Source organism: Cupressus sempervirens, chromosome 4, assembly GCF_028749045.1.
Source record: "Cupressus sempervirens isolate cs-2001-9-10 chromosome 4, ASM2874904v1, whole genome shotgun sequence".
NCBI classification, from domain to species: Eukaryota; Viridiplantae; Streptophyta; class Pinopsida; order Cupressales; family Cupressaceae; genus Cupressus; species Cupressus sempervirens.
The window spans coordinates 642,892,620-643,036,798 of NC_143121.1; the positions used below are offsets into that span (position 1 = coordinate 642,892,620).

At 35.1% G+C, this 144,179-nt stretch overlaps 1 protein-coding gene and 1 long non-coding RNA gene across 2 annotated transcripts; one reads left to right on the plus strand and one right to left on the minus strand.

Moving 5' to 3' along the window:
* Nucleotides 1-11,653: 11,653 nt before the first annotated feature.
* Nucleotides 11,654-82,681, minus strand: CPT4 (Undecaprenyl pyrophosphate synthetase family protein). The gene is made up of 3 exons (XM_089826338.1): nt 81,544-82,681; nt 38,346-38,413; nt 11,654-12,274 (listed from the first exon to the last, which is right to left on the minus strand). Exons 1-3 carry the CDS (start codon nt 82,186-82,188, stop codon nt 11,797-11,799), a joined length of 1,191 nt encoding a protein of 396 aa, XP_089682464.1. The 5' UTR covers nt 82,189-82,681; the 3' UTR covers nt 11,654-11,796.
* Nucleotides 82,682-108,288: 25,607 nt separating this feature from the next.
* Nucleotides 108,289-109,475, plus strand: LOC149562880 (uncharacterized). Its single transcript, XR_016363528.1, has 3 exons — nt 108,289-108,499; nt 108,628-108,854; nt 109,179-109,475. It is a non-coding gene; the product is annotated as an uncharacterized LOC149562880 (long non-coding RNA).
* Nucleotides 109,476-144,179: the final 34,704 nt, after the last annotated feature.

A 144,179-nucleotide genomic window follows, 5' to 3' on the forward strand; every position in this document is an offset into this window, starting at 1 on the left:
TTAAAAATCATCATCCCCTTCCTTCCATGGAACAAATCCTATCCAAGGTCAGTGGTTCAAGAAGGTTCTCATTCCTAAATGGATTTTCAAGCTACAATCAAGTGTTGGTCAAGGAAGTTGATAGATACGAGATTGCATTTACTACAAAGTGGGGCACCTATGCTTATAGTAAGATGCCATTTGGGCTAAAAAAATGCAGGTGTCACTTTTCAAAAAGCAATGGAGATGGCCTTTAAGAATATGATAGAAAAAAATTGTATTGGTCTATCTTGATGACATTATAGTATACTCAAAGAACGTGATAGATCATTTTGGCCACCTTAGGCAAGTTTTTTTAGGTGTAGAGAGTGTGGAGTATCTTTGAATCCAAGTAAGTGTGTCTTTTTCACTAACCAAGGAAAGTTGTTAGGACACATTGTATCCAAGGATGGTCTAACTATTGATCCAGAAAGAACTAAGGCTATTCTTTCTCTTCCCCTTCCCAACCACAAAAAAGGGCTGCAAAGTTTTCTTGGTAGGATAAATTTTGTGAGGAGATTCATTCCTAATTTAGCTACCACGGTAAAACCTCTTACAGCTATGCTCAAGAAGAACATGGTCTTTACATGGACCAAGGAAGGGAAAGCAAGTTTTGAAGATATCAATACAACCATAGCCTCAGCTCCTACTCTCATCAATCCAAACTTTGAGAGAGATTTCATCCTTTGCACCTTAGAAGGTGAGTCAAGTACTTTTGTTTTTTTGACCCAATTGAATGATAAGAACGAAGTGCAACCCATTGCCTTCTTTAGTGAGGGCTTAAATATGAGGGTAACTATAGTTATGTGGAGAAACAGGCCCTTGCAGTCATAAGATCTTTGAAGAAATTTTGACATCTTCTATCCCAAAATAAGATACGTTTGTTTGTGCCCCATGCAAGTGTCAAGGACTTCCTTTTGAGCAAGGTCATCAATGCGAAAAGGGCAGGTTGGGTTACTAAAGTAATGGAGTATGATGTGGACATCCAGGTCACTAAATTGGTAAGAGGGAGAGGATTGTGCAAACAGATGGTCTCATCTCAAGAATCTGATGAGGAAGTTGCTTTGGTATTGATAGAACAACAAGAGGTAGGAGATGAGAATCCAAGGAGTTGGATAGATGACATGATGGCCTTCTTATCAGGAAATGGATATCATTAAGGATTGGATAGAGCTAAAAGAAGACAGTTCAGATTGCAGTTAATCCCTTATGCCATAATTAATGGTATTCCTTTTAAGAGGGACTTCAATGGAGCTTTGCTAAGATGTATTGATATAGATCAAGCTAAGAGAATGATCAAGGAGCTTAATGATGGTCCTAATGGTGTTCACTTTTCAGCAAGAACCACTGCCATGAAATTAATGAGGGTGGGCTACTATTGGTCATCCTTGTTCTATGATTGCCATAGGCATGTTAGGAAGCGTGAAAAATGTGCCTTATTTTCAAGTAAGCAAAGACTTGCATCCCTTCCACTTCATCATATTCAAGTGGATCAGCCTTTTGCTCAATGGGGATTAGATTTCATAGGTCCTATTCACCCTCCTCCTAGCTCTAGCCATAAATGGATTCTAGCTACTACAGATTATTTCACCGAGTGGACAGAGGCAATGGGATTGAGAGATTTTATTGAGAATTCAGTTGTTCAGTTCTTAGATAGAGTCATCAAAAGGTTTGGTACTCCTTCCACCTCATTTCAGATAATATAAAATCATTTGTAGGAGCTCAAATATGTGCATGGGTAGTAGATCATGGCATTTATCTGAGCACATCTTCCAATTACTATCCTCAAGGTAATAGATTAGTTGAATCATCCAATAAGAACTTGATTAAAATAATGTTAACAACTATAGAGGATAATCAAAGGTGTTGGTATCAAAAGTTGACAACAACCCTTTGGGTGGATAGAATAACACCTAAAAGGGCCATTGGGAACTCCCATTTCATGCTAGTTTATGGAAGAGAAGCAAAGGCTTCTTATCTCATTGGAATTGCCTCCCTAGAATTGGCTCATCAATTGGAGCAGATTGAAGATGATGCTATGACAGTGAGGATAGCAGAATTAATAGAGTTGGAAGAGAAGAGAAACCAAGCTATGATGAAAAAGTCCTTCGACAAGAAGGCTAAGGTCAAGAATTTCAAAGAGGGTGACCTTGTACTGAAGTGGGATGCAAACAGAGCAAAACTAGGGAGACATACAAAATTTGATGAAATATGGAGTGGTCCCTATGTGATAATAAGTTGCAAAGAGTCAAATGATTTCTAGTTAAGCAAGCCTAATCGTGAAATTTTGCTTATTCCAGTCAATGAAATACATGTCAAATGTGATACTTAGCTCCTTGTTTCCTTCTATTATTGTCCATTTCCCGATCCGACGAAAGTGATTTCATGCAGGAGCTGGGCAACGAAGAGCCATGGACCCATGATCGCTAATCCTACTATAACAACATGCATAATCCCAATTCTATAAAAGGCACGGTTCATCTAAACCTAGCAAGTGGGAAACATCTAGAACATCAATTGATCATCTCAAACCTTGCTTCTGATAAGGATGAATGTTTCATGTATATGGTTAGAGTAGTTTTCTTCAGTTCTTTCCTGTTTTCCAAGAAGTGCAGGGTGCACATGGTGTTGTTCCTTTGGAACAATAGTTTTGAAGAGTTTTGCAGAGGACAGAGGTAGAATTTCCTGAGTTTTTTGCAGTTACAGGGGTCACAACTCTTCAGTGTTTCTCGTTTTACAAAAAAAATCTTCATACTTTTACGACTCCATAGCCCAATGGATGTTTGAGGTCACTGGTCATATGCATGGCAAGCCTGCATCCCCCCTGAGTAGCCAGAATTGTTAACTATATTTTCCCTCCCGCCAAAACTAAAAGATTTGAATGGAAAACACATTTAACGTTCAAATATTTGAATATTCAAATATTAGGGCATACAAAGGATATATTTAAACCTCAATTATACGCATTATATCTTAAGTCTCCAAGCTATTTCTTAATTTAATATTTTAGTGGGCCTGAATCTTCTCGTTTCTCTGATCTTCCAAGATCGATGAACATCACTTTCTCATTATCAAGAATTCTAGGACCTTTTTTCATAGAGACAAAGCGACGACACACCACGTAGCGTCATGGGCCCCTTTCTCTAGCTTTGGGTTGGTTCGTCTAATGCAATTTTGTGACCGTCAGATCTAAGATAGATTCATGATTGATGCATTGTCGCTTTGCAGCAAAGCAAGGACTTTATTTCACGCAACAAAACGATAGTGTGCCACGTATCCAAGGTGTGCCTTCCCTTCTTTGTGGCTAGTGAAGTTGTCAAACTAGGTACAGCTAGTAGAGTTTGATTCGCGCTTTGTATTATGGGCCAATTTTTTCAATGTATTTTGTCCACTGTTAGATCAAAGACAATCCACGATTATCGCTTTGTCACTATGCAAAGATGCGAGGTCATTATCTTTGGCAAGATAGCAATAGTGTGACGCATGGGCATGTGGTTCCTATTTCTTTTATGGGTGGCAGGTGAGGTGGAAAGGGTGTCAGACGAGTTGGCGGAGGCAATATTTTCATTGGTTGAAGTGCTGACAAGGACCAATGCATCTTTGGGACTGTCAGATGGAATAAGATCGAGCGTCATCATTATGTCACTAACCAGAGATGTAAGGTTATTACCCTTAGCAACATAATGACAGACAAACATGTGTCTTAGCCACCCAATTAGAAAGTAAACTATCGCGGTTAAGTTCGCAATTCATGGGATAATTGTGGTTAAGTTTAAAGGGTGGTGAGGTTTAGAAGATAGGGCAGTCAACTCATGAAGACTTTGTGAGCTGGCGAAAGGAAATAATATTATTGGTCCACATGGCTCATCTTGGTTGATTGCCCAGTTGACTGCCGATTCTTGTTAATTTGTCAAGACAGGGATAGAATAAAGTAGTTTTTTTTGTCGCGCAATCTGATCTCCATGATCGATCTCAACTACTCCCAAATGATGTCATGCTATAAAGATGTGAAAGACATACTGCTTACCGAATGATCGTCCATTTTGAAGAGTTTTAGCATTAATTACATCATTTGAGTTTTAGCATTAATGGCATCATTTCATGTCACCCTCAGGGTTTATTCTAGTCACGATTTGATGATTGTCATGCCTTTGAAGGTGTACCAGATCAAATCTACCATCCAGATCGCATCCTACCACACTCTCACAATCTTAAATACATCGATGAAGTTGTGAAGCAATCTAGAAGTTATGCTTTAACTATAAAGGCACATTTCAAAAACCCTTGTTGAGGTCGATTCTTCTGTATTTTCTTTGGCATTGCTTTGGCATACATATTGTAAATTCCCTTTGCCTTTGAACTTCATGACATTCTACCTTATCTCTTTCGGCCATTGATGTACTACGTGAGATTGATTTTTGCCCCTCATCAATATATTGTAGCTGTCTGTCATTTGTACGCTTGTATCTCTTTTGGCCTATGAATGATATGTAATGAAACTCTTATTCCTTCTGTTATTCATCTAGTTATTTGATCTGCATGTGATTGATTGGTTAAGTAAGTCTGAATTTGTATATTTTGATGTCATGATAGTTAATTGTGTATGTATGGGTAGAGACAGGGTTGAACACTCTATTTTGGTGAATCACCTCTTTAGGATAGATTAGGTAAGTGTTTCATACATGCTTTCTTCCCTTTTCCTCTCCACACGTAGTTTAGGTGCACCCTGATAGCAAGAGAAGTCGGCCTTCTCTAAAGACTCAATCTCATTGTTCAAATCCCACAACTTGGAGGTTGTTTCCATGTTTCACAAGGTTGTCTTTAGGTAAGAACTTTAGGCAAGGGTGCAAACTTTTATGACAACAATTACCAATGGCATAATATTTACCAAATTGTTTATCCTTCTAAACTAAGAGGGATTGTTAATATGTTATAGTTCACTCAGGATAAATTGATGGTGAAAACAAATAAAAATATATAATCTATTACATTATTATTGCACATTATATATATATATATATATATATATATATATATATATATATATATATATATATATATATATATATATATATATATATATAAGTTAAATCTTCAAATAATAATATAATCTTATGACTGTATATTCATATGATACTGAATACTATTCACATTAGTTTGAACGATTAATTTGGAGTGACCGGGATACCTAGTCAATATTTAAACAGACACCATTTTAAAACGGCACATTAAGTGTTTGTTTAGTGAGTGACTCCTCACCAAAAGTATATATAATCTTTGGCCTGTGATTTGAGATAACATAATGAATACCAAGTTCTTCACGTCTTCAGTAACTACAAATCGATGATCATCCACTAAAATAATCACATAGATATATAGTCTTCAATGCCCATACATCTGCAATCGACAATTAGTGTCGATTCATGTTTGGTTTTAAACCATAGTTAGATATTGTTAGCTACTACTTAACATCAACATCCTCCTCCATTAACAACATCAAATGGGGGAAAGCATAGACAATATACTCTTGTTGAGCATCAATTGTAACTTATTTTGATGAGCATCAATTATCACTTATTCTTCTTTCACATTCTCAATGAAAGTTGTCATGCCATAAATACCTCTAATATGAGTCTATTAATTGGTCAGGTTTCTTTTCTGATAGTCATAAGGATTCATATTCTCATTTTCTTTTGAATATCAATATTATTTGGATATCATGTTCGTGAAAATAAGAAATATAAGTTCTTAATGGTACATAAAATGGGGGAAAGTGTACCATCTAAATTGGAAGCACTTCAATTTAATGATGATTTAGCGCTTATGTGAAATCATCATTCATTTGTATTTATCCTCCTTTCTTCCCCTTTCCTCTCATTTCTCCTAGGTGGCACTAGGGCAGGACCTAATAGATCCTCTTTAAAGCTCCTATTTTCATGGTGTAAAGCTCAAGGTAGGATCTAACCACTTAGGTCCTCCATTTCCTTATCCAATCACTTGGAATCTATTTTATGCACTATAACGATTATGTCTCACAATCTTTACCTAATTTTCGAGATTCAAGACTTGTTTTAAGACCTCAAAGGAGTCACTAGGGTTTTGGGTTGTCATGTCTCGAAATTTTAATGTAATTTTTTTAATTTAATTAGTTAATTAACTAGTCCCAAAATTTAAATAATATAAGAGCCTTTAATTAGTTACTTTAATTAATTAATATGTGGCCCAAGGTAACATTTGTATGTGTGGTTCCGATTGATTTAGTATATCTCAAACCCATTTTTATGCTAGTGTCCATTGGTAAGTTTTGTCATCGGCTACTTTGTACACCCTCAGAAATGTTTTCCCTGATGGATATTTAAGCACGGCTTGTAAGTAGTAATAGGTATGAGATTTGGATTATTTCTTTGTATTGTGAACTCCTATTCAAGGTTCTCTGTTCTTCGCCATTTCGAAAGTGAAAGATCTTCTCTATTTGGCTCTTGCGGTTTCGATGAGATTCAACCCTCACCCTATTCCATCTATGTATTACTCGGCTCAGATCTGGCAAATTGGAGTGCCATCATTATTTACAAATATTTATATCTATATCAATCTATGATTATTATTTGTACTGGGTTTTAGTGGTATCTCTGGTGAAGGCAATCACTTGTACAGATCACTGTCAATACATAAGAGAAGCAACCTACAATATCTTCCATTCCCCACGACATTAACCATTTGTACACACTCACACTCTAGGTCCATCATCCGTACGACTTCTTTCCCATACTATATGGCCTCCTTCCTCTCCTTCCGGAATCCCCACAACTTCACCATACGGTCACCTGATCTTCCCATACAGTTGCATAAGTATTTCGTACGGTCGGCAATCTCTTCCCATCTCCACCATACGGCTTTCCCCTGCCCATCATACAGTCATCCATTGGTCCTCCCCTGCCCACTGTACAGACTTTCGAACTTACCATATGGTTTCCACCGTACAGTCTTCAAACCTCGTCCATGCAAATTCTTGTTGTCGTACGAACTCAACTAAACACCATACACCCTTCACCAGCACTCAACCTTGCTTCCATATATGCTCCCCTATTTAGTAGTCTCCTTCGTATGGTCTCTCTCTGGGTTCTGCAAGTACAATGTAAGTTTGGAAGAAGTCATATCAAGATAGTAGTAGGCGCGAAACATTACAGGATTCAACCCTCACCCTATTTCGTCTATGTATTACTCAGCTCAGATCTGGCAAATTGGAGTACCATCATTATTTGCAAATATTTATATCTATATCAATTTGTGATTATTATTTATACTGGCTTTTATTGGTATCTCTGGGGAAGGTGATCACTTGTACAGATCACTCTTAATACATAAGCGAAGCAACCTGCAATATCTTCCATTCCTCACAGCAGTAACCATCCATACACACTCACACTCTAGGTCCATCATCCGTACGACTTCTTTCCCATACTGTATGGCCTCCTTCCTCTCCTTCCAGCATCCCACCAACCCCACCATACGGTCACTTGAGCTTCCCATACAGTTGCCTAAGTATTTCGTACAGTCGGCAATCTCTTCCCATCTCCATTGTACAACTTTCCCCTACCCACCGTACGGTCATCCATTGGTCCTCCCTTGCCCACTATACAAACTTCTGAACTCACTGTATGGTTTCCTGATTTCTACTGTACATTCTTATCATTTTCCCACACGGTCTTCAAACCTCGTCCGTGCAAATTCTTGTTGTCATACGGACTCAACTAAACACCATACACCCTTCACCAGCACTCAACCTTGCTTCTATATAGGCTCCCCTATTTAGTAGTCTCCTTTGTACAGTCTCTCTCTAGGTTCTGCAAGTACAACGTAAGTCTGGAAGAAGTCATTTCAAGATAGTAGTAGGCGCAAACCATTAAAGGATTCAACCCTCACCCTATTTCGCCTATATATTACTCGACTCAGATCTGGCAAATTGGAGTGCCATCATTATTTGTAAATATTTATATCTATATGAATCTATGATTATTATTTGTACTGGCTTTTGTTGGTATCCCTGGCAAAGGCGATCACTTGTACGAATCACTCTCAATACATAAGCGAAGCAACCTACAATATCTTCCATTCCCCATGGCATTAACCATCCATACACACTCACACTCCAGGTCCATCATCCATACGACTTCTTTCCCATACTATACAGGCTCCTTCCTCTCCTTTCGGCATCCCCCCAACCCCACCATACGGTCACCACATAATTTCCCAACCATACGATCACCTAAGCTTCCCATACAATTGCCTAAATATTTCATACGGTCGGTAATCTCTTCCCATCTCCACCATACGGCTTTCCCCTGCCCACCGTACAGTCATTCATTGGTCCTCCCCTGCCCACTGTACAAACTTCTGAACTCACCGTATGGTTTCTTGATTTCTACTGTACAATCTTATCATTTTCCCGTATGGTCTTCAAACTTCATCCCTACAAATTCTTGTTTCCGTACGGACTCAACTAAACACCGTACACCCTTCACCAGCAGTCAACCTTGCTTCCGTATAGGCTCCCCGATTCAACAGCCTCCTTCGTACGGTCTCTCTCTGGGTTCTGCAAGTACAACATAAGTCTAGAAGAAGTCATTTCAAGACAATAGTAGGCACAGAACATTACATGGGCCTTGGTTAGCAGGGACGTAGTGCATCCCTACCTTGGCCCTGTCTTGAGTCCCCTTCTCAGATCCTGAGTCTAGGTTTATCCACAGTGCAAAATTCGAGGTAAGTTGGTTTATAAGTTTATCATTTTGCCTCGTTTTGCATCCCATCTCATATGCACATGAGCATTCACTAGCACTACTATTCAAGCATTCAAGCATTCTTCAAGCCAATTCCTTCATTAAAGATCAAGCATTCAAGCATTTAAACAATTGAAGGAGCTTGTCTTCAAGATCTCCCCCAATCCATTCAAGGTCCTTTGTTGCATCTTTTACATCCATTCATTTGCATTCTTGATCCAATCCAATCAATAAGAGAGAGCTCATTGCATTTGATTCAAGAAATCTAGCTATTGTAAGGTGGATTTGTACATTTGCTTTACATTTCTGCATTTCATTTTTTTCACTTCAAGGTTAATTCCTAAACTGGGGTATGACTAAGGCAAACCTCCCATCAACAAACAAAAACCCTTTTTATTACAAGTTTTGGATCTTGGAAGGGCAAACAGATTGTACATTCGGATACCCTTTTCATCATTTGTCAAAAGTGTGTAATCAAGTTCAAGATTGCATAGTTGATCAGGGACACAGTGCTCCTTTGCTTTAGGAGAAAGTTGACCTTGTCAGATCGTCGAACGATTTTTGGGTTTTGTAAATTTTGTAGTATATCAGGTCCACATCCAACATTGTTTGTCCACGAGTAGCACAGCAAGCAGAAAATCAGATCCAAAGGTAAGTCTTTTAATCCCCTTCGTTATTTCAACATATATCCTCATTATATCTACATTTCATTTCCTAGTTTCCATTACAACTAGGGTTTTCAAAGACTTGCATCTTTTCCCTTGTTCTACTCACTAGATTCTAGTTTTGCATTAGTGCTCCTTTATCACTTGGCTAGCACTAATTTTCCTACATCTAGTCATTTTAGAATTCAGATTAAAAGAAACAATCTTCTTAACTCCCTCTTTGAGTTGTGTATGTGTGGTTGTGTAACTGTGTTTAAGTTTATTTTCCTTGATTCACATTTCCCCCCTATACAAAAAGCGTTAATGATAAACTCTCTTAGTGAGCACAAATTTTAAAAGGAATGCCCAAAAGAGCTACATACCTCTGCCTTCATTTCTTTCAAGGGTACCATTTGAACTTCCTTTGATTTCATAACTTTCAGCATGATTGAAATTAAAATGCTCCATCTCAATCTTTAAATAAAGTCTGGATTTCAATTGTTTCTTGGATTCAAGATACACTGATAAAGACAAAGGTATAAATATGAAGCAGCATTTCATGTTTTAATCTACATGGGTCCCTTGGTAGAGGGGAATGTGCTTTGCTGACAGCTTCTTATCAAACTAAATGGAACAACATGAAATGTATGGACGAATATACAAAGGTACACAAGGATAATGCATCTCTGGGGTTTGTGGCCCGTGTTCCCACACCATAGACATCTCAGAGATGGTGAACAGCTTGGAAACATTTCCCAGCAATCCCCAAAATTTTCAAAAACCTTCCGAGACATTTCAGAAACGGCAGGATAGCAGGGGCATATTAAGGGGACGGCTGCATGGGTCCCGGGGAATGTGCTTTGCTGACAGCTTCTTATCAAACTACACGAAACATCATGAAATGTATGGACAAATATTCAAGGGTACACAAGGATGCATCTCTGGGGTTTTTGGCCTGTGTTCCCACACCATGGACATCTCACAGATGGTGGACAGCTTGGAAACATTTCCCAGCAATCCCCAAAATTTTCAGAAACCTTCCGAGACATTTTGGAAATGGCAGGATAGCAGGGGCACATTAAGCCGTCCCCAGAACACATTAGGGACATCAGAGATGTCCTTGGAACACATTAGGGACGTCTGAAACATCCCCAGAACATCCCAAGGATGGCTAGCCATCTCCTTTTTTCTAGAACTAATAAAACTCAAAAGTATAGTTTAGTGATCCAAGCCATGCCATTTTGAATCTGAACTATGTTTTTTGTGTCTGAGTTATCAAAAATAACGTTGAAAAGAATATTGTAATCACATGGAATTGTTTGACTGTCTCTGATCATTCGTTTGTGGCTTAGCTAATCTGTAGTGATAATCAGACAATCTAATTTTTCTGTTATTTATTTCTGCCCGTAGTTTCTATTATCTACAATCCATGAGTTTTCTATCAAATCATTCAAGGAAATGGCATATTGGTGGTTGACTTGTGACCTCCTGCCTTTCGCTTAGTGTCCTTCATGGTATAGAAGTCCACAATTATTATGGGGTTGGGGATTGATTGCAGCAGATTCAATATTTGAGGTAGATAATGTCTTGGATCCTGTTTTGGATATTTGGCTTGAGACAGACATTCAAAATTCCAACGTTTTGCTACAACAGAAAAAAGGGCATCCAATTCACTAAGTTGAAAACAATACTGCTTCAAGAGGCTGACTTAGATTCCATTGAGACCAGCAATTCAGATTGATATTTGGTCTTGAAGTTCCCTATAAAAGGTTCATGATGATGGCATTTATATATTTTTGTTAATTTTTTGAACAGTGATTTGTCAAGGCCACCTATACCCCTTATGTTCCACATGAGAGTGCTATTATGATCACTGTGATTCACAGTTGCCCCTTCTACCAAATATTGCTCTGTTAAGTTTTTTGCATTAGGGTTCTTTGCTGAATGAATTTTGTGATACTAATATGATTTACTGAAGTTATCATATGAATATTTGACATTTCCTTCTATTTTTTAATCATATAAATAGCCATCACTAAAAATGGCCTTGAAAAATCCCAGCCCAAAACACATCCCCACATACTGGAAACTCAGTGGAACATACCAAATATTCCTTCCTCAAAAAATAATAAAAATGAAAAATGAAAAATCAGTACACAATGACATCTGTAGGTAATGTTAATGCAGAAAATTGCGATTGACAGAGATGAGGCATTGTTTGAAACTTTCAATCTTTATTAACACCTTACCGAATGCACAAAAAGGATTGAAAATTTCAGATGGCATTCAAATAATACTGCTCATTCCAACAGCAAAGAATGAAGTCTAACTACACAAACCTAAAATTGCATAATATATTAGGAATTTATGGTGCCATTTGTTTTGTTATAAACACGCTTCCCAAATCGTCTATGTCGATGCTGAAACGAGCGTAAAGCTTCAGCAAATTGAACTTCTCCAAATTCAGGCCACAAAGAATTATCAAAATAGAGTTCAGTATATGCCAACTGCCATAGTAAGAAATTACTGAGCCTCTGCTCACCGCTTGTACGGATTAGCAAATCAGGACTCGCAATATCTCCCACACAGCTTGTTTCCAATTCTTTCTCAAACAGTGATTCTGTAATATCAGTGGCCTTGAGATTGCCATCCTCTACTCGTCCAGCAAGTCGCTGACAGGCTTGTACTATGTCATTTCGACCACTGTAACTTAGAGCAATAACAAGATTTAAACGAGAATTATGCTTTGTCATCTCTTCTACTTCTACAATTGATGTCTGTAAGGACTGTGTTAGAACAGCCAAGTCTCCAATCACACACAAACGAATATTTTCTCTGCAAAAATAAATGGACAATCAGTGTATAGAATTTTTATGCACAAAGAGCAAGGGTGGTTTAGATTCTAAGATTAGCAATTTAACATTAAATGTGAAGAATTTGAATAAATAACACAATTTATGTACACTTGAAAATTGAAACCCCATCCTTGGACCGGGGCCTATATTCAGCAGGTAATGCTAGATAAAGCATATTCCAACTTTCATACAACCATGTTCACCTTTTCTCTATCTATCATGTAAAAACCAAGGTTGTGAACTTGTATGGATGTGCATGATACAGGCAAATAACACCATGTGGGAACCCCCATAATTCAGGGACACAGGTACAAGGGTGCACAGGATATCAATGAGAGAGAGTGCAGACAGTACAGATTCTCAAATTTTTGATGTACTATAGCTGAAAACATCAGACTTGAAGGTTGAAATTTGAAACTTAAGACCCTACTGAAATATCATAAGACTATAATACCTAAAGTACTGGGTTCTTCCTGGTAATGGTCGGGTCCGGGTCTAGTTCGTCCGGAATCCAGGTCGGATGTGATACTCTGTGAGTTCAGACAGGGTCCGGCCCACAGCATGTGGGTTCAGGCTCCCAAAACCAGGAAGTATTTGGAAAGAATTTGCTCACCTGCGAAAAGACCCTGCAAGTATTTGAGTAATTTATAATTTGCTTCACTTTTTTAACTAGTATTTGTCCAACAATTTCTTCAAATTGTGAATTCTTTGATCATCATTGGCAACAAAAGTAACTGTTGTACACAAATTGGAGACCGCACATTTTCCAGCCCCAAGCAATTTGTTTCTCCATATGTTACTCCATTGAGTTTGAACTCTTCCATCATCCTGTTAAAAACATTGCCCCCATTATTGAACAAGTATTTGAATGGAGGATCAACTTGTACGTGGATATTTCTGGCAGTAAAACATGGGCCAGTCTGTGCTTGTATCAGCTCGTTTTTGTACCCATCTATGCTGTAATTGATCACTGAACCTGAAGCATATTATTGTTCGGGTAATGAGGATCCAGTGCGTCAATCAAGATTGATCAACATTTTCTCATAGTACGAGAGTTCTTGGTTGATGATATTTGAGAGTGGACAATCTCCTGGACAGCTATAATTTTTAATTTTTATTTGTAATTATTTTATCTGAGACAAAACCTATTTCCTGAGTTAACGGATTCACACCCTGGACCCTCGAACCAGGTCTGGGCTCAAGTGGGGGTCCAGGTCAACCCAGGTGGACCCACAGGTCCAGACACAGACCCTGCACATATCCAGCCCAGACCCAGGAGGATCTCGTGCACATTTGTGCAAACCAATGGCTTAATGGGCCCAAAAAATGTTTAAAGACACATTTTATTATTATTGTTTCGTAAACCTAAACAGCCCAAAATGAAGCTCTATCATTTTGCTCTCTCCATCTTGTCCGATTGAACTGAGGTGATTCTATTGGAAGGAGATCAATTGTGGAGTGTCAAATATCCTCCACAAAGCAGGATTAAGTGCGCAAGATATGCATTTCAACCATAGCCTTTAATTTTTTGATAGATCACTTCAAGTTGATGAGTTCTAAATTTTTTTCAAGTTTGTGAAGAAGTTTTGAAGTATTTTTGTTTTCAATTTTTTAATAGATTGCAACAATGAGTAGAAAAATCTAAATTGGTGGCAAGGGATCTTAAAAATTTAAAATTGGTAAGGGGTCTCCTTTACGGAGACACTACGAGAATTAATGAACTTCCAGGAGGTGGGGGGATTAATTGGAAATGTGATTTTTGCAACACACAATATAGAAACTTCTACTCCTGAGTCAAACTTCATTTTTTTGGCCCAGGGGGTATAGGGATTAATATGTTTAAGGGTCCAAGGCCAGCTAAGAAGGGGTTGTCAACTGGGCAAATAGCAGCATTCATAAAAGAACAAGAAGATGCTAACAAATTGGTTGCAAAATAAAACAAGGTGGTTATAGTTCCGGGAAACAAAAAACAATAACACCACCCTCTCAATCAGCCTCTAGACATCCCTTCTTGCCTATGACTTCTAGGGAGGATGAAGATGTAAATCAACCACAAACCACCACCCGTCCATTAGAAAAAAATGAGGCAAGAGATATTGCTGATGAAAAAAATGCAAGTTGCCTCAATGCGAATGGTCTTCCAATCAACTTAGTGAGATCACCTTATCAGAGGGGGTGGTGACAGCAATAAATAATGCACCTTCTAATTACAAAGGTCTTGGATTTAAAAGGTGTGCACCATCTTATTGCATAAAGAGAGAAAACCTGTAGAGGCCCAATTAAAACCAATTAAAGATTCTTGGATTCAAACAGGTGTGTCTATTATTCCTGATGGATAGGAAGATTGCAAAAGTTGTCCATTAATCAATGTAGTTGTTGTGTCCCCCAAGAGGTCAAATTTTTTGAGGGCGGTTGATTCTGAAGGGGAAGTAAAAGATGTCGAGTTCATTGTCAGGATTCTCATTAACTCTATAGAGTCAGTGGGTCATGATAATGTTGTCCAAGTAATTACGAAAAATGCAAAAGTTCGCAAGGTTGCAGGTGCTTTGGTAGAGGCTAGATATGATCCCATCTTTTGGACACCGTGCATCATCTGCTTGCTCAATTTGGTGATGCAAGCAATTAGGACCCATATAGAATGGATGAAACAAATATATGAGGGTGCAGAGATTCAAATGTTTGTGAAAAACCACCATATGTCATTAGCAATTTTCACAACTTTCTCGAGATTGAAAATTTTGAAGATAAATTTTAAAATTTAATTTATTTAGTTTCATTTGTCATTTTATGTCATGTTTAACATTATTGAATAAAAAAAAAAAATTGTTGTTTACATATTTTAAATGTGTTATTAACTTACTATTAACATGTTCTTAGGTGGCTAAAACCTAGTTTGCATCTCACACAACTGTTCTTATACTTGTGAGAGAGAAAGAGGCATTATCACAAATGGTTATTAGCAACCAATGGGATATTTGGAAGCAATCTGATACAGTGAGGGGCCAACAGGTGAAGGATATGATATTGGATGATGGCTGGTCGGCTTGCGTGGATTATGTGGAATTCACCAAACCTATCTTGCCTATGCTTTGGTTTGTCAACACTGATGAACCATGTTCGGGGGATATCTATGAGAGCATAGACACAATGTTGGAGAAAATAAAATCGGTACATTCTAATGCATTCCTCTGTCCTTGTTTATTGAGAAATATCTAAATTGACATAACTTACATCAAGGTGACTTATATGAACATCATTTGATGTCCCAAGTTATACAAAGGAGAGATAAATGATCCTGAGAACACCTTATACAAAAAGGTGGAAGCAATTGTTCTTCATTGTTGGAACAAGATTGTTGATGTTTGATAGCTTCTGTCAGATAAACATATATATAATTACATGAGATATAATTGAGATAAAATATATGAGAGAAATTAATAATATATTATTATATTAATTATCTGATTAACGAATAGACATGTCCCACGAAGGGATTATACTCAATATAAATGTAAGCAATTATCGCTTTTGAAAAATGTTGTCGAGAAAATATATATTTTAGCCAACGGGTAGAATTGTATCCAAACGGGCGCGTGATAGTTGAGTCACCCCTTTGGATACAATTCTACCCGTCGATTACAATATAGACTTTCTCGACAACAAAAAACACATACCCAATACAATGGCAGTGCTTAGTACATTTGCAGCGATCCTCAGAAAACAAACATGGTATCAGATCCTAGTTGTTGCAAATGAGAAAATATTAATCATCTTTGAGGTCTAACTTATTGCTATGGCAACATCGTGGAAATTGCAAATTACTAGAACCAATTGTGTTCCATCGAGTCAAAGAAAGTCTTTCATCTCTGGACATCTAGGATTTTAGAAAGACAACAAAGTGTATCCAATCAAGCAGTTATGTTGGCAGATCTCATCTCTAATTTGTATAGGTTCCACACGGCAGATCACTACGGCAATGAGCAGATTCCACTATTGAGCAGAGATACTCTTGAGAAACAAACTTAGACTCGAACATAAGCCTTGTCAATCCCCTATGAGTCTTCATCAGAGCACTAACACAAGAGATATCATTTTGGACAAAAGATGAATTGTAAAGGCAGATGACTTTATACTAGCGAGTGGATGATAAACGCACGACATCCTCTCTCCATCATCATACCCTCTATGCACACATGATGTGAGACAAAATGTAGTAATTGGGTGGATGCATTCATCTACTTCAAGCTCAAAGGTTTAGAGTGTTCGTGAGCAGCTTGCAAAGCCTAATGATAATATCTCATATAAAGTTCAAAGGTGCTTGGTGTACCTTCCAAACTACCCAATATGAGAACAAGTATGCAAGCACATTTTGTAGTTTCAAACATATGTGCAAAGCATAACAGGTCCACCACATGATAAATGCAATATCAAGGAAATTTAATGATAGCTTGCTCACTAGAATTGAAGCATCAATGGATTCATAGTCTAAGCGAAGGCTAGTGATGGTAATGACAACATGGGCTTTGGACTTTGAATGGTTCTCTTTACATGCCCATGCAAAGTGCGAACAAAGATGTCATTGTCTAACTAGAGACAATAAAATAAATTTGTTCTAATCTTGTCTCAGCATATTAAAATAAATTTGCATGTATCCTTCTATCAAGTTTGTGATCAATATAGCAATAACGAAGACAGAAGAAACAACAAGCAACCTCTATTGATTTGTCAACAAAGAGGTCACATCCTTGTATATGTGCTTGTGAAGCATAGTGTATAGCAGAAGTGATAACACTCAACTATGGAAGGAACTTGGTTATGAGTCGACGCTAGACGGAAATAATTTTGTTTGAAGAAAACTTTAGAATTGGCCGAAAGAAATTAATCTCGACAAGCGTAAGGGATAAAGCATTGAGGAGTATGTGCTTGCAGACAAACTTTGAGCTTGTCAAGCTCTTCGTGACTTGAGGTCCCCGTTGAGCCCTCAAGTTTTCGTGCTCCTGTACACATACAACTCGTCATGCTCCACTAGACATCTTCCTTAGCTATGAAACAATCTCTCTTCTTTGCTGCTATTTTAATGCCTCCACTGTGGTAAGTAGGCGATAGAATAACAATGAGGAAGTTTAATAGTTGACGTGAAGTGAGAAGGTGTATGAAAGGCTTAACCAAATATAAGTAAAGGTATCTAAGGTATGATGCAATTTGATATTTTAATTAAGAATAATGAGTTATAATTATGTGCATCAAGGTATGTAATGATTATTTATTTATTTGTATAATATGACAAAATATATGATGCATAATATGTTGTTTTTATTCATTAGTATTAGTTTTCTATATATATTATATATATAATGTGTGTATATGTATGGTATGTATAAGTGAATGTACAAATGCAAAATGTGTAAATATAATCAAAGGATAATTTAAAATTATTAATGAAAAAATAATTTTGATAATCTATTCAATGTATATTTATTTAATTTAAATATGTATCTATATTACATTGGAATGATCTTATATCATTATGCAGAGTTATCCTTGAGTATTATGTTAGTCTCTCTCTTATTTGTATTTTCAATACATACTATAAGAGTTATTTGCTTTGATCGTTTCCTCCGAAAATGTTATCGCTAGAAGAGTGAGATTGAGATTCAAAGGGAGACTAACATTTCATTAGAGGCAACCTTGAAAGAGAGGAAGCAGATAGAGGATATGACTCAGTCAACCTTCGGTGATCTCAATCATATTGATTCAGAGGGAGGAAACCATGTTGAGATGGATTCCCCTGTGATCAATAAATTGGTATCAAATAAGAAGATTGTGATTCATGAATATTCCTTGTGACTGTGGTTTTAATGGGCCTACCCCCTATGTACATCACGAGGAAATAACGACTTCCAAATGATGTCATTTGTATTTGCAAAAGTTATTATAAGGTGACGATCTTACAATAACTTGTATTATGAGATCAAACAAATAGAGTACATGGTGAATGTCTTGCATCTCAACATTCTAGAAGGCCATTACTCAAAGAGTAATTGGTGAATATCATTGACATTCTAGGAAGCCAATACTCTTAATATTAAATGTGATATCAAACCTTATTTTGAGTATTTGGTAAATATCATTGATATTTTGAGAGGCCAATATTCTTGATAGCAGATGTTATATCAAACCTTATTTTGAGTTCTTGGTAAATATGATCGATATTCTACGAGACCAATACTCATGATATCAAGCCTTATTGAGTATTTGGTGAATATCATATGTTGATATTATAGGAGACCAATACTCTTGATATCAAATGTGATATCAAAATGATGGATATCTTCTGATTAAAGATATCCTTAACCTTGCTAACTTGATATTACTTTGAGGTAACACATGTTTTTATCCTCCCCAGCTAAGAGGGAGTGTTGATATTTGATAGCTTATGTCAGATAATATACTTGAGATATAAATATATGAGAGAAATTAATATAATATATATTTATATATGATTAAATACATTATTATATTAATTATCTGATTAACAAATAAACATGTCCCATGAAGGGACATGTTTATTCATGGCTTATACTCAATATAAATGTAAGTGATTGTTGCATTTGGAAAACATATACCATATACAATGGCAATGCTTAGTACACTTGCAGCAATCCTCTGAAAACCAACAAAGATGACCACACCTTTGCACCTCCTAGCATATGCTCTGAGAGTTGCTAGCAGCGGAAGTTTGTTTCCATGTTAACCCTTACGTGGTCTCATGAACCTGGTTTTTGTGTAAGAGGAGGGCAACCCAACGACCACTTGGTACCCCGAGCTTGAGAGACCAATGTAAAGGAGGTGATGAGCTGATTTGTAGTCTATCTCAAAGGGAATTGAAGTTGTAAGGTGTGATCTTGAAGCATCATGGCCTCCTCGAGATAAAGTGCAAGATACCGCTAATCAATACACCTATAAAGGGATGAGAGAAGCCAACACTGAGGTAGTAAACTCTTCAACCTCGTAGTAGATAGGAATGCGGAAAATAAAAGTGATTTTGTCTTAGCTTCCCCTATGTCACAAAGTTGGTAGATCCAATCCTCTCTACCAATCTGATGGTTCGTATAGATATGGAGTCGATGAAAGCTCACCTATATATCACTTAACTGCTCTGCTTAAAAGGTCATCCTCGGATGGGGCCCCTTCGAGGGGTTGACCCATGTCATAAGGATATACTGCTTGTAGATGTCCATTGTGACGTGCATATTCAACTTTTGTCAAGGAGGAGATGAGTGGGGGCATCCAAAGAGTACTAGGAAGGAGGAAGGCGGTCAATCTTGATCCCCATAGAACTCAAAAGAGTAGAGACTTAGGCATTACCAACAACAAACCCGACCAATGGAGTCAACACCCTGAATCACCTTTGAGGAGCAATAGGCCAGGTAAGAATATCTGTGACACCCCTCAACCGAAACCATGAAGCACCAAAGACGATGGAGAAACCAAACTAGGTCGAAGACGGCTCCAAGTTTGAAAGGATATGCCACAAACCTGGCCAAAATGACACTACATGTAGACTAATGGCATTTGATGATGCACCTAAGAAAAAGGGTCTAAACCCTTTCCACCGATGCCCAATCTGACTCCAAAAGGGAGGGCCCCCAAACCGCAAAACTATATAGCATGGTTGGCCTGATCAAGGTTTCTAAGAGAGCCATATTGTACATGGTGTCCTTTAAGTGATGTTGGAAGGACTACCGCTCAAGCAAAGCAAAAGAGCATTTAGTAGACTCTTTAGCGATCCAAAGGTGGGGGCAAATGTTAGGAGAGAATTTGGATTGTTTTTCTCAAGAAAAAATGCAGAGCCTATTGTTGTTAATGACCAAAGCAGAATGGATGCTATTACATGGTGGCAGCTTTATGGTCAAGATTATACGTACCTCCAACCTCTTGCAATTAAGATCCTATCACAAGTATTTTAGGCCTTTTATTTTTTTCTGGCCACTTGCATTATAAAATTTAACACTTAACCCTCTTGAATTTATCTTGTATTTTATTTTTATTTTTTTTTGGTTTTCTCTCTAGGTTGCAAGCTCTTCTACTGCTGAGCTGAATTGGAGTACATAATCCTTTATCCACTCAATGAAGCATAACTGGTTGAATGCAAAAATACCAAAAGACTTGGAATTCATTCAAAACAATTTGCCCCTCGCGACACGAAAGGATGTGAAATACAAGAAAGGGGCAAAGAAACTTTGGGATGTAGCACCCGAGTCTACTGCCTTGGATTTGACCATTCAAGATCTTGCTAAAGCCATTTTGCTTGATGTGGATGATGATGATGACACAGCACCATCTAATCCTAGTGGAACCGGTCCGGGGTCTAATAATGATGTTTATCAACCACTTGTAATTGCTACATACCCCATTGATGCGAATTTTTTTGATAATCCATTTGATGATTGATGAACACTTTCATGATTGAACATTGAATCATGTTTCAAGCTTTAATAAACTATATTTTGAATTTTCATTTGGTAATTCAGTAATTCAAAGTGATTATTTTATTTAGAATAGGAAGCATAGATCAATGATCAAGTATTTAAATTTTAAATTTTTATCTTTGACATTTGGCATTGATCAATGATCAAGCATCATTCTATGAAATGATTTTGTTTTACAATTCTATATATTTCTCTTATTTTTTTGTATATATATATTGTGTTACATACACACACACACACACACACACATGTACCCATACGTACCATAATGGAAAAAAAATCACAGACCCCATTCCAGGTTCTCGTATCTGAATCCCTCCCCAAACCGGAACCAATAACTTAACCTGGCTTGCTATGGGAAAAAATATTTGGCTGTATTGGTTTGATTTTCCCAGTCATGAGTTTTAAGAATACATTGTGGATGCTCTTGCATTATGCTAATGGTCGGTACTAATCCACGTGCTTGATTTTGCCAGCTATGAGTTCGAAGATTATTTTGAATACCCGATTGCATGATAATTGGTTAGATAAAAAATACTGGTGCATGTGCTGATACATACCCTTTGCATGATGCAATTAGTTAGACAATAAATACTGGTGTATTTCTTTACTATTTGCATTGTGGTATTATGAACTTGTTTGCTGCTGCACATATGTATATATTTTATATTTTTTATATGTTCTTGTACGGATGAACACTGTTAAAGTTGTAGCTTCAGTCGGATTCATTTGATCTGATCTACATTATATTTTTTGGTAAATCATCATTTCCTATCTATACTTATCTATGTTAATATATATATATATATATATATATATATATATATATATATATATATATATATATATATAATACTATACATATTATATTATATATATTATATATATGGTTATTTATATTACTAATATATTAATATGTTAACTAGTGATGATTAACTGTAGAGACATGTCTCCTCCTCTCTTATTTAGAAGCCTTCATTTGCATTTGGAACACAATAAATAACATGGCAATTGTTAGTACATTTGCAGTGATCCTAGAAATCAACATGGTATCAAAACCAGACTGCAAATGTAAGATAAAGTATAAAAGATAAAACGAGAAATAGAATTCGCTTAAGCACATCCTTTGGAAACTATGAAGAGTCTTCATCAGATGAAAGGGCAAATGCAGTTGGACATCAAAGAGTTCTTCTTCTGTGGCTTTTGGTGAACCAACATTTGTATTACTGCTTGGTCAGCAGAGATCAAGCATATGGTAACTGTAGTGTTACATGACTAAGACAATGTAGCCTCTACAATTTTGAAGAGCTCTCCTTTATGGTGTCCTATTTAAACGCTAAGAGTCACCCTTCAAGTAACAACCTTTGTTTCTAGTGCCACGTGTCTATGGCTATTGCGTTACTAAACATTATTAAAGAGTCCTCAATGTTAAAATATGAAAGGACATGAGCATGTCCTTTCCGTTGTTTGAGTTTCACAGTGAAAAATCTCTTCGAAGACATCCGATAAAAATGGTGGAGAATAATAACATATAAGCAGCACAAAATAAAAAGAGATATTCACATTCGGACCAAAGGGAGAAGCGGTTAAATAACAACGAGAAAATATATTCCAGTTTCGAGAACCACGTGGAGAAAGTAAAGGGGATCAAAGACTATTGTGGAAGGACACATTATTAGCACCAGATGGGGATATTGGAAAACACTACGAATAGTAAAGACCAATAGAAATTTTGTGCCAAGTTTGCAAGACCATTAAACGGCAGGTGAAATAATATATTTGCAAGTCATAAATACATATTGCTATATGTCAATGGTGGGGTCTCAACGAATGAAGCTAGGTTTATAAGCACTGACCGTATAGTATAAAGTCAAACAAATTAATACAAAATGTGGATGTGAGATTTATCCCTCGAAATGGATGAGGATGAAGTCCTAGAAGCCAATTGAAGTCTCTGAATAGGACCTATCCTAACAGCAAAGGATATGAATAGGACGAATCCCGACAAAACATATATAATAGGAAGAATTACCAAAAGCATTGGCTCAACCATTGAAGAAATTTTGAGAGCGGACAAAATATTCATTGAAACTGAACACTCACAGTGAAAACCATGTGGCAAATGACGAACCTCAATCCTACGTTAAAAAGCAATCACACAAGATTGGATTGACAAGTGGGAATAATGGAAACCAATCATATTAACAAACCGCAAGCTTTCAAAGAATTACAGACAAAACTCGACTGCCACTTGGTATGTCCCCACCAAGAGTCAAGGCCCTCAATTAAGAGGATAGTTGCGAGAAAAAGTGAATGATCTGGAACCATTCAATGTGGGTGTTAAATGCTCCTCCCAAGCTCTATGTGCCGAGGATGATCCGACTCAAATTTCAACAAGTGGGCGGCACATTTGGCAAAGGTATATTGCCACTTAATTAATAAACTTATGTAGTTTCCCTTATGAGACTCACAAGGTTACCGTAGAAGTGGCGGAGGTGACTTGCAAGCCACCTTATGAAGTCGTACTTGATTCTTGGAAGGTAAGTATGATGTTTAATGTGTTATTTAAATATAATGATATGTGAGATTTTTTTTAAAAATTATATTATCATCAAAAAAATTGTTTAAAATATATATATTGAGGATTGAATATACGCATATATGTTTAAGGCATAAATTTAAAGTAGATATTTATATAATTATACAAAACTATTTATTATCCTTGAGTATTATTGTAGTCTCGCTCTTATTTTTATACATACTATAAGAGCAATGTGCCTTGATCTTCTCCTTCGAGAATGTTCTTGTAGGAAAAGGAGGATTGATGTCAAATTCCGAGCGAGTATGACACATCCGAAGGAGCGGATAGAGGATTTGTTTCAGTTGATATTTGAAGATCTTGATCATATCAAAATCAGAGGGAGTTTTGACTTCATGTAGACATTTGGTATCATGCGTATAACTACATGATCTAATGGGCCTACCCTCTATGTACATCAGGAGGAAGTGACGACTTCCAAATGATTATCACTTGCATTTGCATAAGTTATTGAAAGGTGGCGATCTTAGAATAACTTAATTTTTTATTATGATGGATATCTTATGATTAAGATTCTAAGGGAGGCTGACATTTGAGGCAACCTTAAAAGAGAGGGAGCATATAAAGGATATGATTCAATCAACCTTTGGTGATCTCGATGTTACATCCCAATTTTTGACCTAATTTAAAATATAGGCATTGAGGTTCACATGAAGTCAGTTGGCAATTTAATTTGTTATGATCCTGTAAAAATGGTAAGATAGTCGTTATAATTTCAAGTGAAGATATCAAGTTAGTTAATCATTTACAATGAATTTATAGAACTGAGACGATGATTAACCGTTATGATTATTTATGATTAAATAATTTATTTTGATAATAAAAAATTAATTATGGAGAAATTCCTTATAGGAAACACGTCGAAAGGGGTGGAAGCATTGTCAGAAAAGAATTAGGCAAGGCATCACCATCACTGGGCAAATGGGTAGAGGACCTAGCGACTTGAAACAAAATACATCTGAGGGACCTGAATGAGTTATTTAAAAAAATAATCTAACTAAAATAATTGAGTTAAAATATAAAACATATCTTAAAGGGATTTTGATCTTCATCATATTATTTTAATAAATATTTATATACATGCATTTAAAAATAAAAATGATTTTGTCACTATTATAATTTAATAATTTAATAAAGTGATGTTTACATGTGCATATAAGATTATAATATAATAACGTTTGAATTATAATATTTGAACTATAATCTTCCAACTCTATTCTTTCTTTTTAATATTCTTGCTTTTAATCAATTAACACTTGGCATGATTAATTGATTTTATATTTGGCAATTCGAATTGTCTTAATCCTTCCAACTTCTCTTCAACTCCTTATTCTTTTCCCTCTTTATTTCTTTCTCTTATATTTTGTATTGTGATGCATTTGAATGGCCATCTTGATAACCGAAGGTAGCCGAAGAGCCAAGGCCGGCCATTTAATAGAATACCATTGATCATATTGGAGACAACTCTCTTCTTCTTATTGCAATTTACCTCTACCTTACATTGGCTAAAGCTTTGCAACCAAGGTAATCTCAAAATAACTTCAGAATTCATAACTTGCCATTTTCAAACTAAATTCTTTTTCCTTCTTCACCGTCAACAAGTACTAAGCACAGGAGGCCATGGGAGTTCTTTAATTCCAGCTGCGAGAGGAGAAACACCCTGCAACAAGTGACATATTTTGCACCCCGAATCCCTATGATATAGCAAATACTTTTACCTTGCTGTTTTTCTTAGCTGTCAGATTGAAGCCAGAATTAAGCCTCAGATTTGCAGGAGGACAATTTACAACGAATCTCAAATCATGAGTTCAGATAATTATAATTCTTGTTTTGTTTTCCATAATGAGCCAACTGAAAACGGATCTTCCTATTTTCAAGAATGAATATCATAAAAGCAATGTAAATCATGAATCGATTTTACTGAGTTTATTAGCTATCTTCAGCCGATACATAATGATAGGGTTGAGAATGAATTAAATATGTTTTCCAAATCCTTTTCTCTCTGATTGAGTATCCATCCATAGCCGGCTAGGCATGTTAAATAGAGATCAATTTATAATACCAGCTGTTTATATTATGAAAAGTGTATGAGTTCATTCACCAAGTATCCCTGAGTATATTTCATTTATAAATTCATTTGGCAGTTGTATCATGCTTGATTGATTACATAAATTCACATTAATGCACATGCTTTTATACTTAAAACACCGAGGAATTCACTGGCAAGCTGCCAATGATTTAATGAAGAGGTGTAAAACATAATCAGAATACCTATAGATTCTATAACACCTAGGATTCACCGGTGATGAAATTGTAAATAGGTGGACTGATTCTGCATGAACACAAAAGAGAAGTCAGATATGATTATATTATATTGATTAAACAATAAATTCTGAAATCTTCTAGTATAATTGATAGAACCAATTGTTCTAAGAATTCCGAACACCTGGGACTCACCCAGCCGTGTAGCCAGGGAAAATGGGTGATGAGATGAGAGAAAAGAATCTGCAATACCATGAAATCAATAATAGTTTGACATAACATTGTTATCATTTTTAATATGAAATATTTAATAGCTCATGCATAATCCCATTATTGTAATATCCTGTTGCCAGGTCGTATGGGTGTTACATACTAGGATGCCTAGTGGATGGCAAGATGATTCTTGCCAATTCTGGGTAGGGAGGGCCTCTCTCATTAGAGATCATGTGGGGATAAAGTTGTGGTCCGAGGTTGGGAGGTTAAGCCCCTAACAATGTTTCACCTCTCCATAAGTTGCCGAACATGCGTCGAACAAAGATAAGATGTGCATCCAATTGTTTATATCAGAACCAATAACTTTACTTTTATGATTAATATGCAAGAAGTTAAGAATAATTGAGTTATTTCATTGTTACACCTAGATGCAAGAGATAGATTTATGGATTTTTTTCATTTATATGAACATCGAATATAAGTATATTTTTCTAATCTTGAGTTACTATCACAGCTAAGTAATTGGAAGGAAAGGAATCTAAAGCCCTAATTGATTGAGTGATGACTGGAATCCTAAATGATACAGTGGTATCAGGAGCCCTAATTAAATCCGTGGTATCGAAAGCCCTATTTGAATCAGTGGTATCAGAAGCTCTAATTAAATCTGTGGTATCAAAAGCCCTATTTGAATCAGTGGTATTGGAAGCCCTAAAAGATTTCAATGGTAATCGATGCCCTAATGATTACAGTGGTAAGTGATGCCCAATTTTTATATAGTGGTATTTAATGATAATCGTCTTTTGATTTTGATTTAACAATATTGGATAGAAGTCATTTCATGATATTGTTATAGAGGTATTTGTGAACTAACCCTGGTGGTTGCAGAAGCATCCTAAGTTTTGATTTCGACCTCAGTTTCCGTGGTATGTGGATTTCAATTTTTGTAGTAATTTCATTTTATGGTGTTTTAAGTTTTTAGTTTAAGAAAATTTTGTTTAACTGTTTTTAACCGTCAATCCCTTTCATATGAACGAAATTGATTTAACCGACTTCCTATGAATATGAAGTGATAACTGTATTTTTTTGAGTACGTTAGATGTTAACTAAGACCCAAAAAAACTAGATGTTACACTTGATCATATTAATTTAGAGGGAGTAAACCACATTGTGATGGATTTACCAATGATATAAATTTGGAATACACAAATTAAAAGATGTGTGTAATATAGGTTAAATCCAAAGATCAAACAAATACCTCTACATGAACAAAGGAAATTTGAGTTGTTGTGAGACGTTAATGAAGCTTTTTAGAATTCATTTGAATCATCTACGAGTCTCTCGTTGATGAATGAGTTGTAGATTCATTCATGTGGCACACTCATACTCAATCAAGATATTGACATATTGTGGACAAGTTTGAGAAAATGGAAGAACATGTTTGCTTCAACTGTTAAACTTAATGAATGTTTGGACCTTCAATGGATGAAAAGAGCAACTTGGAACTTAGAAAGAAGTTGTCATATTTGATGTAATGCAAAAGTTTTCAAAGATATAAGAGTGGGAATTTTATACTGTGGGGGGAATAATAACCAATGTTTTGTTCCCACTTGAACCATCTTTAGAAAGGAGATGTTCCATGACCCTCATGGCCGATAAGTACTTGTATCTTTTACATTTATCTATTTATTTATTTATAATCCTATACACACTATAAGAGTTATTTGCCTATCATAGGATGTTCTTGCAGGAAAAGAAGGTTGGTACTTTACACATGCTACCAAATATTGTGTAAACTCAATCTTACGATATTAACTTCAAAGACATTGATGATCAAGATGGATAAAGTAAGGATCTTGAAGCAAATATCTTTGATGATTGAGATTATGAGTATCCTTCAACATTAAGAGAGAGTATGACACTTCTTCAAAGGCAACCAACACAAGAGCTTAGAAGATTAATACTTAGAGGCTCAGATACCGATGCATGGCCCTAGTGCCTAGCTTCCGCATCCGATACTGACAGATGCAAGAAGCCTCTGGATGCCTGCGGGTGGCTTCCGGGCAGCATCCGCAAGGAATCCGGGAGCATCCAGAAGCATCCGCCGGAGTTAGGCGAAAAACCAGTAAAATAATGTATATTTTAACTTAAAACTATGAAACAACATGTGACTAAAAGCATTTTTTAAAGCATTTTTTCACAATAAAACCCTAAAACGACCCTAGAAGACAACATAGAAGCATTCACAAGAGTCATTTGAGAATTTTGTTTGCACCTACAGCCACTCCTTCATTGTGAAGCTAAGTTCAGCATTTTCGAAGAGGATCGATCGAAGAGGGAGAGATAGCTTTCTCAAAGAAGTTTAAACCATTCAAGGTAAGTGATCAATCCTTTTCTTGAGTATTTAGATGAATTTTTTTGAGTTTTTGATGATTTTTTTAAGTTCTTGAAGATTTTTTTAAAGTTTTTTTACAATTTATTTTTTTTGAAAGATATGTAGAAGCAACTTTGGGTATCTATTTTAGTAGTTTTTCTCACTTCTTTCCACTTGTATGCATGATCATTGATGTTCATCGTTGTTAGGAACTAATTAAAATTTATTTATTTTCTTATAAAATAGGTTGCAAAAAACTAAGCAAGAATGGATACCGGTAGTAGTGCTAGTCAAAGTTCAGTGGGGGGCCAAGGAGGGGAAGGGACTAATAATTTCAAAATTGATGTAGGTTCTCCTTTGTGGAGACATACAACACGGATATCACAGGTTTTAGGAGGTGGCTCATACTATTGGAAGTGCAATTATTGTCAAAGTAACAAAGGAAAACCTTTCAATAGCTCATATTCTCAAGTGAAGCTTCATTTTATGAGCCCTGCTGGCAAAGGATTTGGAATTTGCAAAGGCAAAAATGGTACTGGGATGACTAGCGCGGAAATACTTTCATTTGTAAGAGAACAAGAAGCTACTGATGCATTGATCAATAGATCAAAAAAAAGCTACTATCAAGGTCCTTCCTCAAAGAGCAAGCCAAAGACACCCACTAAACCAATGGCATCCTCCCAACACCCATTCTTGCAGGTATCTGTGCCAGAAGAGGATGAGGAAGAAGTGGAAATTTCAACCCGTAAAAGAGGCCCATTGGACACCGCATTTAAAATGGGGGCAAGAGACGCGCTGATGAAGCTATTGCACGTTGCCTCTATGCGAATGGGCTTTCTTTCAACTTGGTGAGATCACCATATTGGAAGGAAATGGTGGCAGCAATCAAAGAATCACCAGCTGACTACACAAGCCCGGGTTATGAAAAGGTGCGTACAAATTTATTGCAACAAGAGAGGGCACACATATAGAGAGAGACCTTCAACCAATCAAAAAATCTTGGAAAACTTCGGGTCTAACTATTGTGTCAGATGGTTGGAAGGATACAAGAAACCGGCCACTAATTAATGTGATTGCAATTTCCCCCAAAGGGGCAATGTTTTTGAAGGCCATTGATTGTGAAGGGCAAGTGAAGGATTCGGAATTCATTTCTAGAATTCTCATTGAGGCCATCAAGATGGTGGGTAGTGAGAATGTGGTACAAGTGGTCACTAACAATGCCAAAAATTGCAAGGGTGCGGGTGCTTTAGTTGAGAGTCAGTATGACCATATTTTTTGGACTCCATGCACTGTTCACTCCCTTAACTTGATCATGCAGAGGGTTGGCACTCAAGTAGATTGGGTGAAGAAAATATATGAAGAGGGGGAGGACATACAGATGTTTGTGACCAACCACCACATGTCACAATCCATTTTTAGAACATACTCCAAATTGGAGTTGCTGAAGGTAAATTAATTTTTTTAAATTACTAAGTTTCATGGTTTTGTAATTTAGTTAAAAATTAAAATTTATAATTATATTGTCAATTGACATATTGTTAACTTGCTTAGGTTGCTGAGACCCGTTTTGCATCTCATACAATCGTTATGAGACGACTCCTCAACGTAAAAGATGCATTAAGTCAAATGGTCATTGATCATCAATGGGGTGTATGGAAGATCTCAAATTTAGAAAGAGCACAAAGGATCAGGAATTTGATCTTGAATGAGAGTTGGTGGGCTCGTGTGGCATATGTATTGGATTTCACCGAGCCCATCATGACTATGCTCCGTTTTGCTGATACAGATACACCTTGCTTAGGGGATGTGTATGATGGCATGGACACCATGGTTGAGATGGTAAAACATTCTATACAAGCACATGAGAGTGACCCCACACAATGCGAAGCCTTATGCAAACAAGTGCAAGCAATTATCAACCATCGCTGCAATAAGATGACTACCCCATTGCACCTCCTTGCATATGCCTTATCTCCTAGGTACTATAGTGAGGAGATAGCTGGTATGTCGGGTAGAGTTGCACCATTTGCGGATGAGGAGGTTGCTAAGGGGTGCCACAAAGCCCTTTCAAGACTCTTCCCACTGGAAGAAAGGCATGAAAAAGTGAGGGAAGAATTTGGGTTGTTTGCTTCAGGGTTAAAGCATTCTCCATTTGCACTAAAGGACCAAAATAGAATGGGAGCTATCACATGGTCGTACATGTATGGTCAACCTTTCAAGCATCTTCAACCTGTTGCAATCAAAGTCCTATCACAAGTAAGTTTTTTATTTTGTTTTGTAAATTTGTTTTAAAATTTTATGTTTACACTTGCATTGTAGAATTTAGTGTTTCACGCATTCTATAAAATTAATTTGCTTTTCATTTGTATGTTTTGTGACAACTATATAGGTTGCTAGTTCTTCTGCTGCTGAAAGGAATTGGAGTACATACTCCTTTATCCATTCGGTGAAGCGCAACCGGTTAGGCTCCAAGAAAGCCGAGGACTTGGTCTTTGTCCACACCAACTTGCGTCTTTTGTCACGTAAGAATGATCATTACAAGGAAGAGGCAACAAAGCTTTGGAATGTAGCCCCTGAGCATGCAGATTTGGATGCAACACTTCATAATCTTGTTACAGTTGGAGACGGTGATGATGTTGGTGTGGCACGTGGTGCATCTAACATAAGTGGAACCATGCTTGGTTCAAATGATCTTTCAGCAATTGGAGATGACAATGAGAATGTGGATTTTCTTGCAAATCCTTATGATTCAGAGTCAGACTCTGATTGATTGAATCTTCAGACTTCAATCATTTACCATGTTTTTAAATTTTATTTTGTTGGAATCTTGAACATGACCTATTTGAACTTATTGTTTAAGAGTCGAGACTAAACGCTAATGTTGGACAAGCACATATTGATATTGATATATGAATATCATATGAATTTTCAAATATCTTGGATTTTGTTTAAGGGTTCAGTTAACTGTTAAGTATCATAGATTCATAGTCATATTATGCTTTATCAAATGATTTGTTTTTGTATATTTATTGCATTTCTTTGCATATGTTAACATATATATATATATATATATATATATATATATATATATATATATATATATATACACATATACGTTTCCTCCCGCATTCGCATCCAAAAAAAAAAAAAAATCCCCACATCCCGTATCCGCTTTCGGAATCCACTTCAGAATCCGCATCCGAATCGGTAACTTAGCTTAGAGGGAGTCTAGAAATACATGTGTGATTGCATGATTTTGATGGGCCTACTCTTGAGTGCATCGTGAGGAAGTAATGACTTATCATTAGAAAGTCAAAAGATTGATATCAAATTCAGAGTGAGTTTGACAGGCATCCTTGGGTAAAGAGAACTTCTGAGAAAGTAACTAGAAGACCTAACTTCCCAAGATCGATGTTCAAAGGGAGAATTTTGAGGTGCAATCATTTGTGGATGACATCTTCTCTATGAGGAGAAGTTCTAGGTGAAATTCCTTGTAATGCATTATTCATTGTGAGAGAAAATTGAGGTGAAAACCTTTGTACCACCCTCTAACTTGGTTTATGGTGGCTACTATTTCACATATCATGTGTAATGAAAGATGACGATCTTTCATGTGTAAAGTCACTATTGTAAGGTGACAACCTTATCAAAAGTTTGAACTATCTCCTAGATACGCTACATTAACTTGTAGCACCTAAAAGTGTTGGATGTCTAGGAGCAAGTGTTATCATGGTTCTTTGGGCCGGATTTTGCCGGACACTATGATAACCAACTCATCATGGTTCTTTGGGCCGGATTTTGCTGGACACCATGCTAACCAAGTTGTTATAGTTCTTTAGGCCGGATCTTGCCGGACACCATGACATAGTTACTATTATAGACCACACTTAAGGTGGTGTTTAAACTTATATTGAAGTTATGGAAATTTGTGTGTTATGAAAAATGAGAAATTTAGCCTCATAGTGAATTGAATATCATACTGAGATATCTCTTCATATCCTTGAGAGCATAATGTGTTCTAGAAATCCTTCCTTGCTAAGAGGGAGTGTTAAAGTTGTACCTTCAGTCAAATTGATTCGATCTAATATACATTATTGTTTTTGGTAAATCATCATTTCCTATGTATACTTATCCATGTTAAATAATATATATTATTGTATATAATACATATATATATTATAGTATATAATATATATATATATATATATATATATATATATATATATAATAATATATTATATCTATGGTTATTTGTAACAAACAGCTTTTCATATTAAAAACAAAGATGGTTTATAAAGAGATTTTCCAAACAATCATTGAACAGATAACTGAATTCCTTATCATATGACATTAATTGTTTTAACCATCAATGATTAACCGAAATAACCATGTTCAACTAAGATAACTATATCAATGATCAACTGAGATAACTAGATTAACAATTAACTGAAAATAACTGTATCAATGATCAACTAAAATAACTAGTTTAACTGAAAATCATTGTATCAATTATCAACTGAAATAACTAGTTTAACTGAAAACAACTATATCAATGATCAACTGAAATAATGATTAACTAAAAATAATTGTATTTAACAGTAACTATAATAACAATTAACTATCTTTTTCTACATACAAGTAAAGTAAATGCTTATCATGGAAAGAAGAAAAGAAACATACAAGTATCATCTGGTGGGACTTTAGCTGGTTGTGCAAGCCTCAACTTTCGATAAGAGAAGTATTGACTTAGGCTTAACCTCCCAACCTCAGACCATACTTATCTCCACACAATCTATTGAATTAGAAAGGCCCTCCCAACCCTGAGATCAGGCTTGGGATACTTTTAGTCTAGCCACCTAAGCATCCTGGTGTTTAGAATGTCCACACAGTTATGAACGAACATGTCTGCATAACTGACACCTTTGACATCAAGTGATCAATAGATGACAAACATGCCTTTAAACGACCTTGACCAAGGTTTTTCTGATGGGTTTAATGACCCGATCACCACAACTCGACTTGACAATAGGTAAACAACAATACAAACATGCATGAGCTATTAAGTAACATTATTTGGATTTAATTGTATCATATCTGATTTCACTTCCATGTCATTGCAGATTTTAGCTCACCTCTTCACTTTTCCATGGCTATACAGCCAGTGAGTCCTAGGTATTCGGAATCTCAAAGCAATCGGCTCTATTCAGTTAATTCATGACAATTAGATGCTTCCAACATTTCACAATCTATGATTTGAGAGATTATATTCTTTAAAACTTGTATAAATAAGTCATTTGATTCTGACTTCCAATGGCAAAAATAATTCACGATACCATGTCTTGGATACTTTGCTATGATTTATAGTAACAACTTCCTAAGGTTATTTAAGTATGAATGAGTATAATCTGCAGTTTACTTCTATGGAAATCGAAATGCATTAATAGTTGTTAAAGGAATTATAGCAATATTTGGAAAATGATCAACCACATGACCTGGTATAAATTTTGGAAATATTTGAGTCTTGCTAGACGCTAGTGTATCAGCTCTTCTTCAAATTGATTACTAGGCGTAACCACAGTATGTAAATGCAACCTCAACTTCAGTAAGGAAGAACAATATATGACAGTCTCGTAACAGAAATGGCAACGCTATAATCTACAGAAACTTTGAAGTTTGCAAAGATTTGAATGGGTAAGTGGAAGCTAGAAATATGAGCAAAAGGACGGAAATAATGAAAGAAGTCAGCAATGATAGAGGGAGTCGATCTTGAGAAAGGAAGTCAGGTGCTTGAATAGATATATCCGCCTCTCACTCTCGACTTCTATTAAAAAGAAATAACGTGACTCCTTGGCTTCCGTAACATAACTTCCGTAACATAAAGAATATCTTGGCTCTTTGAACGCCAATTAAAAATACCAAGTGTTAAATCGACTTTAAAAGAAAAAGAAAGAAAAAAAGGTTGGAAGAAGATTTGAAGATTAAAAATCAAAAATATTATAGTTTATATCTATCTATGTACACGTAGATATATTTGTGAGGTGGCATCATCACATTATAAGAAAATAATATTATGGTGTCACTTTATATTTATATATGTGTACGTACATAGGTATATATTAAAATAATGTTGTGAAAGATCATTCAAAATCTTTTGAGGTACGTATTATATATTTATTTATTTATTTTATGTTTTAAATTGTTTATTTAATAGCTCATGCAGTCTTGTAGTTGCATCCTGAAGTTCAAGTCACTAGGTCATTGCTAAGGCAATTTAAGGTCATACATGTCAATCCTGATGACTGGACTAGGCTAGTATCTCATTCCATTGATCCCATTTAGCAATGCTTCCCCCTTCATCTTCTCCTGCAATCACCCTTGCAATACTTCCACGATAATAACAAGTTTCATAATAATTTTCATATAAACATTTAAAGAATTTAATTATTAACCATAATTCCAAAACCACGCAACTACTAAACATCACGTGACAACTAATGGATAACGACCATCCTCATTAACAGTTAATAAAACAGATATAAATAACTACCTACTTCACATGATTATAAAAGAAAAATCCGTTCAATCTAACGGCTATGAGCAAATTTAAAATTAGGTCAAAAATTGGATGTAACATTATTTATATTACTAATATATTAATATGTTAACTAGTGATGATTAACCGTAAAAGACATGTCTCCTCTCTTATTTATAATCTTTCATTTGCATTTGGAACACAATCAATAAAATGGCAATTGTTAATACATTTGCAGTGATCCTAGAAATCAACTAACACAAAACAAACCAAAACCAGCCCAAAAGAAATATTGATAGAACTTTGAGAACCTGAATCTCAAACCCAAACCTGGACCAGCAACTAAGCATAATACAATAATTTATATTATTGAAAATATATGCATCAAAGACCCTCATGAGCCAGATTGAAAACTTCACATAATTGGATGATACTCGTAAATATTTAAGAAAATTACAATGTAGCCATCATATGAATCATGCTTTAACAAAAAGTAGCATAAGGTTCACAACTAAGGAGGCTAATCTCTTTGCTGGCCAATAATCTTTATTGGTTGGAAGTCAAAATGCAATCAATCTGAATTTGTTTGTTGTTTGCTGAAAAAAAAATTTGTAGTGAGTGCTATGTAGAGAAGAATGGCCATAGAGCTTAATCGTTAAGTTGAATGAATAGAATGATAATACATACAGAAATAAGTCTTATTTGCAAATCGATCTATACTTTAATTTTAGATTTAATGATTTCACCTTTTTTAAAATTTCACATAATTAAATTTTTTCAGTGCGAACTCGTACACAAATTCATATAAAACAAAAGCAGATTCAAGTGTGAAATTCTCCAAAGAGATGCAGCGTAGGGCAGGAAGAAGGAGAAAATGAGATTTAAAAACAGGAATAAGGCAAAGTAAGAGCACATACAATTTTAATTCAAGGCAGAACTAGGAGAAAGTCTCCAGCAAATATGAAAAACTAAATTATATGCAGAAGATGAGTTTGGAACCACGTTAAAAGTGACTAGAAATCAGATCCAAACAGATCAGTTATGAAGCAAATTTATCAGCACTAAGCCAGATCCTAGTGGATTTGCAGATAAGAAACAAATTAGTAGATCAGATCCAAAGTAAATTAAGGCAAGGAATTTCAATTAGCAAGTAGATCAGATCAGGTGCAAAATTACAGATATGAAGGTATGAATTTGTGGAATTGGGGCAATTTTTGAAGGCATATTTACCATGGAAAATAAGAAAAAATTCCTTCCAGGGTCTCATGAGGAATTGATTGAGCAGATTTATGCTCTTTTTTCTCTCAAAGATGAAGAGGAGGCATTTGATGCCTTCAGCGAGATTATGGGGAAGAATGGCATTACCATGAATGAGAGTTATACAAAAACGTCTTCATTGCACATGTGCAGGCAATGGGATACCTTTTATGGGGTATGCCCCTGGTAAAAAAACATGTTCAACAAAATAATAGGGAGGTGGTACAAAAAGAGATAGGGACCACTGCCGTGGGTTTGGGAGTGTGGAATCTTAAAGAGGAAGAGAAGAAAAGTAAGTATTAGTAAGGCATGGAAGCTTTTCAGAAAAGATGTTGAAAAAAAAAAACTGGATGAGTTCAAAGCCAATGTTTACAATGAAGGCAAATGTATTTGACCCAGTCCTAGTTATGAAGCTCATAGTGATTGATAAGGGGGTGGCATACTTTCACCACATTAATTGATTCCGGTGTATTTTCTTTAATATATATAAAGGGGGTTGTCCACATATGAAAGCACTTATATATTACAATGTGTGTGGAGATACACATATGTATGTATACACACACGCACACACACAGAGTCCTAGTTGTGAAGCTCGTAGTGATTGGTAAGGGGGTGGCGTACTTCACCACATTAATTGATTCTTGTGTATTTTCTTTAATATATATAAAGGGAGTTGTCCACATATGACAGCACTTATATATTACAATGCATGTGCGTCTACACATATGTATGTATACACACACACACACACACACACACACATATATGCAACTTCTATGTTTATCTGCTCTATAAAATGCTGATAAGTGTCAATTATAAATTTGTTATACCAAGACCAGATATATGAACAAATCTAAGGTAACAAAATCATTCATCAGGAGCCATTAATAGTTGTTTTCTGCTTTCATTAATGATGTCTATTGCTTGCTTCTCAATCTACTATGAATTGTGTTATGATGTAATGTTCATATGTTAAAAACACAATAGCCTTAATGAATTTATAAATCAAGCATTTAAGAATGAGAAATTTACTAGGGTTCTTAACAGTTAATGTTCTGTAATGAGTTTAAGCAAGGGTTCTTAACAGTGAATGGTCAGTAATGAGTTTAAGCTAGAAGCTAGCGTCAATCATTTCATTTGATATTTTGTAATTGCTATCATAAATACTGGCACTTGCAATAGATTCACATTTTGATGGTCACTTGTATTTTCTAAGCAATTTGCTCAAACAACAGAAATATAAATGCTTAATATTGATTGTAATCATGTTAAAAGTTTCATTAATGACTTAGAAAAGAATAACTATCCTAATTGGAATGAGAAGGTTTTTGTCTTGGTTTGTGTCTGGGCTCATGGTTACAATAGATTCACATTTTGATGTTCACTTGTATTTTCTAAGCAATTTGCTCGAACAACAGAAATATAAATGCTTAATATTGATTGTAATCATGTTAAAAGTTTCATTAATGACTTAGAAAAGAATAACTATCCTAATTGGAATGAGAAGATTTTTGTCTTGGTTTGTGTCTGGGCTCATGGTATGGCCCTGGGTTCGCCCAGGCACTGGGGTTCTCTGTGGGTTCCACATAGCCTAGACAAGTACCCTGGGCAAACCCAAGGTCGTACCCAAACCGGATCAGTATCTGGGCTGAGACAGGACCAGAAAAATGGATACAGTATGGTCTGCCACATTATATAGTATGGATAGTTTTTAAAACATTTTCTACAGTTTTTAACCAAAGAGAAATAAAATAGTAATTCTAACTGTAATTGTGTATGAAGAATATGGATAAAGTTATGTTGTATTTTTTATTAAATCCTAATATTTAAGTAATTGTAATTGTCGCAAACCATCCAATAAATATTTTATAAAAATGACAAAATACAAACATTATATGAAGGACTAACAGATCCTCGTGTTTGTTGACATAAAAGTTCATTTAAGGGAATAATCATAACTTTTTAATTTGTTTGATTTAAAATGTTTACGTTTTACTCTAAAGCAAATTGCTTACTCAATTTTTCAGAATTTATTAGCTACACAAGATGGAAATTTTTGACAAGAATGTCATAAATGACAGGCCAGTTTAATATTTGTACTGATGCCCCAAATTCAATATACTGTCATCCACTTATTTTATTTTTCCTTTCATATTAGGTTTATAATCTTCATAAATGGATACAGAAAGCATCACAAGAACTCAACCTATTTATATTCCACTCCTTAGCATTTGCAATAAGAAAACACCACATGGAAACAAGGAGATCGGAATTGAAAGTAATGTTTCATGTAAGCTACAAATGGCTAAAACCGTCGCTTACCGCATTAAGGTTTCCAATTCCTCCTCTAAGACAAACTGAAATAAGTCCATCAGATACCTAACCTCTGTCTGCACCAGAAAACCAGAAATCATTAATTTACATTAATCAAAATACAAATTGATTTTAATACTTTATATTTTATGAATATCTGCCCTATCTTCCACAGTACTTAATGTAATGACAGTCACGCATAAGCCATAAGACTAGACAATCTATTTCTGAGCTTTTCATTTACCATGTTACCATGACATTGTGGGGATCGGCTGTCATGAATAGAACAAAATAAAACAGTGCCAGGAATGCATGTTTCTGGCCTTACGACCCCTTTTGATCTGCCAATTCATTTCTTAAGAAATCAAATCTTATAAGAAATGTCTTAGTGAGATATCTATTTGGTTTTTAATACATTATGGAGATAATTATTACAAAGAAAGCTGTAGATCCACATGAAAACATCCATATTTTTGGGACCCTGTAAATGTTTAGGACTGTTGGATGTGCAATATTCCAGTTTTGCTTGATAGTCGATAGTCTTGTTTTTAATGAAGCATTGACAGACTGGAAAGTCACAGCATTGGAATGTTCAAAATCAGAGTGCAGAGTTTGCCAATGCTCTCATTGATTGAGCATTGGAGACTGTCTAAATTGATTAGAAGTTTAGTTGATCATTCGTGATCTTTGATTCTTTATACTTGACATAAAGGAACAAATAAAGCTTTTAACAATAGCGTAAATATTGACCCTATTTAATATCCTTAAAATTTTAATAACACTGAAACTCGTGGGAGTTGTTTTTAAAAATGTAATATTTGGGAAGCCCTTCAAAGACTAAATTCAGAAATTAATAAATGTAAGATTATGTAAGTGCATAATTGTGAAGCTTAATCTGGGTAAGCTTAACTCAGGTAATTTAAACTCATGCAATAATAATTTGACTAAAGTAAATTAAATTCAGAAATCAAAGATTCATGTAATTAATCAATGTAAGTTTATGTTAGTGTAAACATTATTTTAAAGCTTGATTCAGTAAATTAAAATCCTGCAATAATAAGGCATACACATTGCCAAGTTATCCTTTACGCATTAAATTTGTCTACTAAAGCCCATAACTATTGATGACAGGGATAACAAAGAGATAACTGAGAAAATTACAAAGAGATAGCTCGGAAAATTACAAGAAATAATTTGCTTTCTATTTCAATAAAAATGAAATAGAAATTCTTCAATTACAAAATATTAGCCACTTAGGTTGTACAACTTTGCAAGATGAAGCTAAAGGTATTCGTCTTCACCTCTTAGCTGCTACTACTCTTTATCTATGAAGAGAAAAAATTAGTTCTGAACAAATATCCTCTAGCGCAAGCCTCCCTTTTATAGCACTTTGTGCCTGTTATAAATCCTACTTCCCCTCTTGGAGAGCAACTCATAGCAATCAAGAATGCAACACATAGCCAATAGATGACTGTTCAACTTCCCCAGAAGAGCACCTAAAGAGGTACCTTTACAATTTTTTATGCAACTCCTTACTACTTATGAATGTGTGACCTCTTCCCCTTCCCAATTTCTGTACCAAGATGGGGTTATTTACGATGCTAGCATTATAAATGGTAGGAAAATGAGTCCCTTCTTAAAAATTACAATTTCCTTTAGACAGGCTAAAATATTACATGATTTTTAACACCTATCCCCTTTTAGACACTTTTCTAGATACATGGACACCTATATGTTGCGTTGTAAACACACACACCCCATTGTAAATGGGGACCCCCTCTATTTTTCTTAGTTGCTTAGGTATTCTGCTAAATTTTTTGCTTAGCTTGGCAGTAATTTCAGTCTCAGCTTCTTAGCTGTTGGTAAGGGAGTAAACCTTTGTCAGTTTGGAAGAATGCAAAAGTTTGTCCTGGGTGAAGTCGATCAAATTAGGAATGGGTAAGTTAGGAAATTTAACTCTAAAATCCATGAGCAAGCGACCTGGTAATAGAGTGCAAAATCATGAGGAAGATTGCTTGATAAAACATAATTTAAAAATTGTCATGTGATCGTGGAAAATTCTACAAATAGAAGAAGGCATTTGTGAGAAGATAATGAAATTTGGAAAAACGAGTGAGGATTAGAGAAAGGTTTTCATGATAGATGAGCACTAATGAAAATTCCTAGATAGAAATAAGGATATTATCCTTGGAATGCAAATGAAACAAGGATTTTTGGATTTTACCCAAAAATTGGAAATGGAATATGGAATTTATCCAAAAACAAAACAAGGAAAATCCACATCTCCTAAAGCTAGCACTTGAAAATCCACAACAAGGTTGAATTTCCCTTGGATTGTCCACATTCCACTTACATTTTTCTTGGAAAATCCATGATTGCCTTTGATTTCCACTTGCAAATCCATTCACACAACCGATATGCGTTGAATAATCCAATTCATGGTCATATTTCCCTTCAAAATTCCTTGGATTGCATAGAATTATGGCCTCAAGAATCCCTACCATTTTTGAATTTACACACTTAGGGAGAGAATGAGGTTTAAGAAATGCAAAAACTCCAAGGTTTGCATCAAAAAATCCAACTCCACCTCTGATTTTTTACCTTGTTTTTGTTAGGAGAAGGGAGATTGTTAAGTGGTTGGCACTTAGATATGATGCTTATGTATTGCACTAATGACATGTTTGTCATTGATGTCGACATATATATGTTTGTGCATATGAAAGACAGATTTTGTACATCCTAGAGGTTGAATTGATCAGCAAAGATGGAATATGACAAGATAAGTTATGCGGGCTTAGAATCATGTTCAGGGATGTGTTTAGATACTACATTTGTGTGTGTATGTTTGTACGAAGGATTGGATGAGTCATAGTTGATTTCGTAAAAAGTGTTGATCACCATTGCCTTACCATTATAAACTGCCTTAAGGAATACTGCGGGGGGGGTGTTTCTACAAACTTCTGTCGCCAACTGGATATTATTAATTACTTTGAACCGTGCATAAGAAAGTAAACAACTAATGTTGAACAATAAAAGTAACCATGCATAGAGACAACTCATAACACCATATTTTGTTAACTAGGAAAACCCTGGCCAAGGGAAAACCCCGATGGAGATGATACCCACTAGATGATGTACTAATATAAATGTTCCTTGTAAGAGGATGGACCCTGTTAGGACTATATAAACTCATTCAATAAATATGAGTCCCTGTTAGGAGTTGTGGTACAATGAGTGCAACAAGACCTCACTGCCCAAACATGCACTTCCAATTACAAGAAGAGCTTTTCAATTACAAGAAGAGCTCATTGCCCAAACAAGTAATTAAAGTTCCTCGAATACAGAAGTATGGATGTTGTACCTTCTTTCAGCTGATCTCTGACCTCAGCTCGATCTCAAATCACAAAATTAGGTTATCAAAATTCGCTTCTGCATATGATACAAAATTTTGCATTCACAAATGCATTTTACTTCATAATAATCTCGCAAGATGTCTTTGCATAAATACCATGCCTTTTCACAAATTGCTGCTAGGTCAACTAAGACCAAAATAAACTTTTCATCTTAGAGTAAACATCTAAGATGTCGTCCCTAATTGGTCAAGTAATTATTTTATAAACAAAATAATTCCTTTGCCTTTCATTCCAATGTTCTGTACATCTTAAATATCTTTCTTCTGTACTGTCCATACTAATGTCCGAGGTTATACACATCATCATCAACATGTATATTGTTCCCATATATCTATACTGGAAAGAAATAGATGATGGATTGATGATTTTGGTAATATTTGTTGATGATATCATATTTGGAGGAAATGATAATGAAAGTGACAAGTTTGAAGAAGAAATGAAGAAGGAATTTGAAATGAGTATGATAGGAGAGATGAAATACTTTCTGGGATTACAGATTGTGCAGGAGAAAGAAGGAATCTTTATTTCTCGGACTAAGTATTTGAAAGATCTATTGAAAAGGTTTGGTTTGGAAACATGTAAACCAGTTGGAACACCTATGGTAACTGAACACGAGTTATCTACAAAGGATGAGACACCTACTGTTGAGCAGAAGTAAAGATCTATGATTGGAGGATTGCAATATCTGACTCACACAAGGCCGGATATAGCAAATGCAGTTGGAATTGTTGCAAGATTTCAAGTTGATCCCAGAGAAGCACATTATGCAGCAGTTAAAAGGATATTTAGATATCTGAAGAGAACACCAGAGTTCGGATTGTGGTATGACAGATCTAATGACTTCACTTTATATGCTTATATTGATGTTGATTGGGCAGGCAGTACGGATGACAAAAAGAGCACCAGTGGTGGAGCATTCTTTTTTGGAAGAAGATTGGTTTCTTGGTTAAACAAGAAGCGGGACTGTATCTCACAAAGTACAACAAAGGCGGAATATGTTGCAGCAACAAACAATTGTAATCAAGTTGTTTGGATGAAGCAAATTCTGAAGGATATAAGAATAGAGCTCAGTGAACCTGTTGTCATACATTGTGATAACACAAGCATAGTGAATATGTCTAAGAATCCAGTGTTGCATTCTAACACTAAGCACATTTCTATCAAATATCACATGTTAAGAGAGAAAGTTGCAAAAAAGGAAATCAGATTGGAGTATGTAAGCATCAAAGAGCAGATTGCAGATATTTTCACCAAGCCTCTTCCCAAAGAGACTTTTGAGTATTTGCGAGGTATGCTAGGGGTTATGCCCCTACCTACATCAGAGTAGATGATGCAAGAATGCATCAGTCCAATGTTACAAAGCACTATTGTTTGTCTGGACTGAATGCTTGCCTTAGCATGAAAAACAGCTTGATATAGAGCACATTGAGGTATATCAATGGGGGAGAATGATTGATGAAGAGGATTTGAAAAGAAAGGATAACAACCTTTAACTGTTGGTATTCTTGGAACTAGATGTTTTTCATCTATGTTGCCATCAATGCCAAAGGGGGAGATTGTTGGAAGCATGAACGTTGATGATACTTCTACGGGGGAGTATTGTAGAAACATGATTAGATCATTATCATGATAATATGTTACATTCATGACTGTGTTTGTCATTAATGTCAACATAGCAGTTTTCTGTGGTGTCTGACAAAAGAACAGCAGTAAGAGCAAGTTGGTACGGACAGATCGTTGAGCATTTTTACTAAGTGAAGTTAAAGGGAGATACTACTAAGTGTCTAGTATATGCAACTAACCTTGGAAGCATAAGATATTAAGTCTAGAAGAAGTTATGCAAGTTTTGGTGAAAACTATTCTGAGATAGAGTTTGCAAAAGCATGTTCCGGTAAACTTGTTATATCTCTTAGCAGAGTTGTTATTTGAGAAGCAAGGTTAAAGGCGTGTAGAAGACATGTTGGAGATGACGTGGTTAAGCTTGCTCATTATAATATTACACATATAGAAAATTATTCAAGTTACAAGGCTAAAGATTAATGTTATCGCTAAGTATAACGTGTTCTTAATGAGGTCCTATAATAATTAATTGAGAAGGTGTAATAGCCAACTCAAGCAATTGTTTTATGGATTCAGTATAAAGGAAGGACATTTTCCTTTGTTATGTATGAATGTATGAATGATTGCAAGAAGCACGAAGAGCAAAACAGAAGAGAAGCAAGTTGAAATGCGAAGATAAGTAGAGCAGAGCAAAGTTGGAGAGAACTTCGTTGCCGAGGTTTTATTTTAAGATTCAAGGTTTGATATTTGGATCCGAGGTTTATGAACTAGTCTACAAGGTCTGACAGTGATTGGTCCAATTGACAGGACAAAGGAAAGAGGATAAAGCGCAGTACAAACAATTATTCTACAAGGAATAGTTACGAGATCAATTGGACAGTAAAGTTCAGTGGTCTTGCCACAGAAGCTATTTGGAAAGCGGGTCCTTCTGCCTTCTACAACTCCTAACAGGGTTGGAATCTCCTAACAGGGATTCAATGTCTCCTAACAAGGACTCTTATGTACTGAATGTGTTCATAGACTCCTAACAGGGTCCATCCTCTAACAAGGAATATATATCAGTATATCTTTCTGGGCATCATTCCCACTAGGGTTTTCCCTCTAATCAAGGGTTTCCCTACTTAACAAATCTCATGTAATTGTGCATGTGCATCTTGTTATGGTTGTTGTTTACTTTGATTGGATGGTTAAGATTAATTAAGGTTGATAAATGTTTTAATTGGATAACTGATTCACCCCTCCTGCCTCTCTGTTATCTTGGTGGACTATTATTTCTAACCATTGGTATCAGAGCTTGGTCATAGTTTCGAATCCTCAGACCCTCGGGTAACACTGGGCGGAGATTGTTGGAAATTTATTCAGCGCTCCCCTCAGGATTCGTGACAACGGCTTAACCACCTCTTGTGTACTATAAGTTGAGTGGTTGTATCGAGCATTGATAGATCAATCTTTTGGTGCAATTGCAAACCCACTCTAACAGTTAAATGTATGAAGGTGTTAATTGTAACCAACAAAATTAGGGCTTACACTAAATTATCTCGACTGTTAATTTAGAATGAATTTGACTCCTTCATTTGTAATTGGGAGGTCTATAAGATGCAAGGCCTTCTCATTTGTAAAGTACCTCCAACTAGCACTTTCACTTCCAACATCTAGGTGAAATAAGCATCCTCCTCTAATAACTCTGCTTTGCACTCTTCTTCCTAGATGTGGAATCAGCTTCGTCAAAAACCCAACCTCCTCTACCATACTTTTTGTGCACAACTCTTTCTCAATGTGGAATTTATTCCACAATCATTCAAACCCCTCCAAATGTTGTTCCACTCAAAATTCCTCCTCATCTCACCACTCAACATTTTCCTTCTCTTCTTTGTGGGTTTTAACCCACCCAAGTTCACTCAACCCCACGAAATGCATCTCCTTGGCACCCAACATACACCTCTTTAGCATACCCTTGCTTTACAACCAACCTCTTTGCTCAGCTACTCCATGCTTTCCATCATCCTTATGTCCTCCAACGGACATTTCACAATTATAGGTACACCTTCATTTCTAACCAAACCACCCACAACTACAATCCATTTCTTTCCTTCTTTTATGCCTTCCTAAAGACATGCTCCTTTATCTTCAATTGATGCAAGCCATTTAGCCTCACCTACTACAATTTTTTCTTCACCTTCCTCTTCAACTATCAATATTATCAAGCCTTCACAAAGACTTGCATCTACTTCATTATCTCCCACCTTCTTCTCAAGTTTAGTTTCTAACAAGCGATTGATTCTTGGAATCTCCTCTAAGATGATGACATCATCTTCATTGATGTGCTCATAAAAGGACCCTCAGAATGCATTGACTTTTTCTTAATTGCAACCTCCTTGATCTTGCTCTCTATGCCTCTCAATAAAAATGTGTATACTACAAAATCATCTTCATCTCCATTGCATTTTGGACCTTCCAAGTCTTCTATTATAACCTCTTTTTCTGTGCCACATGCAAAGCACCTTGCTACATCTTTCTTCCAAGGTTTTGTATGCCAATATCCACAAGAACTGCATTGAAAACATTGGTCTGTAATAAATTTCAATCGCATCATTAACATAAAAATAAAAGCACGGCTTGAAAGTTTGCACAGCAAATAATATGAAACCATAAGCTGCTAAAACAACTTTGCATATAAAATAGCATGCTTATAAACAATACTTAGTTAAAAATGCAAATGAAGGCAAAGGAAAATGTGTGCCCTGGTTCAAAAACAAGTTCAAATAAGTAAGAGAACCACATAAAAATTGTTTGAACATGTATATACAAGCTTAAAAAACGCAAAAGAAATTTAAAAGGGCATGACATTCAAATGAAAGCAACCATTAAAATGTGCACATAATTAAACAAAAACATCGAATCTTATATAGAAGTGCAAAGAAAATGGTGAAAGTGAAGCAGTACCAGTTTAAACACACATAAAATGGAAGAAAGTGGTTCGTATTTGCAGCCAAATGTCAGTATGATGCTTCCATAAGAGTTCAATACATCACCTAGAGGAGAAAACTAATCTCACTGCATTTTGAAATAGGTTTAAACCAATAGCAAAGGGATATAAATGTCAAAAAAAAGCTTGGCGATGATTGCATTAATGACACTGAACCATGTGGCCAGGACTTTTAGTCCCATTAACATGTTCATTGAAAGATTTGCTTGATGCACATCAAGTAGAACAGTCCACTTACACTATGCAATGCAGACTTTCTAGTCCGCTTTGCATATGCAATGCATTAGAAAGGTATGTAAAAGAGTCTAAAGTCTTCGATTGCTAGATGTAGTGCAGGATTTTTACCCTGATTTGCATGAAATGGAACCCAAGGAATTTGCAACGAAGTCAAAAAAAAACTCGGATTTTTCAAAGAATATTGTCAAATCCAGGGGTAGGAATTCAAAGGCTGTGAAGACCGGAGAGGAAATTGCAGCAGGTCTGCAATCAACTATTAAGGAAAAAATTTCACCAAGTAAAAGATTGAGGAGGAGAACGCCATGTTCTCCTTGTCACTAATGAATATTCATTCTTGGAATGTCAGGGGCATCAATGCCCCTGACAAGCAATATAGAATCAAGCTTGATTCTTCACAAGCAGAAGTAATTCTTTTGCAAGAAACAAAATTATCTTACAACAGATTTTCTAAATCAGTTCATAAGTGGTCTTTATGGAGCTTGCATCATCTACAAGGTTATGGAGCTTTTGGTGTGTTAAGGTTGTAGCTTCAATCGAATCAATTCAATCATGAGAGACATTGTTTAGACTAATATTCTTTTATATATATATATATATATATATATGGTTATTTATATTATTGCTAATAAATTATTATTATCTAATGATGATTAACCAAAGAGCTCCTCTCATATTTATAAGTCTTCAAATCTGCATTTGGAAACAACCAATAACAATGGCAGTGTTATTACATATGACAAATAACGATCGAAGATACTTCAACATGGTATCAAAGCCAGGTTCTTTGAGATTTTAAATTATTTTGAAGTGATTGTACCAAGAAGAAGACACAACCTTACATGCACATTCGATCCATTATCAAAACCAATAATATGTAGCAAACAAGGAGACTGCAAGTATTAAGATATATTTTGATGATGCATCTTGGAATAGCGAGAGCTATTGAGTCATTTAATCGTTCAATAATTTTTGCAATGATAAACGTTAAGGACATGGAGACAAACCAAATAAGCATGGTGGAGTCGACAAACTCGCCACTTTGAACTGATTTTAAGGCAGTGATTATCGATAAATTAAGGAGAAAAATATAGTTACTAGACGAAATTCTTGTCAATCCACCCAGTTAGCAATCACGATTAGAAATTAATGAATTTCAATATAAAATGCAATTACAATGATTCATCGGAAATAATGAAGATTCTAAGGTTGTGAAGCCGTGAAATCCTCTTCTGCTATCCCCGTACAAAAATTGTTGTGATCCACAAAAGCTTTATTGAAAAAGAAGAACCTCTCTGTGCTAGGCTTTGTAAGCTTTGACGATGTATAGATAATGATAGTCACCATGAAGTCAATGAGTGGGAAAGAACTAGACGGTGCCATTATCATTAATAATCATTGAGAATTTAGTCGATTATCGCTCAATTACAGTAATTGAATTATTTGGAGGGTATCAATTATAAATCAAATGTCTAAGTGCACCCCCCCATGAGACGTGTTTCATCTTAGAGATGCAAATCTCACATCCTTCAAAGTATGGAATTAAATTAATGTCAAATCTTTATCAAAGATTCTATGCTTCGAGAAAACATTGAGAATAATTTTATGATTGATTATTATCTTTAGTGATAAATTGGCAGGGCAAATAAGAAGTAACTGGGTAAAAACGACTAGTGGTCATTATTAGATTTTAAGCAGCAAATTATCTATGGAAATGCTTTTAAAGAATATCATCGAATGGAAGGCAATGATTGTAGCAGATATTTGGAGCGAACTGTGAAAGACTTCAAAAACTATCAAGCGATTGAATTTGGCGAGTGGCAAGCCAAAAACCAAAACCACTTTGTGTCAATAGGGGATCCTTGGAACAAGTATGGAGATTTGTAAAAGCATTGCAAATGACGATCTTGATAGAGATTGTGGTTGGGAATGCTCATATGGTTATATATGAATGATGCTTTGCATATTTAAGGCATTTGAACTTTTTGGTAAAATGTTTCAATGCTTGAAGAGGGACCGCTTGAAGGGAAAATAATATACATCCCCAATGATATATAACAAGTCCATCAACACCTAGAGAGAGATATGATCCTTGTCACATAAGTTTATGAGTTGACATAGTCAACACTTCAATTTCCTGCGGACTGGATGATGAGGCAACATTTCTCTGGTCAACATGATTTGGTGTCATTCAAATATCTATGGGATAAGTCATTATGCATATATTGTACGTAATATACAAAGATGAAAGAAAAAAGTCAAAGAATCGCTAATTATAGTAGACAATACCCAAAAGCTTTGACAATGGTTTTTGTCGTTAAATATGAAGCCGCGATGATTATTTTTACAATAATGGGAATTCAAATGGTATTGGAACTAGTAAGGAGTATTCTTATTTGATATTCTCAATGATTGGATCTTCTACAAGAGTTCCCAACCCAATTTACCTCATGCAGTCGTCAGATCCTCCTTGCAAGGTTTGCCACAAGCTATCCCAACTCCTCAAAAAATAAATTTAGATTACAGCTCTTACACGCTGTCCACCCTTTTTCTTATAGATGGGCATCAATGTTCAATATGGAAGGGAATACTCTTGACAATGACGAGTATTGATGATAAAAGGATATTAATAACAATTAGGCGTTCATCGAAGGAGAGTTAAAATGTAAATCCTTCGTGTTAGATCCTCCTTGCAAGGTCTGTCATAAGCTATCCCAGCTCCTCCCAAAATAAATTTAGATTACAGCTCTTAGACGTCATCCACCCTTTTTCTTACAGATGGGCATCGACATTCAATATGGAAGGGAATACTCTTGACAATGACAAGTATTAATGATAAAAGGATATAAATAACAATTAAGCATCCATCGAAGGAGAGTTACAATGTAAATCCTTTGTGTCAAATTTGAGTGGATGCAGAGTGGCAGAACCACACATTGACTGAGCTATAGAACAACCAATAACATAATTAATGCTTAGCAAATCCCCCAATCACAATATTAAGACTCTCATGCCAGGTCAACAAAGACAACATCTATGAGCATAATATAAATTGCTAGAAATATAATCTTATCGAAGAAAAAAAATTATATGCAACTTTTGAATCCATGTCTATGCATGTTACAAGTTCCTTACTTCTTACTTCTAATCTCCATTAAAAAGGCTCAGAACTTCAATTGCTGACCAGAGTACCGATCTGGATTAATGAATAAGAGTTTGCGTTGGATAAAGTACATGGATGTGGCAGTGTTGCCTCTCTATATATTGATGGTGGTGATTGATTTGTTAATGGTAATGCCTCTAAAGAATTTGAAATCGCAGTATGTCAATTTAAATTCATTGTCACAGATATATAGGTGCACTAAGTTCAATATGCTCAATTCTCAAAAAACAAATGAAAATATGGATTAAAGTCAAGGAATGAGTTAGGACTATAAAAATTGTATTCTACGATCAAAATAAAAATAAATAAATAAGAATATCAAGAATCAAAATCAAGAATTTGTATTCTTTGTGAACAACTACTATTGTAAATTTGTTAAAAGCGTGGAGCCAACAGCTGTGAGAGAAGATATCATTGATTAAGAGTCTTAGAGGTACTATGGCACCTTGTGGAGGCTATCTAGTTGAGAAAGATGAACAAGTCCAATTGGGCAGAAAATTTACTGTCCAACAAATATGATGAATAGAGGATTCCAAAGGCCAATGTCATCAGAAATAAGAAGGAAAGTCCTAAGCTCCCAACAATAGTAGTAGAGCAGGTTGATTCCATATCGAGTTAACAAATAAATTAATCAGTCAATGACAACCTGAATCTAACATCTCAACTCTTAATGGTGACTGAAATTTCTAGAAATGAAGCATGTGGGAATTCAACATTGTGGGGATGAATGATTACCTTAATCAATGTTTCATTCCCCATTGGAAGCATTTTCTAATTTGATGTATATGGACCTTCATTGGAACATCTTATATCAAGGCTGTTGATGTACAGATAAGTATTTTTTATCTTTGACTATTACACTTATTTGTTTATTATAGTCTCTTGCTTATATGTATGAATATTAAGAGTCCTATGCCTTGATGTACTCTTGTTCTATTCTTTGGTCTCCAAAGATTCTCTTGCAAGAAGAGAAGAATGGTGAATTAGGTCTGCTGCCAACGCATTAGTGCAAGTCTTGGTCTATGCGATTTTTTTTTGAAGGAAAAAGGTCTTCGATGATTGGGACTATGTATTATTCTATATTAAGAGGGAGTCTAACAATTCTTCAAGCTAACAATTCTTCAAGGCAACGCAAGAGCTTAGAAGATTGATTTTCGAAGGGAATCTAGAAATACATGTGTCTGACTACATGATTTTGATGGGCCTACTCCTATGTACATCATTAGGAAGTAATGACTTATCACTAGAAAATCAGAAGATCGATATCAGATTCAAAGGGAGTCCGACAAGCATCCTTGGGCGAAGAGAGCCTCTAAGAAAGTAACTACAGGACCTAACTTCCCAAGATCATTGTTCAAAAGGAGAATTTTAAGGTGGAATCCCTTATGAATGATATCTTCTCTATGAGAGAGAAGTTCTACGTGAAATTCTATGTAATGCATTCTTCTCTATGAGAGAGAAGTTGAGGTGAAAGCCCTTGTTCCACCTTCTAACTTGGTTCATGGTGGTTACTATTTTGCATATGTGGATTATGTCATGAAAGGTGATGATCTTTCATTGATATATACATATACATACATATATATATATATTTGGAGGGTTGCTATTGTAAGGTGGCGATCTTATCAATAGCTTGACCTATTATCATGACAGACTACATTAGGTTGTTGTCCCAGAGTGTCAGTAGTCATGATAAGGAATGTATCATCATCAGACTACATTAACTTGCTGTCCTGGAGTGTCAGTAGCCATGATAATAAACGTATCATGATCAGACTACATTAATTTGCTATCTTGGAGTGTTGGAGATCATGATACTTGTCATGATAGAGTTCATGACATGTTGATTACTAGTTATCCAATCGACTTCATTAAGTTGTTGTCCCGGAGTGTCAGAAATCAGATAACTCATATCCTACTAGGATATAACATATTCTTTTGGTAGGTATCAAGGATTTTTTTATGCCAGGGTACATACCAAAAGAATATAAGTATGATGAATATTACATGATTGATATTTCTTGTTGAATTATAATTCGGATTATATTGAAAGATAATGGATATAAGCTGATATACTTAAATATTTCATTCCAAGAATATCATATTGAGATGAATCTTTTCATATACTTGAGAGCATAATATGTTCTATAACAATCTTCCCTAGCTAAGAGGGAGTTTAAGGTTGTAGCTTCTGTCAGATTGGTTCGATCATGAGATACATTGTTTAGACAAATGTTGTTCTTTTATATATATATATATGGTTATTTATATTATTGCTAATAAATTATTATTATCTAATCATGCTTAAACAAAGAGACATGTCTCCTCTCATATTTATAAGTCTTCAAATCTGCATTTGGAAAACACAAATAAAATGGCAGTGTTATTACATTTGGAGAAAATGATTCTAGATACTTCAACACGGTGGTCTTATGGTTTTTTGGAATCCGAGATCTACTCAATGTCATCTTATCAAGCAAGACACTAACTGGTAACTTGTGCACATTCAGCATTTTCAACTTTCATCCATGCTACTCAAGTATACGGACCTACATCTACAACTGACAAGAGAAGTCTTTGGGAGACTCTCACACTTCTTATCCAACAGCATGCAGACACTAACTTTATCATTGGGGGTGATTTTAATGCTATTACCTCCGATTGTGAGAAGCAAGGTGGGATCTGCACTCCTATGTGGGTAATGCAAGATTTTGTGCACTTCATAAATAATAACAATTTGTGGGATGTTATACCCAGCAATGGTTGTTTCACTTGGACAAACAAGCAAGTACGTTTTCTTCAAATTGCTGAAAGGTTATCATAGGTCTGGAAATTACAATCCTCATCTTTTCAATCGGAGGTAATGTCTTTTTCTAGCTCTGATCATTTTCCTATTCTACTCCAGCTTTCATCTGATTCATCTTTAACCAGATCTAGGCGTATATCATCTTTCAAATTAATGGCATGTGGTTTAGACATCCTAATTTTCATTCACTGTTAAAGCAATGGTGGGTAAGTTCACCACCTATTCATGGTACGAATATGTTTCAATTTTCTAAGAAGCTGCAATGTCAAGGGTCAAATTAAGGTCTGGAACAAGGAAGTTTTCAAAAACATTTTTTAGCAGAAAAAACTTGTGTAACTCCACCTAGCAGAGATAAATGTAGACATAATCAGATTTGGCCTTAATCAATCATCCTATTAAAGGCAGAAATCTCTCCAAATGTAGTGGGAAAAATTATGTATGAGGGAACAGGAATATTGATGGCAAAAGTCATGAGAATTATGGTTGGCACAAGGAGATCAAAAACCAACTTCTTCCACTCGTATGCAAAACAAAAAAGAGCCACAAATACTATTTTCTCAATCCATAATTCTGTGTCAGACCAGTTGCTTACTGATCTTGAGATTGAATCTGAGGGTGTCAGATTCTTTCAGAGCTTTCTTTCTCCTAACACCTCATACTCCCCTGCACCTGAACAGGAATCTCATCTATCAGGGTGCATCCCTTTTTTAAGTTCAGACACGCATAATCAGCTCCTCATGGCTCCCTTTACTTTAATGGAAATTCATAAAGTCCTCTTTTCCATGGCAGCTGAAAAAGCACCAAGGCCAGATGGTTTTACAGCTCTCTTTTTTCAAAAATGTTGTGATGTAATTTGTTTTGATCTCTTAGCTGTATTGGAAGAGCCTAGAAAGAGTTCCTTCATTCTACAAAGCTTCAATGCCACAAATATTGCTTTAGTTCCTAAATCTTTCGCTGATTTCGTCCTATTGCTCTCTGCAATAAAATATACAAAATTATTTCAAAGGCAATATACTTAAGGCTTCAACATCTGATTGGCAAGATTATCTCCCCCAAACAAGGAGGCTTTGTCCCAGGGAAAGAAACTGTGGATGGTGCCCTTGTTGCTCATGAAACTCTCCACACTAGTAACATGCAGCAAATCCCATCTTGTGGGGTTAAATTAGATATGATGAAAGCATACGATAGACTTAACTGAGACTTTTTATTCAAAGTGCTCAGGCAGTTTGGTTTTGCCGAAAATGGTGTAAATGGATGAAGGCTTGTATATTTGGAGCCCACTTTTCAAATATCATTAATGGGGCTCCAGCTGGTTATTTTACATCTACCAGGGAGTTAGGCATGGAGATCCCCTATCTCCTTTTTTGTTCATCATCATGGCAGAGGCTTCTGTCAATACATTAATCCAAAAAGAGATCATGGTCTTTGGAAAGGCATTCAAATCGTTGGCACAACCATCTCAACAACCCACTCTCTGTTTGTTGATGATTCTTTGCTCTTTGCTCAATCCAACATTCAGGAGGTGAAACAAATGAAAAAAAAGTGTTGGCTCTTTACACAAGCATTTCAAGTCAAAGGATTAGTGCTGAGAAATATAAGATTTTTGTTTTTAACACTAAGATGGAAATTGCTGATAGGATTGAGTCCATTGGATTCTCAGAAGCAGACCTTCCTTCTTATCTGGTGATTCCCTTCTTTACGGGTACCAATAAAGTTAGCTTATAGAACCCTATTATTGACAGAATCAAGAAAAAAATCTCAGCCTGGAAAGTGTATTGATTATCATTGTCTGGCAAAATAGTGCTCATTAAATCTGTCCTCATAGCTATCCTAAATTATTTTATTTCTATTCTTCAAGCGATCAGTCATTCACCAAATCAAGAAGATCATCACAGAGTTTTTATGGTCCTCCAACATGGAAGCTGAAAAAAAGGTTACTTCAATCTCCCTCAAGGAAATGTCATCTGCATATGATGCTGAGGGTGCTAAGCTCTATTGCTTGGCTCTTAGAAACAAGGCTTTCACAGGAAAATTAGTGTGGAAAATGTACTCTAATCCCAACAATAACTGGTGCACTATCATACAAGAGAAAATCTGTTACTGCCCTTGACCCCCCAGAAGGGTCGGTTATATGGAATTTCATGGTCTCAGCCAAGGGCATTATTATTAATTATATCTCATAAGAAGTCCATTACGGGGAACGCGTTATCTTCTGGGAAGATTCATGGAACAGATTCCCTCCTTTGTCACATAATCCTCATTTTTCAACCATTGTTGAAGCTGCTACTAAATGTTGGGGCAGGAATTTAGTAGCCTGCATGTGCTCAGTGGACATACTCACAGGTAAAGCTCACTGGTGCGTTCCATCAGAACTCTCAGTTCCTCCTTTACAGGTTGCAGCTCTCTAACATACTTTTGATGAAAGAGTTTTTTATCCCTCCAATAGAAATGATTGCTTGTTTTGGGTGCCCTCTCCAGATGGCAACTATTCAGTCAAACATGGCTATAAAATGCCCCACCTTCTCTCAAAACATAAACCCAGTTATAGAGCCTTTTCTTTTTGTTGGAACAAGTGTGTCCTCCCAAAGGTGGGCTGCTTTGCTTGGTTAACTCTTCGGAAGAGAATTCTCACAAGTGATAGGTTGGAACTTTTAAACATTGCTAGATCATTTCAGTGTGTCCTTTGCAACACAGAATCAGAATTAGTAGATCATTTATTCCTTCACTATCCCTTATCCCAGCAATGCTGGCATTATATAATGGATAAGCTCAACATTTCATTTCAATTACCTAATTCACTTTGGGACATGTTTCAATCCTGGCCTGTTCTTTATCCCAAATAAATGTTCTCAACATTATGGCTTTGCTCCCCTGCAGCGATTCTATGGGCTATTTGGTGGGAGCAGAACTAAAGGATCTTCAGAGAGATTTCAACTCCCATTGAGCAGGTTGTCCTTAAGCTGGAGAAATCAATTGTGGAATCAGTAAATGCAAGTGCTCATAGATTGGATGAAAAACATGTCTTTACCCCATGGGATGCAAAGATCTGCAAGGTATGGACAGACGTCAAATTTCCAACTCTCCCTTTCCCAATCTGCCATCAGCAGCAAGGCCCTATTAGATTGCAGATTAAATGGCATCCACCTTTCCCTGGCCAAGTCAAGATCAATTTTGACAGGGCTCAAGAGGAAACCCAGGCATGTCAAGAATCAGTGTCTCTTTCACGGATTCCTTGAGTAACTTATTGGTTCTGAAATCTTTACATGTTCAGTCCAATACCAATAATATGATTGAAGCTATGACTCTTTTAAATGGTTTGGTTCTGGGAAAGAATCTTGGCCTTAACCACATTCACATCGAAGAAGATTCCTCAGTTATTATCAACACATGTATTTCAAGGAAACTTCATAATCATAGATTGGCATATATCTTTCATCAAGTTTGGTCCCTGCTGGATTCCTTTGGTGAATGGTATTCTCAGATTGCTTCCTTGAAGGTAATAAAATTGCTGACAAGTTAGTTAACATGGGCTGTGATCAAGTTAATCTGGACTCCACTTCCATGGTTATTAATTTTGCCAACCATCCTCGTCTTCTGCAAATTATCTCTGAGGATAAGTCGTGTACTTTGTGATGAACATTTCAACTGGATGGATGACTTCTCATTCTCTCACAGATGACATTTTCGCAGGAACTTTTCTATCATTCTCAGGGGTTGGCAGTTTTGGGTGAGAAATCTCTGTGGATTGCTAAGGAGAATGTGCATCTTCTCACGTTTTTGGGATTGAATTTATTTCAGATTTCATAGGCGAACCAGCAGTTGACTTGCCATAGTATCTGTTGATCACATTCTCCATGTGTTTGTTAAGGGGCCACAATACTCCTCAAATAAAATTATTCCAAGATTCCAACTGCTCAAGGCTCTGCCATGGAAGATGGCAGTTCTAACTTCTTTGAGAATGTATCTCTTGCAGCATATCCTTTGTTTCCAAGTCTAATCCATATATCTGTTTCTACTGGTTCCTGTGTGCTGATATAATCAGAACAGTTTATGTTGGCAAATGATCCTCTGCATGCTGAAATGATCATAACTGTTTCAGCTCTTCTTATCTCAGTATTCTAACAGGCATTCCTCTGTGTGCTGATATGATCAGAACTGTTTATATTGGCAAATGATCCACTGCATGCTGAAATGTTGAGAACTGTTTCAGCTCTTCTTATCTCAGTATTCTAACAGGCTTGAAGGCCCTACATGTTGGCAAATTTTCCACTGCTTGTCTCAAGTTTGGTTCAATGATGGTCGGATTTTCTTCACATGGTAGAAGGTTCAGCAGAGGGTTTCTTTGATTGGTAACAACTGTCACTTCCATTTCATCAGTAGACTCCCAAACCACTCTTATGTTGGGTGCCTGAGATCAATTGTATTGAGATGGTTGTGATTTTTTTCTTGGTTACCTGTCTGATACTTCTTGGCTCTAAGTTGGCGACAGATTGACTGCTTCCATCACGATTTGCTAATAGTAGTTCTTATCCTTATGAGGTTTTTCATGTATATCATCCTAAGATTCTTCAAAATATTGTATCATTGTTTTTGTATTATCTAAAAGCATTTGAACTTGAGGGAGCCTCTTGTAATGGCTATATCATAAAGCCATTTATTTGCTCTCCTCTTTGCTGATTAGTATCAGGGACCTTTTTTAAGGTATTAGTTAGATATATTGGGAACCTTTTGTTCGCACACTCTTTTGGTCAATTTTGGGCGGTTCCCATGCTCTTTCTGTAGATTTAAATATTTTTATGTTATCTTCCTATATTATATGAGTAACAAATGAGGGTTTTCTTTCTGGTTCTTTCCATCAGGAGCTCTTTGAACCAGTTTATTATTAATATATTTATATGGTGGTCTTCCATTTTTGCAAAAAATGAACTTTGAAAAACTAACGAAATAAAAACCAAAGTAATCACTTTGATGACAAAAGACGCAAAAGACGAAAATGTTTACAAGAGCAAGCAACCTATGCTTCTTCACCAAGTGGAAATCAATGACAATAGAAATGAAAGTCATTTGTTGACGGCATGGAGTTATGGACCATCGTAAGGAAATAATCGTAGTAACTTCTACTTTCAGATATAAGACAGTTTCAATCTGCATAAAGGAAGCACGGGAATTAAGGATTGATTAATGGAAGAAGACGAAGAAGAAACTTCCAAAGGGGCAGAAATGGTCGAAGGTTGTGGCCTTTTTGAAGGGTGGTAATTATGCAAAAGTGAGACCATTGAAAAAGGTAGACATGGGGAAGAGCTGCAAACATTCCTCACAAAAGATACAAAGGGGGAAGAAGGATCAATATGAAATGGAATTGGAAATTTATCACTTCTTTTGATCCATAGGGATCAATTATTGAGAGAAGAGAATAATGCATTCAATCAATGGGACTAACAGATATATATCAGAATATAAGCAGCCGATTGGACTGTTATAAGGCAAACAGCATACTTATATACTGATTAATACATAATGATCTGGCTGACTATGATTGTTGCTTGCTACTGTTTTATACACACACACACATACACATACACACACCCTTAAGAGGATAGGTTGGTATTGTGTACGGATGGGTGGAGTAAATCCTTGCAAGTTAAGCAAGATCAAAGATGGGTAAGTACGCGTATTTCCAATGCCTTGAGGTAAAAGTCTCAAGATAACCTTGAAAGAGAGGGATAAGACTAAGGATGTTATGTAGTTAATCTTCAGTGATCTCAGTCTTGCTGATTAAGAGGGAGTAAACAATGTTGAGATGGATTTCTCTAGCAATCAATAAATTGCCACTATCAAGAGGACCATGATTCATACATTGTAACCATGTGATTTTAATGGGCCTACCCCCTGTGTACATCATAAAGAAGTGATGACTTCTAAATGGTGTCACTTGTATTTGCAAAAGTTACTGTAAGGAAATTTGAGTTGTTGTGAGACGTTAATGAACTTTTTAAGAATTCATTTGAACTATCTACGAGTCTCTCCTTAATGAATGAAACTTGATGTGTGAGTTGTAGAGTCATTCATGTGGCACAATCATACTTAATCAAGATATTGGTGTATTGTGGACAAGTTTGATAAAATGGAAGGACATGTTCGCTTCTACTGTTAAACTAAATAAATGTTTGGATGAAAAGAGCAAGTTGGAACTTAGAAGAGAGTTGTCATATTTGATACAAAATTGTTCAAACAATATGAGTGGAAATTTTACATTGTGAGGTGAATAATAGTCAATGTTCCATTCCCAATTGAACCTTATTTAGAGGGGAGACGTTCCATTCTCAAATAATCTGAAGGGACAATTTTTGAATCTTCATGTGCAGATAAGTATTTTTATCTTTTACATTTATCTACTCCTTGTAGTCTCTCTTATTTGTAATTCTATACATACTATAAGGGTTATTTGCTTTGATCTTTTCCTTTATGTTTGAGGATATTCTTACAAGATAAGAAGGTTGGTACTTTACATTTGCTACCCAATATTGTGCAATCTCAATCTAATGATAATAGCTCCAAAGACCCTGATGATCAAGATGGATAAAGTGAAGCTCTTAAAAGCAAATATCTTTAATGATTGAGATTATGAGTATCCTTCTGCATTAAGAGGGAGTATGACACTTCTCGAAGGCAATGATGACTGAGATTATGAGCATCCTTCTACAATAAGAGGGAGTATGACACTTCTTTGAAGACACTGCGGGAGATTAGAAGATTAATATTCAAAGGGAGTCTAGAAATACATGTGTGTGACTGCATGATTTTGATGGGCCTACTCTTGAGTGCATCATGAGGAAATACTGACTTATCACTAGAAAATTAGAAGATTGATATCAGACTTAGAATGAGTGTGACAGGAATCCTTGGGGTAAGAGAGCCTCTAAGGGAGTAACCACTAGACCTGACTTCCCAAGATCATTGTTCAGAGGGAGAATTTTTTCTTTGAGATGCAATCCTTTGTGAATGATATCTTCTCTATGAGAAGTTCTAAGTGAAATTCCTTGTAATCCATTCTTCTCTGTGAGAGAAAATTAAGGTGAAAACCTTTGTACCATCCTCTCACTAGGTTCATGGTGGTTACTATTTTAAATATGATATGTAATGAAAGGTGACGATCTTTCATTGACATATATAAACAAAAGGTAACCATTATAAAATGACAATCATATAAATGGTAGACCTGGTATCATGACAAACTTCATTAAATTGTTGTCCCAAAGTGTTGGAAATCATGATAACGAATAGACAAAAGGTAACCATTGTAACATTATGATCTTATAAATACTAGACCTGTTATCATGGTTCTTTGGATCGAATTTTTCCGAACACCATGATAACCAACTTGTTATGGTTCTTTGGGTCAGATCTTGCCAAACACCATGACATAGTTACTATTATAGACCATACTTAAGGTGGTGTTTAAGCTTATATTAAAGTTATCGAAATTGCTTAAATTGTGTATTATGAAAGGTGAGAAATTTAGACTCAGCGAATTGAATATCATACTCAGATGATATCTTGTCATATTCTTGAGACCACAATGTGTTCTATAAATCCTCCCTAGCAAAGAGGGAGTGTTAAGGTTGTAGCTTCTGTCAGATTGATTTTATCATGAGATACCTGTTAATGGTAAATCATCTTTAAGATAAATATCTTATGTATATAATATATGTAATATAATATATATTATATATATTATTATATAATTATATAATAATATATATTATATATTATATATTATTATTATATATAATAATATAATAATAAATTACATATGTGGTTATTTATATTACTATCATATTAATATGTTAATTAGTGATGATTAACCGTAGAGACATGTCTCTTCATGAGACACGTCTCCTCTCATTTTTCTAAGCCTTCATTTGCATTTGGAACACAATCAATACAATGGCAATTGTTAGTACATTTGCAGCCATCCTAGAATTCAACAGACTCCACTACCTAGAGACATGTCTCTTCATGAGACATGTCTCCTCCTCTCATTTTTCTAAGCCTTCATTTGCATTTGGAACACAATGAATACGATGGCAATTGTTAGTACATTTGCAGCCATCCTAGAATTCAACAAACTCCACTACCTATTGCAATAGTTTTGAAAGAAACTCACATGAGTATTATAGAGCAAAAGTCGTGCTCCCGTTATAACATACCATTTTCACTAAGCTAAAAGTAAAGAACATATTCTAAGATTATAACTGAATATCATAACGGAATGGCACAAAAATAATTTAGAAACAACACATCATACAAAAATAAAAATATTTCTGAACTATACAAGATATATATCCAAATTTAAGTAACGACTATATCCATTTCATATGAAAGGCAACTAAATTAACTTCCATAACTGACTTTTACAATTACATTTTATAAGAAACAAATCAATTTAACCATATCTACGACTACATTTCAAAGTAATATAAAGATACGTACAAGTAAAAGATTTAGGAATTCATACATGAACTGAAATAACTAACAGTGTGTTGTGCAAGCCTCGGCATCTAGCAAAGAGGAGAAGGCATTGACATAGGCTTAACCTCCCAAAATATCCCCACACAATCTCTTATGAAAAAGACCCTCCCTACCCTGGGTTAGGCTTGGGGCACCATAGTCTTGCCATCCTGAGTATACCGGTGTTAGAGTGTTGGCCAAGTAGCAGACAAGGCTGAGGAATTCCTCCATCAACCTTCCCTTTGTCAGCTAGCAGTCCCGACCTCTAGTGATCATTTGTGGCAAGCATGCCTCTATTCTACCTTGGCCAAGGATTTAGGTGGGCTTTGAACAACCTGATCACCACCGCTCGACTTGACAACTGATTATATCTTGGACAACCATGAGCTGACTTGGACTTGAGCAATTTCTTCCTTTAAATGTTCATATAATTAAAACACTGAAAAATAGTTTATTTTTCTTGCAAGAATACCTCTCCTCTTCACCCATTTACACTTCGCTCTACCAGCCTTGGGTACATCCTAGGAGACTGTCGGTAATCATGAGATTCGTATTGATCAGATTTGTTTGTGAGAATCATTTTGAATTTAACCACAACTGGTAAATATCAAGTACCAGAGAAATTAGAAGATACTTCGAGCCATTGATATAGTAGATCTTACACACCATAAAAATACTATGCGTTAACATTTGCTAAGCATTCCTTTCCAAAGGAATTACAAAAAATTCGTCCCTGCGGTCATACACTCGATGTACATAGATAGGGATTTGTCACTCATAAAGAAAAGAGAGCAGAGTTGATGCTTCTTAGATACGCTATCAAGCTCATGTTACTACTACATTTGGGAATTGATGAATATAAAAAGAGTTCTTGCATTGAAAAGACATAGCATATAATGTGAATAACTTGCAAATGATACATGACCTGAGAAAAAAGGAAACAATGCAATCGCTAATGCGATTTCTTAGCAACCACTCTGCATGCTATGGTTTCCACCCATGCGACTCAATATTGTAGAAATTAGTGTGGTATTATACTCCAGATTTCCAAAAGAAAAGGTGAGAGGACACTTAGTTTATAGAGCAATCACATACAAAAAAGAGGAAACATGAGAATACTCCTTCAGCCACGGAGAAAGGAGGTATAGCCTTTCGCTTCTGATTATAAGAAGGAGCTTAATATTGGTTACAAGAACTCCATAAATTCAAATTTAAAAACTGATGCCAATAAAAAAAGGTGGCAACGCTCATTGTTTAGGAATCACAATAAAGCATAAAGTTTATATTTTCTCCATGGTTTTAAACAAATATATATTTATATATATGTATGTATGTATACATATAAATATTATGTCATCATGTTATTGAATTATATCTATAATTGTACCTACATATACATATATCTATACGCGTGTGTAATTTTGAGAGTACAAATAATTTCTTTTTATCGTTATATTCTCTCTAGATACGCGCACGCACACACATATACATATAAGTGCAATTCATAAATATTATCAGAGTACCATTGTGATAACCTTAAAATTACTTTACATTTGTAATCTATAAATATTCTACAATTAAAATGTGCTTTTGAATACCCAATGACAAAGAATAATAATAATAAAATATACTTTCTTATAATTACTTTACATTTGTAATCTATAAGTATTCTACAATTAAAAGATGCATTTGAATACGCAATGAGAAAGAATAATAATAATAAATCATAATAAATAATAAATAATACTAACATACGAAATCTATGACTTTGCATTTTTAAGAGAACACCCGACTATGACCAAACGTCACTTGTGCAAGTGAAGTGACAGGTCAAGCCAATGAAGTCACGTATAAACACTCACATTGAAACAAATGGAGGGGAAAGGATCGAATAAGGATTTGGCATATCAAGTTCAAGAAATTCTATCTATCGATTACTACCCACATCAACGTCGGACACCAAACCTTGAGCGGGAGTCACCAAACGCAATCGCATAATACTTGGACAAAGCTAGTGCGAGGACAGATAAACATCAAAATGGTATTAATACCATCACTGAGAAAAAGAGCAAACATAATTGCACAGTGTCTTCATATGTGTTCAGACTTCAGAGTCGGAGTTAAGTTTCAAACACATCTATGTATAAGCACTAAGAGCTTTGTATCCACAAGGTAGTCAAGTTGAAATACCCGAACATTCCATCATTCCAAGGACAAAGAAGGATTCCACGAGACTTGCCCTGCTATTGACTATACCGAGAAGACCAATTTCTCTAGGAAGATATGCAATATCATACTTGAACTGCAAGAAGGGAAGATGCAAAGCATCATACCGATGAGAGGAACACACCAGTAACTTGTATCTAATCTGTGACATCCAAACAGTGAAAGTGAATAGTCCTGAGTGTAATACTACCAATAACAGGGGCACATTATCATTTACAACTAAGAGAGAAATCATAAAAACCAAGAGAACCTTGGTAGAGAATATCTTATGTAAATGTCTAGTTTCATTAAAAGCAAACTTAAAGAATAAAAGGCACTCAAATAGATTTTAAGATTTTGAATAGGAATTCAAGGAAGGATTCGTGTGAAATCATTAGAGGCAATATATATATTGAAGTGGTCAAACATATGCATATGTCAGAGAGATAAGAGGATTGGTAGAGGTGGGATCTCTACCAAGTAATATCCCCAGAGATCCCAAAGAGGCCTTAGGAAGACGCTCTTTCAATGATAATCATCTAATCGAGATATAGTTCTCACCAAAGGGTTAGGTGGTTTGAGAATGATCTCTTCCGAGGGATTAGGAGGGATAGTCCAGGTAGAATTTGAGTTTAATAATTACTAACCCAATGCTTCTAATATGTTTACATGCAAATTTCAATATTGTACTAACAATTGATTGTAGGATACAGCATCCAAGGAAGAGGGGACATTACAATCATGGATCAATTCAATAAACATCTATCTCGATCTTGATGTGCCATGAGGCCCATGCCAGCCAAGAACTTTGCCGGTGGATTGACTAAGGCAAAAGCATCTTTACCCCTACCTACACCTATACCTCACCTGGCGGAGGACGTTCTTCTAGCCCATAGAATAGTAGGGCTGGCCTTTATGAGTTTTATATATATATATATATATATATATATATATATATATATATATATATATATATATATATATATATATATATATATATATATATATATAAAGTTTATAATGTTCATCACAGTCTCAAAATAAAAGAGAGGTAATAGTTCTTTCATGATATTAACTATTTAATATTTCTCTTGTTATTAAAATTGACCAATAGCTCATGACTGTCCAAGGTATACTCAATTGCGTAGCCGGTAAATTCTTCTATTAAGGTAGTTAGAGCCCATACATGATGGTCTGACGATGGACTAAATTGGTGCCCCATTCCTTTAATCCCATTTAGCAATGCTTCACCCACTTCGTCTACTCCTGCAACCAAAAATGCATATTCCACAATAATAACATGTTCCTCCATTTAAATTGAAATATTAAGAAAACAAAATAACTAATAACTATCACAACAGATAACCACCACTAATATTTATCTTAAAATATAAGCATTCATTTTTGCCGAAATAACAATAATCAACCAACAAGTCATTTTCACATGAATCAATTTGGTTAATCATAACTTCCATTTCACAAGATCATGATATCCAAGAGTATCTACTAACCATTCCAATGGTTATAATATTATTTTAAAAGATCAAAAATTTAGGATGTAACACTCATCTTGATATATGTAACCTAAAACTCAATCGATTAATACACACCCCTTCACGTTATGAAGAAGGATATTCATTATGTATTCCAGTTGAATAGAGATTGAAGATGATTGCACCCTATGAGCCCATTTGGTTGCTGCAATTCAACGGAAATAGGAATTGAACTTTAGAAATTGTTTCTAATTCTTTGTTTTGTGCACAGAATTGGAATAGGGAATAGGAATGTGTATTCCCTTTTTGAGCCCAAAATGAGCATTTGTCCATTCTCAAAAATACTTGTTATTGGAATTGCCTATTTCTATTCTCAATCTGACTTTTCGAAAATTAATACTTTTTTCGAGTCCATAGTTATGTGAGTATCATTTTAAGTGTCTCTGAGACAAGTATTTATCTTTCTCTAATACGGTATTTATGGCCTCCCAACGTGCAAAGTTTTGGTGGTGAGGCCTTGGTTATGTTTTGCTTAGAGTACTTTTCACACCATTAATGCTATTGAAGCTCATATTACCACCAAAACTGCGGCTACTTTGAACATCTTCCTTATTAATTTGGTGTCCAAACTGATTTATTGTTACTTTACTATTTTCTTGTCTATAAGCACTACCCACCAGTGAAGACATATTTGTACCAATTTCGAATGCTCTGTTTTTATGAAGGAAAATGTTTAATTTTTCATATTGGGATTATATCTGCAAGGTTTAGTCTATATAATCATTTTGAAACATTTGGGATCTTCACCTCATCTGGGCCGACCAAGTTATTGGATAATTTTAATTGGTAAAAGACGATGAACATGAAGTTGGGTACTTTCTTTCGTATAGTTTACTTATTCGTGTAGATATTTCTAATTATTCGATCTTTACTTTTTATAGACCTGTGCATTTCAAAATATTTATCTTATCCAAATGTAATCATCTAAAATTGTAATCTATAAAAACCCTTCCTTGTTTCAACTGGGATGATGATAAACGCAACTTGACTTTTCTTGTTTTTTGTTTCTTTTTCAATATTCAATGGATATATATATATATAACCCTTCCTTGTTCCAATTGGGATGCTAATAAAAGCAACTTTGACTTTTCTCATTTTTTGTTTCTTTTTCAATATTCAATGGATATATGTTATATTAATTCAATGGATATATATTATATTATATATATATATATATAAAACAAAAAACAAGAAAAGTCAAAAAAGAAACAAAAAGGAAAAAAAAAGTCAAAGTCGCTTTTATCAACGTCCCAATTGGAACAAGTTAGGGTTTTTAACTTTTAACAAATTACAATTTTAGATAATTACATTTGGATAAGATAAATATTTTGAAATGCACACTATATATATATATACACTTCAACTTTTCAAACAAAAACAACGCTTTTAAATTCCCCACTAAAAGATATAACGAACATTCACCAGACTTGAATCAAGATTGCATTTTATTGAATTCCAAAATCATTACATATGTATTTGAACCTGGCGGTATGAGTGGTGTTTGCTTGCATCCACAATATCCCTGAATTGCAGTTGCAGCATCCAAGATAATTAACGGCTCCCACAGGATATGAAGACCACTAGCAAATGAGTGTCCAAACTCCAAGAAGGCTCCCACAATTACATATCAGATTGTCGACTTGTATGGTGCTAACGCCTTGCCCCAGTAATTCAGCCGCAATCCCTATGAAATGCTCAATATTCCTAACGACAGTAATTTTATTGGCCTTGTTCAACCACAACTCTCCCACACTCATTGCCTTCCCCTTTCTACACACATGACCTCCAATATGCAGATGCATTTCCAATTCTGGGATGATTTGTTGATAGATTGGAGACTTCCGCTAATGAAATCACAATTTGTGCCCTTACAAAAATTCGTTGAATACCAAATCAATGCAGTTAACCAACCAAATTGAGTCCTCTCCTTAGCCACAGCCAACAAAAGCAGGAGAAATTACTGAATTGCTATACAACAACAACAATTTGAAATGCCAACCTTCAGAAGATACAGTAGGAGAATGTTGGCCAATCGTATACTTCAACACAATTGCCAAGAAATTCTCAGACTTAACCCTTATACATCAGCAAGGGCATACAATTCAGAAATCAGGAAAAAGCCACAAATGCACAAAAAGCAAATATATATTCAAGCGTGTTTTCCCCCATGAAATGAGCTCTCATTTATAATCTTTCGTTGGCCCAAAGTTTCCTAAAAAACTCCACTTCAAAAATTGTGGAAGCTTCCCAAAAGAACTCAACACTTTTTAGAAATACACTTAATGTCATTATTATAATAATGCAACTTAATAATAAAAAAGAGCTCATGCAATTATTAACTTAATTCACTGCAGGTGACGACCAGCTGCCTAAGCCACCCATTGCACTGCCAAAATTAGCAACTGCCAAAAATAGACCTGCTAAAAATAGTAAATCTACAGCTAGGACCCCCAAAACACCCTGTCAACTCACGAGGGTCGCTATGTTGAGCTAACTCCATCAACTCATAGACCTGTCAAAAAAGGGACATTACATAATCTACTTAACCTACTCTGACTAATTATAAAAATATATAATTCATTTTATTTGCATGTTAGAAGATAGGGTTCAACTTCTTGATCAAGTGAAAGTTACATAGAATTTTGAAGTTACATGCAAATTTGTAGGATGACCTTTTCTTAGATACCAGAGTCGCATTAACCAAAAAATAATAAAAAATTAAAACAAAAAAAATTCAAAAAATATAAACTTAACCTTATTCCAATTCCAGTTTTGTACAACCAAACACAGGATTAACATATTCTCAATCAAAGTTCAGGTGAACCAAACGGGACTGGAATTGCAATTGCTAATTCCCATTCCCATTCCCATTGTCAACTCTAATTCCCAATTCCTATGTCAGCAACCAAACGGGCCCTAACTTTTCAATATTTTCAATCATTTGGAATATTAATAATTAACCATTTGAAGTTTCTGCCAACGTGCTTTCATGTCAACACATAAAGAAAGCTTGGTTTGCCAGAAATCAAGAACATAATATTTTTCTCAGCCAGTCTATCTACTTGTAATATCCTTGTCAGGGCATCTCCATTTGTTCAAGCACCAATGTACTCTTAGATGCTTGATAATGATTGCCTAATAATGTACAATAGTGACCCTTCAATGGCACTCCCGTTCTCTTGAATAGGTATTGCTATATTAATATTGGGGAAAGATAAATGTGTGGCGTAAACAGATAATACTGATCCTCCACTTCATAGAAACTATATTTATTTCAGAAATATGACTTACACCACTTTGGATCAATACTTACAATGATCATCATAGAGATATATCCAGACTCAACCTCAGCTGTAAGGCTTCTGCAATCTTTCAGAATCATCCCAGTAAATGCATGTCTTTCCAATATTTATAATCCAACTCAGTAATTATAAGGCTCAAACATTTACTATGCTTCCTGCAGTAAAAACTATTGCTGGTGATTTCTGATTCACATTTTACTTGAGTGTGGTTATATGATCAAGCACAAGCAGCTATAAGTCACCCTATAAGTCACCTCCTCTCAGCCATGTTTTCCTTCTTAAAACCAGATTGTTATGCATTGTACTTGCTTAGAAAATACATATAATAATCTGCTAAGTGGGTTGCAATACCTGACAACAGTGACTATAAGTTTCATCTATTCCTTTCTGCTTGTACCCACCTCCAAACTTATGCCAAGGTAAAAGCGATGGGAATGATTATTCCCCATGCCCAGAAAGCAGTCATGTACAGGAGGCTGGAGGACCTTCACACACAGGACCAAAGGCCACAGAAAATTGGCTCCAATATACTCATGCAAATCAGAGAATTATTTCCCAGGAATGCTTCAAAGGTTGTACCAGATCCTCAACAACCTTCTTCCAGACCTCACACACTGACAAAGGCATCAGTTTCCCCTTACAATCCACAGTGGTATGGCTCCACTTCAACTTATGGATATGAGATTCAATACAAAAATGAAGGACCGCACTTGCCAAAATGAAGCTCACATACAGAATCCCATAATCAAATTCTTTGAGCAGATGCATGCTAACAGTGACTCCGAATCATGACACCTCACATCCCAATTGTATTGATGGGGTTAGATACTACTGTGCGCAAAGATCTTTTTAGCACATAATGAGCATGCTATCAACCACAAGACTCCTATGATCACTCATGACAAATTCTCAAGCAAGGATGTGCAATGAAGATTATTCCATAAAAACAATTGATACCTCTACGCTTCCTTTTCCTGTTCCAAGATAATCCTTCAATAAAGAGTTCACCAATATTTATTAGTTTTTATTGAATTGAACACCCAGGCTTTGCCCTGATACCATGTGAAAGTATATTATTGGTGTGATGTTGAAGCACTTCTTATTTATATATGAATGCAGAGACATGCCATGAAGGTGTCTGTTAATGGCATGGTTCTTTACCAAACAACATAATTAAATACAAAAGGATGCATAAAGTAATAACACAATAACCAAATGCTGAAAGCCACCGATCTGCTATATTACATTTAATCATTGCACAATATACTGCTGTGCACAGTATCGGATCATTGCTCAATTCATAATATAAATGAAATATGATCATTACTTGATCTGTTGTATGCAGTCACCAATGAACATTGCACGATATATGGCAAGAGAAGATGAAATATGTTTAGAATCTGCAAATGCAGATTTCAGTATACTTGTCACTGAGTTTCAATTCAAGTAACTTTGAAGATTTATGATGATTCTTGAGCATAGCAATTTATATATATATATATATATATATATATATATATATATATATATTCATATCAATCACCCTAATATCTGACCGAAGCTACTATGATTAACAATTTCCAAATGCAATTCAAACCCTAGTTGGGAATTTTAGGTTAGATCAAGTAAAGTCCCAACTGGGGACATTATGCATGGCATCAAAGCTCTTATCTGCCATCCTACAGGGTAAAAGTTGAAACAAGGAATCATTCTAGTCAATGAGAAGGAATAGCAAAATGTGTTTATTGTGTGTATACTTTGTATATGATCCATGTTTTCATACATTTATGTGTGTTCTTTGTGTCTTCATGCATTTATGTGTATATTTTGTATTCTCAAGTGTATAACTAGAGTAAACCAATGATATCAAAATATTAGCAAGGTTGGTGAATTCCAAATCAGTTTTGATACAATTACAAAGATGGTCTTGGTTCATTTCTCTAGAGGATGAGAGAAACTTGTCTTAAATTGCAAACCTTGTAATGCATTAATTAAATCAAAGTACATAGCAGGAGTTACTCATGATGAAAGAATTGTATAAATTGGCACTGCTTGAGGACAAGCAATTTTGGAGAAAGGTGGACTATGATGTCCCTTTTCTGAAATAGGATTTAATAATAAATAGTAATATTAATATATACAAACATAAATTATTTATCTACTAAAATATGAAAGAATGAAGTTGAAATATAATTAAAATCAAGGTCACCGGGAGATGGGGAGACTTCGAGGTCTCCGGTACCGGTACTGGTACTGGTACGGCAATTTTTCAAATAGGAGGCGGGGATACTTGGAGACGGCAATTTAAAAAAAAAAAAAATTTAATAGTTTAGAAAGTCTAATACTAAAAGTAAATACAAAATTTGAAAATAGTAATACTGTAAGACTAAAGTAAATAATAATAGTAATGTCACATTAAAAATTAAAATAGACTCAGAGTCAAAGATTTCAAAACTCACATGATCACAATATTGTATCTCATAGACATTTGTTTTTCAAATATTGCATATGATCACCATCATATCAGATTGATAATCGCTGAGATTATCATTACATATTCAAATTTTAAATTCAAAAAAGTATAGTTTAAAGCTGAATTGCCGAAATGCAAACAAAAATGAACACTTTGTACAATAAACAAAAAACAGAAATATATCTAGTATTAGTATGTCAATGGTACTATCATCTATTCCACAAGGTTGTGATCATCCATCTCAAGGTCTTCAGCTATCATGCTCTCCAAAAAATCATCACTCTCCAAAAATATTTTAAATGATTTAATCATTTAAAGTGTTGAATAAAAATAATTTTAAAAAAGTTTTCTAATGTTTTTAAAGTTATTAATTTATTAAATAAAATATTTTAAATGATTTAATCATTTAAATTGTCGGTGGTCTTAATTTTTGTATTAAAAACATTAAAATGAGGGCTAAAATATATAAAATTATTTAATATTATATTTTACATTTATATTTTACCAGGAGACTTCGGGGAGCCTTCACTTTTTGGATTAGGAGACCGGGAGACTTCAAGAGACTTCGTCGTGAAGTCTCCAACCTTTTTTTAAGTCTCCGGAGACGCGAAAAGTCTTTGAGACGCGTCTCAGTCTCCGAGACGCGACTTTTAAGGGGGAGATGGGTCTCCCAGTAACCATGATTAAAATCTATGTTACCCGAGGACACATTTCCAGCAAAAATTGACCCCGTCCCCATGTCCCCCCGTCCCGAAAACTCGAAAACGTTCGAAAACCTTTTCCTTAGCTGTCCCATAAAAAATGTTTCAATTTTGATAATTTGTTTGATTTCCACTCTCATGTGAACTCTAAAGTTAAATTATTTAACACAAACATTATATGTTAAGGTTCTATAATTTATATAAGCATGCGTTATCCATGTTCTTATATGAATATTTAAAATTTCCTTGTATATTTTAAATTTTCCCTACTTTTTATATAGATGTCCCTACTGCCATCCCCTACTGTCCCCTGCTCCAAGAAAAAAGATCCGTCCCGGAAACCTAGGTTAACATAGATCAAAATTCCATTAAATTTAATGAATGGTCAGAAGGCATGAAATGAAAAAATCTGACTTCCCCGAACATAAGATATAAAAGTGTTGAGTGGATATTTTGCAATCGACAATTTTGGGTAAAAATCCAATCACAAAATAGGATGACCAGCCAGAACGTGTGAGACAGAGTCTCTCCTACCTTAAAGGGAAGGCTCCCCCTTCTCACCGTTCCTTGCATCAACTCAAGGTAAGCAAGAAGTCAAGAGATTTTTATAAAATGGGTGTTACCAATATCCTTTCTTCTTATCTTTCAAGAAAGAATCCACTTACTCATGGAGCGAGTAATGGGCAGGGTGAATCTCTAACTACACTTCTATCAAAAGCTGGAAACAGTGATACCGATAAACTTTCACTAACTCAAAGGCTAGCTAAAAATGTATTGGTTTGGCTCTAAGTCCGATTGTATTTCTATATGAAAAGCTTTACAATTAGGGCACAAAGACTCCTAAAAGTAAAAATAACTTAACTATTTTGTGAATTAAGAGAGAAGTATAAGCTACAGACAAAGCTTCTAGTTATACACTTCCACAATTGCTCCCGGTCAAAGCTCTAGCTTCAATTATTTCTTAACTCTTTTCTCTACAATTACCAATAACACAAGATAACATGAATCAAAGACAACTTGGATGAATTATAGACAAAGCTTACAATTCACACAAATAACAATCTCGCTTAATCAAAGTTAAGTCTCAAATGCTCTTTTGTATTCACTTTCTCTCAAAATAAAGCTAACACAAATAAAGTTCTGTTGGCACAATTTCTCCAGAGCTCTCTTGCGTAAAAAGATAATGATGATTTTAAAATGAGGGGGCAATCCTTTATATAGGCACAAGAGTCGAGAAAAAAGTGGAGGAAAAAGTGGGAGCAACTCAACCAACTTTGACCTAGTCTAACTAAAAGAGAAAATATAGGGTTACATGCAACTCGCATTACATCCTTTACATATCCATGTAACTCACATTACATGTAATTACACATCTTCATGCAATGCATCCTCTCCAACTACAAACATGAAAGATGAAGACAAAAGATAAAGAAACAATCATAAAGGGCCTTGTACTTGACGATGCAATCCTGGAGGATCACAAGATCGGAAGTTCCTATGCTTTGTACCGCTACATTCACCTTGATAACCACGGCATTGCGTCTTTTTATAACCTCTAACTTTGATGAATTGTCCATTGTCATGTGGAAACTTGATGTGATCTAGCTTTTCTCACTCAAGTTGTCATCAATTCTCCTTTGTAGATCAGCACAAACTAGATTCTCTGACACTTCTAAAACCTTCTTGATGATCCAGATGTAAACTCGAAACAACTTTATATCAGCACCTTTACCTTTTTTCTTTCTTTTTTTTGACATAAAGTGCTTCGTGCATTGGAATGGGTGCAAATGGAGATTGCTGATTTCTAAAAGACTTGCGCTTTCAAAATGTCATTGCACAGAAAATGGATTACATGTAATGAGGAATGAAAAGTGAAATGACATGCGAATGTGGATGGTGGACGAGCTTTTACATGTAAGTGCAAATGGAAGAGATGCAAAGCATGTAATGACATGAGAAGTGGAAAAACATATATTTGCTCACGGAGGCATGAATGCATATGGAGAGGCGAGAATGAAAATGGGATTACATGCATGTGCGGATGGTGAATGAGATGAAAAACATGTAATCGCATTTGTCGAATGAAATGCGATATGTTGTGATATGGAAAATGGAAGTGAAATGTGATGATGTTTTTGCATGAAGTGAAGTAAAAACAAGTTCTTGGGAAAGAACTTGTAACTTCTCCAAAGTGGAGAAAACTGACAAGCAAGAACAAAGCACACAAACAAGCACAAACAAACACATACCTTTGGTAAAAGACTCAAACATGTCAAGATACAATGCACTTCAACACTTAAATTCGAATTTGGAACTTGGGAAAGAACCAAAAACATGAAAATGAATAAAAACTTCATATTTAAAGGAAAAATGCACTTTCCATGGCAAAGAGTTTCACAAATGGCAACCATCAAGTAATTTCATGCATAAAATCAGCAAGATAAGCGTGAATTAAATAGCAAGGAGAAAGAAGTCCACTTACATGAAGATTAAGTGTCAAATATGAAGGAAAAAGATGCCCCAATGTTTGAAAAATTCTTCAAAAATGGTAAGACCTTTTCCAACTTTGCAAATTTGAATGGGAGAGGGCAGCAAACAAGGGATTCTTGTTAGAAGATGCCATAACGTGCCCTAAAAACACTCCAATATCCAATATTTTTGAAGGTTCATGCTTGCAAGAAATTTTTGGTAAAAAACGTTTTTTCTCATGTTGTAAAATCAAAATGTTTTGATCATTAAACCTCAAAACATGAATTACAATGCAATGTAATCCCCAAAAGATGCCAAATAGATTTGGTTGGGAGGAAAAACATGCATTAAAAATGGATTTGTTTTGCAAATTTCTTCAAAAACGTGATCCATTATGAAAGTTTCAAAAACGTTTTTGAGTTAAATGAATCCATTTTAGAAGCAAGGAAACTCATTGCCATCAAAAAAGGTTTCAAATGGAACAAATCTCATGCAAATCCATTGAAAAAAACTCAAGTTATGAGCAAAAATGGAGGTATTTGGAGTTTTCTTCAAAAACGTGCCCTAGGATTGAGGGCCAAAAACAATTTTCAGCATGTTAAATACATTCTTGATGCAAAGAAGATCATTGCCAAGGAAAAATGTCTTCAATAGAGAAGATTTCATGCAAATCCACTAAGTAAATTTCAAGTTATAAGCAAAATCGGGTTCTTGGAGGCCAAATGCATGCTTTCCTTTGAAAATCGGATTTTTTTGGATGCATAGCATATTTTAAAACATGCAACAAGTTAAATCGGACCTTTTGGGATCAATAGCATGTTTTAAAATATGCATCCAAGTAAACCTTTTTGGATGCATAACATGTTTTAAAACATGCAAGTCATCAAAATCGGACCTTTTTGGGTCACTTGCATATTTTAAGTTACATCTCACTTTATAGATGCAAAGACACGAAAACTTCACTTTTCATGTCATAGCATCAGAAAGGTCCACTTATGATGAACTTTTGATATAATGACATCAAAAAGGTCCATCAAAGTAAACTTTATATGCAATGGCATGTAAAAAGTCCACTTTTGATGGATTTTTCATGCATTTACATATAAAATGTCCACTTATGAAGACTAAGTTATTTAATTCACTTCAAATTATAAAAATGTTACAAAATGGGTTATAAACAATATTTATTTATCATATTATGAAATATAATACATAAACATCATTTTAAAATAACATTTAAATAAGCATTTGATTTTTAAAATCAAAAATTAAAATGAAACTATATAGTTATATAGTTACTTTAAGTGAAAAATTAAAAAGTAACTCAACTTAAAATTATAACATAAAGTGCACTATAGTCACTTTAAGTTATAAATTTAAAGTAAAAGTAACTTAAAAACATAACAAGAAGTGAATATAATGTTATATTTTTCAAAAAGTGAATGTCAATTTGAAAATATAACATCATATTTTTAATTCATGCTGTTGCACCTAAATGTCCACTTTTGAGACACTAAAACGGACATAACTCTTGATTGACAACTCCAAATGACCTCTAAGTTAGACCGAATTGAAGGGAAAAACAAAAGGCATGACATAAGCAAAACCAAAAGACTAAAACAAGCAAACGCAAACTCAAAAGCAAAGAACGGCCGATGAAGGCTTAAAAAATCAATCAAAGGCTCGACAGAAAGCAAAACGAAAAACACTTGAAGAAGGCCTTCGGCAAAACAATTTGATATTTGAATTGAAATTGATCAATCGATCAACATTAAACAATTAAATATCAAATTCAAGCTTAGAGAAACGCAAAACTAGCTTGAAAAAAGTTTCGTGCTGTTACTAACATTTTGTGGTGACAAAATGCAAGACAACAAAAAGAAAGAATTTCATTTGATTTGAAAAGAAGCTTGGGAAGTAAGGAGTAGTGGAAAAAAATGACTATGGGAAGAATTGATGAAGGGATGTGACTCTTCCAAAAGATTGTAGTTATGAAAGGTTGTGACTCTCTTGAAAGATTGTAATAATGAAAGGTTGGGACTCTCCCATCATGAAAATATAAATAGAAGCGAAAGTTATTGAACACATGGAAGAAGGGATAATCATAAGAAAGTTAATCATAGTAAGTTTTGTTCTGAGATATTAAGACAATTCTAATCTGCACAAAGGGAGCATAAGAATTGAGGAAGGATAAATGGAAGAAAAAGAAGAGACTCCCAATGTAATGATCCTGTAATCTGGTTAACTCCACACAAACATGTGCACTGGGTCACAATGGATGTACAAAATAACCTGGGTGAGGAGGACAGTTGAACAAGGGTGATGTACAAACTACTTGGGCCGTACAGTAGATGCTTGGAGGTTGTACAGTAGCTATGTGAGGGTCGTACGTGTTGTGGATAGAAGTAACTGTTGTCCATACGGTGGAATACAGATGGATGTACAGGTTGATGGAGCAGTGGTCGTACGATCTGATGGAGTAGTGGTCGTACAATGAGGATGAGGGGTGACCGTACGGTGTAAGGCCATACAGTGGGATGAGGGATGTTTGTATAGTGTAACGTTGTATGATGGGATTAGAGCAATCGTACAATTGTTGAGTTGTCCAAGCCATACGATATGTATGGTGAAGCCATAGAAAATGCAAAGTCTATACAGTGAGTGTAATGTAACAGTTGTTGAGGGAAGCGAATGGTGTACAAATGGAGGAAATGCTCAGTCATGCAACCATAATTCATAAACCCCAATTCATCAGATAAAGCCAAACAAGAATGGAGATTGAACACAAATAATCCTTCAATTAATATTTGCCAAAAGATGGTGCTCTGATTTGCCAGATTCGAGAGAAGTATTACAAGCAGCAAAATAGGGTGAGAGTTGAATCCCACCGAAACCGGAATAGCCAGATAGAGAAGGCCTTTCACTTTCAAAATAGCGAACAATAGAAAATCCCAACAAAAATTCGCAGTACAAAGAAATAATCCAAAATCGCATACTTACAACTACCTAAAAGCCATGCTTAAATACCCATCGGGAAAAAACCTTTCCGAGGGTGTACAAAGATAGCTGACAGCAACACTTACCAACAGAAACTAAAACAAAAATGGGTCCAAGATATACTAAATCAATTGGCCCATTAAGAAAAGTTTGATTAATAATTTATCTTATGACGGGGATATTACAGTCCTCCCATCCCAAATTTTGTTTGTCCTCAAGCAAATGCGATGTCAGATGTTGTAGAATGTGCTCACCTTCCCACATCCAATCGTCCAACAGCAAGTGTTTCCAACGTACCAAATATTTCTTTACTGTACAGTTCCGCAAGGTCTTCTCACGTACTTCGATGATCTCGATCGGTTTCAATATGAGCTTCCCTTCTTCATTGAGCAGCGAAAGGTCTGCAGCTACCGTGATGTTCCATCCCACAGCTTTCTTAAGGCAGGAGACATGAAAAACGTTATGAATACGGCTCCCCTCTAGAAGTTCCGGCTCATGGGCAACTTCTCCAATGCGGCAAACTACATAATAAGGGCCATAAAATCATAGCTTTAGTTATTCTTTCCCCTTTTTTTTCAATGACGACTATCAGTATGGCTAAAGTCTGAGATAGACCAAGTCGCCCACTTCAAAACTTCTCTCAATTCAATGTTTGTCGACATGCATCTTTTGTTAATTCTACACCCTTTGTAAGTTTTCCTTCAAGCATCTCAGAATGTCCTGTCCCTCCTAAAGCCAGTCCCTCGCCCTTGGTGCGCAACTATCACCCAATACTATGTCAATGAATGAAAGGGGTTCATACTTGTATAGTGCTTTGAAGGGTGTCACTCCGATGGACATGTGTTAAGTGGTACTGTAACAATATTCCTCGAGGTGCATCGATTTGACCCACGCCAATTGTTGTGTCAAAAAGTAGTTCTGAAGGTAGCCTTCTAACCACTTGTTCACAATCTCCATTTGTCCATCTGTCTGAGGGTGGTAACTAGTACTTGGCAACAATTATGTTCCTGCCAACCGAAACAACTCTATCCAAAAGATACTAATAAATTGTCCATCCCGATCACTAACAATGTTTTAGGGTAACCCGTCTAGATGAAAGACTTCTCTAAAAAATAGATTGGCTACCTATGCGGCCTGAAAGTCTGAGGGAATGGCAAAGATATGTGCATAGTTCGTCAGTCTGTCAACTACCATGAAGATACACTCCTTCCCGTTCACCTTAGGGAGCTCAGTAAAAAAGTCCATCGAGATACTTTCCCACTTCTATTCTGGTATAGGTTGATAGTTCCTCCCCATACATGAAACACCGTGCACCTCGGGCTCCCAGCTAAGGGTGGTAGTTCCTCCGCGTTGTACCAATGCTACAATTCTCTCCGTACGATTCAAACTAACCATTTTAGTGTCCTCGTGGGGATGGTTGTCTTCAGAGGGTAGACCTTCCTATTTGTCCTCATCGTTGGACATGACTTCAATGTAGTGAATTTCTCCTTTCCTAAGGCATCTGTGCCCAAGTTCCCTCGGTCCCTTGCAGTTGAAACATAGTTTCTTCCTTCGGAGCTCCTGTCTGGTGGCTTCGTCCAACAACGGCTTCTTTGGCAGAGGTTTATTATCTTTGTCCCTCAGAAACATCAGTGGTTTCGAATGTGAGTACCCTCAAGAAAATGACGTTGATGATGATGCCATACTCCGAGCCTTCTTGATGGCCTTCGACATGGTGGCAGGATTGAACCCTTTTACCCAACCCTTCAATGGTTCTATCAGTCCATCCATGAAAAGCACTATCCATCTTTTTCCGAAAATGTCCATGACCAAAATAGAGAGTTTCTGAAATTCTTTAATGTACTGGTCAACCAATCCAATTTGCTTCAGTTGTGCCAATTCTTTGAAATTAAGTTTTGGATCTTTACCATTAAATTGATCTATCAATCTCTCAGTGAATTCCGCATAGGTATTTATTTCGTCATGCCCCAATGTGATGGTGTTGTGATGCCACCATTCATGCGCTACTCCATCCAAGTGTATGGCCGCAAATTTAATTGTTTCTTCTTCTGGCATAGGATTAAGCTGGAAGTAAGTATTGGCCTTCATTACCCACACTTGCATAGATATGGATCCGGATTCGTCAAATGGAGAATAATTTACTTACTCAACTTCCTTCTGAAATCATCGTTAAAATATCCTCAGTTTCCGCCTCCCGAATATCTCATTCTCAAATCTATGTAGTCTTTGTAAGGATATCTCATTCCTCAAAATTCACATTCTTCCAGTCTTCCCTCAACTGTTCTTGAACTTCCTCAAAGGTTGGCTGCTTCCATCCATGTGGTGCCTCCGTCCTTGGGGGAAACGACAGCATGGAAGGTCATGAGCGTGCTGGATGAGGGTTTGCTTTACCTAATGTCGAATCCACGTTGTGACCGTTTTGTTCACCAAATACTTTATTGTCTACCAATTTCTTGAGAATTTCTTCCATGAGTCCCTAAGTATCATTGATATATGTCTGATTCCTCACAAGTTCTCTTAGTAGCGCTACAAGTTCGGCAACCATGGGTTTTGGTTCTGCCACCATTCTATCAACCGAATGGGATCTTCTTCTCTTCCAACTATAACCTCTCATTAAAGCTTTGATACCACTGTAATGATCCCGCAATCTGATTAACTCCACACAAACGTGTGCACTGCGTCACACTAAATGTACAAAATAACTTGGGTGAGGAAGACGGTTAAACAAGGGTGATGTACTGACTGCTTGGGCCGTACGGTAGATGCTTGGAGGTTGTATGGTAGCTATGTGAGGGTCGTACATGTTGTGGAGAGAAGTAATTGTTGTCCTTATGGTGAAATATAGATGGTTGTACGGGTTGATGGAGCAGTGGTCATACGGTGAGGATGAGGGGTGATCGTACAATGTAAGGTCGTATGGTGGGATAAGGGATGTCCCTATAGTGTAAGGCCATACGATGGGATTAGAGCAGTCGTACAGTTGTGGAGTTGTCCAAGCCATACAGTATGTATGGTGAAGCCACAGAAAATGCAAAATCTGTACAGTGAGTGTAATGTTGCAATTGTTGAGGGAAGTGGATGGTGTACGAATAGAAGGCAAAATGCTCAATCATGCAACCATAAATCATAAACCCGAATTCATCAGACAAAGCCAAACAAGAATGGAGATTGAAGACAAATAATCCTTCAATTAATATTTGCCAAAAGATGGCACTTTGATTCGCCAAATCTGAGCGAAGTATTACAAGCGATGAAATAGGGTGAGGGTTGAATCCCACCGAAACAGAAATAGCCAGATAGGGAAGGTCTTTTACTTCCGAAATCACGAACAACAAAGAATCCCAACGAAAATTCACAATACAAAGATATAATCCCAAATCACATACCTACAACTACCTACAAGCTGTGCTTAGATACCCGTTAGGAAAAAACCTTTCCAAGGGTGTACAAAGATAGCTGATGGCAACGCTTACCAATAGAAACTAAAACAAAAATGGGTCCGAGATATACTAAATCAATCGGCCCATTAACAAAAGTTTGATTAATAATTAATTTTATGACAAAGATATTACACCCAAAGGGGCAGCAGTGATGAAGGGTTGTGACCCTTCCAAAAGGTGGGTGTAACCTTTGAAAAGGGCAAACATGGTAAAGTGCTATGACTCCTCCTCACAAAAGATAAAAGGGGGAAGAAGGGTCAATATAGAATGCAATTGGAAATTTATCTCTTCTTTTAATCCATAAGAATCCAGGTGTGAGAGGAGAGAATAATATATTTAATCAAATGGAATAAGAGATAAATATCTGAATATAAGCAGCAATTAAAACTGCTATAAGGCAACCAACATACTTATATACTGATATAATGCATGATTGCTCTCTCATTTGTGAGGAAGTAGAATATTATACATTGCTACTGTTACATACATTCCATAATACAAGAGATACTAGCATACTCTAACCATTTCTTAATCACTTCGAATAGCCCTTTAAGATGATAAGTTGGTGGTAATGATAAGAGACGGAGTAAATCCTCAGAAAGTAGTTAAGTTCCAAAATGGGAAAGGATTTGTATTTCCAATGGTTTCAGGGGAAAGACCTGAGATGGGTCTGAACACACAATCTCAATGCCTTAAGAGAGCCTACTTGTAGTTTGGTGTCCAAGCTGCTCTATGACAAGTAAATCTTGACTCTCCTTAGGGTTGATGTTTAGGAGAGAAGTTGGGCCTTAAGTATGTAAATGTATTATTAATCATTAATTATTTATTAATTTAATATAATTTAAATGGATACTGCTGTATTCGAATCATTGGGAATGGATAGCCTCCTTAGTAGGGAACATTACAAAATCATCATTTCTGAGGCAGTAAAAACCCTAGTTGGGAATTTTATTAGAGTAAACCGAGTATAGTCGCAGTTGGGGACGTTGCATAAGATCAGACTCCACTGTTAAAATATATGTATATATGTTTCTGCCCCTTCATCTGTTTGGAAAACAATAATCAATATTGGGAAAGTATAAAGATTTAATTCTTGAATCCGTAAACGATATATGAGCATATTTGCAGAAAGTTGAATGAATTATTTCTCAAAAACAATAATTAAAATTTAATAATGCATAAGAAACCCTAAAGTATTTCACATGTACTAAACCCTTAAAAACCCATTTCTCAGTTTCGTCGCGTTCCACGTTTCCCTCTTTCATATCCTACTTCACAAACACTGTTATAATCTATACCAAACAGTAAAGAAACATTGCTAATTACTTTGTCTCTTAAAAAACTTCTCGCAGGGGCAATGAACATGTTTGTTCGCGTCAAGACATCTAGCTTACCTTTGGTCGACGCCAATTATCCGTTGAAAAGGCAAATACAGTGAGAATTTTGATGCCCCATTTGCAGGATAGTTTGACAACTTCGGTGAGTGTTGTCCTACCTGCTCCGTGCCCTTCAGTAGATGGCAACCCTCTCTGCTCAGCCCACCGAGAGTTTCCATCCATTATAATCGCTACATGTTTTGGCATTAAATATGGATTTAATCCATATGGCAAAGGGTGGTCATTAGCATTATCCTCTTTGCCACTTTCTAGTGGAATTTCTTCATTGTCCAGATCTTTTATCGAAGACTCTGCTACGGAAGCACGGGCGGTTATAAGTCTCCTCCTTTCCACCCCACTAATATGGAAACAATGATGAAAATCTTGCAACATCATTTTTCCCTTGCGGGCAATCATAGGGTGAATTTGACATCTCGGCCCTGGAGAACAAGGCTTACTTGACCGAGTTGAATTCCAACACACTGACTTCTTTGATTTGAATGATATATTAAATTGAGTGCATGATACTGAGCTACGTTTGGCAAAAATACTATTAACCGAGTAGCCATAGAATAACTGAACTGAAGCAAACGATCCAGGGAGCTGAACTTGTTCTAAGCAGTCGAAACCATATGCCAGTGGAACAGTACCATGTAAACCCATTGTAATCTGATTATATTTCTATAGAAAACAGATTAGAGGATTCAAGAGATTGACTGCATAGTGAAACTATAAGACTTAAACGAATTTAGCAAAACTTGGCCCCTGAATTCTGAATTGTTGCAGCCAAACCATGATCGTAATGGAATGCCCTTACTACCTCTGATAGCTCATAGATTGTAGACTTCTAAGTTAAAAGAAGTTTTGAAAACGACCAGCTGGGTTAGCGAGTAATGTTTGTTCATGCTTATCGAACAAAAATGGGTGTCTACTCTTGAACCCATACTGACCTCACCCAGCAAGTTGGATAATTCCATTCAAACAAACAAAAATGGCCTGATGCATATTTATGATCCCTCCGTGCTATGATTAAAGTTGCACTCTTTTGATCTATTTCCGCCCCCGAAAAAAACTTCTGGATTCGCGGTTGAGGATCGTCCAGGAGACCCAAATGTAGGATCGAAATCATAAAATAGTAAATTTAATGTTTGACATTGAAAACCGGTAATATCTATGTTCATCTTATAATGTTGTGAAGTGTAGCGTCGTTTTTGTTTTTTTTTTCTTCGCTCTCGTTTTTTGGGTGGAAGATTTTAGTATATGTTGTTTAAGTTTTTTATAGTTTGATTATTCTGAAAAATTAATATTTTTTTAATGTAATACTTTCTAGTTCAATATATATTAAATTTAATTTTTTTTCCATCACCAATTAGAATCAAATTTTGTGATCCTCAATAAGAATGAAAGAGTTGTAAGAGAAATCTCTTAAAATTATGGTGATGTCTTATTTTTTAAACATTAATTTTTTACATTCTAATATATAGTCTTTTAGGATTTAATTATTGATATTAGAATAAATTAGAAATTATATACAATCAATTTAATTGAATTGATCAACATAAAGTATCAAAACTTGAGCAATTACATCAACAACTAACTCTAGCAACAATATACATCTGATTACATATGATATGAGTAACTCATATATCCAAAATGGGAGTATAAAAAAGTACGAAGAGCTCAGAGAGCAATATAAAATTCAGGTATATCACAAAATAAGAAGACTCGAAACTATCTAGAAACTTGGTGCTCCTTCTACATTCGGGCCCCATCCATCATTAGAAGTCAAAGATTGCAAAAAGTTTGTATCAAATAGTTCATCATTCTAGCCTGCAAGAATATATTATTTAGATATACTTTGTTCTTTACACTCTTCATTGCCACTAATAGCAGTATCAAAAGTCTAAATATTATTGGAAATGTGTAGGTATTCCATCATCTTCTCAATCTGGTTTATTTGAGCAGGGTCCAGCATGTCTTTGAATTGATCCAAATATTGGAAGGCCTTAACCTCTTCTTTGTGAATAAGCAGCATACCATCTCGAACCAACATCATAAATTGGGCCATAGAAAGCTCCAAGGAAAGAGAGACATGTGAGTGGGTGAGTTTACATGTAAACCCAGCAAGTCTTCTATCTTTCTTTTGAAACCTCGTCATTTCTCGCTTTCCATAGGAACCATAAGATTTCACAGGGAAGAACATACCAATAAAGGTGGAGTTTAGAATCAAAGACTTTAACATATCCTGTTAAAATTTCACTCCAAGGAAGAACTGGTTTTAGATTCCACACAACTAAATTACCTAAAAAATTTGACCAAACCATAATGGCAAGATCACATTGAATAAAGACATGTTCAAAAGATTCATTTGAATCACAAATCTTACAATGCTCAGGACTAAGACCTAAGGATTCCATATTGGAACCTAAAGAAAGTTTTTTAAGTAACAATGACCACCTGAAGTATACTTCTTTGGTTCAACTTTTGATTGCCAAAAATACTAAAAAAAGAAACACCAATCACAGAATGGAGATTAAAAACCCCAACCTTTAATCACTCTTTGGTAGAAATAAGCGTTTGGAGTTACTTCATTAAGCATTATTCCATCACACCACATCATCTGCTTGAGGAAGTTATCTGAATCAATTACCTTAGAGAAGTTACAATTGCTAAGTGCCTTAATAATCAGTGTATAAGTTTCTTATGAGTCTAAGGAATGCCAAACATGTCTCTAATTTCCTCCCAAGTTCCCAATTGACTATTAATCATTAAGTCACTAATTAATGAACTACCAAGATCATCCCAATGCTTAGTTGAACAACTTTGAGTAAGTCCCAATGGTTTCCCATTTAAATACGAACCCCACCAAACTAGCCTATTAGAGACAATATAAGATGAAGAAAAACCAACAACAACTCTGACTGGAAGGAATATCTTTGCATGGGTCCAAGCTTTCGCAAGGTAGCAAAAACATTAGAGCCACGTATCTTAACTTTAAAATCCCCCATCAACATATCAGAAAATGGGATATTCCTCCAGTGTTTACCCTTGAAAATAGTGGAGCATTGAATATAATGTCTAATTGGAACTTTCCAAGGCTCGTTTCTATGGATAGCCTTTAATATCCACTTAGAATCAAGAGCAATAGCATGCTTTTTGAGATCCTTCAATCCTAGGCCTCCATATTTTTGGAGTTTACAATACCAATTCCAATTCACACAATGCCTTTTATGTTTCCCATCTTATCAAACCACAGAAAATCTCTCAAGATCTTTTCTATCTTGTCCATTTGGTAATTTTCCATCAACCAAGTAGAGGCAAAATAGAGGTGATGAGAGGAAAATACCTTCTAAACAAGTTGAATCCTTCGAGCAAGGGAGGGGTGATGGGTTTTGCATTTGATATGCTTTATTCTGGATTTTATCAAATACCCATTGCCACATGTCTTTGGTCAAAGGACTAATAGAAAAAGGGATACCAAGGTATCTAACAATATCATTTGGACCTTTTCATTGCCAACCCATTAACTAAATCCAATTAGGGGGAGAATTAGACCAACTTAAGACAAAGGATTTGCATGGAGCTACTTTAGCACCTGAGGCTAGACAAAATTACTCAAGTCTATCCAAGGCATTAGAGAAGTTGTTTTCTTGTAATTCTAAGAACAAAGCAGTGTCATCGGCAAACTGAGAGTTCATCGGGATATCTTCATTAGGAAGGAGAAAACCTTTTACGAGAGGACCCAGAGAGAAGTCTCTGAGGATATAAAATAGGGCATCAACAACTAAAAAAAAAAGTGAAGGGGCAATGGGACAACCCTGTCTAATTGATCTCCCAAGAGGGATGTGATTAGTAACATTGTCATTCACATCAATAACTATAGAGGAATCTCTAGACAACATCTTGATCCAATTGTGGAAGAATTCAGCGAAACCAAATGCTTTAAGCATTCCAATAACAAATGGCCACTCTATTCTGGCATATGCTTTTTCAAAATCAAGCAGAATCATTGCCACATTTTGATTACTCTTATTAGCCCAATGCATTGCTTCCCAACTTGTTATCAAATTATCCAAAATGTGCCCTCCCTTGATAAGTCATATTTGTGTGACTAAGATGAACCTATCAAGCATGTGTTTAATTTTTCTAGCTAGCAACTTTGCAATGATCTTATGAGAGATGTCCAACAATGTAATTGGCCTCCAACTTTTTATTTGAGATTTATCACCAGCTTTGGAATTGACTTAATCATTCATTTATTAATATTCACACCTAAAGATTCTTTGTTGAATTAATCTTCACACAATGCTAAGAGATCACTAGATATTCAATCTATATTAGATTTGTAGAATTCAACATGGAGTCCATCAATTTCGGAAGATTTATTGTTAGCTAGGGAGTTAATAGGCCATTTAATTTCTTCTAGAGTGATAGGTTTGTTGAGTCTTGTAAAATATTCACTTGAAATTTTCATGGGAATTAGTTTAAGACACTTATCAAGAGCCTCATGATTAACAAAGGACATTTTAGAGGAAAGAAGATGAGAGCAATAATTAAAAAAAGTTGATTTCAATGTTTTAGGATCTGAAGTGTAGTCATCATTGATATGAATGTTTTTAATAAGCTCCCTCTTATTTTTGGCTTCAATGATATTAAAAAAATACTTGGACCCTCTATCTCCTTCATGAACCCAATTCAATTTGGGCTTAGTCCTCTAACATTGAATCTTGTAGTATTGTATCTTTCTCAATGAATTTTTTGTCTCGATCAAAGCAATCTCTAGCTCTAAGTCCTCAATTCTAACTTGGAGTTCCATTTTCATCATGTTAATGTTAGATTGTGCCCTAGTTTCTCCAAAATTCATGTTTGTGCTCTTTTTTTACCTATTATTTGAAAGATTTTTTTTGCCATGACTCAACCAAACCTTCCTAAATTTCTCTTAGTAGTAAGTTTTGATTAGTTATCTTAAATAAAATGGTCACTTGCTAAAGAGCACCAATTGTATCTTGATCCTTAAGAAGAGTTAAATTTAACTTAAAGGGTCTGCATGTAGTCTTTTTAGGAGTTGGTTCATCATTTTGAAAACAAATCTTAGCAGAGATAGGAGAATGATCTAAAAGAGCGGCGAGATTAACAAAGATGGGAGATTGGTCAGGTTCATGTTGAAAGAACAAAAAAAAGACTTATTATAAATTTTGTCCAACCAAGAATAAACTCTTTTGGGACACTTTTTGATAGTTACACTAGGTCTACTATATGTCTTGGAAATCAACTTTCCTTCTTTCCAAATGATCTACAACACTAAATCTTCTCTTAAGTTTATTCCAAGAGAATAGTTCATTACCTTTCCAGTGAAAAGAATTACCTCCATTTTTATCTTCTCTATATTCAATCATCTTAAAGTCACCAACAAAAATATAGTGAGCATTATGCATATTAGTTGTGGCCTAATCCCATAATGAAGCCCTATCTCTATAATCATTAGCTACATAGAAGTTGCATATCCCAAAAGTTGGTCCATTCTTATTAATCGCAATCCATATAGCTTTGTGACAAGGAGAGATCCCCCTATTATCAATGAAATCAGCCCAGTGGTGAGGATAGCCACACACCCCTCTGGACCGCATGCGCACACACACACCCTACCTCTATCATGATTAAAGTAGAAGAGAATAGCTTGATCTTATAGTATTTTCAATTTTATATGAGCTTGAAATCCAACAAATTTGATCTCTTGAAGGTATAAGAAGTTCTTATGTTTAACTTTATTGAACCATCTCCTTGCAATGTACTTCTTCTCAGCCATCTCCAAGCCTCTAACATTCTAACTATGGATGTTGATCATGTTCATGGTTTTTGGGGGTATTTTTACCACTATTATACAATCTATTAAAATAATCAGAGGTGTCTCCCTGGTTACCTTTGAAACCATTAGAGTTAGTTAAACTCTTATTATCATTACCTTTCCTCTTCTTATTTCATTTATTAGTAACTTCGACAAAAAGAGATTCATTCTTCTTCCCAACATATATTTCCATCCCTGTAGGCTTTGATCAATCCAAATTTATATTCTTCCCAACTAGTGAATGGTTGGTAATCTTAACCATCTATGGCCTCTCAGCCAAACTATTGAAGGCTAATTGTTGGTCATTAAGTTAGGTAGGGGCTTTGACCAAAGGCACTGGTTCAACATTCCCTATTGGAAAATGATTGTTTGTAATCAGTTAGGAATGGTCGCAATGACCTTAGAGCCAGGAATGGTATTGTTAAGATGAGGAAGTAACTTAGAGTCAAACAAAGGGTTGGCAATCGTAACAAATTCTTCCATGAAAAAACTTCATCATCATTGGTAAGAGATATGACATCTAGAAATGAAATTCTTGGTTCAAGTGCTACCAACACCTTAGCATTCAAATGATGAAGGCTAATTTTAGATTGTTCCATCTACAAAATAAAGTAGATGGGCTTTAACAACTAATGAAAAAAGGGCCAAAAATATACATTTGAATTTTTTATTTCAACCTAATTAAGTGAAGCCCTAATAGAGGCTTCCTCAACATTTCCAATAGAAGACCATGGAAAAACTTGAAAGAGAGATTTACCAACATTTCGAGACTTTTTATTAAGAATTCTTTCCTGCATATTGTGGGTTTTAACAAAATGAACAAAAATAACTTTTTAAATCATTTTACACAATGAGACATGAATTCCAAGATTTCCCCCCCAAACATTAGCTATCCATTAATCAAAAAAATTGTGGGTTCGTAAAAAATCTCTATACAAACAAGTAAAAAACATTGCAATATTCTTTAACTGCAATTGTTCTTCCCTAATGGCTCTTACCATATCCTCATTCGATAAGACAAAAAGGGTATTCAGTTCATGGGATGAAGATTTACCTTCCTCCTCTCCTCCACCATCACCAATTATGGCATTTTCTACACCTCTGTGTCCATGTCCATCTATTGGGGACTCATTGCTTCATCTTCCATTTGTAAAACCCTTGCAAATTATCCTAAAGAAACAGGTAGTAGGTGAACAAGAAGTTGTTAATTCCCCAATAACAATGACCTTATAGGTTGGTTTCTCACATATATTCGTTGCCTTAGTCTATGAAACATATTGATCATTGACACTATTTATATTTTCATCCTTATTCATCATATCTACAGAACGATCTCCTCCTCCTCTATCTTTCATGATTTTAGCCATCTTCTCTCCCACAAGTGATCTAGGCTGGAGGATTAATGGCAAGGTGAAGGTTTTTCCATGGCACAGAAAGGGAGAACAAAGACCCACTAAAATAAACTAGGGCAAAGCCAAATATACAATAAAATTGCAACCCACAAACAAGGAAATAAAGAAAAGACCACGCAAGGACACAAAAAATAATGAAGAGGAAGGGTGCTAGAGTACACCGATATAGAAGCCAAGGCACGCAAGTGTTCGGCTACCACACTAGTTGCAGAGCTCCAAAAGTTTACATTTAATATTTTCTTGTTATTTCATAAAAGATAGAAAATATGAAGTAGCTTATATAGTTATTAATTTATATAAAACATGTTTAAAAAATATATTTTCAAGGTATTTATTACACCAACAAAACTATTGAAATAAGTGTTCCGAGAAGGATATCTTTCTTTGTGTTTTATATATTTCAAAATATATATAAGTAAGTAGCAATAATAGGAAACATATTTATGTACTAATAAATTAATATAATTACATTATAACAGGAATATGATTAGTGTTGGGGTACATGATTAGGACTAGGATTAGGATTTAGGATTGTGATTATGCTTAGGATTAGTTTTGTAGTAGGGTTACGCTTAGGATCACAGTTTAGGGCTTAGGGTTAGAATTACTATCAAGGTTAGGATTTGCATCATGGTTATAGTCATAGTTATAGTGAGGATTTAAGATTAGGGTGAGCTTGATGTCTTAGGTTTTATGATTAAAATTATAGGTGGGATAATGATTATAATTAGTATTATCATTAGAGCTAGGGTCTAGGAGGATAAAGGTTTGGGATTAAGATTGTGGTTACATTTGGGGTTTAAATCATGATTATAATTATGGTTAAGGTTAGGGTTTTGATTAAGGTTAAGGTTAAGATAATAGTTTAGGTTTATGTCGTAGTTAGATTTAGGGGTTGATCTAGGATTTGGGTAATGATCTATTTCAAGATTAGGGTCTTATGTTTAGGTTCATATTAGCATTAGGGTTTAGGTTTAATATTATTATTAAAGGATTGGCATGAAAATTTTGATTAGTATTAGGTTTAAGGTTAGGTTTGAGGTTAGGATTAGGATTGGGACATAGTTTTACATCATGGTTAGTATAGTGGTTAGGGTTAGGGTTCTATTGGGGTTAGGATTTAGGATAACATGTAGGATTATGGTACTACTAGGTTTAGAACTAGGATTATCATCAAGGTCGGGGTTTACAACATGGTTAGCTTTATGTTTAGAGTATGGGTTTTGATTAAGGTTAAGGTAAGGGTTAGGGTGAGGATAGCAAATTATGTTTCTATCATGGTTAGGGTGAGGTTGTGTTTAGAGTTTGGGTTATGATCTTTTCACAACTAGGATCATGGTTAAAGTTAGTGTTTGATATTTAGACAAAGAATTAAAATTAAGGTTAATGGTTAGGGATAGGGTTTACATCATGGTTAATAGTATGGATGGGATTAAGGTCTTGATTCAAGTTAGAATTAGAATTATAATTAGGGTAATGGTTTACATTATGTTTAGTGTTATGATAAGGGTTGGGGTTTTGGTTAGGGTCAGGATTTAAAGCATACAATTTATATTGGGTATTAGGGTTTATCACAAGAATATCATTATTGTTATGGTTAGGACAAGCATTTAAGATAAGAATATTATTAGGTTTTTGGTTAGGGTTATTCTTCTCTAATGAGTGCATTAATTTTTATTTTTGCTATTTTTTATGAAGACTTATTGTTTTCCAATAGACTTTTTTGAGTAGGTTTTTGAAGTTGTTTATGAGAATGTGTTAATAGAAAGGTTATTTTTGTTTACAATTCGAAGGAATTTTTGAGTTTTTTTGGTCAATAAAAGGTTATTGTCAATTTTTTTTTATTTACTTTAAATTGCATTTTTTCCCTATTCAAAGTGCATGCATCAAGGGGAAAATAATAGGGAAGAAAACTCCCAACCCTTCCTAGGATGTTACTATAATGTCTACATGTTAATACATTTGCCTCAAATACTTGATTGAGGTCTTAAGAGGGAATACCCTTTCTTACATGTGAATCAAAATTGATGCATTTTTTACACCTTAGCATCATTTACAAGATTTTGAACAATCAAACCCTATCTTACATTTTAACTATAAAAGTTTTATAATACTTGATTCTTGTAGAAATCTTACTTTAACCTTCTAATTCAAATCCTTTCTTTCTCAAATTTTTGCACATACCTTTACATATATATACCTTCACAATTATGAACCCTAATTTAAATTAATTATCTTTTCCATTTAGCTAAGATCTTTGTCAGTATATATTATACAAAATTATATAACAAGAAATTTATGTTTTCTATGTTATCTTATTTGAATTAGCCTTTATTATTATTAATTATTTTGTTCAATAAGCCCATGTCTAAATTAATAGAATTTAAACTTGTCTTGATAGTCATTAATTCATGAAAATACAAGTAAAAGTTCAAAGGACTATTAAAATAACTGGAAAGAAAAGGAAAATTCTAAATAGAACACAAGACTTTGACTATGAATATGTGTAAAGGTCAAATAGGGAAGTTTAGGAAGAAAAGACAAAGTTGAATAACCAATAAACTAGACAGGGGTTATGAATAGACCTTATTTCACTACATACCCCCTATTTAGCTTTGTATGTATCCAATTAGAACAAATTAATTGATATCCATGAAAGTCTTCTTTGAGAATTTTTTTTCTTTTTATAACTTCTATCAATTTATAGTTGCTATAATAATTCCTAATAAAGAAAAATTTACCATTTGTGTAGCTAATATATTTTCCTCTTTATTCCCTTCTCGATAGATGTGCTCAATTTTGATCTCCTAAAATTTTTCGAATAACAATAAAACATATGTTAGATAATTAAGAGTGGGTGCAGAGTGAATCCGTTATATCTAGTTACGATAAAGTCCCTTCAAACTATTCCAGTACTAATGAAACTCCATAAAATTTAACAACAATCACTCGATGATATCATTAGTTAACTCTATGAACCAATATATTCCGAACTACAAACTTACTATTCATTGCATTATCGAGTATCAAAAAAAATATCTTGGCTATTATCTAGTCATTACCAAGTTGCAGTAAATTGTAAAACATGTAAAACATGTAAAACAAGTTGTGACACAAATAACATTCACATGTTTGACACCATGATTTTAACATGGAAACCTTGTGAAAGGAAACACAACCTGGGACTGACAACCCAAAATAATTCACTCTTCTGAAATGAGGTCTACTAGGAGCCAACCTTGGTAAAGGTTACATACATATTGTTAATGTGGCCTTTTTAGATGATTTCACTAAAATATTATCTAGACCTTATCAATCCGTGTGCATAACTAAAGAGTGGCCTAATTTAAAGGACTTATAAACACCACTAATCGATGTTACCATATAGGATCTCACAGACTTGTTAGGTCCACTCAATACTTCTAAGATTTTCTGCTACAGTGGTTACAAAGTAACAATAGAAATGATTTGTTAAGAATAGCAACTACCTTTGCTTGTTCAGATCTATGTTCCTTTCTCTTTCATTGTTCGATCTCTCTCTTGGATCTCCTTGCACTTTATAATTTTGACTTGACTAATTAACACCTTTTCTTCCTTCAACTCTTCTTAGTTCTCTTGGCTCAACTTTATCTTATTTCACCTTCTTCAACTTCGCATTATCACTCCAACAATATGATCAACAACAACAACCAACATAATCAACTTCAAATCAGCAACCTAAAACTATCTTTGTCTCCTCCTTAAATAGTCATCTCTAAGCTTCCAGATTCTTCCATCTTTTAATGCTTAATCATAGTCATTGATCTTAGGTTCGTACCAAACTTCCTAATTCAAAACTGCATATAATGAATCTAGACACTTGGAAAATATAACTTCTATATAGCTTTGTGTCCATCCTTGTCCTTCTTCAATCTCCATTAGATCCTTCTTGAATTTTCCTAATCGTTGATCTTGTAACAAACTCTGACTTGTGCCTTAGACCATCTTAAACTTTCCAATTTTTTTATCAAAAGTCAATCTTGGATTCCAATTCTCCAAAATTATTCATCCAGTTGTTACTCTATAAACATAACATTTACTCAGGCAATATAGAACTTAGTTAGTACTGACTTGCTCGAGCAATACTGTAGTCACCCGATGAATACAGTCTCCCTTCGTTAACCTTGTCACTTGGTTGAGCTTATGTTTTTCAATACATTGCAACAATACATGATTGTAAAACAATCAAACCAATAATACATTATCACTATTCAACTCATTCATGTACCCATTAAACATCATACTTATCAATATTGTCTTCATCATACTTTCTTCAGATCCTCTTCATGAATCAAATGATATGGTACTCTACTAAGTTAGCACAATGTACCAAGATCTACCTTCTCAATGACATAATCCTTAGTAGAGAGACTCAACATATCTCCATCAATTGTAGATTTAGTAGCCTTAACGACCCAATTCCCAGTTTTTGGATCTATATCCACTCTTGAAGTGGTCTTTCATTTCTTTAGTTTGGAATCTTTAGTACCGTACTTTCTTACCATATCATCCATGGGGATGGATACTAGAACTATACTTCGTTTCTTATTAAAGTTGGTTCCTAACTAGTTTGCAATACCTCTTATCAAGTCCTCTACAATATCAATCTTCCCAGAAGCAGGGGTGATTAATGCCCTTGAATCCAAATCTAGGAAGCTATATATTAGTTGATCTTGATACACATTTCAAAAAGGGGTTTGTTTTGCTTCTCTTTCTGCATTGGAATACGTATTTACCACTACTTCAACCTTTGATTTTTATTTTATATTAGTCATTGACTTGGATCCAGCTACCCATGTGGAAGGCCATGCAATGATTGGACATATTGATTCCTTGGTACTTGATGAATGTTAGGCTTTGGGTTAGCTTTACCTATATCACAAGGTGCAATATTATCTTCAGAAAAACAAAGTTGGGGAATAAGTTTGGGAGTCTTCTTGAACCCTAAAGATTTAGTGTTTGGAACCCTCTTTATGTGCCTTTCTTTGAGCCAATCTTATGTTCTTTACATAACACCTGAAGTTCTCATTTCTATATCACCGTTCTCAGTTTCTACCCAATTCACTTTAGAAAGGGACCAATTTTTTACCTCCTCAAAATTTGGATCACCTACCATTTTCGTCCTCTTTTAGATCAGTTATGTCAATTTTCATGTCAAGAGTTCATGTTTGCTAAAGGGTGAACCTTCTCCAATGCCTCTTTCTTACTTCAAATTCATCTAGGAAATCTTCCCAGTAATTTTCCAAATAGGGCATAGAGAGAATTTGAATATAAAGTTTCAAATATTGGTGAGAAAATTCTTTATTATCAAAACACTATTTGGGTTTGTAATATTTGAAATTAAACTTATTCAAATCATACCCAATAATTAGTTCATAAGAGAATGTCTTGCACGAATAATAACCTAACCCCAAAGAAAAAGAACTACTAATCTTTTGGTAAATACTTCTTAATCACTAGTGTCATTTCTCAGCTAGAACAAATAATTCTGGAGTGCATCTCGATAATTTCAAATGTTTTCCTTTAAACCCCCCTACATAGATATAGGTGAAGTGAGGTTATTTGATGTAATAATCGTTACTTGACAAATGCCTCTATAGGTTACCAACGAAGATTTTGATATTGTTGTCATTGTTGGAAAACCATGTAGGTCAATTGCTTAAGATTACAAAAATTTGTTATCAGAAAAAGGCAATAAGGAAATCATTATCAAATAACTATATGGTTGATCATATATAGAATATGAATAGAGCTAATAGGTACAAAGGAAACACTATCAGAACAAAGGCCCACTATCGGTAAATAATAAAATGGTAAATAGTAAAATAAGAGATACAATTATTGTCCAAGGAGATTCATTGAATATGGATAAAGAATAAAGTGAAGAACATGAGTCAAGGAATTGTGGAAACCAAATTATAGAAAGAGGTAAGCCTATTTGAGTACAATATTCGAGGAAAGTTTAACACATGAGGATAAAGTTTATCGAGAACAACAACACAAGATTTGAAGGATGACATCTAAAGTTCAAAATAGTTTATGGAAGATTCAAGAAGAAGTCTTATGGAACCCTAATTAGTTTGAGGGAAGTGTTTAGGAAAAAAGGAATGATATAAATGAAGGATTTGAGCAATATGGAATACAAATCCACAAAGCCATCGAATACCTCCATGTAAAAACCTATCACAGAGAAGAAAAAGACAAGAAGAGGTGAGGGTTTGCTTTGAAAATATGCAAATTATATTCTCAGAAATGAAAAGATATATGAGATAATTACAAACAATGTATCCTTATAGAAGGAGATTGTAACTCAAAAGGGATAACCTAAAAGGTAAATGCTATTTAATAATTACTAAATAATTATTAAATGAGAATGCAAAAGGTGCATAAACTAAAATCTTAAGAAGGGAGAAAAGGTAATTTAATAAGTTAAATTAAATTAACCTTTTTCTCTAACACTGACCCTTAAGATGAGCAACAATGCAACTACAAACAATGTAGAAAGAGCAAGGAAACTACAATGTAATGTTGAAAGCAAACTTGGGTCCTAATAATAAGGCCTGATGAGATACCCAATCAAAATCAATTCTCTATGAAATGGATAAATAGAGAAAAACTAGTGGGAAAAACTCTACTCCAAAGAAAGATAAAAAAGGATGCACAAATGAAACATCTCAAGAGAATCTCTCAAGACCATAAGTATAATGAAAGCCTGCATGATATAAGTTCGAGACTCCATAGGCCTCCCCAAAATGGCAGAACATTTGTGTTGATGAACATACCAATATGGCTCCAATCTGAAGGGAACAAATGCAATGGACAAGGATGATAAAACCCATGTATGTAAGGTGCAGCTGGAAGTCCTAGCTGATGCTCAAAGGAGAAAGCATGAGAATCCTAAAATAGAATCTCCAATGGAGGTGGAATAATAGGTGTATTGAATCTTTTTATCTAAGAGGAGATGTGTGTGCTTTTATATATCCTCAACAATTGCAGTAGGTGGCTCAATGACTAGAGCTGTAATAGTAGACAATAAGTAGAGTAATCTTCTGTAAAAGATGGAATCTGAATAGGAGGTGGAGGTGTAGAAGTCACGAAACTATTCTTAGGAACAACACATAAGTTCAAGTGACCTGACTTCACCTCAGTAGTCTCTCGTGAAAAAAGAGAGTGAGTCTCAGATAGTGGAGACGGTGGACCAAAATGTGAGAAGGAATATAGGTTGGCAGCATGATCATCAGTCCCTATAGCAATAATATTGCATGTCTCACTATATCTGATGTGCATCGAATCTTGTGCAAACTCAACTGTCTTCCCTATCCCACTGTGTGTAATATGATAAATAGAAAGAAGGCTGGAGGACAAAGATGGAACAAAAAGTACATCATGAAATGTACCATCATCAATGTCAATAGAACCTTTCTCGCATACAGTCATAACAATGTTGTTCCCCATCAAATGTGTGGAGTAGGAGAAGCCTCAAAAGAAGAGAACAAATCTTAAGAAGACGCCATATGGTGTGAAGCACCTGAATCCAGTAACCATCTAGAAGAATGAGGAATAGTAGTTGCACATAGTGCATGACCCTTTCCTATATCTTTACCATTTGATTGAAATGATGATGATGATGAAGACTTGTGAGCAGTAGAAGGAATATCAATGTTGCTCTTTTGAAGGAGACATATCAAATTTGAAACCTATTTGGCATAGCCATCTAACTTCTTCTATAGCAATGTGACTCATCATGATCAGGCTTATTACAATAAGCACATTGTGGTGTTTCTGGCTTTGATTTACCCCCTTTAGGAGGAGGTGGCCTTGATGAACTGTGAGTGCTAGAATCAATCAGAGACTCTATAGAATGAGATTTTTGAGTCTTCTCCTTTGTCCCAAAAGATAGTTGAGTTACCAATGCAGGACTCTGTGAGTTTGTGAGAGAATCCAACTAAGAGAGCTTAGCTTCCTCTCGAGTCAACCAATCACAAAAAACCTCAAAGGATGGTATGGAAAATCTATTACCCAAAGAATCTTTGGTGGAATAGAAGGTAAAAGAATTTTTTTGAAAGTTTCCACGAAGCTTAGAAAGAATCAGGTAGATACACTCAATGTTAGTCTTTGTTTTCCCATGAGCCTACAATAAAGATCTCAGTTACTTGAATTTCATCAAGAAGTCCTCAATTGAGGGAAAAGAATCTGGTATAAGTGAGGCGAGCTCTGCTTCAATCTGAAGTGCTACCAAACAAGCCTTCAAGCTTGGCTCACATAGCTAGAGGGGTATTGCACCCATCAAGATGAAATTGTAGACTATCAAAGACCTATAAAGAAATCAATCCTATTGCCTCATCCATCTTTTTCCTATGTTGCATGACCTTAAAAGGCCTCTGTAAAACTGGCTACACTACATCTAAACAAAACCACAACCCTTTTGACCGAAGAATTCATGTCATCAAGGTCTTCTATGTGTGATAATTATGAGGGGTCAGAAGTTCTAGACGAGAAGAGATCTCGGCCATTGTTTTAGAAGGTGTTGAATTGTTTTTGAATGTAGTTCTGGTTTACATAAGTAAATAATAGAAAAAATATGACAAAACACCCCCCACAATGCAAAACATTGAACCCTAGCTATTAGAAGGAATGCGTAAATGAGAGAAGAGCAAAAAAGCTTTAGATATGAATCACAAATACCTATTTTTTGCAAGCCAAAAAATGACCAAATGTTGAAAGTACTATGTCCACTCAATATTATTCCAAACCGATACCAAATCTGGAAAGTATATAATAAATCATGCACTTCAAAAAAAAAATAGCACCTAAATATGTGTCGATATGAGCCCAAACAAAGCAAAAATCAGGATTTGTGATTTTTAGGAAAATTCAGAAATAAAGATCACAAACAACCTACACCAATCTGTAGATCATGAAATTCTACCCCAAAATTAGAAAAAAATTGCTCAAAAAAAGGAGTCCATATGAGTGAGATATCGTTGTTGGAAAATCACTTCTATCATTATTTTTTCTAAATCGTCGTTGTCACACCTCCAAAAACCAAAGAAAAATGCCTGCAAAATGTCAGATTTGTTTTGTCAAACCCTCTTTCTCCTTTTTCTCCAAATACTGAACAAGCTACAACAGATTTGGCTCTAGTACCATGAAGGATTTGAGCAATACGCAATACAAATTCATAAAGCCCAAAGAATTCCTGCATATAAAAACCTATCATAGGGAAGAAAAAGACAAGAAGAGGCAAGGGGTTGCTCTGAAAATATGCAAATTGTATTCTCAAAAATGAAAAAGATATGAGATAATTAGAAACAATCTATCCTTATAGAAGGAGATTGAAACCCGAAAAGGGTAACCTAAAAGGTAAATGTTATTTAATAATTACTAAATAATTATTAAATGAGAATGCAAAGGTGCATAAAATGAAATCTTAAAAAGGGAGAAAAGGTAGTTTAATAAATGAAATTAACTTAACCTTTTTCTCTAACAATAAATGTGATTGATTAGAAGCAAAGAAGATAGCGTGATACGAGAGAATTATGCATTACCAAAAACCAGAGGAAGAAAAATAGAGTTATGGAATCAAAGAGCAAAGGGATTGTAGAATAAAAGAGTAGAAGAAATGATTTGACAAGCTTTAGGAGAAACTAATCACGGGTCAAAACTCTTGTTGATTTATTCCTAACAATTTAGCAACAAGATTGTGAAATCCTGTAATTGGGTAGTTTTTAATTAGACAAAAATTCTATTTTAAAACTTATTGTAAATCCTTTAATCGAATGAACATTGTACAAGTGGGATAAAATCTCCCAGAGGAGTAGTCTCTAACATGAATATAGATACTTTTAACAAGGTATCTATCACTCCTAAAAAGGTGAAGTCATTTAGAAGATGACATTTGTGTAAGCTCTTAACTGAACACCGTATTACTATAGTGATGAGTTGTGGGTACCATCTCCAATACAATTTTTTCCTCTAAACAAGGGTTTTTTGCGAGACCAAAATATTGAGTTATGTGATATGTGTGAGAATGGTTATGTTTCATGTTGATTACTTTGAAAGCTTTACATTTCCATAATAAGCAATAAGTTGTTACATATTGGTAAACTAACTAGTGAAACAAGAAATATAGGTGAAAGTAATCTTCAATTTATGGTGAAAAATCTAAATAGCATTGAAAAGTGTGTAGTACTAACTATTAGAATGTTAGGAGAAGTAGGACACTGAGAGGGGGAGGGGGTGAACCAGTATCCTCAAAAACTTTCTACTTCAAACCAATTTTATTACTTTCCTTTTTTCCCTTCCATAACTCGGTAATCGCATAAAATTCATGACAATATTTTGTAAATTAAAGTAACTATATCTAATCTAGCTTTCTTAAGCCATGTAAACATAATAATATAACCATAAACTCATAACACATAACACATTCACTTCGTATCATAGAAACCCTTGGTCAGAGGGAAAATTGTGGTGGGGATGGAACCCACAAATCCATCACTACTTTAGTAAGAGGTTGCTCGATTAGGCTTATAATCTTTGTCACTTTTGGTGACTTATTTAGTTAGAAGTATACAATAAGATTTGCAAGGATCTACCTTTCCAAGGATTTTACAAAACTCTACGAGTGTGTCCCTGGTTAAGAGATTTACAATAGACTATTAAGTCTACCTTTAATAGGGATTTTAAACTACTATGATGATGAGAAAGTAACACAAAATGAAATTTACAATAGAAATTTACTTTTCTTGATTAGATCCATCTTCTTCTCAATAGTTATTAGCTTCTATGATAGATCTGCAATTCCTCTCTTTCATTGCTCAAATTATGATATTTGATCTCTGATAAAGTTGTCCATATCTTTGGTCTCTATTTCAATACTTTACTTCATAACAACACCTTAGCATCCTCCTCAACAATAGTTCTCAACCAACCTTCTAACCTCTAAAATTGTTCTATACTACTCCTTTTGTAGTTTTTATTCATCTCTTAGAGATTTGACCTAATTAGGGTTTTGGATCTTTCTAGAATACTTCTCAAGTTTGAATCAACACTTCTAGAATCATCCATCATTTCCTTTCTTTTCAATCTTTATTTGCATTGGATGTTATGCCTTGAAATCATAAAATGATCAATGCACATTCTTCGAGAAATCTTACCAAGTCATTTCCTTGAATTGTATAGACCATTTTCTTGACTCGATGTGATTGTGTCACATCAAATTTTGTGTGAATACAAGATTTTATGTAGCCTTTGTAACACTTAGTAGATGCAATGTTCTTACGTGCTATTACTTTGTATTTTCTTTTCTCGGTGACCTCTAACTTGCCCAATGTAGTCTTTACTTAGTATACTTTGTTAAGCTTGGTAGGTGTATTGTCACTTGGTAAATACTGAGCTCGAGTATAACTGTAACACTCTTTCATCTCCTGCTTCATTGCTCGAGAAATATGATGACACGGTTACTATCCATACTTTCTATTGGGTATTCAGAGGATTGTTGCAAATGCATTTGCACTGCCATAATGTTTGTTATGTGTTTTCCAAATGGTAGTGACCTCTTATTTAAATTGAGAATAATCCATTAAGAGACATGTCCCATGAACGGAACATGTCTATTTGATAATTAGATAATTAATATAATCAACATTCATTCATTGTTATATATATAATATTAATTTCTCTCATATAAAAATAAACTTCTATATATCAATTATATATCATATATAATTATATAGGTTTATCTGACATAAGCTACCAAACATAAACACTCCCTCTTAGCTAGGGAGGTAAACACATATATTACCTCAAAGTAATATCAAGATGACAAGATTAAGGATATCTCAGAAGATTTCCACTATTTGATATTGCATTCGATATCATGAGTATTGGTCTTCTAGAATATCAACACATGATATCACCAAGTACTAAAAAAGTTTTGATATCACATATGGTATCAAGAGTATTGGTCTCCCTGAATATCAATGATATTCACTAAATACTCAAAATAAGGTTTGATATCACATCTGATATCAAGAGCATTGGCCTCCCAAAATATTAATGATATTTACCAAATACTCTTTGAGTAATGGCCTCCCAAAATGTTGAGATGCAAGACATTTGCCATATACTCAATTGTTTTGATCATGTAATACAAGTTATTGTAAGATCGTCACCTTACAGTAACTTTTGCAAATACAAGTGACATCATTCAAAAGTTGTCACTTCCTCATGATGTACATAGGGGGTAGGCCTATTAAAATCACATAGTCACGAGGTATATTCATGAATCATAGTCCTCTTGACTGCTACAATTTATTGATCACTAGAGAATCCATCTCATCATGGTTTACTCCCTCAAAATCAATACAATCAAGATCACCAAAGGTTGACTGAATCACATCTTTTATTTGCTCCCTCTCTTTCAAGGTTGCCTCTAATGAAATGCCAGTCTCCCTCTGAATGTCCATCTCCCTTTTCCTACAATAACTTTCTTGGAGGAAAAGATCAAGGAAAATAATTTTGATAGTACACTTAGAAATACAAATAAGAATGTTACTATTTTAACTCATGTGATAACATAAATACCTATTGATGTTTAGAAGGCAGAATATAACTATACTTCATTTTTACCTTTTATAATTGCATTCACACACACACACACACACACACACACACACACACACACACACACACACACACACACACATGTATATATATCTATATATATATATTCACTTCCTTGTAATGTACACAAGGGTAGGTTCATTAAAATCACATAGTCATGAGGTGTATTCATGGATCACAATCCTCTTGTCAGCTACAATTTATTGATCACTAGAGAACCCATCTCAACGTGGTTTACTCCCTTTAAACCAATACATCTGAGATCATTGAAGGTTGACTAAATCACATCTTTTATCTACTCCTATATTTCAAGGTTGCCTCTAATGAAATGTCAGTCTCCCTCTGAATCTCAATCTCCCTTTTCCTATAATAACATTCTCAGAGGAAAAGATCAAGGCAAATAAATCTAATAGTACACTTAGAAATACAAATAACATGTTAGTATTTTAACTCATGTGATAACATAAATACTTAGGGCCTGTTTGGTTGTTGGAATATGATTTAGGAATTAGAATCTAAAATCCTTGATTTAGGATTTTGGAACTTGAAAGCCATATTATGGTTTCTGGAATTTATTTAGGGACTGTTTGGTTCAAACTCAAAAATATTTGATATTCAAAATTTGTTATTCCAAGCCTATTTGGTTCAAAATACGAATATATGGTTCAAAAAATGATTATAAAAGTTACAGTGAGAAAGACGATTAATATCTCCAATTTGTTCAAGGACCTATTTACAGTGCTTCAAACTCCACACATGCTGAACGTGTCGATGTTCATTGCAAAATAAAATTTCAAGAAAAAGTAAAAACAAAAAAGATGAAAGAAATTAGATGTGTATGGTACTAGTTATTATATTTAATCCAAACATATGAGCAAGTGAATAACCGAAAATTTTCCCCCAATTTACAAAAATTGTATTCGCATGAATTTTTGCAATAATCTTTCTAATTTCTTCAAGCAACACCTGCTAATTTTTACAAAATAGCATTCAAAGGGTACTTGAAATTATTGCAAAGGGTATCATTTCTTGAAATGCCCCACCCTCTCAGTTAAAATTCAATTAAATTTCAAAAATATGTGCAAAAATAGGTGCTTCCAAATAGACATCCAGATGTCAAACCCAATTAAATTTCACTTTAAGTTAAAATCCCCATTTTCAAAAAATGGGACTTAAAATGGGAACTAAAACAAGAATTCCAAATAACAAGTATTTTGAGGGGAGAACAAATTCTTGTTGTAGGGGACAAATGGGGATACCAAATCCACATTTCCCCGAATTCCAATTTCCATTTTGCAGACCCAAACAATGGATTAAGATTTTTTTAGGATTTTGAATTCCAATTCCTGCTCAAATCCGCAATCCAAATAGTAGTGATGTTTAGAAGTCAGAATATAACTATACTTCATCTTTACCTTTTATATTCTCATAATGAATCTTTTTTATGGTTAGCAAACATTATATCAAATTTATTTAATATTTTATTATAGATCTATTGTAATAAAAAAAATTGCATTATCATTATTTTTAATTCCGTTATATACACATTCGTAATATAGTATTTATACATAATAATATATGTTCAATAAAATATATTGATATTAATACTCCCTTATACTTGGTTCATGGTGGGTCCTCAATTCTCGTGACCCATCCCACGGGTGGTGGTATCTAATATACATACCATGGGTGTGAAATTTACATAGACACCTGATCTCCTTTTACGTGGGGTACTAATTGGTAATTGAGCAACCTTATTTATTTTTCAACTTTGATCACACGTAAAAATGATGGGTCGAGATGCGTCCTTTTATATATCTATGACCTACGTATTCCTTCCTTGTATCAGACTTTAGTTGACCCTGATAGTGTGATTGATGCGTCTATCAACATTAAGGCTGCACATTCTCTCATATTATTGTTATTGTCCTCAAGGAATGAGTTTATTTATCATTTAATTTATATAGATAATATTTTACTATCGCACATGATCTTTTGTATTTTCCATTTTATCTCTCCTTGCTTGGATTTTCATGCAGAGGTGATATTACTCTTTCCTTGATTGAAGAGTCAATATTTCCTTATATGCATCAGTGTAGTCAATGTAACATCTGAGATTCCCTTTGAATTACTTGTTTGTACCTCCCTGACCACTCACTTTTCTCGATGTGATTTGATATTTATTTTATTTCATTTGTTGATTATTGTCTTAGACTTCACAAAACTACCTCAATGCTTGTATTGGGCACTTAACCCTTCTTGCACATGGATTTGAGTATGTTAATGTTAGTGGCTATGTCCTTTCCATTCGATAGGGGTGCTTGGTAGTTAATAGTGTATTCCTTCCACTTTGGTTTAAGTGTTTTTTTTTTTTTTCTCGTTTTAATAAGATTTTCTGTAGTGCTTAACATACAATCCTTTAAGGTCTCCAACATGATCATTCACTTACATAAACCTTCGGTGATGTTCTGATTTATTTCCATCCAATTGCATTCATTGATAGGGACATATTCATCTATACCCTTTTATGATTCCCTTGTCTCTCTCTCCAATAGTGAGCATTGTCAAGTTCATATACTAATAAACTACATGTAGAATTTATTACTATGATCTGCGTCTTCCACCTACTCTTACTTTTCTACTTACACAGAACATGTAACCTTTGCCTTATCTCATTCTAAAGTGCTTTTGGTTGTTTCTAACACCCAATATCATTGTCATTTGCAACTTGGCTCTAATACCATGTTGGGTTTTCTAAGGATCGTTGAAAATGCATTTGCACTACCATAATGTTTGGTATGTGTTTTCCAAATGGTAGCGACCTCTCATATAAATTGAGAATAATCCATGAAGAGACATGTCCCATGGATGGAACATGTCTATTCAATAATTAGATGATTAATATAATCAACATTTAATCATTGTTTATATATATATATATATATATATTTCTCTTATATAAAAATAAACTTCTATATATCAATTATATCTCATATATTATTATATATAGGTTTATCCGACATAAGCTACAAAACATCAACACTTTCACTTGGCTTTTTGTCACTAATTGGCAACATGGTAATATATGGAAGTAACATTCTCCCCCTTTGACATTAGTGGCAAAAACAATATGTGTAGAAATAAGTACAACTCCCTCTATACATATACTTCCTCAATAAACATTTGTCTTCTTTTTCCAAAATCTTTTTTAAAAATCTTTTGTTTGTTGTATTACATCAACTCCTTATAACTCCTAGGATACAAACATAATACAAAAAACATGTTATGCCCCTTTTTTCCCCACTTATATCAGAATAGCTTAAAACTTGAAAAACATGCACTTGGATTCAATGTACTTATCTACTGCCAAAATAGAATATAGGATTGTTGCTTCATATCATACATAGATACTTAGGATGAAATAGACTCTCAAAGATACTAGAAAAATGTTTGAAGACACCATTTCTATCTTATGCAACAATACTAATGAAATAAACATTTAGAGGATATGGTAAAATATTCAAGGATAAATACATTTCCATTTGAACAATGGGAAAGGGAAACGATGAAAAGGGTTGATTGCTAGTCCCTTTCCAAATTGCACACTTGGAAGGAAAATGTCTCAATAGGCTCAAGTCGGTCTAAGTGTTGAATAAGAATACTATCCTTTGCTAAAACTGTGTAAATTAAAACGGAAAGAGGAAAGACACATTGTTGAAGGAAAAATAGATAAATGAAGACAAAAGAGGAAATAAATAACTCACAACTAATTGTTTGAAATGAGATATGATTTGAATCAGGTTCTAAGAAGTTGTGTTGGCTTGGGATTTTAGTTTGGATTAATATTGTAAGATGTAGAATATTGTAAACATTCTATACTTGGGAACATAATATTTTGAACATTTTGTTTGAGGCACTTTTGATTGAAAATTTTGGGAATTCTTCTACTATTCCCAATATGCCCAAAAATGTTTCAACAACCAAGTAATTTATTCACATAGAAAATTGGCCAAAATCTTGGGTAAAATGAGTTCTTCTTGGTGAAACCCTCGTTGATGAATCAACCTTGAAAATGAAAGGAAATCACGTAAAGGAAAGCATGTAAAGGATAAATATTTGTTTTACTTTGCATAAAATCTCATGGACAAACATAGGAATCACTCATAACCATGTAAATATGTGAATGTGCTTAAATTCAAGGAGTTGACCTTGGAATGTAGAATACAGTCAAGGATGCCCTCACAAATGCATGGATATATGGACACCACTCCTAAATCTTCAATGTAGACATATTTGATAACCACTTGTAATTAAGAGGAGATGAACACAGATGGAAGGAAGGATCCTCTAGCTAAATTGAGAACTCTTCTGCTTGGCCATCATGGGAGCTTTAATGAAGAAGATTTCCATGGAAGTTGACTTGGATGATTGAGAAGAAATTAGATCTTTAGTATTTCTCTTCAAATTTGAATCCAATTGCTTGAATTCTTGATTGCACTTGATCTCTTGAATAATTATGAAAAATTGATTTCACTTGAAAATGAATGCAAAAATTAGGAGAGATGGGGTGTTTATAAACCTTATTCTACATTTCAAGATTCAAAAATAAGTTATGTCAACCACAAGATTTGATTTCCCAATAAAATTCTAACATAGGGTTTTGGACCAAATTTGGGTCAAAATAAGAAAGAACATAATGTCTTAAACATTATGTTCCTAGGTACATACATTTGAAACATTATGTACCTTGGATTTCATGATAAAATATGGATAGGGTGTTGAGATGGTAAAAAACAATGTGGGAAAAGAAGAATAAGGTTGCAAGGATTGATCAAAATGAACATCGAACCTCAAAATCACCAAAATGAGGCCCAATAGAGCGTCCAATTATGGGTGCTAACATTTTAGGATGACTCACTTGAATATATCATATTGTTCACATGTCTGTGCAATCACGATCTCTATTTGATCTTGATTAGGTGCATGGTTGTGATCCTCTTTTTGTGATTTTATTTTAAATATTTGTACTCTCTTTGTATTTCAAGAAACACATGTCCACAGTTAGAACTTTTATTCAGCTCCAACTTGATAATTTCTACACTTACTCAAGTTTGTTTTCCTTTGTGTCTTCTAGCACTAGTTACCCATAGTTGATAATGGATATGAAAATTTATCTTTGGAATCCCTGTTCTACATTTTACCCAGGGAAACTCAATCAACATGCTATTATCAAAGGCCCTTGGTATACTTATTTGGAGGGATATGTTTTGGTTTGTGGTTGATGTGAATCATTATGATTTTAGTTGTGGTTGGTTTTGTTTATATTTATATGTGTGATTATTTAGTATTTTTTTTCTTTGTCAAGCTTTGGGCTTTGGTTGGGATTGATGACCAAAGCTTTAGATTCCAAGGCCCTTAGTATTTACTTCCCCTTATTCTCCACCACTTATTTTTCTCTTAGGTCACAAGTTGTCCAAGTCACCTAAGATCTTGGAACTAGGTCAAAAGATCCTCATCCCTCATATCTTCTCAAGCTTTCTAATCCTCTTCCATCTCCTTTAATTCCATTCTCTTTGGGTACAACCCCCTGGGTGGAATGAGCACCTTGAAACCTAGGTCCATGTTTCTCTTGACGCCTTACCCTCACAACTTTGTTTTTCTCAATATGACTGCTTATTATACTCTTCATCACATCCTTGATCTTATTACCACTTGAGACATAATCCTTCTTTCACCCTCTATATTGGGTCATCTCGATAAATTGGGCCTTGGTCTTTATAGGAAACCTATCAACATCACGTCTATTTTGTTACACACATTTTTTCAATTTTTCTTCTTCTTGTATCCCTTCAAGTTCCCTTCCTATTGCCTGATTTATAACTCTAGGATTCATTTTAGGCCCTCATCCATATCATTTTTTCATTCTTAACCTTGATTCTCCCATGTGTTTTGTACTCTAAATTCCTTTCTTGGTTGGACCAAATCTTAACGCTTCTCTTCATATCTATGGTTCTTGTTTATCTTAGAGATGACAAGCCTACCACATGCCTAAAATGGCTATGAAATCTTCATCTCGAGTTCATTTTACCTAATTTCTATCATGGGAAGATGCCTTAATTGTAATGTATGATGTTTCACTTCTTCGAAAGGGATTTTCCATTATTCTTCGTGTACTTGTCTTATATGATAGCTTAACAAAAAACTAAAGAAACCATTATTAATGAACTATTTTTTGTAACATGATTCATATTGTAAGGCACCAAGGAATGATGCTTGATTGATATATATGACCATGCTATCAATAATATTATTCATTTAGGTCCGCACAACTTTGAGGTAGTGATTAAATCCTAAACTAAAATGTAATATGTATAAAGGCAGTATGAGAGAGTTAGAAACAAAAACTGTGTCCCCTTGGTAAGAAATGCATTTTAGTTTAACATTTAGGCATCGCCCAACTTTGATATCCCCATGTTGAATCTTTACTAATCATTTTGTATGTTTCACTACATTGAATGAATCCCAAATATTGCATTTTAGAGAGTATTGATTATCAGACAGAGGATTATAGATTTTAATGACATATGTCCATTTTCGCATTGAAAACAATATAAAGTGAGATTAAATTATATTTAAGTGTGATTTTAATTAGTGAAACACTTTTTTTTGATTTTTTTGTTCAAAATTTGAACTCAAGATAGAGTAGGTAGAGCTGTAGCGGACAGCGCGCCAACGGCTCTCGAGAAAACGACTATTATTCTGTTTATTACCGTTTGAAAAAGCACGAGTGCAACCCTTATTTCTGATTTTTGCTTTTCAATTTGCCATGCGCCATGCAAATCTCTCGTCCGTAATTTCATAGCACAGTGGATTGTAAAGACTAGTTTTGCTATTTATAAGACAGAGAAGCTCTCCTCTCTGTATCACGAATTGAAAAGAGTAGTTTCATAGCTCAATGGATTTTAAACCAGAAATTTCTTGTAGAGATACAGTGGATTTGAGATTTTGCCTCGACTATTGCCTCAAAATGGCAAATTCACACTATAAATTTGTGAGCAGATTTTGTTTTAGCAAATGTAAACATCACGCTTACAGTTTCTTAGGGTTTTGCTCGTCGCTTGTTTGCATACTAGGAGGGTTTCCATGTTTTCATTTGGCTTTTATTCATTTTTATCGTAGCTTGCATTCAGAGATGCAGAATTTGAATGACAGAGCCTCAGAAGAAGAAGTTGAACGTTTGAAATTGTAATAAAAACTGGAGCCTCTACGTCTCATCCAGCTATAATTCTCTTCATTTTTCTGTCAGAAGGCAAAATAGGTGGTAGGGTTCGTAAGGAATTGAGACACGTGCCTGTATCAGAATACAAACAAAGTGCGGGGATGATGATGAATGGAAACACACACAGGTAATTAGGACACCATCTATATATATTTCTAGAATTCTAGTACAATCTGAAATAAAGACCATGCTTATGCATCACTCTATCTACAGCTTAATATTGTTTTTCTTTAACTGTTCATTTTTCTGACTTGTTGGAACTCTGGCGAAGGAGAGAGAGGAGTAGTTGTTTGAATGGTAATTTTGGACTCAAATGTATGCTCTTTTAGAGTGAGGCCTTTTTCATTGGCTCTTGTTTGCTTTTGAATTACATGTTTGAAATTAATTTAGATTTGAGCCGAGGAAGGGAGGAATTGTAGTCTTTTACGATTAGGTTGTTTTCTTTTTGCAGGATTTAGTGGGTTGTTGACTTGGGTGCTCCTCATCACTTATCCGCATCTTTCTTGAGACCAATCTTTTGTGAAGTGATGTTGTGTCCCACACACTGACTGCCCGTGATGTCCATCAAGCGGCCCACTCTGCAGGGCATCACAACAACACTTCCAGAGGTCGGTTTTAGCATAATTTGTTTTTTCAACGTTTATATGCAAATTATCACGCTAATCAAATTCAATTTGTAGAAACAATGTATAGATGTTCCCAATATCTCGTGTTTAAGTGGAGTTATAATATTCTTATGCTTTTGTTAGGATTTTTATTTGCACTTCTTTCCTAAAACCCCGCCCGTGCATTTAATATTCATGCTATATTAGCATAAGTATTTCATCTAGATGTTAGAAACCATAACAATGTGACTGTTGTGAAAAACTGAAGAACAACCTACCAAAAATCATTTAATAGTCCATATATTAGATCAAAGACTATTAACTTCAACAATTTATACCTGGTTTATAAGCTATAGTCCTTTCACACACACACACACACACACACAGACACACACACACACACACACATATAGGGTCAGAATATCCATTTAACTGCTAAAATTATCCTGTCCAATACGATGGAAGATAATTTGAGAAGCAAGTTTATAATTGAGAACCATAACAAGGTCAGCAAGGCTTCAACCTTTGTTCCCAACAGGGCTAGTGATGGTCTTTTAGTGTCATGTCTTCGGATAGATGACCATGACTAATCTGAAATCAAAACTTCCAAAGCATCAAAGCAATCTCATAGCTCATTATGCATCAACCAGTCTTCTATTGTTTATCAACCTATGGGTTGTATAATGTATCACCAAACCCAGTGTCCTAGTTAACAGAAGAGAGGCTCGTAATACCTATTATGTAATAGCTTTGCAATTGTTCCTTAATAGTGTGTTGTAATGTTACATTAGTAACCCCATAATCCCTATCACATTCATTCCCTTGTTTTCCTCGTTTATTTTTTCAAGGTGATCCAACTGCCACTTTGTCTCCATAGAATTATCCACAAATTCTTTGCAAGTCACAGTATATGTTTCTCAACCAAGAAGAAAATGGTATCTAACTAATGAGTTTGAATTCTTGAATACCATCCATTGCATATCAGCCATGATAAATAGCTAGAGTAATAGAGGAATAAAAACTGTAGTAGTTTATGTAGATTTTCCCTTTTTGTTAATACTGTGACTGATTAACTTTCAGTTTTTTTTTCTTTCTAATTTATACGTACACATCATTTTCCAAAATTTTCTCTTTAAATTAGTTTATTAATGGATGCCTCTTTCAATTTCCATTTCTCTGAGATTGAATATACTGTGTCACCTTATGCATTCGTTAAAATAGCTGCAACATCCGTATATCAGAACTGATGCTGTATAATTCATAGATTCTTTGCTAGTGGTGTTGTACATTTTTAAAGTTGGAAGAAAATAATCTCCAACCAATGAGTTTGAATTCCCTGTTCCAGTACCATCTGTTGTAATATGTTATGATTATTGCATCTGGATTAACAGAGGAATTTAAACTGAACTATATTTATGGATATTCCCCCGTTGTGAAAATTGCCATGACAATTGATGCTCAATTGTGCATGCTTTTCATATTGTGGGGTTCGTCTATTTCATATTTTTTTTTTGTCTCATTTGCATATGCTAATCATCTTCTAGCATTTTCACACTAACTTTTCTCATAAATTTCTGATCACTGGATGCATCATTTAGTTCACATTTCTACAAGGATAAATATGGTGCTTCATCTTATGCAATTTTCAAAGCAGTTGCAATAAATGCATTTCAAAATTGATGCTAACCTGCATAGTTAATTGGATGAGAGTCGATGCTAGTTCATTTTTCATGATTGTTACATACTTGATGATGGGGATTTGCATGATTTACAAGACCAGAATCCATGACAGTTACTTACTCATGATTTTTGCATACTTGACAGTGGGAATTCTAGTTTTTCAACAATATCAAATGGTAGCTTTAGATGGATCTAGTCCATTTGATGACTGCCTTTCCTCTTACAACAATATCATCCGGTGTCAATATTTTAGTAGAAGGCTAAGCTGTATAAATTCTTCACATAGTCCACAGATCTTGTCCTTCTTGTTCTTCTTTCATAATTTCTCTAGAAAAATCTCTTACACTGAAGAATAGTCAAACAGGTATCTGACACATGGAAAATAGAAAAGAAAGAGACATCTCAAACGAAGAAACTTTTGATTCACTTTCAGACTAATATTCCTACAATTAACAACTACTCTCCAATAGGATCAGACTCAATATTCCTATAGTTAATTCCTTAGAGTTGTCCTCTAACAACTTGAAACTGACCCCTCTTAACACCTCTTAACCTTGAGGGGTCTTTACACATGTCAAAGTCTCAAGAATGCAATCCAAATTTGGAATTATATCTTCTAAATGTGACTATTCTGTTTGCAATATTTCATTAGACTCCATATAGCCGTCCTTTTGTATGTCTTAATCTTATGCCATTTAGCATTTGGCTGATTTCCTTGTTGCCTTCCATCATATCTCAAGTCTTATCTCCAGCTTGGACTGCCATATTTTGTCTAACCAACAATGCTCAAAATCTTTGCATGGCTGTCTTTGGTTTCTTATTATTGTGTTTAGCCTGTCAGAGATTTGTCATCACGGCTACTCTTTCTTGTGAATACTATCATCATCCACCATCATATCATTTCAAAAGACCATCACACACCTCAATTCATGATTCTACATTTTGAGAGTGTTATAGTCATTTCATCATACAATGAAGATGGTGCTTCCTATTGTGTTTAACACTATGATATTTCAAATAAAATTGTTAGCTTCATTATAGTTATGCATTGCTCTTCATCATGAACAAAGTTTATATAATTGTTGAAACCATTTTGAGCAGTCTTCACGGGGTCTGTACTTGCATAGGTTTGAATCTATTTTCAGTGCACGGTCTTACCTTCACAGGGATTGTCACCACCATTAAACTGTCCATAAACTTGTAACCTCATTGTTGAACCCTACCATGACTTAGGACAGTCACTTTATTCTACTATCACTCTTCTCATGTCTTCATTTAACAACCATTCATCATTAATGGCTTCATAACCCAGGTTTCTGTATTGGGCTGTCTTAAAATCTTTATGTTCTTTGCAACCATCACAACCATCCCTATGAATGTCGCTATCTTGGTACTCTTGGAATGTCATGCACCCAATGACTGCATCCCATGGAATTTTCTTTGTGATTTTGTTTTGATTGTCCAATGATTTGATCCAAAGACTTCAACTTAGCAAAAAAATCTGCATGCATCATATTGACAAAATCATTATTTTCTTGTGGTGAGAGGGTCTTGTTCATTGGAGGTTACATGATATCTTCTCCCTTTTGTGCATGTTTAAAGCACATAAATGTTACACTTGATATGACAGATTTGCTGGATTCAGTAGTTAAAAAATGTTGATAATCTTCAAAATAAAATTCCCCTTACTAGATACACTTCAAAAGACTGTGAACATACTGTCAAATTGAGAGCAATCATCATAAATAACTGTTGTATTCGTATCTCTCTTTCTTCAATCTTATTCGTTGTCTTCGCGTCCATTTGCCTTGAGCCCAAAACCTATCGTTTCTTCTCTTCTTCCTCTCACACAACCTTCTTGCATTGCTCTTTGTGCCCTCGACACTTTGGGTTGTGATTCTAACAATGTATCTTCAGACCATATTTCTATTTCTTTATCATCCTTTCATGACAACCCTCCCCCTTCTTGCCACGTGGGCACCTCTTCTCCCTCTCTCCAATCTTCCCCTCTCCATTATCTCAACCACCAACTTATGCACCCTATCCATGTTTCCACTCATCAGGTTCCCACGTTTGTGTCTCCTTCTTGTTGGACCCCCCATTCAAATAGTAGTGGTAATGACCTCCATTCTAATGTTTTCAAATCCATTGCCATCATTGATTGGGATTCCAAGCTCATGGTTAATCTTTCTTGTGCGTACATTGATTCTTTAGCCATAGATTTTTTAAAACATGATTTGGGCTTTGCCTTTCTTCCCCCTTCCCTCCCCAAGATAATTCTTGAAACTGAGAAAGCTATCTCATTTCTTCCTTCCTCCCTTGTTGATGAGACTAGAAAGGATTGTGGGATCACTCTCAGACATGCTAGACCTCCTAATCTCAATGACCCTAAAGATGAACATTTTATCCTTTAAAAACCTCACAAAAATGATGACAGTGTCATTGTGAAGGTTGATAAAGGTGATGTGGTCATTATCCTTGACAAGCAAGATTATGTTGCCAAAATGATTGACCACCTTTCTAATAGTGACAACTATAATTCCGTCTCAACCAACTCCATTTCTAAGAACACCAAAAAAGTCAAATTTGCCATCTCTCATTCTTCTTTTGATTGTTCCATTAAAACCACATCTTCTCTCATAGAGAGGTCACTCCTTGTATTTATGGAGCCCCTAAGATCTATAAAGTTGCCATTGCCCTTCATCCTTTGCACGTCCTGCTCCCCTACCTATTATTTGGCAACTGACCTTGCTAAGTTGATCTCACCTAGAGCAAAAAAATCCACCATTAAGGATTCTACCCATTTCATCATCTTTATCCAAGATAAAAAAGAAGTTGGTGATCTTGATAGCCTTGTAAAGTTTAATGTGGTTTCCCTTTTCACCAAAATTCCTATGCAAGATGTTGTGAAGGTTTTCAAGTAAAAAACCAACTTTGAAATCACATCCATTGTTGTTTTTTGTCTTCATTCCACTTTCTTCACCTTCCAGATTATGGTCTAGGAGCAAATAGATGGAATTTCCATGGGCTCCCCCTTATCTGTTGTCATAGCTAACGTCTGGATGGAAATTCTTGAAGATGTAGCTCTTAAATCCTTCACCCTTAAACCTCATTGGTGGAAGCCTTACATGGATGATAGTCATGCTTGTTGGCCACATGGTCATGAACAACTTGAAGTTTTGCACTCGCACTTAATTTGCCTTGTCAATAGTATCCAAATCACCAAAGAGCTGAAATCCAATCACCAACTTCCTTTCCTTGATGTTCTCCTCATTAGAAAAGAAGATGGCTCCCTTGCTCGTAAAGTCTATAAAAAAAGTACTCACATTGATCTCTACCTTGAGGTCCCTTCCCAACACTTCCCAACCCTGAAAGTTGGGATCCTCAACATTCTTGCCACTTTGGCCTATTGCATTTGTGATGAAGACCACATTGACCAAAAACTATCCCACCTTTACCATGTCTTCAAGCTTAATGGTTATAGACACTAGAGCATCCTTAGAGTTTTTTTAGCATGCTAAATTTCATGTCAATCCTATCCCCAAGCATGTGACCCCTCAACTGTAACAAGATTTCCAAAATCCTTCGTAAGAGAGGCTTTTTTGTGCTTTCAAACCCTTATCCACCACCAAGAAGGTGAACCCTTCTACTTGTTGGTTCCCAAAACTGTAGATTGGAAATCCAAGAGCCTGCCACTTTTCCGATAGGATTCAGCAATCAGTTCTGGCCAACGAACGAGAATCACCTTGATTCCCTGCACTTCAAGCTTCGCTACACCTAGGCGGGTAGACCTTCTCCTCGAACTTGATCACTTGCTTAAGAGCTTTTCTATAGCGAAATTAAGCTTGGGAGTTCTTTGGTTGGCAAAGTTCTTGAACTCAATTAAAATAAAACTGAATGCTAAGTGTTTGAATTGAATGTTATGTATAAAGTTTTGTTAATAATAGATTTGAGGTTCGTAAAAAGGAAGATATAGATTTTTTGACTTTAATAATAAAAAGACCAGTGCCTTTGCTCATTCGAGCAATAGAGTCAACTTCAGTGAAGATTTTCACGTACAACTTTATAATGTTCTATGCACTTATACTGCCAATAATTAAATAATCAAGTTGCGACATATCAAATATATATGCAATCTTAAATTAGTCCAAATTGAATTTTTAATGCTTCTGGTAGGGAGATAAATTGGACACTGATATGGAAACAATTTGATATTTCACAATATCTGTAATGATCGAGTTTAAGATGCTAAATGATTGTGTCCACTTATCTTATATTTAAATTGTATGCAAAATTCAAAAAATGATTATAATTTGCAATTTAAATCTCCATGCCTATAATAAAAATAAACAAAGGACCGTTTATTTTATAGTTAGAATAAATTAAATAAATTCATATTACAAAGTCATATTGAGACTCATTATTCCTCCATACATATAAATATAAAATACTTTCTCTTCAGAATATGTGAATCTCAAATGTGTCTTGGAATATGTCTTGTTACCCTCTCTTATTTATGTCTTTATTTCCATGTAAATGATGTGTTTGTTGGGGAAAAGAGATATCTCTTCGATTTACACTTTTTAATTAACATACCCATTACCCCTTAATGTTTATGAGTTTTTTTTTTTAATATCACCAAAATAGGACTAGCTTATGTATATTATATATATAAAAAATAAGTCGAGAGATATCTTTCTTGAGGCACCTATTTTCATAATCCCATAATTTTCATCATCACATATTTATGTGAGTCTAAGAGGCGTGAGGAAATGATTCGAGACTCTTGATCTGCCTCATTTTTACTTCCATTTCCTCTTTGTAATTTTCACAATTTTAATTATAATTATATTTAATCTATTTCTATTTTGTTTTTTTGACATGTAAATGAACGTCAAATTTTTTTGAAAATGGAAAATGTTTACATTGAAGATTTCTGCCACTGTAGAAAGCCTCTCAGCTTAATTACTGGGCTTCGTGTATTTTGCCGGCAAACATTAATATTGTTGAAGTTTCATCACCATCCTTGCAATCTTAATACGCTGCTTCCTTATCGAACATATCTTTGGCAATAATAATTTTGATATATCTGTGCCTATTTACCTTACGCCATACTTTAGCTTAGTCCTTCCTTCAAATATTTGAGTGGCAAGTTTCATAACTACACCTCGATGCGGTGATTCCATTATTAAGTTTGAGATTGTTTCATCATATACATATAGAAACTGGGTGATATACGAACCATTTCTGTCTGAGGGATCATTGTGTTTGCTTGATAAGGATTGCATCACATCACTGTGTATATTCACATCATTTCTTTACGAATCTGAAAGCTGTCGCTGTGTCTTCGGCGCTTGACACGAACAATGCTTGCAGGATTCAATAAAATATGTATCTTCAGACGTATTTGATATTGCTATGTAAGCACCATTTATGAATTTGACCATATCAATTGTCCCTATTTCTCATGAAGTCGATTGTGGTTATCTCTTTTGGCTGCGTATATTTTCCAAAATACTCTGATTGCATTCATTGTGTTGTTTAATCACAATAATTATCGAACTCATGAGACTCTTATTTCTTGCACACAGGATACTTAGGTTGCTACTGTAAATATACATGGTATTCTCCTTCAAAATCGCTGCATAGCAATGATGTTTTTTATTGCCTTCCGCCTAACATTGATTTATATATTTTCCCATTGATGTTGCTGACCGTATATGATATGTGTATGATAAATTATTATAACCGTTGATTGTCTTCATTTATTGTGAGGACCTTACATTACCACTGATGAAAATTCCGTCTGTGTGATAATTCTCCATTTAGCATGGACATGCATTCAAAACTTCATACATCTTTCCAAATTGATTATTTATTCGGGTGCCCTTTTCTTGCTGTAGTAATCGTCTTGCTACATTTTCTAAGAAACTCTATTACATCCTGTACGACTGCCTCCTATCAAAAAATGATATTTTCTGAACTTAACCTTGATTAGAATAACATATTTGTCGAAATTCATGCTATGCTCATCAAGTGTTACTTCTCCAGGTACAACCATCTCTTGAAGATTCTTCCCAAAAGTTTCATTGATCCTTGTGACAAGACCCCTCAATGTCAGTAACCAAGTTTCCTTTGGAGTATTTATTTCTACTAAAATCTTATTGAGTGACAGTTTTGCATAGTAGCTTCAAGGCCTTCAACTGTTTTAGGCATCTTTTTGCAAACAGAATTGCACAACCAAAGCAAGAAAATGGTCTGACTGAGTATTAGATCGATAAGTCCAACATCAAATAGTACAAACATGGAGTCACAAACACTGTTGAATTTCCAGAAATACTATGCGTCCGATTGAGATTCATCTTGCAAGCTATAGGGAAAACATTTGACAGACTCTAGAGGACTGTGCTACTAATTTAGTTTCATCATAATAACCAGTGCTTAAGAGAAAGTATATTTGTAGTTCAGATTGTTTTGACGAATTCATACATCATTGCTGTTTGGTCTTGATTGGACTCCTATAGAGAATAAACTGAAAATAGTTTTGCATCCCTCCATATCTTTATATTTTTTCTGGTATTTACTATATTCATTTTGCTTCATATCTTCTCAAGAATGCTTCAATATAATCATCACCTATGGGAGTCTTGTCTTGATGCTTGTCATCAATATAATCCTTATCTTTACTTTTGAGATCCATGAGAATACTGCTTTCCTTAGGCATTAATGATTATATTTCAATCACGAATCTTCAATATTACCTCAAATAGAGGCCTTAAATTTTGCAAAAATTAGGCTCCATCACTACGAAGGACCCTTTACCTTCGCTCATCCATCCAAAGGTCTAAAAGATTGATTGCTCTTGTGACACCCTTTACATTGGAGATCCATCAACACTAGGATCAAGGAACATAGTGCTATCATTCAACATGATAGAATCTCCAAATTTGGGTTGCCTGAGAACTCCCACCGCATTTGTCTAGAATTATCCAAGTTCTTGCCAAAGAAGACAATTTATTTTAGTGAAAACTCTAAGATGCTATCTTTATTAGAAGCCATGCAACCAATCTCAATAGAGATAATAATTAGCATATTGACCTTGCTTGACAACCTCTTTTAAACTACTAGCCCCTCCCCCTAGTGATCTCTTCTTTCACTTTCGACCCCCCTCACCCTCCCCCCACCTCAATCGGGCTCGTTCCTCCTTCCTCTTTGTTTTTTCCCCTTTACTCCCTGGCTTCCTTAGCCTAGACTTTTCCTTCCCCTTGTCTTGTTCCTTTCCCTTCCTCTGTATCTTTGGCACTAACCTTGCTCCCTTCCCCTTGTTTTTTCCTTTTTGTCTTTAGTTTTTTTGGTTTGCTTTCTATTTATTACTTACCCCACTTGTCTATTCTTGTTCTTTTTTGTTGTTTTTCTTGTAGCTTTATACATACACATACACATACACATACATATACACATACACATACACATACATGCATATATAAATTCATATACATATGTGTGTATATATAGTCATATATACACATGTATGTTTGTATTTTTATACTTCTTTTTGTTCATTTAGCCTTTACTTTCTTTTTTGTTCTCTTCTCCTTTTTATTATTTATTACTTACTATTTATTTGTCATTATTGTTTATTAATTTGTTTAGTTTTTATAGTTCGTTATTTCTTTTGTTTCACCTCCTTTCCCATCTTTTTTCTCCTCTTAAGCTACTTTTACAATCCTATTCACATTTTCCTCTTCTTGACAATGCACCATCGAATGTGTTCCGAAATGTTGAGCAAAAGTTCACACATGGTGCAAATGAGAAGCTATTAACTGTAATCTAATGGAATGCGGAAAACTAATGCCAACTATAACTATTGCGTGAATATTATAGGGTAGGAAACCACGCTATACTTTCTTAAATCTATTCAAAATACTTATGGATTGATATAGTGATTGTACTCTAAAGAATTGTTATTGTTTTTGGGTGTAATGGACTATCATCTTCTACTTGGTCTCCTAGCCATAACCTTTTCTTCTTTCTACTCTCCTTAGAACATATAATTGATATAAATAATATTGTCCTTTTTCACATTTGGCGTAATGTCCCTTTTCGGGACATTAGAAAAGTTAAAGACATAATTGTATAATATTAAAATTGACTTGGAGAGCGTAAACTCAAATTATAAAAGGGTCAATTTAATATTATAAAATTGGCTAAATAGGACAAAGAGAGATAAGACGAAAGGCCAGGAAGGGGAGTCGAAGAGTCGCAACTGTGAGAATAAAAGGAGAAGGGACTCTTTCATTTGATATGCTTGTTTTATGATTCAGTTTCAGTTTTCTCTCTTGTGAGAGTTATTTAGAAAGCTTCAGCTTTTAGCTAATATGAGGATGTAGCCCCTTGTGCCGACAGATAGTGTATGCAAACCCATTGTTCGGGGAGATGTCAGTTCAGGTGTTTCATACGCGCTTACAGGTTCTTATTCTAGTATTCCAATCTGAATGTTAATCTGTATTTAAGATTGGATTTGTTAGTGCTGGTTATTGTATTGCTGTTGTATAATGCAATAACATTGCTCAAGGAGTTTTATGAGAGTTTTCTGGTTTTATCATTGTGGGTCTGTAATGCATTTCTATATGCTTGAAATCCTGAATATTATTCTAAAAAGAATGGGTTTATATTATTGGAGAATCTACTGGTTTCTATTGTTGTTCGTAATACATATGCTTATGGTTTAAGTTCTGAATTTCAGTTTTAAGGAAATAATCGAGTAAATATCTGGGGAATATTTCCTAGGTTTTATAATGCAACTTCACAATTTTATGTTTTGAATGCTATTCAGAGAAAAGGAAATCGAGTAAATATTTGGTTAGGGATATTTCAGTGGTATCAAAGCTGGTCTTCCTGCCAGCCTGTGGAGCTATAACAGAGCCTAGCTTTCCTGTCAGCTTGTGAGATTGTATCAAAGGTGAATATATGTTATTAAATGTGATTGCTAGTTTGAGGACAACACCCCTTGAAACAGTAAGGGAAGTTGGATGAATCCCAGCTACTCTTGGAGACTACTTTCAGGTCAACAATGTTATTGGTGGAGTGATATTTTGCTTGGTAATAGGGGTGCCCAGTCGTTAGATTTCTCTGTATAAGCGAGGTGGGAAACGTAGGAGTCATCAGAGAGGGAGAACCAACCGAAGAAAGATAGTCAAGTATGACTGAAGAAAAATTATTAGTTAGATTGCACAATGTTAGTATAGAGCGATAGCGGAGAAGCTTCTGTTCGGCCGACTATTGTCTATTGTACGTGTTTAGGAAGCAGCTTGACCTTGGAGGATGATGGTGAGAGTTGCAGGTGGAGTCGAGTGATACAGAGGTGTTTGCTGAATTTGATACTAGCAGCAAGAGGAAATTGATATCTACATCGCGTGACCAGTGGCAAGGTTAAATGTTGGTACTTGACGGGTCATGAGTCGTGGGTAACAAACGGTGGTCATATAGGCCCAAGACTCACGGTAGAGTCTCCATACTCGTGCCACAAGCTCATCACACAATAACATTCCCATTTCCAATCACTGGGACTGTTGTGGGTAACATCTAGATCAGGATAGTGTGGATTGGGGTAGTATTGCAATGTGAATAGTAACATTCCAGTGTGGGGGTGATGGATTGGATCTAAGGTGATCATGTACCATGCAAACCGAATGCCAACTTTTGTAGACTGGAATCGCTATTCAAAGAAATATACTTGCTGAAGTTACGTGATATAAGACGGGGCCTTAATTCAATAAGAAGAATTTGCAGAGATCACAATATTCCTAGTGTATTTGGTCCATTCTATGAATTGCTGGAGTGCGATGAGAAATTTTTTTCACTGTTGTTGAAGTTACTGTAGGAAATAGCTTGTTTCATGTTGTAGTTGAATTAGATGAGATTTTGACCAAAATTATTAGATACCTTACTGCTGAGAAAGGTGGGAGAGTGACTTTTATGACTTCGAATCATGTGGAGCCATCTCGTTCTAATTTACAGTTTTAAAGAAGAGGTAACAACGATGTATGAGCTAGCCCCATGGCTCTAGGTAGATGGCAGTTTCAAAAGTTAGAGGAAGCAAATAACATTGAATTCAAACCGTTATACAACCTGTTGAAGTTTAGGATGAACATAATAAATTCTGTCAATTGGGGTGATTATTTCAGGTATTACTATGAATGAATGACACGACAGGTTAAATATCATTCAATTCTTATCATTTTAATTCTGGGAATCAAAAGATTATAACTATTAAAGATTACTGGCTTGTCCGTTTCTTTCTTCCAGCAAAGTTTGTAATTCTTGAGTGTTATTGAGTTTCCAGGGGGTCGTCTTTCATGACGGAGGTTTTATCAGCAGTAGGCTAGAGATAATTACCAAACGGTAAAATATTTGACCAAGGACACGTTCTAAGTGTTGCTTGGTCATCACTTTTAAAGGAGGTGACTTTCGTTGAACAATTTTGCTATCACCTTTTTGCTTACACTAAGGTAGTCATTGCCGTTAATCTCCTCTATCAAACCTTAATCAATTGAAGGAATCTTTTGGGTTGGAATTCGGTTCAGGAAATATCGGATGTAAAGGTAAGACTTGGGTACAAGCTTTGGAAGCAATCTCGTGAGTCGAAGTGTTGGTTGTCATTGACGTCACCATAGCCGGTTTTGGACAGACGACAGAACCTACCTTGTAAAGAAACGAGTAAAGAAATTTTTGCAGATAAAGTAATAGGAAGCAACATGAAGCATCATGTCGAGAGGTTGCATGTACAAAGAGAATGGCAGAGTTCATGCGATAGTTTGACACCATATTGCAATAGATCACAAGTGACAAATGGGCATGAGAGCAATCCACCTACATGGACAAGTGCATTAGAGCTTTCCAAAACAAGTTTTCCAAATGACGTGGAGGAGATAAAGGCCCCGTTCTTGCGATCTATGACTACCGAGGATGTCCAAAGAACATAGAGAAGTGTTGCAATGGAAGCAAATGCAAGCAGTGACATTGGTAATGGACAACAAACATACATGGACAGTCATTTTCAAGCCTTTACAAGAGGAAATATGCAGAACAAGACTGAGCATATGAGATCCCATAGGTTTTTACCAAATGCAATGCTAAGCGATGCAGAGAATGAACATATGGTAGGATTGGGATATGGGTCCTTGAATGTTATGCAACAGAAGAATGACATTTTCAAAGATTTGGGTATGTTTCAAGAACCAGATGAAGCTCGAGACACAAAATGATGGCACCAATCAGTTTTTTGAAAAAGAAAAAACAAACCAAAAAAATGTTATAACCCATTCATGTTTACAGCCTGCGGTGATGGGTTCTCTAGAAAATCATAAGTGTGAAGAAGTGATTTCAAAGCAAGAAGTTCACAATTATTCCAAAAGACATGTAAATACAAGAAGATTGTCACCAAGAAGTAATACTAGTGTAAAGAAGGTTTAGAGGTGGTAGCATAGAATTTGATGAACATAGATGGTACAGTCTGAAACACAAAGACACAAAAAGAGATATAGAAAGAGTTGAATATTCTAGACTGTGGGTGCCACAATCAGCAGATATAAGGACAAAAGTACTCAACATTTACAAGGAGTATCAAACACTTCTTAATCGAATTTAGAATGATTTATCATTCAGTGATTACTTGGATCTTCGTCTAGAGCAGCAAATGAAGACTAAGGTGGCAAAGAGAAAGTATTTGGAATTGGCTCAGGATCTCTTTGCAAAGGACCAGGACAAAATATGTATGAGGAATTTCCACTAGAGCAAAATCATCGATTAAAGGTTCTTGTAAAAGAGGAACAATCAACTACCATTGATTTACAACATTCTAGTGTTCATGTAGAGGATGTTTCTTAGGGTGCAAATTTCTATGTTGGTGAATCGGAGGTTAGTGTCGACAAGCAGGTTGATGATGTTGGTTGCACACAAGGTAATAGGAGGTTGGAATCTTTGTATGATGAACCATATATTTCTGATACCCATGACATGAATTTAGAGGAACAACTTAAGATGACACTATAAGACGATGGACTGCTTCAATAGGACAATAATGAAATGCATACCTTAAAGAACCAACTGAAGGTTAGTGAAGACTTGGTTGTGGTGTCATTGGTATGTTATCACAACACTCACAAGTTGGTTGAGGATCTCTACAAGAGGGCACAAAGGGAGGGAAAGGAGATTGGCTTGTTGCTGATTTGCAGGTGATCAAAACAACTCTTGAGACTATGAAATTAGATTACTTATGTTTGCTTTGTGACAGGGATTATACTCTTAAGGTTGTTAGATCCTATATTGACCAATTGAATAAAGAAATGAATGAGATTAAGGAGCTTAAGTATGTTCGTGAGGCATTGGTTGATACACAGTTTTCTCTTCAGGAAGCAGATAATCAGACTCAAAGCACAAATCATTTTAGGGAACATGAGGATAAAGAGAGGTAGGAGTTTTTCCTTGAGGTAATTGATGAACTTAATAGCATTTAGTAGACGTATGATTTGGATAATTGCCTCAAGCAACCAAGTTCCAAAACTTCAGATCTCTTTTAGTTTATAGACAACTTTTTGTTTGAGGTAGATGCTGTTTGGATTTCTGATAACCCACTTTTTGAGGTAGAGGAGAGAGTTCCTCTTGATTTCCAGGAAGAGGATGTCCTTGACTTCAGAGATTCGGGTCAAGCTATAGTTCTTAACAGCAAACCTTGGTCATAGGATTGGTGTGGTGAAGTGGCTACTGCTACCCCTCTTTTGTACATCCTTTAGATGGCTCCAAATTCTAACTTTTATATAGGTTGGATGAATTTCTTATTTCAGCAATTAAACAAATCCTGGTGGAGGATTAAGGAGAGTTATGTGTTGATAATAGGGAATGCTTTTTCTGCTTCATTCTTTCTCATGACCCCTATGTATTTAGGGATTCTTTAGAGTGATAATGGCAGTATTATCTTTTATGTGCCCTTGGTGTTGATTTCGGCTTGTGGGCAACTCGTTTCCCACATCTTCTACTTTGGATGGGTCGTCACCATCTACTGGGGTGTACATAATTTTTGGATACTTTTTTATCTCATCATATCAACCGGTTATGCCATTAGTGTTTGGGACCTAGGTGTTGGTTGTTTGTACCTATGGTTTGTTGAATACTTGGTTGTACTCTTATTCAGTTTGAGATTGGATATAATGACATTCAGAGTTTTACAGCCCTCAGGTGCAGCGATTAACATGGGAGCTAGGGATTTGGTTGATGGATGGATTGTAGCTCGACACCTTGCTTTGCAGTATGGCAGGACGTGTTCTCAGATCGGGCTATAGAGCTACCTATAGATTTATATGGGATCCTGGTATTAATTGCTTGAGGACAAGCAATTTTGAGGAAGGGAGATTTGTAATGTCCCTTTTTGGGACATTAAAAAAACTAAAGACATAATTGTATAATATTAAAATTGACTTAGAGAGCGTAGACTCAAATTATAAAAGGGTTAATTTAATATTATAAAATTGGCTAAATAGGACAAAGAGAGATAAGACGAAAAGCCAGACAAGGGAGTCGAAGAGTTGCAACTGTGAGAATAAAAGGAGAAGGGACTCCTTTATTTGATATGCTTGTTTTATGATTCAGTTTCACTTTTCTCTCTTGTGAGAGTTATTCAGAAAGCTTCAACTTTCAGCTAGTATGAGGATGTAGCCCCTCATGCCAGCAGATAGTGGACGCAAACCTATTGTCTGGGGAGACATCAGTTTAGGTGTTTCACATGCGTTTATAGGTTCTTATTTTGGTATTCGAATGTGATTGTTACTCTGTATTTAAGATTATATTTGTTATTGTATTGCTATTGTATAATGCAATAACGTTGTTTAAGGACTTTTATGAGAGTTTGCTAGTTTTATCTTTGTGGGTCTGTAATGCATTTCTATATGCTTGAAATCCTGAATATTATTCTGAAAAGAACGGGTTTATATTTATTGGAGAATCTACTGGTTTCTATTGCTGTTTGTAATACATATGCCTATGGTTTAAGTTCTGAATTTCAGTTTTGAGGAAATAACAGGGTAAATATCTGGGGAATATTTCCTAGGTTTTATATCACTGGTTTTATAATGCAACTTCACAATTTTATGTTCTGAATGCTATTCGGAGAAAAGGAAATCGAGTAAATATCTAGTTAGGGATATTTCATTTGGTGTATTGGGTGGAAATTTTGTAAGTCATTGTGAACACAACTTACAAAACTGTGAATGTTTCGCGACCGATAAATTCTAGGGTCAATTGCAAGATGGTGGTTCTAGCCATAGCATATGAGACACTATCTCTCCTACTTCTCAATGAAGGTTCCCCCCTCTTATTTCTGTTGGAATTAGGGTGAGAAATTCATCATGTTCTCTTATTTCAGAATGGATTGTACTATTCAATACAATCTTAAAGTAGTAGTGCAATTTACTTACATAGGATTTGTTGGAGCAATAATTCCGATGAACAAAAGATTAGACGTAAGAATAACCTTTAACGTACCAGCATTTTATGTAACTAAGAAGCATGAAAGCGCAATTGCTCCTTATGAGATTTTGAGAAGAAGAATGAAATCCATGCGCATCTCAAAAGTCTCCAACACGTATTTAACCTTGCATGCACAAACGAAGAAAACAAAGCAACAGAAAGTTTGTAAGCTAGTCCTTGCTTGAGCGTCCTATGTTAATCAACACAAAGTTCACATGATCATTGAAATTAAATTAAATTTGAATGCAATATGCAGCTCAAAGTCAACAAGATTGACTAAGCGACAAAACTCACAATCAACTCAAGAAAATTTCGTCCCATAATAATTTTGATTGGCACAAAGTCTCAAAAAAAGCCTACTTCTTTTATTGAAAGTAGTCTAATTTACATGTAAGTTCAAAGACTTAGAGTGCATATACAAACTGGCAGAGTTCTATTTCCTTGCCAAAAGATGAAGAATACAAAGAGCACCCTCCTTTATTGATGGGTGAGAGGTTGAGAGAAAAAGGTGGGAGAAACCCAATAAACTTTGACCTATTCCTTAACTAACATTGACTTATCCAAATTGCAAGCTCTAATGTACTTGACTTGCACTTTGATTACTTGTAGTGATATTAGAGGTGAATAGTTCACTTGCAATTGCAACTTGTTTTGCAATTACATGTAATTTGCCAATTATAAATGCTTGATGAAAATCTTCATGCTGCTATATGATGCCCCATGATTAAATGCTTAGATTTGGTCGAAACATCTCAAACTGAAACACGAACTTGCATTGTTTATCATTTTATTGGAAAAGCATCCTTTCAAAGTTTCTTTCCATCTCTGTCTTGAAAGCATTCTATGCCCTTAATTATTCCATCCTTTATCCCTTTCTTTGAATGGCTCCGCCATTTGATTATTCTTGCTTGCTGTCATTCTTTAGTATTGGGATTGGTTTACGACGTATGACTAATGCCTTGATCTGTTGATTGGGTAGATTATACGTGCAAACATGAGAAACTGTGGAACTTTCTTCCAAGATTGATCTTCGGAAATATGGAGCTACACATGTCAAGAATAAGAACAATGGGTTTAGGGTAATGAAAATTGGAGAAAAATGAATGAAATTGAGGGAAAAGATGAATTTCTGGGTTTTTTTGGGGCTCTACAGGTGAATGAAATGCAAGTATTTGATGTCAAAATGATGCACAAATGCATATATTACAATTGAGGGTCTTTCTTATTTATGCTGAACATTTTCTCAAGGTTCAGAATGGACTTGTTGTTCGTCCTGCTTATCTTTATCGGCACTGGAGCCACGCTCTGCGATTTTCTTTGGGTTCCTTCAGAGTTGGCTCTCACCGGCTTCGTGTTCGAACCGATCACCATATGGATAGAGATGATTGGATTTTTGGCTGTGTACTTTAGCAGAAGTAAAGACTGACCCACTTTCTATTTCGATGCCCTATCTACTACGAGATCAGAGGGAGATTTTATTGCCTTTTCAGAGATTGTTTCTCTCTTTCAGCGTTCTTCAGCTATATTGACCAGCGGTGTCTTGTACTTTATCTCTAGGAGGCTACCTAGCTTCGGGAGAATACCTTGCAGTCATTCATACCTTAAGGGTCATATTTCTGACCAGCGCATCACCGCCTTTTTCTCTCCCTTGCCTTCTACTCGGGGATTGAAAAGGCCATGCAGTACTCCTCATTCCAGATCAGTTAGACACTGTACTAGTCTTTCCAGGTAGAGACATTTATTGAGTGGTTGTCGACGGCATTCTAGGGCTCTTGATCGTTCATTGTCTTGTCTCTCTATTACTAATTTTTTTGTGGCAAGGAAGGATCCTTAGTCCTTACCTTGCTTTTCTCCTTGTTTTGTTTGTTTCTTCTCTATCACCATTTTGGTGTTGCTGCTTGGGTCGACTCTTTTGTTTGTATGCTTAGTCCCATAAACCCTCGTGGTTTTTCATTGGACATTAATATTATTATCTTATCTGGGTGTTAAATCCAATTAGAAGTCAACTTAAGTAGCTTTATTACCTACAATCATGTTTATAAAGCCCACTTACAGGTTGGAAAGAGACTTCATTTGTGCTTGGAAAATACTTCCAAGTGGAGTTTAAAGCCCATTTGTAAGTAAGAGAAAGTCATCATTTATACATTCAAAAGCACTTGCCCACTTGCAAGGGGGAAAACTTAGCTTTTTCTTAGCAAAATAAACTCACAAATGGGGTTTTTAATTCAGTTTGCAAGTGGGGAAATTATGCAATTTTGAAGTTCTTTCTTTGGGGGAAGGTCCTGCATTTCAACTTGCACCATTTTCAGTAAGAATACTTCCAAGTGGGGTTTTAAAGTCCACTTTCAAGTTAGAGAAAGTCATCATTTATACATTCGAAAGCACTTGTCCACTTGCAAGTAAGGGGAAAAACTTAGCCCTTTCTTAGCAAAATAAACTCACAAACAGGGTTTTTAATTCTGTTTGCAAGTGGGGAAATTATGTAATTTTGGAGTACTTTCTTCGGGAGAAGGTCCTGCATTTCAGCTTGCACCATTTTTGGTAAAAATATGCATTGTTTTTGAAAACATTACTCTTAAACAAAACTCTAGAAATTTGAAAATGATTTGTAAACACAAACATATATACAATACAAAAATAACATTCAAATCCTAGGTGTTTTGCAGAAAGAAGAGGAAAAACTTCATAAAATACTCTTCAAAATGAAGAATAAATACAGAAAATGTCATCCACTTCGGAAGAAACAAAATGCAATGCAGAAGAAGTCTTGAACTTGGGAAAAATCGCCCAAATCGGTGATGATTCAAATGTAAGAATAGATCTCTAAGCTGCAGCTATATAGACAAATGAATTTGACCAAATCCTCTCAAAAATCTATGCATTCTCAGTCTGTGATATCTCCTTGACAAATGACCATGAATAAGAACCAAAATGCTCGAGAATAGCAGCTGAAAGACTGATTCAAACATAAAAACACGTGGCTCATACTTGCTGTTGCAAGTTGACTTGTAGAGACTGCGAAAAACAACTTTTCAAGAAGAACACACGGACTAATGAATCAAGTTTCAATTTAGAAAAAGAGTGAATGATTTTTGCATAAAATTGGGCTTTAGAGGGAATGTTTCAACTTGGAATGAATGCCTTTGCTCTTTCAAAATCATCGATAAATGCCCTTGACAAGCTTTCAGGCAATGTTTTATTGTTGTAGTAACAACAATCTCGCAATAATGTTTTTTATAGAGATTCAAACACATGGTCAGACTTTAAAATGATGCTGCATAGGTAATATCTATAAAGTTTCTTTTCTAATGTCAACGGGCTTTAAAACATTGTTTGCAAGTATTAAAAGTTATAATAAGTCATTGTAGATGAGCTTTTAAGCGACGCTACAACCACACATTTCACTTAAAGACATTTTGCGATGTCTTGTAAAAATAGCGTTTACGAGTATATATGGGTTTTATATGCATCTTTACCAGCATATTAAGTTCAAGAGAAGTCATGCAATCAGGTTTTGAAAGCCTAATTACATTTGTAAAATTCCATTATTGTTACATATCTCCTTTAAAATGTGTAATGGTGGACTTCAATTCTTTGATTGTAAGTGATAACCCAAGATAATATGCAATGACTTATAAAAAGCACAAGTAAATGACTTATTAAACCTATGGTGGACTTTTGGTCACATCACAAGCTTTTAAACAAAGAAAGATAACTTGCAGTATGGCTTTAAAACTCCACTTGCACTGTACTTAATTCTTTTTTCTTCTTTTAAAATATAGCTCACAATCAAGGATGCAATAGCTCAAAATGATGGCGATTCACAAAGCAAGAGGCCTAGGATGAAAACTAGACCAAAAACAAACCATCCAAGAAAAATCAATCTAAGATTTGAGGTCCCCAAAAATCAAACACTTGCAGTCACCAAAGAAAAATACGATTTTTGCAAGAAAAACAAAGGAAAACTTGACGGAAATATCTGAGAATGGCATTTGAAGGATGAGAAACTCAGGCCAATTCAAGGTATAACCAATTGCCTTTGAAAGGCGTCTTTGGAATGCCTACTTAATAGAGTTTGGGCTACAATTTTACAAAAAATTTCATAGGATTGTCCAATTTCACAAATACAAAATCAAGGACAATAGGCTGCAACTTTTCTTCATTGCTCTATTCGACTATTATTGTGTTCATACCATTGTCATTTCTGGTCTGAGCTTTTTTTTTCTTTCTATCTATCATTGTGTTGATCTTGACTACCATTCATAAGAATTCTCTCAAGCTGTGTTGAGTATCTTTTGCTAGCTTCTAGAAGAGTATCATTGGATTGAACACTACTTCAGGGTACTGATCTTAGTAACTGTGTTTGTGATCTTATATTGCTGCTGCAATATTTTGTTATTGTAAAAGACTATTCTTTTCATCAACTCACCACATCTTCCTCGAAATGTTACTCTCTTTGCATAGGGGCTTAAATTCTTTGGCATAAGATCATGACTTGTTTGTTAGTATGACATTTGTAAATATCATTGGTTTTTTTCTTGGATAATTTGTCTTGTTCCCTTACCAAAAGTAAGCTCTTCAAATTTGGCATCATGTTGAGATTTGAAGATGAAAAGTGCCAGAAAATTGACTTCTATCAATATCAAAATATCAAAGTCAAAACCTCACCAAAATCTTAGTAGGAAATTCTCCATTTTTAGATGCACAAAATTTTTTTTCATTATGGTGGGCTTTATGATGAATTTGATGCTAGTAAAGGTCTTGTAGGCTAAGGTTTGTACAATTTTTGAGAATTTGGGCTTTCATATGAGTTCTTTTCTATAAACAAGCCTCAATAACTATGATGCGAGGTGTCATAAAAAAGTTAAAAGAGATCAAAAGCCAATGAAATCATGTAAAGAGGATGAGACAAAGGCAACCATCCTAACACCACTATTTACCTTTGATAGTAAATTACAATGATAATAGTGTGTATGTCAAATTTGTCATAACATCATCTTTATAACAATAATGAATCATAATTTTCAATTCGATGTTGACCTTCTATTTATTTTCTTGTACCTCGTCACCAAAGTTCCATCTCTCTTTTGTTGATTGTGAGTTTCCTCTCTTTCTCACCCACGACTATCTTCCAATAATGATCTTTGAAATGAATATTGTTCTTTAAAATTGAGTGTTTCCACTCGCTTGCAAACTATATTTTGGAATTAACCTCAATTGCCAGGTACTGTTGTTTAGGCTTGGGTCCTGGTACTGGTTCTTCCGGGGTACTTCATGGGTTCCTTATGGGTCCTTCATACAAGGACACAACGAACATGAGCACCTAGGAAGTACCCCAAGGCAGTAGGTTAGTTTATGTATGTATTTCTGATTTGTTCATCAACATGCTCTTTGTATCAGCTTTAGATAGTGTCTTGCAACAACTTGCTAATATTATTCAAGTTAAAATTGGTCTATGTAATTATGACAGTAGTAAACAACAACCCACTTCGATTCATTTGAAGGTCAAGGATTGATTTTTTATTTTATTTTAAGATCTAAGTATATTATTGTTGATAGATTTGTATAACCCAGCCAATAGTTATGTTTTTTGATCATGTTCGGATTGATGTCAATTTGTAATGCATGTAATCTGAAACTATATAGTAATACAATTATTTAGTTATAATTGTATTGGCCAATATGGATTTATGAGTATCACTCTTCTTTTGGTTATTGTAACTTTGATGTTTGAACATAAATACATACATATATGGACAAACTTGAATCCTTAAAGGAGGGAAAATTGTCGTACCCATGTACCCGAACCCCGTATCGGTACCTGAACTAGAACCTGCATCGGCAACTTAGGTCATTTAGCAATACATATGCTGAAGATTTTAGTTGCAATAGAGATCTTTATCTCAGATTTTATGAAATAGTAATATGATCGTTATGACCGTTATGGTCATCTTCAGCTGAAGAAGACATTTATGATAATATTTGAAATAATATTATATGTAGAGACATGTGTCATGTGAAGAGGGATGCATATGGAAATATGAAGAGTCTTATATTTGGAAATAGAAGAGACTTTTCATTACATAATTGGATGTCTCTCCGTTTTCATATATATTGTATTAAGGATCAAGCATTGTATTTGAACATTTTATTATCGATAAAAGTGATATTTTTGTGGTGTGGCTGGTTTTTTCCCTTCAAGTGGAAGGGTTTATCCAGAATAATCTCTTGTGTCTTTTGTACCTATTTTGTTCTTCTTTATTGTTGTTTATCTTCATTTATGGGCTAAACATTGACATGGTATCAAAGCAAGGTTAGATGAAAGCATTTAAGGGTTCTTGTCTTTGTCTTATGATTGAAAGTTTTAAGGTTACTGTATGGAGTCTTGCATGATCATCTTCATCAGTTGAAGGTAAACATGTATTGTTTTGTTTCCGTTTAGAGTTGTCTTATCTTGTATATTGGTTGGATCATTCTGAGTGGTCTACATTAAAACCTTCTCGTGAATATTCATTTAGGCTCGAGCTTGTTTCTTAATGACTGTTCTGAAAGTTTTAAGGTTACTGTATGGAGTCTTGCATGATCATCTTCATCAGTTGAAGGTAAACATGTATTGTTTTGTTTCCGTTTAGAGTTGTCTTATCTTGTATATCGGTTGGATCATTCTGAGTGGTTTGCATCAAAACCTTCTCGTGAATATTCATTTAGGCTCAAACTTGTTTGCTAATGACTGTTCATAGGTTTTGAATGTGTATCGAATTAGGATTGTTGTGAGAAATTTCAGAACATCAATTTTCTTGGTATGGCGATTTGACGTTGGTTCCTTTTGTTGCAAAATTGCAGTGTGATTCTTTTTTTGTGTGTTGAAAATATAGCTGTGATTGAGATCAAATCCTGTTAACTCTTGACGTCTGGAGTTGTATCTTCATGAGCTTTATGTATCTTTTTTGCTCCTAAATGTCTTGTATATCTTTTCATTATCATCTCCTTTGGTTGTTTATTTCTGTTAGCAAGTTATGAGGACCCTATTACCTCATTGATATGGCAACAACTTTGTTGTTTTTCAATATGTCTTGGCAGTCTGCATGACTTGGCATTTATCAACTACCTTTTGCGCTCACAATATTATCTATAATCGTGTATTTATTATTTATTATCAGTTTTGGTTCGTTCTTGAGCTGGCATCTATTTGTCTTATTCTAGTGTTGAGAGCTTCTTCCTTGATGTGTAGCCAATATCGGTTGGGACCCGTAGTTGTTTCTCATTTGTGAAATGATGTCTTATTCTCTTGGTCATTGTTATTTTTTTTAATATGCTAGTATGGGTGTGCGGTTTTCTTTAGTAACAAAATAGTCGTGTGAAAGTCATATACGACAGGCATCTTAGAGTTGCAACTAGTTCATTCATTTTTTTTAAGGGAGTTCTTAAAATTCTTGCCATATGATGAAGATTTATGCATTTGTATTTGAGAATTTTATCGGGTTAAAGTTTTGATTATTGTATGACTTAGATTCAGACTGTTTATTTTGTTTCATATATTAGTTCTGTTATGTTTGTTACAAGAATTCTATTCTCTTTATGAGATGAATGTGGCTCTGATCAATTAATGACCATTGAGTTTGAAAAACTTGTAGAGATATTTTATCAATTATGAGATATCTAAGATGACATGGAGGATGATGTGGTCTGTAGAGAAGGAACATTTAATATAGAGAAAACCCCTCTGTTTGGCACTCAAGTTGGAGATATTTTGTAGGTCTTAGATATTAATGGAAGCACATTGAACAATGTCATCACGTTCCCACCATCAAGTGCTTTTGCTGTTGCTTCCACCATTCAAATTGGTTCTTCACGACTGGGTTTTTGAGTGCATGGGTGTCACCATTGAAGTAGAGATGAGGTTCTAAAGATTGTAGATTGGTTTTCAGATGGCTTCATCAAAGATAGAACTCAAAGATTTGGTTGATATGATTAGAGATAAGTATTATTGATGAATTGTTATTATATCATTGAGAATCGTTTATGCTTATATCATTAATCACTATGATGGGTTGATTTTATGATTTCTCTTTATTATAGGATAAAGCAATGAGATGAATATTGCTTTGCATTTAGAGGGAGATTTTTTGGCTTTTGAGGGAGGTTACATCAGCTATCTTATCATAGTGATCAAAGTTGTCCTTGTTGAGAGAGAGACTTTGTCGAGAGAGAACCTTAATCATTCCTAATTCATGCTGTTAATGAGTTCCTATGAGAGAAGTTCAAGGTGAAATCCCTTGTTCCACCCTCTGCAATTATATATGCTGGATCCACCCTCTACGATGAGGCATGGTGGAAATGTATTTCTCTAAGGGTGTAATTTGAGGCGAAAGCCCTTGTTCCATCGTTTGCGAGTAGGCATGGTGGGAATACATTCTTCTCCGGGAGAAGTTTGAGATGAAAGCCTTCGCTCCATCCTTTGCGGCTAGGTATGGTGGACTGCCCTCTAGGAGTAGGCATGGTGGAAGTCATGTCTGTGAGTCCATGTCTTTAATTTTATGTGCTTATGAAGTAATTAGAACATGTGTTTATGAGAATATATGTGATATTGACATCATTAGTTGCCACTGTGTGAGCATGCCATATTAAAGATCTCTCTTGCTGAGAGGGAATGTTGAAGATGGTAGCTGTGATAGAGATCTTATCTCTGATTTTATGAAATAGTAATATGATCGTTATGGTCATCTTCAGCTGAAGAAGACTTTTATGATAATATTTGAGATAATTTAATATGTAGAGACATGTGTCATGGGAAGAGTTTTATATCTGGAAATAGAAGAGGCCTTCAATTATGTAATTAAAAATCTCTATTCTTTTTGTATATTGTATCAAGGATGAAGCGTAATCTTCAAACATTTTATTATCAATATAAGTGATACTTTTGTGGTGTGGTTGGGTTTTCACCTTCAAATGGATGGGTTTTCCAGGATAGTCTCATGTCTCTTGTACCTATTTTTTTATTCCATATTGTTGTTTATCTTTACTTATGGGCTAAACACTAACAATATTCAACACTATTCTCTGGTTTTTCTTGGCTATCAGGAACTCTCAATTTCTATATTATGTTTATAGTATATATTTGTGAAGTCGCATCAAATTTGCACTTGTCGGCAAGTTGGCTAGTATGGATTCATGAATGTCATCATTTATGGAACCACTCTTATCAGTTAAGCTCACATAAAGTAAAGGTACAATATTGGTTAGCATTGATGAAGAAATTGTTTTAGTATAACAGAAGATAACTGTCACTGGAGGAACATTTTTAGTCAGGAAGCTTCACTGGAAGTAGGTATATGGACACAAATTTGGAAAATGGTATAATAGAGTCTATAGATGATATATCTATGTTTGCTAATATTAGTATGTCAGTTGGAATGGGTTTTGGTTGGAAAGCATGAAGTCAGTTTGTTATTGTGGAGTTAGAGAATGAGGCAAATAAGGGGCAATTGGGCTAAGGAATTGGATTGTCTTGACAATTCAAGAACTTAGCAATGTAGGGACGACATCCTAGATGTTAATCTTCTGTAGATTGTGATAATAAGCATTGATAACTGTTTACACGTTTTGTTATTCAAGCCAATTGGACAAAGTAAATGTAAAGGGTATATAAGAAGGCATTGTGGATATGCGAAGCATGACAATGCTATGATTATATTATGCAAGCTTAATTTATGTTGGTATAGATAAGTATTAATGGTCAGATGCGAGCAAATGTTTTATGGGCATGATTAGATGCGAGGAATACACAAGGACTAATCAGATATTGAAGATATTAGTCAAGTCAGTTTTGTTACAATATATACATCTCTTATATAGATTGTAATTCATTGTATGGGAAGTGAGCTCCTTTTGTATTACAACTCCTAATAAGGTTAAGGCCTCTAACATGGTTGACTCCTACGCAAGGACTAATCATATATTGAAGATATCAGTGTAGTCAGTTTTGGTACATTATCTATATCTTATTTTAGATTGTAATCCATTGTATGAGAAGTGAGCTCCTTTTGTATTACAACTCCTAATAAGGTTAAGGCCTCTAACATGGTTTACTCATCTAACAAGGATTGATGTACTAAAATGTATGTAACAAACTCCTAACAGGGTCAACACTCCTTACAAAGTATTTTTAATTAGTTCATTATTTTGTGGGTACCATCCCTAGTGGGGTTTTCCCTTAGCCAAGGTTTCCCTAGTTAGCAAGATATGGTGTTATGAGTTTCATTGTGTTATGCACTTTATTTTTTAGTTTGTTCATTTATGCAAGTATATGGTTAATTGCTAAAATCCATATTTGGGAAAAAAGTGTTGGAATACTGATTTACCTCCTCCCTCAGTTCTAATGTCCCCATATAATAGAATATAAATATAAATAAATAAATGAATAATATAATTATAATAATAATAAGGAATTAAATGATTAAAATTGAAAGATAAAACCAAATAAATAATTGATACTTTTAATGACATATCATTACAATGACCATATGGAATAGAATTAACTAAATAAAATCAAATTATTAAATAACGATATAAATAATAATAAAATATTTATAATATAATTTTTAATTACATTATGATATTACATACACTTGATAATTGTAAGATAAATAATAATTAAAATACATATAAAACTAAACAATTCTTGAGATTATATTTAACCTATTCATAAGAACACATGTATTATATAAAATAAAATATATATAATTAAAAACTCCATAAGGTGTGAAGGACAAAAAATAGAAAACATAATTCTTAATTCTTAAATATTGACATAGTGGCCAATATTAGAGGACGGAGAATTGAGCTAGAATCTAACTTACTTACTCTTGCATACGAATAGCATGATCATATGAAGTGACATGACATCAACCTAACAAGATTCCCAATGCTAGCTAGCTAGGAGACGATAATATCAAGTGAATGAAAAAATGATTCATGCCCTATATTTGTGACGACTAAGGGGGGCAATAACATTGAGTTTTAAACTATAATAGTGAAATGCATAAATTCAAAGCTATTAATATCTATGAACCATTAACATACACCCCTTCGTAAGATTATTAATCAAAGATAATGAAGAGACACAACCCCACGTCTCTTATGGACATATAAAATAGAGGGAACTCAAAAAGAAGAGAACACTGTATACGGAGAGAGACCAAATACACATCAACTAATTGGTATGAATATCAACCGCACCTTGAAGATTAAGAAGGAATTTGTGTGCATTAAGGACTAGAAATGTTGACTGAAAGTTCATTAGCCAGAATCCTCCATCATAGATATAATAGGCAACGACACAAATAAGATGAGCACATAGAGGTGATCCAGTCATAAATCACATACGTAGATTGAAAACAAAAGGTTAAGTGCAGTCAAAGGAAAATACATGGGATATCAGGCAAAAGCGATAAAAGTATTCATATTTGCAGACAATAATGACATGGAGGAGAGAAGCCAGGGCATTCCAATAATGAAGGACAGCGAATATCAATCAACTTGAACTCATATCTTCGGTAATTTCCCGTTGAGATAGATGGCGGCTCTAGATGATAAGGAGGAGGATATAACAACCAGATACAACCAATTAAGAAAAATCTTAATTGTAATCTCCCAAATTTATTTGTCAAGGATACACCAATGAAGAAGATGGGAAGTAGGCATCAACCATAATTACAAAGGAAGTAAGAAGTAAATGAACAACGGCAACATCATATTTGTTTAAGAGTTCGATAGATAATCATCATCAAGAAATTGAGGACTTAATTACTTGCCTTTTGCAATTTAATTTTTGCTCAATTGAGCATCTTCCTTTGAATTTTAATCCACTTTAATGGTAACCTTTTTAATCAGCTGCGTATATTTAGAATTATTTAATAGATAAGCATATGTCGATATCTAGAGGAAAGTAGCGTGCTATGAGAGGAATTCCAAGCTTGCAGAAATTGGAAGCTACAAGAGGAATTGTGGCATGTACTTGATGTTGGAAAGAAGAAATAAGATAATATTGATTTGAAGCAATTTCAAGATCCAGTATTGGAACATAGACACTATAAGCACAAACATGATCATTATTATTTTGAGACTTTTATAGAGCTAAGACATTCAAATTAGGTATTATATATACAATATCAAACAAGTATTAAATTAATGCAAAGGTTAAAATAGTGCAAATAAGTCTACAAATGATATTAGTAGCATAAGTCTAGTGATTGAAACTTGTAAGGCGAGAGCATTTTTGGTCTTTGACATCATTTCTGTGAAGGAGACAACCAAGGGACATTACATCACTATTCCCTATTTCTAACAATTGGCATCAAAGCACAATTACGAAGAAGTTTAACAACTTGAGGAAGTTCACAATAGATTCGACAAATTTGTAGAGCAACTATGAAGCAACACTTGAGGAACTGGATCAAGCAAATGAAGGTACATCTTTATTTCTCTTAGCAAATGCTAACACACAAGTGGAGAATCTACATAAGAACAAAGGACAATTATACAAGAGAATGTTACTGTTATGACAGAGAAGGAACTTGTTTCAACACCCACTACACCTAGTTCATCATTGCTGTCATTGTTGGCAAGTCATCTTAGTCAAGATATTCCCGATTTGGTAAAAGAAGATATTGATGAGAACACACTCATGAGTGTATCACTTATTGTGTTTGCCAAAGCAAAAGAACAATCAAAGAAGAAATTAGAAAGACATGCAAGAATCTTGGAACAAGCACTTGAAAGGCTATAGAAGACCCTACCAGCACTAAGACACTTTAAGGTAATAATATTGCAGAAAATCTAACCAAGTTAATTGAGGAATTTGATACTTATTACTCTACATTGGCAGAATCAGCTAAGGCAAGAGCTGGAAGGGAATTTGGAGTGGAGCAGTTTCAATATTGCAAATGATTTACAAGTGATACATGAATGTATTAAGGATATCAGAAGTTGTGTACAACATGGTAAGAAAGTTTACATCACATGCACCAAATCAGCTAAGTATTTTGAAGATGTAAACAAGTGTATCAAGGAAGATGAAGAAAAGATAGAGAAGCTAGCAAATGAATTTGCCAAAAAAGAATTAAGTGTAACAAAAATGGACAAGATAGTAAGCAAGACATATGATGCTGTTAGCGTGTTGCAGAGAGAGGGAGAGAATGTTGGGGGGGTTTGCATTTTTATGAAGTCTCTTGATCCCCAAATTAGAGATGATGCAAAAAGAGCTTGAACTATCGGAGTTTTCAAAGAAGACTTACGAGGCATTTAGGCCACTTGACCTAAATGGAGCTGAAATTGCAGCTTATGCCATCTGTGCTATCATACATGTAGTAGAAAATATAAAGACATGAGATACAAAGTTTGAGACTATGATAAGAAATATTTTAGACATTATGTCATATCCCCATTTTAAGGTAGAATTTTAATAATAATTAGATAGTACAAGATTATTAAATAAATAACTATGCTCCATGGAGTTTCCGGGACGAGGATGTTTTAGGGGATGGCGACGCATTTCCGGTACAGGTACAACCAAAATTTAGGGGATGGGATCTCAAGGGACGATGATTAAAAACATAGGGGATTTTATATATATATATATTATCAGAGACAAAATTCAAATATGCATAATATTGATAAACCATTCACCATAGAGTCATAGACATTCTAGAAGATCAATACATGAAAATTGAAAACTATCAAGATTCAAATGACAATACGATATATGATATATCCGAATACGCATACATATAGAAAAAATGCCCCAAAGCCTATAAATATCAATCTATCATGCATGAAATCAAAATGACATAATGATAAAGTAAATACCAGAAGTCTAAATGAGATGTCCAACTCCATAATAATCAAAAGCAATAATGTATTTGAGTATCTGCAAAGTAGAAAGCCAAATATATGGCTGTCCTCATCGAATCTAAATCTATATCTAAATCAAGATCAGCGCCAGCCTCTTCCTCTAAATCATTGGCAGGGGCAGGTAGAGGGTCCTCATCCAATGGAACACCAAGCAGCCTTGGAGGTGTGTCATCCTCATCAATCTGCAATGCATCCTCGGGATTAACATCCCAACATAGTGCTAGAGTCTACTGATACTTAAGACTACCGCTTCTGTAGTCGCAATACATGGTGAACAACCACAAGCTTCTCCGATCATCTAGAGGTAAGGTTGTTCCTCATGACTGATTGGATGAAGCTTTATGTAGACCAGTTCCTCTTTGCAGTAGAGGTACTTGCAACCTGTGAAAGAAGATGAATGCAAAGAGCTTTCAGCTTAGGTGTATCTCTACCATGCCATGTCCACCATCCAATCGGGTCCCTTTGAGCTAATGTAGCTCTATTAGTCCCCGCCTCTGGTCTACCAAAAGTTGGAGCATGAATAATGGCAAAGTCAAGCCATTGGCCTTGAATTTTTGTAGCATCCTCTGAATTATACATTTTTGTAAGGGCCTTGAAGAAGCCTTCCTTCACCTATATCGAACAAACAAAAATTTAGAAGTTAGAATTTAGAAACTTAACATATAAAATTAAAATTTTAAAAACATATTAAAAAATCAGAAATCTTAAAAGTTGAACATAGATTAGACTCACCTCCTCATCAACAAATAGAGGCACTCTTCCAAGCCTTGGTGCATACCATTTAGGATTGACTGCATAGGCTGCCATAAGTAGTGGAGTATTCATAGTGTTCCACCTTTTCATCACAATGGGCTTAAGATGCTCCTCTTAGAACTTTAAAGTAGGTTCCTTGTTTTTAATAGCTTGCTTCACCTTCCCAAGCATGGTGTCAAAGGTCTCATAAATCTCTCCAAGGCTAGTTGAGTTAGGATCAGGATATCTAATGACTTGCACAATAGGGTCAATGAAGGAGCAAATGTATCTGCAAATGAAAGCAAATTACAAGTGAGAAACATTATAATTTTAGAAAAATCAGTAAATGCTTAAATCATAAATATTTTCATGAAATCAGTAATAACATTTATGTTGTGAATTATTTAAGTTTCTTACCTCATTGTAGTCCGCTAGTTATCATCCAAGATTCTTTATTTTACAATTCTTCCATCCGGGGTGCTTGATTCATGCCATCTATTCCACTCTATATTGACCACCATGGATCATAAGGCCTCTTGGACCTCAAGCATCCTCTCCAAAAAAATGAAGTAGCTAGCATATCTAATGTCCACAGCCTTGAGGAATTCTTTCTTCGAAAAGGTCCTAAATAATGCAAGAGATGTGTGAGGATTGCAAATAAACATTTGCACATCTCTAGCCTTAGACACCGTAGCCTTTATTCAATCAAGTTTTTCCAAAGTCCTCCAAGGTGTTATTCAATGCATGTACACAACACGAGGTCCACAAAATATGTCTATAGGTTCCCTCTACTATCAATTGAGCTGATTTACACACCCAGGCTAAATCAGTGATTACTTGCACAACATTTGAAGTCCCCACTTCTTTAACATCCCTTTTTTTCCTAAACAATCAATAGCTCTAAGAAAATAGGCCCCTATTGTACTAGTGACAATAAGATTGATGAGTTGCGGATATTTGATATCTGTCCACCCATCCATGATGATAGAGTAGCCATCACTCATCCATGTTTTTATCATATCCTCCATCAAAATGCTTACTTTTGAGTATTCTTTATCAAGGATAGTGGTGTGTAATTTAGTCTCTCTTGGTGGTATAAATGAGGGACCAACAACATATATATCTTTGCACATCTGTGTATAGAATGAGGAACGAGAAACATGGAATGACATACCATGAGCAAAAAGAAATTTGCCAATGGACTCTTCAGCTCTCTTATGCTTGTATGTTAAATAATTCATCCACATTTGTTTCTCTCTTGGCCTTTCCCTTCCCTTTACTAGTAGTGCTAGTGGGAGTGAGAGTGGGTGTGGGTGTGGTACCTATTTGTCCCCCTGCTTTCGATGTCTTGCCCTCCACATGCAACCTATTCTCCTCGAGTTTTTCTACAGTTGTAACTTTTTTGCAACCTTTCACCCTTTGCCCACCTATCCACAAAAGATGACAATACACTCTTGTGTAGCTTCCAAAATAATGTTTCTTACATATATGGCACTCCCATTCCCTACTACCCCCCAAAATTTTCTTCTTATTGTTGTCTACTTTTGTGGCAAATTGTAGGAGAGGTTTCTTATGGTTGTATGGGCCTTTGGTATATTTTTTGAGGGTTTTCTAAGGGCACTCAAATGGATTAGGCATTGGATCAACAAAAGAAACACTTAAGTCTTTTTCTTTGTCTTTGTAAATGTGACGCTTGATTTTCTTGCATGGCAACATCCATGCTATCACTACTTCCCTCACCCCCACCGCTACTCATGTTTTTGGATTTTGTAATGTATTATACTGCTACAAGTTATTGATTTTTTTTTCAATGTTTCATTCAGCATGCCTTCTCAATGTGATGAAAAAATGAAAAATAACAACAATTAACAATAAAGTTTGAATCAAACAAAAACAAAATAAAATACATACTTGGAATGAAGGCAAAACCTCCTCTTGCACCTCCAAAATGCACTTCTCTCTTGCTGTTGGTATTTTTCTCTTTCTCGTCCTACCTAGCATAACTCCAAATGAAGAAAAGACTTGTGTCTTTTGTGATTAAGCCAAAATACGGTATGCTTTTTTATCATTCCTCAACGTCCACGTGAGGCCCGCGCAGATGGGAGAGAACTAAAAAACATTATTTTTTATTTTTTTAACTATTGTAGTCATTCTAGGAAAAAGGGGACAAGAACAAGTATCAAGGACGGTCAAGGGATGAGAATGGAGTCCCAGTACGGATTTTTGTGCCTTCATTTCTTGGCAAATTGGAAACCTCATTTCAGGGACAATACCCAAAATTAGCCTTTTGACATGGCATAGGGAACGGTAAAAAGAGGTACCCGTGTCCTTGTAGGTAAAAAAACCTAGGGGATGCATCCCACAGATAAATAATGATAATAAAGTCATATTAAAACTAATACTAAAATATAGAAGTAGGAAATAATAAGATCCTAAAGGAGCATTTTGCAACTATACGACTCCTGAGAGCGACGTGTTTGCCCCTGCTATTTTTGTACTTGCAGAGGACTCCTTGTGGCCTCCCTTCGTATATTGTGAGGCCTTGTGTTTTGTGCTAGAGTCTAGTTGGTTTTTGTGCTTTATTGTTTTATGATTTCATTTCTATCCTTTCCTTTCAATGATTTAGGGTTCATTGCTTTTGATCTTGTGTGCTAAAAAAGTTGGGGGTTCTATGTCGTTGGAGTTGTGTTGTCTCGGCTCCCAGCCTAGTTCACTTGTTTAAGGGATGACCTTGCCAAATAATGATGGAAACGCCGAGCATGGTATGGACATTGGTAAAGCAAGGAAGAATGATTGGAATTTGGTTAATAAATCTGAGAAAAATGGGGTTTCTGAAACGATTGTTGTCAAACCTTCATACAAGGTGGTGCTTGTTGAATAGTCATGACTAGAGTGCTCTCCCTTGACTATATTTAATGAACTTCTTTGTAGGAAAGAACATGATTCTGGAGGACCCACAGTCGATGGAGATAGACTGGGTGGGAGAGCAACAAAGGAAGGAGAAGCCACCAAAAATGTTGGAGATGGTAAGTTTGCTCCCCATGACCTTAGAACTCTCTCCCTTTCTCCTAGAACAAGGATATGGTTAAAGCCATTAGAAAAGAACAATTGTGTTTGAGAGTCATTGTAGCTTTTTTGTCTGAGTTGATAAGTGGTCTCTTCCTTCTCGTAAGTTTTTGATGATTGGATATTTGGGGAAGAAAATTAGGGATTCAAGTTTGTTTTTGCAGAATGATTGAAAAGGGCTTATTTGTTGTTTTTAAAAGTCTCATGGTATACAGGATAGGGTGTTGAAGAAAGGTTACTAGAATGTGGGTCGTTCCCTTTTAGGGCTTTTCAATGGTCTGCTAAAGGGAATGCAAAGCAATTTGTAGCCTGCTCTTCATCACATTGGATTGAAATTATAAACTTGCAGCCTGAATTTTGGCCTTTCATTCCTTAGATTGTTCACTCTCTTGGGTCAGTTATGCAAATTGAAGATTTAAAGCATGCACTTCCCCATCTTAATGTTAGAATTTTGATTGCTTTAGCTCTTGAGATTGAATTTCTTCAACTTATTTTGATGGAATTAGAAGAAGAAAAGTTTATGTGGGAAGTTTCTCTTTTAGGGAATTTGGGGTTTCGCTTTTAGGGAATTTAGGGTCTTGTTTTCATTGTAAAAAGAATGGACATAACAAAAAGGATTGTCTAGGCCTAAAAATGTTCAAAACCCTAAGTTTGACATTAACACTAACTCAAAAGAAGTTGATAAGTTTGACAGTGTAGAGAATGTTGCTAACCCTAATACAAAAAATGTGTGATGTATAAATAAGGATATCTGTACAAATGTTAATATTGATAATTTTGTCAAAGTTGAATTTTCTTAGGAAATAATTGATAATGGGAAATTTGTTAGTTTGAATAATCCTCTTTTTGAGGATGAATTTGAGGTGGTACCGGCCTCAGATAATGGCACCACCAAGCCACTACATGATTGTCAATTAGATCCTAGTAATGAAAAA

Excerpts from the sequence above, each read along its gene's own strand:
- CPT4 (XM_089826338.1), bottom strand. The coding sequence starts at position 82,188 with ATGGGTTTACATGGTACTGTTCCACTGGCATATGGTTTCGACTGCTTA. Across the intron at positions 38,414-81,543 it reads ATAATTGGCGTCGACCAAAG|ACAGAGGTTAGGTATCTGAT; the intron begins GTAAGCTAGATG and ends TTTCTGGTGCAG. Across the intron at positions 12,275-38,345 it reads GAATTGGAAACCTTAATGCG|AGAAAATATTCGTTTGTGTG; the intron begins GTAAGCGACGGT and ends TTATTTTTGCAG.